Raw genomic sequence first — 130,785 nt, 5'->3', positions numbered from 1 at the left:
TCCTCATTAAGAGTCCATTCCTGCCAACTTGATTCTAGGAGTTGTTCTGTGATAAGAGCTCCAGGGGACTATTAACAGCCTGGAATCAATATCAAGCTTTTCCAACTTGGGCAAGGGACATTTCCTGAAAGTAGAATCAGAGCTTGACAGTAGATCATTAAATGTTACAGATATTCCTAAACTGTTCTGAGCCATCCCATTGAGTGGTAATGACAACAGCTATGCTTCCTAACACAGTGGTGGCATTTCAAGCCTGTCTCTCCACAGACATTCTATTTGATTATAAACTTCAAACTGCCATTTACTGGCAAGAAGCTGGCAGATGGTCCCCAGGGGGGACCCAGAAGGCAGACAGCTCTGTAATTTGGGGGAGAGGGAAGGTTGCCCTTTTTGTGTACTGGATTGCCTGTGCTCTGAGCCTGTTCCACGAATTAAGAGCAGTCGGCAACTTTGCAAGGAATCCAGAACAATGCCCAGAACAGGATATAATTAATTCTGGAGGGAAAAGAGCATTTTGCCAGGAGCCTCTGCATCCGAAGGTGATTACTAAGAACTGTTGTATTACAGAGGTTGCTTCATCCCAGGTAGGGAAAACAGGAAATACCTGGGACTATAATTAGGAGATGTATAGCTCACAAGGCAGCAGCAAATGCATGTGCCTCTGTTTAAAACTCTCTGTTTAAAATCATAGAGGGACCAGGTCTGGGTGCCTGTTGGTCTAGATGACCAGGGCCAGGCTCCTCCCTTAAGCTACAGTACTGCAATTGAAAGAGGAATGAAAAGTGCCCTCTGAAGTATTTACATTGTCTGAATTTCTGCATTCTTTATTGGCTTCTGTTTGGGATGCAGCCTTTAAACTCTGTTGAATTTTTTGGTTTTTTTAATTTCAAGATACCTTTGTCAAAACCAAGAATCCTATGGCCAGTCCTCTGGTCCCCACAGGGGTGGCTGATTGAATTCTTTGGTATTCGTTAAATGAGCCTTCCTCAGAACCCCTGGAGCTGAGTGTCCCAGGTCCCGGGTCCATATCCAACCCTATCCTCGCTCCACTTTGGCCTCCCGGTCAGTCCAGGGCCCACATGGTAAGGGGCAGAAATCACCAACAGAAGGAGTCTTGGGCTCCTTTCGGCTCCCATCTGATCAGTCGGACTCTCTTTCTAATCACTCACTTCATTGAGATAAAGTGAGGGTTAGGCTTAGGGTTCACCTCTCCTCTCCCCAGTCCTAGAGTGAAGCTTTCTGTTTCCTCTCCTTCTCATGACTCAGCCTTTCCTCCTCTTAGTCTGTCTGCCATTTCATTTCTTCTCTTTCTCTCTCTCACACACACACACACACACACACACACACACACACACACACACACACACATAGTGCTGGTTGCCTCATGCAGAACTTGGTCCCCTCCAGCCACGCCTACAGCTTCTGGCCTTCTCCATATGAGGCAGTGGCGGGGGTTGGGAGCTTTTAGGATAGAGGTGGGTGGCCCTTAGCCAGAAGAGTATATGCTTGGCCACTTCACTAATGTGAGCCTGGAGGGAGGGAACCCAGAGAGGGCCTGCCTGCTGAATCTCCGTGAGGCCCCCTGGCCCCTGGGCAATTCTCACTAGCACGTGGGGTGCTCTCAGAGCTCACTTCAGCCCAGTGTCGGGGCTGGGTGCTGGTCTAGCTGAGCCACAGCAGCTCCCCTCTGCAGGGCACTATTATCTTGCCTAACCTGGCCTCTGTGCTCTATGACCCCAACTATTGGGAAACCCCTCGACAGTTCAACTCCGGTCACTTGCTGGACAATGATGGAAACTTCGTGGTCAGTGAGGCCTTCCTGCCATTCTCTGCAGGTACTGGGTACCGGGCACAACACTGGGTCATGGGTGGTAGGTAGCCAGTGTGGTGAGATAGGGACAGCTGCTACCCTCTGACCTTTCCCTCTGCTTCCAGGGCATCAGGTGTGCCCAGGGGACCAGCTGGTTCGAACAGAGCTCTTCCTGATGTTTGCCACCCTCCTCAGGACCTTTTGGTTCCAACTGCCAGAGGGGAGGCCAGGGCTCAGACTGGAATACATCTTTGGGGACACTCTGCAGCCCCAGCCCCCAAAAATCTGTGCAGTACCCCATCTGAGCTGCCCTATCCCAGGGCCTGTAGTTAGCTGGGTGTCTGTAGATCTATCCCCCTCAGTCTTTCTTTGGTGTCTCGTGGCTCCTGCAAAGTTGAAGAAGATGAGGAACAGGAGTCCACCTAGCTCAGCTGCTCAAGATTTCCCCTAATACAAGCTCTTTGAAGAGTCATTAGAGAGTGGGCCTATTAAGGATTCTACAAAGGTAACTCAGTCTCAGTACCTCAGTTTAGTTAGGTTAGTTACTCTTTGGCATGGAAGGATTTTACAAGGCTAGTTAAAGTTTGGTAGTGAATCATTACACAAGATTAATTTGGGTAGTAAAGCCTCACAAGGTAGCAGATAAGTAGGTTCAGTGGAGAAGGCATTCAAGCAAAACTGTAAGTATAACAACTTGTCCAAATACTTTTGACTCTGGCACCTGATAAGCCAAAAACTGGACAGCTTATTTTCTGCCCTCTCCTGCCCTCTGCCGACCAGAGGAAAGAAGTGCAGGTCCCTGCAGACAGGACGGGAAAATACCTCCTCTAGTCTCTCTATCAGGCGAAGCCAGCAACCAGCGCTATACTACCTCCATCCAACAAGTTTTCCACCAAGGACTTCCTGTACTTCCTCCCAAGGATCCTCAAGTTTTGAAAAATTATTTCTCCAGACCAGTCTTGTTTATTTAAAAGAATAACTTGTATTAGGGAAATACAAATTAAAATAAAAATAAGAGCCCTGCTGGAGTGGCTCAGCAGTTGAGCATCAACCTATGATCCAGGAGATCGAGGTTCAATTCTCGGTCAGGGCACATGCCCAGGTTTCAGACTCGATCCCCAGTAGGGGAGGTGCAGGAGGCAGCTGATCAATGTTTCATTTCTCTCTCCCTCTCCCACTCTCTAAAATCAGTAAAAACATATTTAAAAATAATAATAATCTAAATTGAGGCCTTGCTCATAAAAAGAGATATTACTAGAAATAACTTTTTATGACCTAGCTATAGGGCAAGGAAAGCATCTAATTGCTGAACATCCTGTGGATGACTTTCCTCCCCTCTGAAGCCCCCAGGCGCCTTACCTCACCCTTATCTCAGACTGTCCTATATACTTTGTTTTAACTTTCTGTCTCTGAACCTCTCGTGCATGTGGGGGGTCTCTGACTCTCTCATCTGTGTGGAGTTCCTATACATACGTATGTAATTAAATTTGATTACTTTCTCTTGTTCATCTGTCTCGTGTCAATTCGATTATTAAATCAGCCAGAAGAACCTAGAAGAGTAGAGTAAAACTTCTTCCTTCCCTACAAGAGTCAACGTGTCAGAATATGAATAAAACTCAGTTTTATCATTTGTCAAGTGGGATAATAATGCTAACTCATTTGGTTGGCATTAAGATTAAATTGAATACAGTGGTACCTCGGTTTTCGAATGTAATCTGTTCTGGAAGACCGTTTGAGTTCTGAAACGTTAAAAAACCGAGGGATCAACAGCTGACAGCTGGGCCTCAGGATCCTGCCCTCAGAGGAAGCCGTGTGGCATGTTCGACTTCCGAGGTGTGTTTGAAAACCGAAGCATTTCCTTCTGGGTTTACAGTGTTTGTAAACCGAAATGTTCGTCAACGGAGAGGTTCAAAAACTGAGGTACCACCGTATGATAATGCATATAAAATACCTGGGACATACTAAGTACACAATAAATGGCAAATAATAATAATAAATACTCATATGCCTGGGTCATAGTCATCACACTCCCATGGGTCCTTCCCTCTCTTCCTGACCCCTGGCTGTTCCTGGAAGCCTCTGCTTCTCCTGCAGCCTTTAAATGGAAGCTGCTTGTTCTTCCTGTGTCGGTTCAGATTCTGGCCAGAAATAGCACCTTCACTCAAACTGAGCAGTGAGGAGAGCTTACTAACAGAACGCAGAAGCCAACCCACGTGGATTCAAGGTGGAAGCGAGTGGGTGGAGTAAATGCTCTTCTCTTCCCATGCTCCAGTCTCCTGTTGGTACCAGCAGTTGGTTGAGTCCAGCTGAAAGCCAGAGGGCAAGGGAGTCCACTGATGTGGTTCATAAAGGTCAGTCTCCAGGGGCCTGGAACAGCATGAAAGGAGGATCTGGAGGGGCAAGCAGAGAACATCCAGCACATCCCACCTCTGATTCCTTGGCTTCAGGAGGTAGCCCACAACCTCAACGTGCCCTAATGATGCTTTCAGATTGCCTGTTCACAGATCTCCTTGGGCATGCATCTCTCCTCTGTTGGCACTCTGCCCTGTATCTCCAGCACTTCTTCAGCTCACTGCCTCTTTCACTGGCATCTCAGAATTCCACCCCAAGTCCTGCGGTCATCCTAGTGACCCCAAGTTAATGTAAAAAACCCAGTCAACATCCAGGACTCTCAGTTTCTGAGCGTCCTCATTTTAGAAACTTCCAGCTTCATTCCTCTTCAGCCATCAGTCCTACGGCCTCACCTAAGTTCTTGTCAGCGCCTACAGATGCTCTCCCTCTGAAATAAAAAAGTCACAGAGTGGACAAAAAGGGGGCTCTACAGAAAGTAATCTCACAGGGCAATCTGATCATAAATTCCTAACTGCACAGGTCATGGTGGGTAGCCATGCCTCAGGCATACAGTTTCTTCAGCAAAAGTTTCATCTTTGCCTTAAGCAAACCCTGTCCATTGTTCTTGTGCATCTAAGTTAACACACCTTTGAAATGCTCTATTATTCCTCCTTTTCAGACCCCGTGGAGGCATAACCACCCTCAAGAAGCATATACACTTGTTAACTATCCTGTAATCCAATCCCCACCTTGCTTTCTCCCAACTTCACATAATATCCCTTAAATACAAATCCATAAAATAAATTATAAAACTGTCATTCTCTGGAGCATTTTTAAAAATTTTATCTTTTATTGTTGAAGGTATTACAGATGTCTCCCTTTTTTTCCCCAATGACCCCCTCCACCCCACCCCTGCCCCGACTCTGGAGCATATTTTAATCTCACTTCCCAGCAATTGTCATCACTTTGGCTCAAATAAACTCATAAAAATTCTCTACAGATTTGGATGTTTCTTATGTTGACAATAGGACCCAATCAAGAACTGTGAGTACTCTGATGTTTTACCCCACTTGAAAGCTAACAAATTAGCTTGACACAATTTTATGGATGCTGGTAGAAAACACAAGAATTTTGGGTCAGAGATGAAGGACAATTTATTGCTCACAGCAATAGCATTAGCCAGAGTGTCAGCATTTTTGCACTGGTTTCCTGAGTTCTAATTCCCAAGGGGCAACTCAAAGAGGGCTAAATGACATTTGCACACTCAGTTGGTTGCCTTATAGAAGAGGAATGATGAGTTTAGGGAATTGAAATCTTTTATAATAGGCAGTAAGTGTACCTTTGCTCTGTAGGGCAACAGTATCTTTTTCTTCCAAGGCGTTAGGGACTGAATTGTGTCCCCCTAAAATTTAAAATTCATATGTTGAAGCCCTAATCCCCAATGTGGTAGCATTTGGAAGATAATTGGGTGTAGATGAGGTCATGAGGGTGGGGCCCTCATGATGGGATAAATGTTCCTCCAAGGAGAGACACCACAGAGCTTGCTGTCTCTCTTTGCCATGTGAGGACACAGCAAGGAGTTAGCTATTTGCAATCAGGAAGAGAGCTTACACCAGGACTTGACCATGCTAGCACCTTGACCTCAAACTTGCATCCTCCAGACCTGTGAGAAATAAATTTCTGTTGTTTAAGCCATCTGGCCTTTGGCATTTTCTTATGGAAGCTCAAGTAAACTAAGACACAAGGTTATAAGCAAACATGGCCCTTTGCTCTGGAGGAAACATCTTTATCTTCCAAGGTTGTTTGCTTGCTTACCACTTACTATTAAAATGGTAGATACCCCAAGTTCAGTGTTCTTCAGTTGATATACAAATCCACTGCATGTTCAGCATCCATCTAGCCATGGCATTGCCACTGTGGGACTTAGAGAACAAGGGGAACCCATGTTAACATGCTGCTCATGCTGCTTGCTGAGCTGTGGTAACAATCTTTTGTCTCTGACTCGAGTCTCCTGGTTTCTGCCAGCATCCAAATTTATTAGCTTGCACACGGAGTAAAATCAAGTCCCAGACTTGACACCTATGTTACCAGCAAGGTATGGAGATCTGGGTTCTTGTCTTGTTGAAGAAAAGATTTCAATCAAGAGACAAAGGGTAACAAAGTATGTAAGAATCTATTGGCTGCAGCAAAAATATAGGACAGTGAAACAAGGAAGGTGCATAGAAGTAACAGGAGAGCCCAGGCTGGGCTGCTCTCGCTCACTGAGAAGTCAGAGAAAAGGGGGCCTTAGACACAGGTTCAGGCGGTTAGCCCTGGATGAGCTGCCGCTGCCCATTGCTCCCCTGGTTGCAAGTCTCATGGGGTCACTTGGAGTTTAGCAGACACGTGTCTGTGGGGGAAGGAGAGGGGAAAGGGAATGTTGTGGGCATGCTACATGGGACCTTCATTTTCAGAGGTTTTAAAGGCTGGACGTTTACAGGAGGTTTAGGGGCAGAGCTATAGAATATTCATCAGCTTTATGCAGGTGTACCAAAATGAGATTTATTCTCTTTATTTGTCTAACCTTGGGTGTGGTTGGCAAATGGCACTAATTGGATTTCTGTTATCTGTCTCCCAGAATAGGGTGATTTAAGCTATTTACCCTCTGGTTAGGGAGGAGAAGTGCAAACCACTTTCTCTTAAGTGTCCTTGGTTTAGGGAAGATAGGATTTACTGGGTGGCTGAAAACTGCTGTGTAACTATCTGTCTCAGTTTCCCTGTTCCGGTTGTTCTGGAATTTTCCTAGCTTCTTACTATCCTATAACACTCCTCATTAAGGAAAATAAGGACTACCTAGCCCTGGATGGACGACCCCCAGCTCAAACCCCACTCTCTTGTCAATTATTCACAAATAATTGTTTCTTTGTCTAAAAGATATAAAAGCTTTTTGCTCTGGTCACTTCATTTCATTCTCGTGAAGACTCCGGTGCACATTGTAAAAATTCAGTAAAGTTTGTGTGCTTTTCTTGTTAGTATGTCATTATCAGCTAATTTTCAGATCTCACTAGGGACCCTAATGGTCAAGGAAAAACTTTAACCTCCTAGAAGAGGCGATGATTGGGTTTGGCCAAGGACAGGTTGGTTAGGGAGGCTGAGAAGGGAGACAGGAAGGGGGTCTCGGGCGGTGAGAATGGTATGCGAACTCCGGAGGAGTAGGTGCCTTTAGCAACTGCGAATGATTCAGTGCGGCTGCAGCCAAGGTCAGAGGGAGCGACGAGCGGCAGGAAATGAAGCCGGCTGAGAGGCAGCGAGGGCTGAATCCTGAAGTTTGAATTTTATCTAGAATCAAGATTTTCATTTCAGGCTTAGACTTCTTAAAGATGTGAGGCACGTCCTCAAGTGCGTCGTAACATGGAACGGTGAGATGCAGAAAAAGAGCATTAATTTAAGAAAACTGGGGTTACAGCGTTGCTTCTTGCCCTCACTTCTCTTTGAACCGCTGAGCCACAGCAAACGGTTACACTAACCTCAGGAGTTTGGGGAGGGTTCATACAACAGCTTATGCAAAGTGCCTGGTGCACGGCATCACTCAGCAAACGCTCGCTCTCCCTCCTCTCCGTCCTCCGCGCCTCGTCTGCAAACGCGGTGGAGGGGGGGTCCCTTTCCCACCCCGCTCCCAGGTCCCGACTCAGCGGTCGGGCACAACAGCCGCCGGCGGCGGGTCCCCTGTCGCTGGAGTTGGCCTGGCACCGGTGGGCCGCGCGGGGGCGCTCTAGGCGGTTCCTCGGCACTCTATGGTTTTTCCTTCGCCCCGGAAGTGGTTCGGGCAGGGGTTGGTAAGGTCGGGCCATGGTGGGGCAGAGGTTGGGAAGATGGCGTGGAGAGGCTGGGCGCAGAGAGGCTGGTGCTGCGGCCAGACGTGGGCTGCGCCGCGGGGCGGCCGCAGCTGCGAGGAGCTCCCTGCGGCCCTGGCCCCGCCGCGGCTGCTCGGACGCAGGTAAAGACCGCCGGGCTTCTCGCCCCTTGGCGCCGGAGCTCCGGCCGCCCATGCTCAGGGGCAGAGGCCGTGCGCTGCTCCCGGCTCATCCGCTCTCCTCCCCGGTCACTTCTCTCCGTCCCCCTTTCTTCTCCCTCCTCGGTCCAGTCCTCGCCTCTCGCCGCGCCCTGCCCCGGGCCGGGTGCACGGTGGCCGCCCGGCCCAGCGCGCACTGTCCCCTTTCGCCTCCGGAGGACGTGACGGGAAGCGGAGCTGCTCTCGGAGGGCCGATTGCGCGCCGCGCTCACGGTCCCGCGGGGAAGGCATTCGACCCATTTCTTTTTTTTTTTTTTTTTTTTGAGGTTGTGACCTTTTTAATCGTTAAGCATTCTCTCTTTTTTCTCTTTTAAAAAGAAGTATAGGTGACATACAATATTAAAGTGAAGCAGTTACATAGTTGGCACAGTGGTAGAGCTGAGATTTTCTTTCCTTTCAGTCCTTTTCAAGCCTGTGTTCTACAGTTTGCCTTCTTTAGCGTTTAGAGAACTAAGGAAAGATGGAATCAGAGAAGGGTCTCATTTTGCCTCTTGCATACCCGTAGGGGAGGCTTTTCTGTTGAAAAAGTGAGACAGTGGAATATTTGGAATCCAGATGATTTGGAAAGAAAATTACTCCAGTCTTCCCGAGTTGAAGCCGTATGAATGGAGAGTGTGGTTTATCTGTATTTGCTGCTTTTGCGTTAGAATAATTCAGTTCTAAATTGATAATAGAGAAATTCACCCAACTGCCCAACACCTGATTTGTATTTGACTCTGAAATTTGTTCTTGTTCTTTAACGCATAGTTTCAACCTTCCCAGTTTCTGTCTTGGTTAGATTGATGCCTTGGGATTCATCTGATAGATGGTAGCAAAGAATATGTAGTGTTTATCAACGCTGGGGACTAGCTAGTGGTAAATAACCGAGGCCTCAGTGTGGTGGAGTCATCGCCTCATTTTAAGGATTACCTGGAATGTTCGCAGAATAGATCATTTCCCAGGCCCCACCCCAGTCCTGTAACTCAGAAGGAGGCCGCGGGTGAAAAGAGTGGAAAAACCTGTCCTGTGCTTCTAGTAAGTACTCCAAGTGAATCTGATCAGGGATTGGTGAAAAACGTGCACTTACTGTACCTTCATGATACACCAACGTGGAACGTGAGGCACTCGTCTTAAATGCCCGGAGGTGGAGGATGAGGGGGTCTGGTGGAAGGGGTGACAAGTTTTGGTGGACCTCATTCCACTGTTCACTCCAAATCCCAGTTGAAATTTTAGGTTTGAGGGGGAAGATAAATGAATATGGCTATTAGGAAGCAGCAGGCGTATTAAATATTGAAGCTATGCATGAGGAAGGAAAAGCAAAAGAAAATGATTAACGAGTCTCCAGTAAAAGTTGGAGGCCATTTGAAAAAAGCAAACGAAGAAACATGATGTCGAAGATTAGCACCTGATTTTTTTAGTTTGCCATTTCTAATGCGAAGTTTGGAAATTACATTTATTTGGTTGCATAGAAAAATATGCATTATAGGAGAATGTAGGTAAAGCTGAAATAGAGTATATGCCTACTTGCCTCTGGAAATAAGCATTCAAAGTTAATTGGGAGGACAGATTACCACATATAATGTATTAGGTCTGCTTGGACATCCTGTGCTTCTGAAATTAGTATGCAAAGAATGAAGTCAGGGATAGGGTTCCTCATGGTTCTGATGTAATAGGCCTGAGGCGTGGCTGAGAACTTGCATTTTTTACAAATGCTGCAGGTGGTAATGCAAAAGTTGTGCAAACTACATGCACAACTGGTGTGGCTCAGCAGTCGAGCATCAGCCTATGATCCACCAGATTCAATTTCCGGTCTGGGCACATGCCCGGGTTTTGGCAGGAGGCAACCGATCAGTGTCACTCATCAATGATGTTTCTTTCTGTCTCTCATTCCTCTCTCTGAAATCAATAAAAATATATGTTTGTGTGTTTTTTTTAATTGTGCCAACTACAGCGGGCTCAAAGCAGCCTACCAGCCAAGAATGGTTTTTACAAAACAGTATGCATCAGAGATTTAAGTTGTTCTTCACAAAGACTAAGATATTTACTGTCTGGCCCTTTACAGAAAAAGGAGACACAGTGTCACTTAGCTTCTTCAGAAACTTTACCATTATCAAACTTGCGTCAGCACTTCTGAAAAATGGCTTAGGCATGAAAGAAGTCTGCATAATTTGTCAGTTATGCAAAGAGAAGAAAATAGTTGATTGTAGTAGTTACAGGGAGCTTAAATTTTTTAGATTGGGATGTGAGTCTTAAGATATATTTAAGTAAAATACTTGACAAATTAGTAAATCAGGTATACCCAGTTTAACTCACCATGTATTAACTCAAGATGGGTAATTTTGGCACACAAGAGTTTATGCAGAATTCCCCTCTCCCCTAAAAACATCCATTTTCTTTTAAGTGGAATGAATCTGTTGTGTGTATGCTTGGTCACATCTTGTCTCCATTTTTACATTAGACCATTTCTACTCAATTTATTCACACAAATCTTTAGTAATAGACATTAGTGCTGACTTGTACAGATATCTAAGTTACATTGTCTTCATCCTCACACTATAAAAACAAATCATTGCCCAACTGGCATCGTTCAGTGGTTAGAGCATCAGCCTGCGCACCAAAAGGTTGAGGGTTCGATTCCCAGTCAAGGGCATGTACTTGGGCTGCAGGTTCAATCCCTGGCCCTGGTCGGGGTGCGTGCAGGAGGCAGCCAATCAATGTATCTCTCTCAGTTCGAGTCTGGGATCCTTCATTCTGTGGGCTAATACTCTAACCACTGAGTGTAACTGGCTAGGGCAGAGCTCCAACTTTTTAAAAATTTCTTTTTCTCTCCCATTTCCCTATATTTTTGCTTTCTCTTTTTTAGAAAATTTAAACTATAGTTGACATGCAATGTATTATTTTCGGTTATACAACATTGATTAGATGTTTATATACCTTTCAAAGTGATCACCACAATAAGTCAACCATCTGTACTTATTATAGTATTATTGAATATGTTCCTTATGTTCATTATATCCCTGTGACTAATTTTATGACTGGCAGTTTGTACATCTTAATTTTCTTCACCTTATTTGCCTATATCCCTATTCCCCTACAGTTCAGCTTTTTACAGGACTGCAAACTGTGTGGAGGATGGATACAAATTATTTTGTTGACTGATACACAGGAACAACCCAAACAAGTTCCCTCTACAGTTCAATGATTTGACTTGAAATCTTACCTGGGAGTAGGAGTTTTGGCTACTTTGGTGCTATTGAGTGTGAATAAACCGAGGTGGTGATGCAGGCCAAGTCAGGAAGTTCATAGAGGTTTTGATGTTTGCAAGCTGTTTCTAATCTGTTATTTTCCCCTATAGGTTTAACTTTTTTGTTCAGCAAAAATGTGGATTCCGAAAAGCACCCAGGAAGGTTGAACCTCGAAAATCAGACACAGGAACAAGTGGTGAAGCATACAAGAGAAGTGCTTTGATTCCTCCTGTAGAAGAAACAGTCTTTTACCCTTCTCCCTATCCTTTAAGGACTCTTGTAAAGCCTTTTTTTTTTACTGTTGGGGTAAGAGCTCACATCACTAGGAGTTACGTACCTTGCTGCAGGTGCAGTGTTAAAGTACTGTTTGTCCTATTTGGGCTCCCTTAAAGACAAGTGGGGGGGTTGTCAAAGGGATCTGGGTATCTTGGGGTCATAAATCATTACAGGAGAACATGAATTTAATAATTGCTGTTAGAATCTGGATCACTTATGTAAACCCTGGAGAAGAAACTTATGGGCCTCTTATTTGGTATAACATTTCAAGTGATACTAAGTTAATAGTTTGAATTTTCTTTGAAAATTTCTATCTGTAAATAGGCCGGAGGGTTACCATGAAGTTAAAAAATGGGAAACAAATGTTATTTTCACCTAATAGGTTTCACTATGCCAGATGTTCCTTCTGTTGGTTTGTAAAAGCCCATGAAAATGAAGTATTGTTCTTGGAACTGTGTATAGATTTATTTCTCTTAAATTTATTTTGCCATATATTTTATGTAGTTTACAGGCTGTGCATTTGGATCAGCTGCTATTTGGCAATATGAATCACTGAAATCCAAGGTCCAGAGTTATTTTGATGGTATAAAAGCTGATTGGTTGGATAGCATAAGACCACAAAAGGAAGGAGACTTCAGAAAGGAGGTAAAGATAAACATGGCTTTCTTTGACCTATTGATCACAGTTCTTGAAGTCTGGTTATTTATGAAGTGTTTGTTTGTTTGTAATCTTCACCCAAGGAGTGAGGATATTTTTTCCATTGATTTTAGAGTAGAGGGGAGGGGGCAGGGGGAGAGAGAGAAAAAACATCAATGTGACAGGCACATCTATTGGTTGCCTCCCACATGTGCCCCTACTGGGGGCCGGGATTGGATCTGCAACCCAGTTACATGCTCTTGACAGAGAATCGAACCCAAGACCCTCCTGTGCATAGGCCAATGCTCTAACCACTGAACCACGCTGGCCAGGGCTATGAAGTGTTTTTAGTTAATGACAACATTAAATCAGTAGATGTGAAATCAGTGCACTTAATATTCTTCTTTAGAGTCGATTATTTATTAATATTTTGTATATCTGGCAGTGTTGTGCTAGACAGTGTTCCAAGCAGTTTGTCATCTACTCAATTTGTCCAAGAATCACCAGGGATAATTATTAATGTTTCAGGTCCTCTTCCAGGCCTACTGAAGTTTAAGGGCCGTTTTACTTGCATCACCTTCCTGGGTTGTTTGGAGTCTATGTTCCATATTAGAATTACGGAGAGTTTTTCAAAATATGTATGCCTTAGGGGTAGAGATACTATGTAGACTTTAAAAGCTTCTCCGTCATACGCCGTCATGCACCTCTAGTAGATACCCACGGTTGAGTGTGTCTAACTGCTCGAGATGAGGGTGCAGGAGGGCACAGAGCAGAACTTCTGAAACTCCCGCTACTTCATGTGTAAGTTGGTGGCTCACTTTCCTCTTAATTGATTTTTTAAAAATACTGCCTTTTAGATAAGACATATATTTTATTTATTTTACTTGAGAATACTTGAGTCCCGAGTCCAGAAGCTTTTATGTGGTTTTTAAGCACCTTTTTCTTTTAAAATTTATTTTAAATTTATTTTTATTTTTTTTAAACTATCAGTTCTTTCTATAGTTTAGTACTTTATTTATTTTTTAATCCTCACCTGAGGATATTTTTTCCATTGGTTTTTAGATAGAGTAGAAGGGGGAGAGGGAGAGAAACACATTGATATGAGAGAGACACATCGATTAGTTGCTTCCTGCACGCACCCTGACCGGGTCCAGGGATCGAGCCTGCAACCTAGATACATGCCCTTGACTGGACCCTTCAGCCTGCAGGCCAACACTCTAACCACTGAGCAAAACCGGCTCGGGCTTTTAAAAATATTTTTATTGATTTTTAGAGAAGAAGGGAGAGGGAGAAAAAAAAAATCCATGCAAGAGTGAAACATCAATTGGTTGCCTTCTGCACACCCCCTACGGGGGATCAAGCCCATAACCTGGCCATGTGCCCTGACCAGAAATTGAACCGGCAACCCTTTGGTGCACAGGAATAATGCCCCACCAACTGGCCAGGGCACACTTTTTTTTTTTTTTTTTTTAAATGACACACTGCTCCTCCAATTTGGAGAGAGGGTCGATGTCCTCTTCAATTTTCTCCTTCCTAGGAACTTAGTCCTGGCCAGCAAAGAGTCTGAGAGGGCAGCCTTGGGTTTTCTTTTCCAAATGAAAAGTTCCTCTAAATAGGGAGAAGGATTCATTTCATCTTATTTCCCCATAGACACATAGAAGAAGCATGAGCCCTACCTGTTTTAGAGAGGCTTTATGTCAGCAGAACAATGGATAGAATATATATAGGTAAAAACTGCAATAAGTAGCAGTGATTTTTATTTAGTACATGTTTGAGAATAATAAAAACTAACCTATTCCATAATCCCAGATCCCTTAGAAAGTTTCAGGTTTCCAGCAGGTCTGCACTATAGTTTTGATACCCAAATGGTTCTTTAGAAGGGTGGAAAATGACAGAAACAATATACATAATCTTCATCCAAAGATGGATTTATTATAGTTAAGTGGTAGGTTATAAAATATAAAACCCATGCCCATTAGAGAATTTTGGAACAGTACATATATGTAACATGGGAAATGAAGTCCAGGAAGTCCTGCCACTACACTTGTAGTGAGTGAGGTCTGAGAGCTCGTACACAATTTAATTACAACTACAAAAGTGTAATCATTATTGTATATGGATCCATATACATACTGATCTGTAACTTTTTTTTTTAACCTTGGATTTCTTTATTCGTATATACAGCCTGGTTCGGTTTCATAGTTAGAATATTTTTTTAATTTAAAAACTTGAATCATGGAAAACTTCAAACAGATAAAAAAAAAAGAAGTAAAGAGAATAGTATAATAAACTATTATTCAGCTTCAGTGATGATTGACACATGGCCAACTTTGTTTTTCATCTAGTCCCCTTTCTTTCCCTTTCCTCCCCAGCACTGATTACTGTAAAGCAAATCCTAGGTATATTTCATGCATAAAATTTCAGCATGTGTCCCTGAGAGATTAGGATTCTCTCTCTGTCTCTTTCTAAACTCAGTAGTGTGATTATACCTAAAAAAGGGTAATTTTAGTAGAAAATATTCTTAGAATTTTAAAACTAGATTGGACCTTGGTGAATAATCACGTACTTGATACCTGTCTATCTGATAGTGTGGTAAGTGCTTTATTTTGTTGCTATTTCTCACAACAGTACTACTGCACATCTGTTACTGTCTCCATTTTATAATCAGGAAACTGAAGTTTAGAAGTAATGTAGATCACAGAGCTAGTCAGTGGCTCTGCATGGAGAATGTACTGTTACAAAGCACCTGTGCTTTCCACTACCACATGTGTATTATGTCTGTTCACCAGTGATTTTTATATATACAAAGCATTTTCTTTCTGGCTTTTCACTTTTCTACCTTGAAAGTATTTACCATATGATAATATGCATTTTTTCCTTCTGTTTTAGATTAACAAGTGGTGGAATAACCTAAGTGATGGCCAGCGGACTGTGACAGGTTTGTGTTAGCTTACACGTTTTAGCCATTCAAGGAAAGAGAAATCAAACCAAAAGGTACAGTATGTCACAGTCAATGGCTTTTGTACCATGCTCACCAGTGATTTAGAAAGACATAGGAAGTCTCTGTACCTTTAGGCTAATGTCACAGTGTAAAACATAGCGTGGCATAAAGGTATACATGATGCTCTGGGTCAGTTATTTTCTAATTTTGATCTATCTTTGTTGTAGAATCCTAATTTGTGAAATAGGTTATATATAATTATTACTTCCACCATTAAAAAAACTAAAGGGGACATTGATTAAGTACTTTCTCTATGCAGAATGCTTTATACACTTTCTCTCCCTACCTCACAAGGTTGCTTACAGGTTAGTTATTTCCCTTTTTACAGATAAGGAAACGGGCTTTCAGAGAAGGAACTTTTCGACACTGCTAGTAAGTAGTAGAACCAAGTTTCAAAATTGGGTCTGTCTGATTCTAAAGCTGATTTTCTCTTTCCTATACCATGCTGTTTATAAAATTCTCTTTAAATGTAAGCATGCCATGCATATCATCATGATAATGTTGTTCTTTGTAAATTTTTATAGAAAGACACATCTGACTCTTCAGGGTAACACTTGTTATTTGAGACTTGTTACATGAACTTAGTTATTTGAGAAATTTGGGGAAATGATTTTGAAAGTTCTTTTTTCTTTTTTTAAATTTTTATTTATTGATTTTTAGAGAGAGGGGAAGGAAGGGCGGGGCTGGGGGAGAAACATGGATTTGTTGTTTCCCTTATTTCTGCATTCATTGGTTGATTCCTGTGTGTACCCTGACCGGGGATCTAACCCACAACCTTGGCACATTGGGTCGATGCTCTAACCTACTGAGCTACTCAGCAAGGGCCAGATTTGGAAGTTCTTGAACAATTGTGCAGATAGGAAAAAAAAAAACCTTCCTAGGGAAATAGCAAAATATTGCTTTTTCTCAAATATGGTTAGACTTAATGGTACTCTTAATTTTCTGTACCTAAGTGGAGAAAAGGTGCTTAACTTTCTTCATTCAGGCTGTTTTCTCTGTCTGGAAGGTTCACTTTTTCTGTTTCCTCATTGGGACCTAATCTGTCCTTCAACTGTATGGTTCAGACATTGCTTCCTACAGGAAGTGCATCTTTTTTCAGAACTCATTACACCTTTTTAATAATTTATAACAGAACCTGCCTTATATAATTTACACATAACATGCTCAAGGACAGAGTGATGAGGGTTTTCATTTGGTTATAGCACCTAGCACATAACTGTCACACAGTAAAGGCACTCAGTTAAAATCTGTTGAGTAAATGAAAGGAGACCTTTTTCTGGTGTCTGAAGGTTAGAGTGACCAAGGTCAAAAGAAACCCTCTTGGCTACCCCATGTCTCTAGTAGAAAGAGCTCTAGATTAGGAATTCTGGCTTGGCCACTGAATTTGGCTCTCTGAAAACTTGTACCTCTTAAAGCTACAGTTTTCTCATCTATAATTGGCCTTCAAAATGGTGTACATGAGGAAGAAAATGCATGCTACTTTTCTCAGTTCTTTTTAATTTGTTAGTGCGTTTTATAATGAATAACAGTGGTTCGTATACATGATTTGGGTCTGTTTGTTTGGTAGTTTACTGATGGAATGCCTAATCATAGACCCAGAGCCATGTTCTGTTATCATTTACCAGAAAGGTTTCTTATATTTGGGTTGAAAACTTGGAATGTTAATTCTTTGGCTACTGTTGACCTTGATATATTTGGTTATTTTTCCATTTTTCAAGTCTTTTTCTCCAGTTGGCGTCTCTTCAGCCAGAAACTTTCTCTACTTCTCTACAGTGCTGTGGTGCTTGTGATTTGCAGACGTGTGTGCTCTATGTCACTGGTTTCAGGAAGTAGCCCATGAAACTGGCAGAGCAGGCAGAGTAGTGGTTGCCAGTTTTCACCCTGGGAGACAGGTTCAGGGGCCCTGTCTTGCTCTCTGCATTGGATCACAATTGGAGCAAATTGCAAAGCTCTGAGCAATTATCCTTCTGATCCTGGAAACCTAGGCAAATCTATTCTCGGGTCTTCTTTATCCTGAGATATCCCAGTCACTATGTACAACAACCTAGACCTAAGCAAGTTCTCTGGGTAGTCACCCCAAAGAAACTAAAAAACCCCAGGTACCACACTAATCACTACTTACTTCCTCTAGGATAAATCCCCTGAGGCCTTTTCTTCCATCTGAGGAGGCTCTGCCCTTCCTCTGTTCACCTGCCCTGCCCAGAGTTCCAGTCTCCTCATTACAAGGTGTACACAGTGCTCATACTTGCCTTCCTTGTGACTCCTTTTTCTCACCCTTTCATAAGTACCGTCCCTCGCACCTTCTTTGAAAGAGTCCTCGTTAGTTACCAAAGATGATATAACAGCTGTCACAGTCCACACTAGTAAGAACCTGATAAAATTGATGGAATCAATTCAGTTAGATGCAATAAAACATCATTTAATTTACTTTAGAGAAAGGAAAAATGCTTCCAGTTCATCTATGATATACCACCAATTGTAAGATGCATCCTCATGTCAGATATTAAATGGAAAAAATGTCTTAGAATCTATGAAAGTGGAAGCTTCTTTTCTTAACTCTCAAATAGGAGAACAAACACTGGAGAGACTAGAATGCTAGGGGATAGCTGAAAGCCTTACAGAGTGAGCAAATATGGAAGCCAGCAGTAACTCCAAGATGTAGCAGCTGGCAGGGTCTGTACAATGAATGTCTTCTAAAATAAATTCTCTTACCAGAATGTTGGAATCAGTCCTAATTATCATTGCAGATGTTGAAAGGGCTAGTTGCCTATTGCCTAAAGAGACTGAAGAAATGAAGAAATGTTTAAATTCCTTTAATTCAAATAGATGAGTGCCTACTATGTGCAAGGAGTTGTGGTACATAAAAATATAAAAGTTTGTAGTTTTCAAGAATAATAATTTTATGACTGAATAGTTAATTCTATCATTAAATAAATCTACTCAGTTGAATGGTAGTAGTTCTTGCAGAAAAAGGAAAGTCACCTAACTTCCACATGTAAACATATTTTCCAAAGCAATTGCAAAATTCTTCCAGATTATTCCAGAATTCTTAGCTAATGAGTATTTTTCTCAAACATGTGGATCTTTATCTACATAGGTAATACATCAATATTTCATAAGCTGTCCCTAAGTTTAAGGAGCCGACCATTCCCTGTAGAAAAAGAATTGGTGTTATATAGATTTTTTCTTCCCTTGCCAAAGGACCTAGTCTGTACGTATTTCTATCTTTGGCTTGGCCATTTTCAAACAATAACTGTAGATTTAATTATTGATTTAGAAGAGTAAGTAGATTGTTATGAAGAAGTAGACTATGGGTCTGAGGAAGGGGAGTTAGCTCCTAGAACATTTGCAGTTTTTCAGGAATTCTCTGACTTCACCAACCCATGACAATTTCGATACTTAACGCTGATTTCACTTCCCTTAGTTTACTTTTTCTCCCCAAGTGTATAATACTCTTATATAATTGTGGTAGAAAATCTTATCCAGGTGGACTTTTAATCAGACTTTCTTTGCTCTTATTTTTAACTTTCCTAAATTATATTTTGTAGGTATCATAGCTGCAAATGTTTTTGTATTCTGTTTATGGAGAGTACCTTCTCTACAGAGGGTAATGATCAGATATTTCACATCTAATCCAGCCTCAAGTAAGTCTAATTTGTGTAATTTTATTTTGAGGTAGAGGTAATATGAAAGAAATATGCTTTACATTAATTGAAATGCTATAAAAAGGATGAGTTCTTGTTAACAATTATAAACAGAATCAGAGGGCAGACTATAAGCTCTTTGAGAACAGGGACCTCCGCTTTCTTACTGCTATGTCCAGGGTACCTACAGTGTGCCTTGCACATGCTAGATATCTAAATATTATTTAGTGACATAAAATTCATGGTCACTCCATGTTTACTCTTTGAGAAGACTGATATTTACTAATTCTTCTAACCAACTTTCACCATAGGAGCAGGTTGCTTTCATTGAACTGAGAATTTTTATTGGTTACTTAATAAGTAGAAAATAGGTTTAAGGTAGATTTTTACCACTTTGAAAAATGCTTTCTTAAACCAATTTGACCTTTTTAAAATATATATTTTAATTTTTAGAGAGAGAGGAAGGGAGAGGGAGAAAGGGAAACATCGTTGTGAGAGCAATACATCCATCTGCTGCCTCCTGCATGCCCCCCCAGTGGGGATCGAGCCTGCACCCCAGGCATGTCCCCTGGAAGGGAATTGGACCAGCAGCCTTTTGGTGCACTGGACAATGCTCAACCAACTGACCCACACCACCCAGGGCAATTTAGTTAACCCTTTAACCAGTTTTTGTTTCCCATGTCTGATTTCACAATAATAATGAAAAAAATCAAAAATAGACAATTTTTACTGGCTGTGTGTTCCATGATTACCAGACTATGTTTTTCTTTCTCTTATAGAGGTCCTTTGTTCTCCAATGCTGCTGTCAACATTCAGTCATTTCTCCTTGTTTCACATGGCAGCAAATATGTATGTTTTGTGGAGCTTTTCCTCCAGCATCGTGAACATTCTGGGTCAAGAGCAGTTCATGGCAGTGTACTTATCTGCAGGTAATAAGCTATATTCTTGGGCCTTTCAGAGTATAAACATTGTCACCTATTTAGAGAAGGGACAAAGGAAATGATTATATCCATATTCTACATACAGTAAGTGCTCAGATTATATGCACAGATTACCATAGATTGGTGGGGCTGTCATCTTCCTTCTCTTTTGCAGATTTCCTCTTAATGTGAATTATTTACTGTTTAGTTTTAAATTAGTTAGGAAACAGTAGTTAAGGTTTAGTGTTGACCTTAGCATGTTATTTTTATGTCACTAGGTCTTAGTTTCCTGAGCCTCAGGCTATTTTACAGATAAGTAGTTCCCAGACTTCCCAGCTGTTTCAGTTACTTGAATCTTTGTTAAGTAACCTTAGGCTCATTTCCCACAGTGTGTTCAGTTTCCAGAAAGCTTTTTTGAGAGCTGTTCAGTAAGACTGTCAAGAATGAGTTCATTATTGGAAGTATGTATGTTAGCATGGACCCACTCCATTTGTGGTCCTGGCAATAGCATCATTTCCTTATTTCAGCCAGGAAGTGGTAGCACAAGATTCCAGGTTCCTAGATGCTGCTAAATTGGCAATCAGTTAAATTTTATTTATCCCTCTCTTTAAAAAATGTTCTTAATTAAAGCCATAAAGTATAAAAATTCATTTTAAAAATCACTTCATTTAAAACAATATATCTGGCAGTTATTTTGTGAATAACATTGAGCTTGGAAATGGAAGACCTAGGTTCAGATACTTTTTCTGCTACCAGCTGTGTGATGTTGCAGAAAAGACTGTATACTTCTCTGATATGTACTCTCATGATAAAGGGTTGTAGAAAGGATTAAATAGAAGCATCTGTCACAAGGCCCAGCGTGGGTACTTAATCAGTGTTAATTAAATACTCATGTTCATCTAGTCCCTCAAAACTAGAAGCTGAGCAATTTTCTGGCTAAGATAACTGTGTAGTTCTTTCCCCAAGCACTAGTTGTGTTATTAGGTACAAAGAGTCTGTTATAGGTGCCATTAATTCCTGCTCTGTAGGAAGTTGTTTTTATAAATGAACCACACTCAGCTCAGATGATATGGGAGCCAAAGGGATCTGTAAAGGATTATCTAATCTAAATTTGCAGCAGAATCACTGGCGAGCTGGGTAAAACATGGACTCCCTGGTCTCACTTCAGGGATTCTGATTTAGTGTTTGGAGTGCAGCCCAGAGGATTCCCAGGCAGTTGGTGATTTTGGAAACTGGCCTCTTTTCTTCATGGTATAAATTTGGAAAATGGTAACTAAGAGGTAAAGTAAACTACATCACTCAGCAGATTGTGCAGTGGGTCTGGCTTTTCTTTCCCAGTAAAATATCTGGAGTGATAGACAGGATAAGTGTTCATGCCTGCACCTCATAGTGACCGAGCTAGAAACCTGGTCTCTTTGGGTGGAGATCAGAAATGGAAACCATTTTAATACCTCACTAAAATGACTGAAATGTGACTTATTTCTCAGGTGTTATTTCCAACTTTGTCAGTTATGTGTGTAAAGTTGCCACAGGAAGATACGGACCATCACTTGGAGCAGTAAGTATTTTTAATTTAAAAGATTTTAATTTAGTTTTTAACTTCACTTTGAAATAATTTTAGAATTACAAGAAAGTGGCAAAATTAATACAAAGACTTCCTATGGCCTGGCAAAGCGTGGCTCAGCGGTTGAGCATTGACCTAGGATCCAGGAGATGGTGGTTTGATTTCCAGTCAGGGCATGTGCCTGGGTTGCGGGCTCCTCGATCCCCAGTAGGGGGCGTGCAGGAGGCAACTGATCAATGACTCTCTCATCATTGATGTTTCTATCTCTCCCTCCCTCTCTCTGAAATCAATAAAAACATATTAAAAGAAATAAAAAGATGAATAAAGAAGATGTATGTGTATATATATATACACACGCAATAGAATATTAACTGTTAGAAAGAATGAAATCTTGCCATTTGTGGCAATATGGATGGACCTAGAGAGTATTTTGTTAAGTGAACTAAGTTGGACAGAGAAAGAAATACCATATTTCATTTATACGCAGAATTTAAAAAACAAGAAAAATGCAAAAGAAACAAATTTATAGATACAGAGAACAAACTAATGGTTGCCGGAGGGGAGGGGAGGGGAGGGATGGGTGAAAGGGGGAAGGGGATTAAAAAGTACAAACTTACTGCCTTCATCATAATCCTTTGTTAAAAGATGAGGGAGAGCCTGGCTGGAGTGGCTCAGTTGGTGTAAAAGAGGAGCATTAACATTCTGTTGTTTCTGTAAATTACTTCTCCATAGATGGTTATATTCTACATTTAAAGTGCTCATTACAGATACTTGAATAAAGAAAATTCTCTGCATTTCTGTATAAAGCCAGTTAGTGTTTACTATAACTCATGCACTTACTGCACATTATTTTAAAGATAGGAAGTAGTTTCATTGTCCTGGAATTTTCTCAAAGTGACCTTTATCTACACAAATTTAAACATTTGTGTGTCTGAACACATCACAACTTGCTTTTTTGACAAATGTTTGAGCCCATTCCCATGCAGAAATTCTTTATTTTCACCTTTTTTTAATCAGAGGCTTTTAAGAATATGATGAAAATGTATCCTTTCTCCTCAGAAAAGTCAATTTTAAAAAAGTTATGTATTAAAAACTTTTTACTATGAAGTAGGATGCAAATTTTATGTGATTTTTAAAAAGATAAAACATTATTCTTAAAAGAAATTCCACACATGTGGGTGTCTTTGGGCAGCTCATGCTCACTGTCTAGTTGGGACAGCTTTGTTGAAGTTTGAGAAGTTCTTCTCTAGACGGTGTTTACCCCCGAAAGTTCAGGAAGCGCTCACGTGCTGGTGTTTACACATCTCACTGTGGTTAAATTCTTCCCAGGTGGCTACTATGTGATGGACTTGGAACCCCTTTGCCCAATATTTTGTACACTAGTTTTTTTTTTTAATCCTCAGCCGAGGATATGTTTTATTGATTTTTCTGAGAGAGAGGAAGGGAGAGAGAAAAACTTCAATTGGTTGCCGCCGCCTCCTGACCAGAGATCAAACCCACAACTGTGTGGTGTGTAGTATGATGCTCCAACCGAGCAGCCTGGCCAGCGCAGTAACTGAAAGCTTTTAAGCTTTGTGTTCAACTAGAAATTTGTGGCTTACTAACTTTCTGGAAAAGTATTGCAACTTTTTTTTTTTATACATCTTTATTGATTTCAGAGAGAGGAAAGGAGAGGGAGAGACAGATAGAAACGTCAATGATGAGAGTCATTGATCGAGCCCGCAACCCCGGCATGTGCCCTGACCGGGAATCGAACCCCGATCGCCTGGATCCCAGGTCGACGCTCAACCGCTGAGCCACGTCCAGCTGGGCGCAACTTTAGATATTGTAGCAATACTTCACTAAGCAGTTGCATGTTGAGAGTTTCCCATTTTCACCAGTGTGTTCCTTTGCAGTCAGGCGCAATCATGACAGTCCTTGCCGCTGTCTGCACTAAGATCCCAGACGGGAGGCTTGCCATTATCTTCCTTCCAATGTTCACGTTCACGGCAGGGAATGTGAGTATTTTTATGAAGTGAAGTGGGGGATGGTGATATTTTTATATTGACTGAATTCTTGCCCTTAAATTAGAAATGTCAGTGCTGGAGGAATCAAAGTTGTATCAGTTATGTTCTTTTTTGCTGGCTTGCAGGCCCTAAAAGCCATTATTGCCATGGATACAGCAGGAATGGTCCTGGGATGGAGATTTTTTGATCATGCAGCACATCTTGGGGGAGCTCTCTTTGGAATGTAAGTTTGAGTATAATTGATTGCTACATTGCTTTTTCAGATCATTTTCCTCTCCTACCCCTAAAGAAGGCAGAGTAGGGTGGGGGCAGGTGGGGTTGAAAGGGTGATGAATCCTCAACACGGTTTGCTTTGGCCTTGCCCAGTTTCACCATATCAGGTGGGACAGGAGAATATCAGCCCTGCCCTCACTACCTCAGTCATTGATAGAGACTAACTGTGCCTTTACCCTACCCTTAACCTCAGGTCACCCCAACTCCTGACCTGTTCTGATTCCTGGCCCCTTTTTGAGACTGTTCCCCAGCCCCCAATCTGGGCTATCACCCCCTTCCCCCACTCTGAGGCCTCCTCTCCCCTGCCCAAACCCCATCCTTACCGCCATCTCACAGGTGCTGGGCAGACACACTGAGTGCACAGAGCTAGAGCTGTTGCTCTGCTGCAGTGAGTTTGTGTGTGGCTGCACGCTGCGTGACAGGCCAAGGTTCACAGACAGACCAGTGCTGACCACTTCCTGAGCATCTATTTTGTGGCAGGCACTGAGCTAGCTACCTTACTACCTCTTTATCTTATGATCAGAAGTCAGATAGCTCTTAAGTAGCCGAGCTGAGATTTCAACCCAGATCCAAAGCCCTTCCCGCCCTGTCATACAATTGAGAACAATTCCATTGTGGTCACAAGATCTTCCACTTGTGCATCAGACAATGGACTTTTGCCTAAAACAGTAGTGCTATTAAGCGTCTTTGTCACAGAACTTCCTCAGGACTCCTGGAGCCCATCTGACCATGAGAGTCCCTTTAGCAGAGTTATCTATCTGATGTGCTAGATCCCCAATGGCCTATCTTTTCTTGTATAAATGTTGCTTTTTGCCCTTACTTGGCTCTTACTTTGTTTCATGACAGTGGGAAAACGGAATTTTTTTTATTTAAAAATATTTTTTTGAAAAATTCTAAGTAGAGCAGTTTTGCCCAGTAGGCAGTGGAATTAAATGCCATTATGCCATTTTTAATTTTCAGTGATGATTAAAGAATAACATATGTGAGTTCTAGCTTTCACAGCAGCACATTATAAATAGTAGAAACTGACCTGCTATTACAGCATGAGAAACAAAGACTTATGAAAAAGGGTTCTGAACTCTAAATTTATCTGGATCCTTCCATGTGTACTTAAAGGATCTTTTCCCCAGCAGGTTTTTATTCTTCTGAACTAGAATTAGATGACCTTTTTCCATTCTGAAAATAATTGGATCAAATGCATTTTAAAGTCCAGGATCTGAAAGGCAGAGGAATCATTTTTCTTTGCTGTTCCTAATATCAGCTTCTTTTATTTACTCTATTTCAGCCATATCCAGAACATGTTTAATCTAGATTTAGAAATCTTTAATAATAGTAAAGATTCCATTGGTATCCTGCATGTTTCCTTGACTTTATGTCTGTCATCAAATTTTATGGTGTTCACCTTGCACTGCTGCAGTAATAATAGCTGACGTATATTGAAGGTAACTTGTTGAAGGTCACAAAGTCATTGCAGAGCTAAAGTTTCAGACTGAGCACCAGACTATGAGGCTACAAAAAAAAAGACACCTCAGAAATTGGTTGTTTTGAAGTGTTTTCCTAATTTAAATTTAGCCAAATAACCAATTACATTTGAACTTACATGTCTAATCAGAATGGTGTACCAGTAAGGTTAAAGTATTTGACTCTGCCTGAAATAAGTAGGTTAAAAGGATTTGGGAAGAACACTTTATTTATCGAGAGTTTCTGACAAGTGATTAATTTCTTGCAAGAGTTTTACAATTGCATTTGAATCTTAGAGTGATACTTTTTCTTTTGTTCTAAGTTCACCACAGGACTTGATTCTAAGACTAAGCCCAAAAGAATTCTGTTACATGCCTATTAATTTGCATTTTTTTAAAAAAATTTCAATTAATTTTTTTAAAGGGAGAGGGAGAGAGAGAAACATTAATGTGAGAGCGAATCTATTGGCTGCCTCCTGCATGCCCCCTAGTGGAGGTGGAGCCCACAACCTTGGCATAGCAACCTCTCAGTACATGTGACAACACCCAACCAACTGAGCCACTGTCCAGGACTGCATGTTTTTTTAAATGCCTTTTTTTTCTTTCTGTAAGTTTACTGATTTTGTTACTTTCTCAAAATTTTCATGGTGACTATGTAGTTTTATGATCAGATTTTAACTACTTTTAGTGAATATTAAGATTTAGGTACAATTCAAGCACCTTAAAATAAAAAAAAATACTCAGAACATTTACAAATGTTAAAACCTTAAACTGCTGTTCTGATACCAGTGTAAAGGAAATAGAGCATTTTTTCAGTAGGTGTCTGAGAGATGCAAAGATCAACAAAATCTGGTGTGTGCCTCGGGAAAAGAAACCTGAGGAAAACAGGGCAAAAATAAAGCTTTCAGTACTAAAAGCTTTCATCAACAGCCATTTCAAATCAATCCCACTTCCTTCAGGAAGCCCTCCCAGCCTCCCCCAGCCCAGGAGGGGAGGTAGATAGATGCCTCTGAGTTATACTTGGAGCTTGTGCTGCCCTCAGGCAGAGCACCTGGTCTTCCAGTACCTGCACTTATCAGCTACTCAAAATCAGGCCCTTCTCATTTGTCACTCTGTGTTCCTCAGCTTATAGTAGATGCTCCCTAGGTGCTGCAGTATAGCACAGTGGTTGGAACACAGGTTTTAGAGTCAGATTTGGGTTCTAGTCTCAGTTCTGGTGATTCCTAGTTGTGCAACCTGAGCAAGTTAAGTTACTAAACCTCTCAGTTCTTGAGCTTCCTCAGCTCAGGCTGCTTTTAGGCAGTGTTTAATGGGAGAATGGGGATTGTAACTGTACTTTAAAGGGTGGGCAGAATTAGGATCAGCAGATGACCCTTTGTGTAGCCAGGTAAAAAACTATGAGAAGCATTTAAATTGTCATCACTAGTAAACTCTATTTTTGAATTTTCTCACCAGGCTTAGAATTGGTCTGACCTGTTGGTGAGTCCTTGATTGGCCACTTAGTCGGTATTAGCACCTTGGGCAGGTTACCTTCTCTCAGATGTGGTTTCCTCATGTCTATAACAGGAGAAGTGATGCTTAACTGGCAGAGCTGTGGTGAATCCACAGTAGTGTGTGTGAAGTACTTACACTTTCAGATCAGGCACATGTGGTCCCACCCTACTTTGACCTTTTACACACTGCATATATTAAAGGTAAATCATAGATGAATATCAAATAAGTTAATCAGCTATTTTAATAAGCTAGATAGTAAATGACAGTGGCATTAATTTTTTAAATGTCAACTTGATATCATCATGGCACTTAACATGTGTATGTCATACTGTTTGAATATTGGGCCTGCTTTGTTTTTCTTTTCCCCAGATGGTATATTACTTATGGTCATGAACTCATTTGGAAGAACAGGGAGCCTCTAGTGAAAATTTGGCATGAAATGAGGACTAGTGGGCCCAAAAAAGGAGGCGGCTCTAAGTAAAACTGGGGTTGGACAATACTGGTGCATCTGGTCCATGCTGCCTGCAAACCTCAGGAACGCACCGGCCCTGAAGTGACCACATCTTTGCTCCTGCCTGGAAGACACCCAGCATCTAGCTTTCCCAGAATTTTAAACCGTGTCCTCAGTACATGTCTTATTAGAAAGTGAACTATGACAAAGTTGTGAAATAAAGGTTTATATCTCTAGTTTGTAAACAGAGCATGTGTGTCGCTTTTGAAGAGCAGTAATGCTGTCCTGGAAGCTTGTAATATTTGACATAGTTTGAGCCACAAACCCAGCAGGGTGCACAGGGAAAGACCTGATGGGAAGTTGGAGGAGAATCTAGAATGGCTCCCAGGTTTTTGCACTTTGGCCTTCTCGCACCTGTGCTAAGCATTTACTCTTACCTACCTGTCCCTTTCCTGGGTTGAGTAATAGTTAAAGATTAAGACTATCTTCTCTCTGACACAGTCTGAAACAACAGCTACAATATTTTCTAAATTTTCCCAAGAAAGTTAATATTTCCTGGTAGTGAGTGACATACACAAAAAGCTCTTTTTAGGTGTTTGCTTTCTAGGTTAAAATTGTAGCTTAATTAAGACTTAAAGGAAGTATCTTGGATAAATTCAGACTTGAGTCTGAGCCAAATTGCATCTTACATTTGAAAATGTACGTTCTTTGAATTTAAGCATCTCTTACTGAAAAAATAGACAGAGGTCATTATAGTAGCTTCACTTTCGTGGAACAAACTTGCCCTCATGATTGAGAACTATTTCTAGGAAATGTAGTTTGAGTACTTCAGTTTTTCTTGAATGGATTTACAGGAGAGTTTTTAGTGTATTAGTGTCTCGAAAGGTTACCAGATCTTACACCGTGCACTAAAGAGGAGGGTGGACCCTGGCTTGCAAGGTGCTGGGCACAGAGCATTGGGCGGTATGAAAGCAGTGGAAGCCACGCCACTTCACAGTGTGGAAAGTCGAGGGGCAGCCTGTCCTAGTCATAGGAACTGTCCAGGATGCGGCTTTCTTCACATCTTTATCCCATCATGCCAGACTTCTCCACTGTGAGGCACCGGTTATTACCAGGCAGAGGGTTCTATTCTCAACCAAGATCACTTCTGGGAGAGAGAATTTTTTAACCCAGCCCTCGTTTTGCCAGTAAGGAATCAGGGCAGTTATGTGTGGGAACTGCCAGAGGTCACACTGTGCATTGACATTTCGGAATACGCGATGCAAACAACGCTGTGATGTTCAAATGAGACAAGATGTGTTTTTCAGAGCTGGGATGGGCGACTGAGATCACATGCACATTTCACAAAGTGAAATCTGTGTCTTGCCAGGGTTAGACCAGGAAAACAGTTTCTTCTCCCTGCTTTGTGATGGTTAGGGAGGAGCATTTAGGAGAACAAGTCCCTAAAACACTTCTCTGTCCATTACATCCCTCGATGCTGGAGCCGTGGAGCAGTCAAGTGGCCGTCTTCCCCGTGGACCTTGGAGGTCAGCACCCAGCTCTGGAAGCACAAGCCTTACTGTTCACAGCTTTGGCAATTGTCCCTACTCTACTGTTTGCCCACCAGGATATTTTCTCATTTTGGCTTCTCTGCTGACACGATCACCCCAGGGATATGCTCTGCCTGGCTTGGTGCCTTTCAGGCTGTGCTACCTCCTCTGGCTTCTTAAGTGTGCCATCCCATTAGCTGCTGTTCCTTCTCCACTTCCTGTGGTTTCAGTTATTGTCATGAGGCTGTCTTCTGAGCTCTGAACTCACTGAATATCTCTAACTCAATACATGTGTCTGCTGCGTGCCAGGTATGGTTCTAGGTGCTGGGACCCACTGTGCAGGCACCTCAAATATAACTGCTGGCTCAAGGAGTAATACTGCCAATTGGAAGCCAGAAACTTGGAAGCCATTCTAGATTTCCCTCTCACCTTTCATTTCTAGAATCCTGCCCCTTTTCACTCCCAGGGCCCATGCCTTAGTTCAGTCCCTTGTCTCTAACCTGGACTGTTGAGACTCTTCTCCAGTTGGTCTCTAAAATGTCCTTCCATATGGCCACAGAGTGCTAACAACACTTTAGTCATTCCCTGTTGTCTATGAAAACCTTAAACTCAGTGGGGCTACCAAGGCCCTCTGTGTTCTGGCCCCTGCCCCCTCTGGCTGAAGCCTTATATAACCCTTGGGACCCCGCATTCCTGCGGAACTCAATTACCCTCCCTCCAAGCAGTATGAGTCCAGTCCCCCAGTCCCCCAACCCCTTTTCACTGTTCTGGCTTTAGTTCTATGACACTGTTTTCCTGTCTGACACCCACTGCACTGTTAACCTCCCAAAGGCACAATAAGAGCTTCCCCTCCCCCACCCCACCCCGCAGGACTGAACATTTTGGTCACCCAATCTAGATAGCTAACTCAGGGCCCTGGAATGGAGGTCACACAAAGGCAGCTTGCCCCCTCCCCCCCAAGGCTTCACAGTATGCTCCTCTCCTGGATCCTCCTGGGCCATGGCCTGGCCAGGGCAGCCACTGTGTCACTTTGCTGTGACTTCAAGCTGACAGGCAGTTTGGAAGAGGAACCCATATTGTGACTGCTAGGCTGTACTGCAGTCCTCTCTGAGGTGTGACACTTTGGATACGATCCAAGTATATGCTTGAAATGCAGCTCTGGACAATGAGTGCCTTTCATTAGTGTTGATAGTGTAATTGGTCTGCAGTGCCCTCGGAGTCTGGGGCAAATACTCAGGAAACCTTCCAGTGTGGCCAGGGGGTTGTTTCTGACACTTGCATGCAGTAGACTGACCTTTAGCCTGGAGGATTACCCACATTTAGCTTTGTAATAAAAATGTAGACCCAGGAGGGAAGGGAATTTATAATAATTATAATGATAATTTATAATAATTATTACAGGGTTAGCTTCTTACTGTACACGTTGTGGATGTCTGTCCCTGTTACCAGGTGTTCTACTATGTTTGTAGCATAGTGGCCAAAGATTTGTGGCAATTTAATAAACGAAATAAAGCCTTTGACCATGCTTTAAAATTAGGGGTTTTAGAACCAGGGAAAGGTCAGTTGAGGGCTAATGCTAACTCTCAATAAAAACTGGATTCGATTGCTTGTCACAAATTTCGTATTGTAAAGGCAAATAGTTGGGTGACTCACAGGCTGATTCATACCGCTGCCTCAGGGAAGCGCAGCCCCCAGATTCCCTGTGACCCCGTCCTCGCTGCACCTCCCCCGCGTGCCTGCGAGTCCTCGCGGCGCCGCCTGGCACAAGAGACCAACACCCGCGCCGAGGCGGGCCGCGCCGAGTGCCGGCTGCGGGCGATCCCCAAAGCCAGGCCCGATTTGTAAAATAACATTTAGGAAACTTCGGATTATATTCTGAAACATTCAAAACTTGGACACTAGTCAATGCCTCCGGGCGGTTTCCTACCCCGCCGTCCCCATCCCCGTCTCTCCGCCCCTCAGGTCTCCCTCCGCACCAGCTGTGCACACCTGGGTCCCAGCCCCACCCCCTGGGCTGTCCCCAAGTGCTCCCGGCTCCCGTGTGGCCACCCCAGGCCAAGGGGCGGCGCTGCGGCGGCGCAGGGAGGACCGCGGGGCGGGGACGCCGGCGGGGGCGCGCGGCCCGAGCGCCGGGAGCCGGGAGCCGGGAGCCGGGGGCCGGGGGCCGAGCGGCGGGCGGGGCGGCATGGCGTGGCCCTGCATCAGCCGCCTCTGCTGCCTGGCGAGGCGCTGGAACCAGCTGGACCGCTCCGACGTGGCGGTGCCGCTCACCCTGCACGGCTACTCCGAGCTCGAGAGCGAGGAGCCGGGTGCGGGCGGCGCCGCCCCGCGCACGGGCGCGTCCCCCGCCGGCGCCCGGCACCCGGGCCGGGACGTGCCGCTCACTCAGTACCAGCGGGACTTCTGCGCGTGGCCCGCGCCCGCGAGGGCCAGAGATGCGGCGCAGGGGCGCAGGCCGGGGGCGGGCGGCCGCAGGGGCACGTCCCCTGCAAACCCTGGCCGGGGGATCTACGTGCTCCCCATCGGCGACGCGGACTCGGCGGCGGCGACCACGTCGTACAGGTACGCGGCTGGGGCAGGGAGCGCACCGCGGCCGGAGCTCGTGAGCGCAGGAAACCGAGGCCGGGAGCCGGGGACCGGGGTGGCTGCGGGAGAGGGGGCGCCTGGAACCCCCTCCCGCACGGCTTCTAGAGCGGCTGGCGGCCTCGAAGGTCATCCCCTTTGGTCCCTTCGCTGCGCCCTGACCAGCCTCAGAGAGAATGAGCGCGTACCTCCGCCGAGGGGGAGCTCACTACCTCGCCTCCAGCCCGCAGCCTCCTCGCGCCGCACCGTGAAAAAGCCCTGCCTTGGGCTGAGTTAAAATCAGCTTCCTTTTAACTTCCACAAGGTGGGCCCAGCCATAGGAGGGGTGCACGCAGGCGGTCGCCTGAGCTCCTCTGGCCAGTGCCCTCTGCGGGGGCTGGTGAGGCCCAAGCAGAGCTCCGACCCCCTGGCCGAGGGTCGCTGACTTGGCTGTCACTGAGGACAGGTCCGTGGGCCCTCCCCACGCACACCCCTTCCAAGCCCTGCCTTTGTACGCCCGAGGGCTTTCTCCCTCCTTTCATTGCAAAACTTATACATAATCACTAGAAAAACTACAGCTTACAGAACCAGCCCACCCGATCTGGTGGTGCCGACCCCTAACGTGCACTCGAGTGCCTGCTCATGTACAGTTATTACACGATTAGCTTCGTACTGTACATGTTGTGGGTGCCCGTCCGGGTACCAGATGTTTTTCCACAACATGGTTTTTAGTAGATGTGAAGTTTTTTATCCTAGGGATATGCACCTCTATGCAAATACTATTAATCTACTCTCATGCCATTGAATATTTAGGGTGTTTCTAATCTGGGGCTGTTACTTCGCTTCCAGGAATTTTCCCTAGGTGGGGTGGAGCTAAGCAATATAAGGTCTGTTGCAACATTGTACAGCAGAAGGTGGGCGCAGCCCCTGTCCTGCTGAGGGGACTGGTTAATTATAGCTCCGCCCTAGGATGGGTTACTGGGAAGCCTAGAATGTACTGGTAACAGAAGCTCTTCAGTAGGTCCATGTCAAACCAGCAAGATGCAAAACAGCATGCCTGCTACTATGTGTGTTTTCAAAAGGGGTATTGATATACACATATCTGCTTAAATAAGCATAGGATATCTCTGAATGGATGGTAACCTTTGGGGGGGAGGTGGAGGGGCGAGGATGATGGATACTGTTTTGGGAGGGAAGGAGACACTGACTTTGCACTCTACTCTGTCTCTTGAACACATTGCTTAAAAAAAACCCACATGTACAGGTGTTACCTTTTAAAAGTAAACAACTTTCCCAGCCGGCATGGCTCAGAGGTTGAGCATCGACCTGTGATCCAGGAGATCTCAGTTCAATTCCCAGTTAGAGCACAAGCTCCAGTTTTGGACTCGATCCGCAGTGGGGGGCGTGCAGGAGGCAGCTGACCAATGACTCTCTCATCATTGGTGTTTCTCTCTCTCTCTCCCTCTCCTTTCCTCTCTCTGAAATCAATAAAGATATATTAAAAAATAAATTTTTAGGAAAAAAATAACTTTTGTGATAAGTAAATCTTTGTTCCTATCATAATTTCTTTAGTATAAATTCTTACCTGTGGAATTAAAGGGACAAAAGGTATGAACTTTCTGCTTTATTTCATTTTTGAATCAGCTGTATTGAGGTATAATTTCCATACAGTAAAATTCATCCACCATAAGTATATGGCTTGATGACTTTTGTAGAAGCCTTTATCAAGACATGTAGAATGTCCCATCTCCCCAGATGCTCCTTCATGGGCCTGCAGTTTTAAGAGCTTGATGGGGAGTGGTTGCTGCAGGGTGGCTCTGTGTTCGCAGACACACACTCTCAGCTCATGGGAATGTCGTGGGCAGGGAAGGAGGTGGTCGGTTCTGACTGCTGCACCCTCAGGCCCTCAGCCAGCTGGAGGGACCTAAAGGGTGAGGTCTGGAAGGCTAGAGGTCCTGGGTATGCAGCGCCTTCATGTGGCTCATGCGCTCAGTGTCAGAAGCAGGACCAGGTGTGGTGCTTGCAGGGAGCAGTTTCAGCTCAGGGAAGGAAGCGCTTTTTTTAAAAAAAATATGTTTTTATTGATTTTTAGAGGAAGGGAGAGGAAGAGAACATTCATGTGAGGGAGACACTTCGATCGCCTGCTCCCCTGCACGCCCTCTAGTGGGGATCTGGCCCACAACCAGGGCATGTGCCCTGACCAGGAATGAACTGGTGATCTTTTGGTGCATGGGACAATGACACTTAACCAACTGAGCCACGCTGGCCAGGGCAGGAAGCACTTTCTAATCAGAACTGACTGACTGGAGCAGCTGCCTCGTGTGGTGCTGAGCTCCTCCTTACTGGGATGTTCAGAGGCTGGGCTTTTAGAAGCAGTCCCTCGTCCATGGGGAGCAGAACGTGGGTTTGAACATTCTACAGGGTCCTCCCAGCTCCAGTGACAGTGAAGACCCTAGTTATCACTCTGCTTAGCACATACTGGCACCAGGCTCAGGACTTCCTACGGATTATCTCCCCAAGACCTCACAATAACCCTCTGGAATCAGTTGTTCTTGCCATCCCCATTCTACAGATGAGCTTGAGCAGTGGCACAAGGTCCGCAGAGCAGGCAGTGGAACCCAAGTGTGTCTCGCCTCAGAGACCAAATGTGTACCCCCCAACACACAGGCTATCCCATAAGATGCTGCCTCCTCTGAGTCACTTGGTTTCTTGAACAGTGTCCTGCAGTAGTGGCCCCACTTCCTGGTGTATAAACCTGGTGGGTCACTTGACCTCTCTGCCCCTTTTCTCATCTATGGAGCAGAAATAGCAAGAGCTTGGCTGCCTGGTCCCTGAGCCCCCACAGAGACACAGGACCACTGCCGAACCTGGCCAGCAGGCCTCTGGGACCCTCCACTCCCAGCTCTAGAGCCTGGCATAAGCAGTCCTTCCTGCCTGCCTTGCAAGATGCACCTGACCTAAGTGAACTGTTCCCCAAATATGGCAGAGTATCGTAGCCGCTTCAGCCCCTGGTCTCCATGTGAGAACTGACCTGCCTCACTTGCTTGGCAGGTGGGCTCTGCCCCCAGCCAGCCTGGCCCCCTCCTCCTGAGCAGCTCCTCCCGAGAATTCCCTCCAGCACCTGTGGCCCAGGTTCTAGCTCCACCCACTTCTGGAAGAGCTCCTTCCTCAGTCACCTCCCTCTTTCCTTCCTGGGCCAGTCAGCTGAAGGGCCAACTGTTAAAGTGCGACGAGACTTGACCCCTTTTTTTCCAGGGAGGGAGTGCTCAACATAAACATAATACTGTGCATATGGAGCAGTAGCCCCACTTTTCAGCAGAGGCGCCTCTGAGATGTTAAGGGATTTGTTTGAAGCCATGTTGGGCTGAGAACCAGGCCCCCAAATCCTCGGTCCAGGGCTCTCTGAGTTGCCCTGGGCAGCCCCCTGCCCCTCACCTTCCTCTCTTGAGCAGTCACCAGGTCCTGTGGATCCCATCTTTGGTCCCTTCTGTATTCTGATACAGCCCCCCTCACCTGGGCTGCAGCACCAGCCCCGCCCCGAGAGCAGCCCCGGGCACTGCTCTAACCCCTGGCTCTGGTTGCCTTCTGCTCTGGGACCCCTGCAGCCGCCCTGGGGCAGCAGTTTGGGATGCCAAGCCCGAGGTCCAGCTCAGTTTGGGGACAGAAGGGCACGCCCAGGGGAGGACTTGCTTCCCCAAGAGAAACAGAGCAGCAGATGGCTCAGGCAGCCGGTCTTGGGAACCCTGCAGCTTCAGAAGCAAAATGATCTGGAAGGGCCCTGGCCCAGCTCGCCTCCTGGCACCCGAGTGCTGACCACGGACAGACACAACTGCTCCCTGCACACTCGGCCTGCCCAGTGGGCCCAGCTGTGCCGCTGCCAAGGAGAAAAGGCAGCTTTGTTGACCTCAGGGCCTGAAACCCGGCAAGGACTGTGCGTGGGATGACACAGGAGCGGATCCAGCTCACATGTGGGTGCTGCTCCATTTTTCCCAGAACACAGCCTCGGCCAGGTGCTCCTGTGGGCATGGCTGGTCTCTCCTGCCTTCCTGAGCTCACCGTCTGGTAGTGGAGTTGATGTCATTAAAATGGGTCCTTTTTTGTTCAGAGGAATTAAGTCTTCATCAAAAGAGTGTTACTCCCAGGTCACGGAGCAGGCAGTGGCAGCCTGTCACTTCCCTCCAGGGCGCTGGCTTTCGCTGTTGCGCACCACCCCCGCCTCCCTGCAACATGTTTGAGTGCAGAGCCTTGCAAGAAAGCCAGACCTTCTTGTAGCTTCCTGTGATGGTCACTATGACTTACTCTTTTGCAGGAGTTAATAAGACAAATTAAAATCTAGATGTAAGATTGAACTTTATTTTCCGTCTAACTTGCAACCAGCACCTCCTCTGGACATAGGCTCATCGGTGACCCGTGCTGGAAGTGAGCAACCTTCACTGGTTCTGGGGCTCTAGGGACCCTCTAAAGTGGCCGAGACAATATAGGGAGCACTGGAGGAAAGGGCTGGGACTTGCTTTGTCTCCAAGGCCTAGCACACACCAGGTGCTTGCAGTTTGGGACAAATAAGATCAAGTGCTGACAGCTCGCAGTTGCTCATTTGCAACATAGGCATTAAGTTTCTGCAGCTACTTCCTTTGGGGGTCAGGTGAGCGGACTTCGTGGTGGAGCCCTCAGAAGTGAAGGGAAGGTCAGCTAGACTCGCCTCCTCCAGGAAGCGGCTGTGCCTGAGCAGTGCACTTGCTCTGCTAGTTCTGCTCTTGTGAGGGAGGAAGGAGCACTGGAGCTGAAGCAGGACTTCAGCAGTGGGCATGGCCAGGAATACTCCAAGGAGCACGGGGCAAGGGCAGTGGCCCGGGCAGGGGCAGGGGCAGCAATGGCTGACCCTGTGCAAGGTTGAGACCATGTTCTCTGTTCCAGACAGGAATTTCAGGCCTGGACTGGAGTCAAGCCGTCAAGATCCACAAAGGTGAAACCCACCACAGTGATCACAACGCACAGCTCCGGATGGGACGGAGGCCCTGGGGCCAGCTTCCAGGTCAGCCCGAGCTGGTGCTGCAGGGTGAAGGGCTGGGCCCCTGGCTGAAGGGGGTGTGGGAACAGGCCTCCCCCCCCCCCCCCCAGATTAGGGACTAGGAGTCAGATTTAATGTCTGAGCACACAGTCATACCTCAGCAAACAGAAACCCAAGGTCCTTTGTCACAGGCCATGTGGGTGCCCCCTCCCCGGCCAGTCCCGGCTTCTCTGGGGAGCAGGGTGTCTCTTTCCCTCATAAGTCCCAGACTTACCCTTGACCCCTGAGCAGTAGTGACAAGCCATTTGTGTAAGAGAAGAGAAGATGGAAGGGAGGTGGGGACTATTCAGCCTCCTGATTCCACCCAAAAGAGGCTTCAGGGAGCAGAATGGAAGGTCCATGTGCCATATCTGACCTACTAAGGCAGTGACCCTGCCACTGTGGAGGTCAGGAGAAGGGAACTGTTCCTACAGCTGGGGGCGGGGAAAGTGAGGAAGAGGCCCACTGATCAGTGGCCATGTCTCGTGTTTCAGGTCCCTGAAGTGAGGAAGAAGTTTGCTCCTAACCCCTCAGCCATCTTCCAGGCTTCAGCTCCCCGGATCCTCAACGTGTGACTCCCACGGAGGGGAGAGTGCCACTGGGGGGGGGGGGGTGTCAGAACTGCTGCACCAGTTAACGGGTGAGATCTCGGACCTGCGGTCCCTGCTGTCAGAGGGGGCAGGCTCCTCCTTTCTCACCCTGGAGCACCCTCCTCCCAAGCTGCCACCTGGCTGCAGGCCTGGCACAGAGCAGAGGAGCAGACGGACACGGCACCACCCAGCCCAACTCGGGACTCAACCGCCCTTTTCTTCCTTGGGAAGTGTGCGGAAGGCTTCCGATCTTTGTTTAATTGCCTCTCTTGGCCACCTTCAGTTTTTAAATCTGAAGAACTCCAGGGTCAATTCTGTGGTGAACTGAACTGGCCCAGGCACGCTGAGCATATGTACAGCAGGTCCTCGAAAGAGCCAGTCCCGCCACTGTTCGCCCAGCTGCATGGTAATTTATTGCCTACGGTAACCGGAGGTAGCATCCTTGGATGTTCCCACACGTTCAAGCTGTAGAAATCTTAGGTTATCACCTGCATGTGATTCATAACTACCAGGAAGACGTTGCCAAAAGAAACTGATATTCTACCAATTACAGGGTTTCAATTTCCAAGACGGTTTTTTTATGGCCAAGATGACCCTTATGTTTTAACAAAGCATTTCTTGGGATGAGTGCTTGAAGTACTGAATGAATGAATGCCATTTACCTTGTGGAAGGTTTCCGAGCCCCCCATTTTATTACTAATTCCAGATTTGTCCTGTAACAAAATGGTAACTGGAAGAGAACTACCATCCACACTGGCTAAGAATCGGGAGGTTTTAAAAAAAAATTTTATTTGATTCATTTTAGAGAGAGGGAAGAAGAGAGAGACACTGATTTGCTCTCCCACCCCATTCATGCACGCACTGGCTGGTTCTTTTATGTGCCCTGACTGAGGATTGAACCCACAACCTTGGTGTGTTGGGATGATGCTATAGCCAACTGAGCTACCTGGCCACGGTTGGGAGCTTTTTTTTTAGAAGACTGCAGCATCGGCCTCATTCCCTAAAAGACCTTACGACATCATCTATGCCAACCTTTATTCTCAAGCCTGCCCTGCCACAGTGACAGGGAGCTCACTGCCTTTTGCGGCAGTTCATTTTGTCTTTGGAAAGCTCTCTCTTTCCTCCACAAATGCCAGCCAGAGCAGCCGTGGGGAACAAGCCTGGTCTGTCTTTGCACAGCAGCCCTTCAAACCCTTGAAGGAGTTTATGTCCTGTCTTAAAGATTGGAGGCACAGCTTGGTCAATTTTGGTCAGGAGACGCAAGGATTTCCCTTTGGATCTTTATCGCTTTCCAGCCCATGAGTGGCTCTAGTCTGGAGCACTTACTTACACCGCAAGAGGTCTTAGAGCCTCCTCGGAGTGGAGGTGGGGCTGTTTCAGCTCAGGCTGCAAAGGGGGCAACCGCTCAGAGGTGCTGGCTCTGGCAGGCACAGCCCTTCCCCCCATTCCAGCAAATAAAATGCTCTGAGAATAATTTTAAACGGAAAACAAAAAGCATATGCTGACACAAAGGGTTCTATTATTTCAGACTTCATGGTTTGCACGTTTGATGTTTCTAAAAGAGAAGAGACTGCCTGCTAGGCATTTTGTGGGAAATGAACAGACTAACGGAACAGTCTCAGATTTTACTAAAATGCAAAAATGTACTGTTTCAATTTCTTGTTTATGCCTGTAAATTAATTATAAATGAGCACCTTCTCCTACACCTTCCTCCCTCCTCCCCTTGGTAATAAGGACTTGAATGTCTCCTGGCTGTAGCTGGTGTCGCTGGAGGCTTATCAGGCCTGAGAACCCTTGCTTTGGGCTGCAGTCCACCCTGGTGTTACATGTAGTCTTTCACAAGCCCCACCAGCCTCCTGTCACGTTTAGCCCCTCCCCACGTGTCCCCCACTGCTAGGTGCCGGGGTAGAATGACTCTTTGAAGCTAGTCTTAGACTCAGATCTTGACTTGATTCTAGTTGTGAGCAGATTAAGCTTCCATTTCCTTATCTGCAAAATGAGGCTAATACCCCTACCTCGATGAGAAGTCTGGGTTTATGTGCAGGGTGCTTATTAGGCCAGTAAACGGCCAACAAAGCACAGCTTTGTAATAATTCTTTCCTGCCCAAGCTCCCCCCACCCCTTTCCCAGGAGCTGGCTCTCTTCTCATGTGCTACTCTGATGCCAACACAGCCCCTCCCACTAGACCCTGCCCGGCACACCCCACAGCTGACAGTGCCCTTCCCCCCCAGAGCCCGCCCCTTCCTGGCATACTTACATGCCTTTTGCACTAGAACAGATGGCTTTTCAAACACCCCAACCTGACAACCTTCCTAACTAGATTTCATTAATTATTAGATCCAGGCTATGAAGAAGAAACTTCCTCTCACTCTAGGTCTTAGGAAAGCTTAACACTGTTACTGGAGCCGCCTTAAGTAACTGAGACAACAGCCTCAACCATGTGGTCCCAATCCATATGTGTCACGTATGTATAATATACATTGACAGAGACAGAAAGAGATGCATTGGAATATTAATGGTGGTTATCCTTAGGATGCGGATTTATGGGTAATTTTAAACTTTTTACACATTATATTTACTAAAGTTTCTATTTATAATAAGCATTTTTGTATTAATTCTGTAAAGAAAGTTTTTAAAAATAAAAAACAGTTCAATCTGTTAGCTAATTTCAGCCAAAAGAAAGTTCAATATTCATGGTTCCATAAGCAAGGTTAGCCCTGCCAGCAGCACCCCATGCCGTGAGGCTGCCCCAGAAGCCCCCGTCAGAGGGAGGCCTCCACGGTCCTTTCAGCTGCAGTCATTCAGAGCAAGGTCTCACCTCTGTGCTGTGGTGCTTCAATCTCAAAAAAACCATCACAAATACTAATACTTCCATGCCTGTAATAATGCCAGGATTTTACACCAAACTCCAAAAAACAGCTGTTGAGAAAGCCCTGGCCCTGCAGCCCACCCCAGGCAGGTGGGGGAATGTCCCCTTCGTGCAGGGCAGCCTGCTGGCCCACCATGCAGTTCCTTCAGTCAGGAAGAGGGAATCCCCAGGTAAGGTGCTGCCTGTGACACGGATCTGTCTGTCCTGTGGCTCCAGTCAAAACCGTGGCTGAGATTCAGGGAGGGAGCCTAGCAGTGCCCCTTTCTCCTTCCTCCAGACCGTTCAACTCCCTGAAGGTTGATATTAAGTGAAGTCTGGTCCCAAGAAAGCTACCTACCTGGACTCTATCACAAAGCCGCCTCCCTGCAAAGGAAGGGCTTTCAAAGCCTTTCATTCTCGGTAAGGGTGGATATAAAAAGTGGTCATTCTGAAATGTCTCTGTATTTTTGGTAATTTTTTTTGCCACCATGATAGCAGACTGTCGGAGTAACTTCTTTAAGACCTCAGTATAGACCAATTCTGTCTGCCAGACAAACCAGTGAGAGTCAAACGTGAACTGTTGCCTCTTTGCCTTGGCTTTGAGGCGGCTCTGAGCTCAATTCAGCAGTTTTCCTTTGCCCCAAGCTGTCAGAAATCAGGATGTTCAGGGTCAACATGTGAATTCCAAAATTTTTCAGACTTTAACTGTTATCCTTTAACTTGCATAGCCTCATGTTCTTTTTGGAAAGAAAAGGAAGTATTTAAAACAAATACCTGTATCTTTGCCCCATCCTGGCTCTTTCTGACCTAATGTAAGAACCAAAGTGTAGTGATTCAAACAGAAAAACCCATCACAAATACTAAAAGATTTATTGTATTTTTGTTACACAATTATATTACACATTATGATACAAATACATTTGAAACATTAACACATACGGGGACTGTTAAATCATTTAATATTTCTTTTGCAAAACAATAATTTCTTTAGGCCTTCACCCCTGTAGTCCATCTGTTCTCACTGGGATGAAATCTTCTGTGGCGCTGTCCCAGTCCACTGCTGAATGGATCTACACACTTGTCCATACCTTTGCTTGGAGTTGGTCATGTACAGACTGGTTGAGCCTTTACTTCTAAACTATTTTACCACCACGCAAGGGAGCACCCCTGCCTTACCGAACAGACTTCCTTCTGCATTTGCAATCCTCAGATGCTGAATAAAAGGGTAGGTTTCTCATTGTGTCAACTACCTGCCTTCTTTTCCTGACAAACATCTCCAGGACTCATGAAAATACAAATTATGATGCTTGGATAAGTTCCTTTGACTCTGACTCACAGGTTTCAAACTGTCTTTGAGCAGCTTCCTAACAGAATATATTCATTCCTTTACTTCCCGAGACTGTTAGGAAGCCTGGGCTCGAGTACCTTGAATGGAACTGGACGTCATCCAGGTATATAGCAGCTACCTTCCTCCTCCTCTTCACGTCTCCCCCCCATCTCTTTATGGACACAATCTTTCCTCACTGATCTGAGCAGATATCCATCTTTTGGCTTCCTCTACCTTTAAGGCACTCACAAGTGCTTCTTTGAAACACTTTCCTTCTTGTGAAAAACTTGACCGAGAAGAGAACATGAAATCCACTGACAGGACAGAGTGCTGGCGGGGCTGTTGCAGGAGCTGCTCCTGCTGGCTGTGCAGCCTGGGCCCAGCCGCAGAGGCCCCTGCAGACCATGCGAACAGTGGGCACCAGCTTGCTGCCTGGACACACACAAAGCTGTACGAGAGCCCGGGATTTATGGGAGTTGTCTATTACAAACATGTTAAGAGCTTCTTGGTTATAGTCAAACCTTTCCAGACCAATGCTGGGATGTGTCTACCCCTTGACCTTGACTTGTCCATCCCTCATTTCTGAGACTGGTTGCAATAAAGCTCCACAGAATAAGAATTCTGCTCAGTCTGCAACCTTCCGCGTTCTGTAGCTGATGCATGTAGGCTGCCTAGGCCTTCTCCAGATGTTACCAGGGTAACTGTTGGGGAGGCACGTAACCCCAGTCCACAGGATGGGTGAAATCTCTAGCCTGCCAGACTCATGTTCTGCCTCCTTGGAGGAAGACTCAGGCCCAAGGTGCCCCCTTGAAGATGCCCAGAGGAGAGAAGGACCCGATACACACAGCCTGGCCCAGCTCTAGAACCCTCTCAATGAGCTTTGCAGAGGGTGAACAGATGCAAGCTGACAGAGCAGGCATCCACAGCTCCACTCAGAACCAGGAAACTCGTGTCCTAAAGGGATCTGATCTGGGACTGAGCACTCTGGTGTTACACTGAATTGGGTGGAGGCAATGGTTCAGTAACCATGATATTCTGAGGCACAGACAACCTCCTTTCCCAAACAGAAGAGTCATCACAGTTCAAAGCTTCAGATACAGCTCAGATCCTGCTTTTCCAGGTGCATCTTCATTCCATTCACTGATCTTCATTCAGTATCCCCATGTGTTTGTTTGTGAGGAAGTCCAGAAAGGGAATGTTGCAAATGGCCTGGTGAATATTAGTCACTGTAATTTCTTTGGGAATCCTGGTCCAAAAAACAAAGGCTGTTAGGTGCAATTCTCTCCAGTGTCTAATAATTTATCTAAAGGACCATCTTCTGCACAGGCCCTGAGAGGGGATGATGACGAGTGACAGGGCATGGTTTAGGGCCACCTGGGGAGTAGGGAGTGGCGAGGGGAATTCTCGCTCTCCCTTCCTATTAATTCCTTTTAACTTTGGTGAAGATCTGGCCTACCCTCTTTAGTCAGCCCTATTTAGGGATCAAATCTGACTTCCCAGTCACAGGTATGAGATGGATTTCAAGAAGATGGTTGAATGATTAAGAAAAAAGATGCTGAGGACTGAGAGAAAAGGAAGTCAAGTACAGTGCAGAACAACGGTATTTTGTGACTCAGCAGACTGAAAGCTGAGCCAAAGCACCACAGACTTCTGGGCCACAGTTCCCAGCTCTTGGAAAGATGGGAGGTGGAGTTATGTTGAGCCAAGTGTGATGTCAAATGTTCTCATCAAAAGCACTAAGTCCCTCCCTATCTCCATGGTCAGGACCATGGGGTGAGCAGGGGCCACAGCAGGTGCTCAGCCCGCTCCTGGACTTCAATCTGGACAATGGGCGGCATTACTGGAACTCCTTTGTGTCCCCGCCTTTTTCTTTTTCTTTTTTTAAAATATATCTTTATTGATTTCAGAGAGAGGAAAGGAGAGGGAGAGAGAGAGATAGAAACATCAATGATGAGAGAGTCATTGATCGAGCCCACAACCCAGGCATGTGCCCTGACCGGGAATTGAACCCCGATCGCCTGGATCCTAGGTCGATGCTCAACTGCTGAGCCACACCCGGCCAGGCTCCCCGCCTTTTTCTTAAAGACCTCTTCCACATTGCCTGACGAAGCATGTTCCTGTGAAGTCTGACACCCTATTCCTCTAATTTAGGCCTCTTTATGTCCATAGGCACTCTGTTACAATTTTATAACTTTATGGCAGCCTTTAATAAAATGTTTGTTTCCTTTGAAAGGAATGCCAGGATGTGGAACAAGGGCCTGTCTACCATTCTTTCAGGGCCCAGGAAAAGAGCAAACTTCAGTGTCCCAATCAATTATAATTAGAGCGGCAGCAAAGACAGTGGTGAGCCTGAGGCCTCTACAGCCAGTGATACATGATTCTGATTCTAGGTTCTATCATGTATGTGCTGGGAAAGCCAGGTAAGATCATTTTACAAAGCCAGGTTTCCCAATTTCTAAAAAGGGACTATGGGTTTTGCAGTGAAAAGCAAATTAGATAATATATGTGATGCCTGGCTCCAACGTCTAACACGTAATGGACATGGCTATTGTCTATAATTGCAAAGAGCTGGTATTTGTTCAATGCTGGAGCATAACAGAGCCCTACTGAATGGTATCTATGGAGCAGAGTAACTAGGCAGGTATAGACTCTGGGGAAAGCTGAGCTTTCAGCACCAAGAGGTTCTCTCAAATAACCAAGTAGACCCTTGAGTCTGTCTGCCTCTGAGACTGTTCCAAACACAGACACCCCCATCTCCTACTGGACTGACTTAAGTATAAAACATCTTGATAAGCAACTAAACCATCAGGAAATATCTGCAGGCCTGATACCACCGACTAAAGAGGTAACGGTACCTGTTGTGGGATGCTGCCTGGTATCCAACCGCCAAAGCCTGTCTCAGGATGTCACTCACCAGCTGCTCCGTAGCCTACAACAGAACATGCCGTTACTCTCACAAATGGCCATCTGCTCGAAGGAAAGAAGGGACAGATCTGATCCCACCCCATGCCCTACACCTTGAAACAACTGTATCTAAGGATCAAAAGTCTCCAAGGAAAAATTAAAGGTTTGAATAATAGGCCATGAATAGTAGGCCACAATGACAGCAGCCACTACACTGAGAACCTGAATGGGGTAATTTTCATTAATCAGAAGTTGTTTTCAAGGGAAATAAGGGAGGGTTACTTGTGAGGCATCCCTGTGTGGGAGGGACATACCAGGAAAGGAACTGCTGGACTCGGATCAGGCTGGGTAAGAAAACTGGTTTGTCATCCCCAGCTCAGGGATGGGACAGTGGTGGCTACTTCTCTGCTGCTATTGTGACTGACAGGTACGGAAAACCGAAGGGTCTGCTTTTGTCATCTGAAGCAATGAGAGCACCGACTGTCATCTCAACTACTTAAAAAGCACTTGAAATAACACTAAAAATATCGTTAGTGACATTAACAAAAAAGTTCTTATTGGAGATGCTTTAACAACCATACTTAAGTTCACTTAGAAGTCAGAAGAAAAAAAAGAGAAAACTTTAAGCCTGAATAAGATGAGAAATCTTAAAACTTATCTCTGTTCTGTTCCTGTCCTTGTCCCTTACTCTAAACAGCCTGGCATCCACCCAGCCTGCCCCACCTCGCTGGTCCTCTGCTGCCAGCAGGCACCCACCTTTAAAAGCATGTCCTCCACCACCGACGCGTACACATTCTTGTGAAGCGCCACGGGCTGCAGGGTGATCCCAATCTGGAAGAGCAGAAGGAAGAATTTGCTTCTATTTCTACATGAAAATAGTCTCTCCAAACAAATCTCACTTCTCTGATACGCAAGGAGATGTCCAGTTGAAACAAAATACCCATCTCTCAGTGTTTCTGAGTGATGGTTAAAAACGCTATTATAATCCTGCATTTACCCCCACACCCCCTTCATGGGAGAACATGATCAGGGTTTGCCATGAACTCTGATAGGGGACAACACACTGGAACGCCTGGATTCAGACTGAGAGGCCCTATCTGCAAAAGGTGATGAAGATGTACTTGGAAATTACATCTTGCCGCATTTTTCATCTCCTCCTGAAGTGAAAACACCGCCTTTCACTTCGGGTCATGAGTAACTGGGTAGCGGATGCTGAATAGCTGCGGAGTTCCATCGAAGGGAGCGACTATAAGGTGCATCTGCACCATAGACAGGACACTTGGAAGCTATGAAAATGGGAGGGAAAGCTCACTCTCTGAAGTATATCTTGGAAATATTACGATATGCCTCATGAGAGAAAGGTGTGGTGTTTCCACTGAGGCGAATGAGAAAAAAGGAGATGAAAGAAACCCTAGCTGCCTTTGCTTCAATTCCATGTTCAACAAGCAATCTTTTCACATGTAATTAATTTATTGCCCAAGGGCCCTGGTATGGGAAGCAGACCCCGAGTTTATCAGGCAGAAGCAAATCCCACATTTACTTCCCCAGAAAAGTCCATGGCAGTTTATAAGGCTGAATGTATGAGCATCTCCCACCTGGTTTGTGATCTAGCAACACCACAGGCCACAGCCCTACCTTCTGTGTGATGTCACCAATAAATTCTGCCCCTGGTGTTGGTGGCAGGAAGAATTTCACTTCTTCCTGTTTCTCCTCCTGCTCTTTTTTGACGTTTATCTGCAACGGCTCCGAGAGGCTGAGCACATCCACCTCCTCCTCGTGCTCCGGCTCTCTCTTCTGGAACTGCTGGAGGTCCTCCAGCTTCCGGCACAGGCTGTCAGCCGAGGAGAATGACGCCGGGCACTCTAAATGAGAGGCAATGTCTGTGACAGCTGTGGTGACGAGAGAAAAGGACTTTCCATCTCGGCAATACCAATGGTCTGAGACCCAGAGAAGATTGGGCAAATATCAAGGGAACTGACCTCCTTTCTGGTTCTAAAACTCTATGGCTCTGTAATTATGAGAGCCAGTAACTCATGACGTGACAAGCAGAGACAGGTATCCTGTTAAGATGTATGGGATATAACCACCACCTGAGACAACACAGACAGTACAGAATTCTGACTTATGCCACCCCAAACTAGGCCACCTCCCCACCCCTCGAATAGTAATGACTCATTTTTTTCATATTTTAAATGTAGAAGAATTAGGAAGGCACAGTGAAGAAAATGAAAATCACATATTCTCACTGCTTGGAGATAAGCACTGCTAACATTTTAGGTACCCCTTGCATCTCGTCTTAAGTTGTTTTATACAAAACCTAGCAAAGAGCCTTAGAACTTTAAGCCAGCAGGGGCTCTAGGCATCTTCTAGGGCGTCCCATTCACTTTATACATAAGTGAATGAGGTCCCGACCTGCCGCAGGATGGGCTGAGGGCACCTAGCAGGAGGGTGGCAGAGCATCCTGCTCCTGGCTTCTTCTGTTTTACTGACTGGCGTTCACAAATTAATCAGTCATATTAGCAGAGATCCGAGTGAACGCACAGCATCAGGCCATACATTTACTACCAGTGAGGCACGGAAGTAGTCAGCATGGTCTCTGCTCCCCAGAGAGCTTAGCTGCATAAATACGACACACCCTGCAGGTTCTGTATTAAGTGCTGCTGGAAATCAGAGAAAGGAGAGGTCATCCCGCATTAGGGCTCTTGGGAAAGCTTCATAGAGGAAGTGGGACTTGTCTATGTCTTAAAGGACCCCCACCCTCCCTGTGCTCCAGATTCCCTCACACTGGGAGGGGGAGCTTGTTTTTATACAGAAATGGGGTTTGGAGGAGAAAACAACCCTTTTTATTCTTTAAGGTGAAACTCAAAATATTCTCCCCATATATCTTTTTTGCCCTGCTCCCCCAGCCAACAACACAGTTGCTTATGTCTTTATCATAAAACAATTCCTTTTGTCTACAACATTATTAGTTGTTTACACCTGGGTAGGGCACTTAGTAGTCAGGTCTGGAGATGAAGTAACAGATAAGACAGTGTCCCTCGATTCAAGGAGGTTGGATAGACTTGTTTGTGAGGAGCTGTAAGGTCACAAAGGAAGGAGAAGTCACTTCTACCTGGAAAGGAGGTATATTAACAAAGTCTTCCAGGAAGAAATGGTGCCAAGGAGGAGACTCTTGGACAGACAGTGGGTGCCTATTGTATGACCTGGGCCAGAACATTCCTGGCTGGGGCATAGCACTTGGGACACTTGGGCACACATAGTTTTGTAGGAGCTGTATGAGGGGGGCACACGGGGGCGAGGAGGGACACATGGTCAGAGATAAGCGAAGGCTCCTGGTCTCCATGGTAACTCACAGAGTCCTAGGTCAACTGCTGGGGTCTGAGAGGAGACCGTGTGCCATGGAAACACCCCTCTGGTTGCCGAGGATACTCAGTGATCTCCCCTAAAGGCTTACCCGGCTCGCTGTCGATCTGGGTCAGCACGTCCTCAATAGAATCCCCATCGCTCCTCAGGCTCTCGGGGTCAGGTGGGGTGTAACCATGGCAGCGACACCAGTGAGCAATGTGCTTGGTTTTAAGGGGCGTCAGGTGGTGAAATCTTGGGTTCTTCTCCAGTATTTCTTGTAAGACTTTTCGCATTGTCATTGCTCTTTGCCACTTAAAAAAATGTTTTTGAATCATAACCAAATTCTTCAACTTAGCAGCATGTTCAAACAAATCACCTGTAAATCACCCTGCTAACTTGTTAGAATTATTTTTTCCTAAGGAAAACAAATCTGTGTTACTCCTTAATTTAAAAAAAGGGAAAATAACTTTTCTCTAATGCTTATAAAATAAAACAGATCTCCTAGGTTTTGCCTATAAAAGTTTTGGTCTCAACCTATGCTCTCGCACCTCCTCTCCCTCCCCAACCTTCCCCAGACCCTTCACCCTGGCTTTCTCACAGCTCCAGAGCATGCCTTCATACACGCTATTCCCTCACGACCCTCCTGTCTGACATAGTAGCTGCTGCACTGTAGGTACTCAATAAACACCTCATTTAATTTTAATATCGTGAAGTTCATTTAAAAAATTATAAATGTTTACCAATGCAAGAAAAGGAAGACCTTTCAAAGGCTTGCTATGAGTCTTGAAGAACAAGGTATTTAACTGAGGGAAAAACTGTATCAAATACTTAAGAAAAGACGCTTCCCATTTTGTCACTGTTCCTCATGACAAGGCCGCGGCAGCCAGAATGCATGTGTTTTGGTTCTTCCCCCCACAGGCTCTCGGGGGCCTGCACAGCACACAGGCAGACGTGGATTACCTCAGCGGCCCTCCTCTTTCCTATGTTCCAGCCATAGTACTGCTCCACAGACTTCGCAGAAAAACAGCTGGCATCTTCACCTAGAAGGCACAGACCCAGCAAACTGAGTAATGATTTAATTTAAGTCTTATCTGCTGGAGGCACGTCCAAAATTTCTCTAGACTTCTTTACTGAAGCAGGTTCCTTACAGGCCAAGTTCAGACGCTTCTCCTTTAAGAGAAGGCATCTTATTTGTGTGCGCTCAAAACAGCACCCTCTTTGGGGAATCGGCTTCTTTGGCAGAGAAAGGGAATCTACTGGCTGAAGCTACTAAAGTAAGTGGAAATGGCACTTCTGCAGGAGCCAGGAGACCCGAGACCTAGCTCTGGCCTTGCCATGAACGATGTGGCCTTGGGGAACTCGACATCACCTCTCTGGGCTTCAGTTTTCTTATCTGTCAAATAAGACTGTTGGGGAGGAGGGTTTCTGGTCTACCTTCCAGCTCTAACACTCTGTATTTGTACCCACATTTTCTTTAAAAAGAGATTTTTGAATGTTTTTTCCTGCTGGGCTATGAAAATGTCACTGCAAGTTTACTCTAAACTATCTCAAAATGACCCCTCAAATTTCAACCAGGAAAAAAGATTTCTTTGTTACTACACTTGGAATAAAATACACAGGGTAGTCTGCACTTGGCTTACCATGTTCATATGCACATGAATGTAACATTACATGACCATGTGCTTCATCCCTTCCGTCTAAATGTTCAGCGTGATCTTGCCCAAGAACATACACCTAAGGATCACAGCTGTCTGCTCCCTGAGTAAGGGCTGCTGATTCTGTCAGAACAACTGTGCTGAGAAGCCAGTTACTCAGTCTGGCTGACAATGGCAGTGACAGCGTAGACTTCGATGCTGGAGGTCATGATAATCATGCCTTTCTGCAGTGAGTGACAGTAAGTGGTGGAGGGAAGATGAATGGCTTTGGAGTCAAACAAAACTGGGTTTGTATTCTGTCTCACTACCCAGAGCTAGTGATTTCGTGCAAGTTACTTCACTTTATCTCTCCCTGATCTTCTCATCTGGGAAGAGATGACAACACCTATCCCACGAGAGACTGATTAAATAAAGCAGTAAATGCAATGAGCCTGCAGAGTCTAGCACACTGTAGACAAGTGCTAATTTCTTTCCTTATTAATAAACACTAAAAACCAATTTGGTTTTAGTTATATACACAACAGATTAATGATTTACATACAAGAAATGTGAAAAATTCCTCCTGCAGATCAAACACTAAAGATAGTACAAAACCACTGGTTGACCAAGACAATGAATTCTAAAACCCTGCAAGTGAGCTATAGTTATAGCTATAGCGAAAACCTCCTAAGATAACCACCACCATCAGTATTAATACAACACAAGTGATTTAAGTTCACTCAATATCCTAAGCAGTTCACAGCTTTAAAAACACATCCATATATTTAGTGCGAGAGCCTTACTTTCTGCAGTGATCAATGGGATCTTCTTAACTACTGCTGTTAAGAGCTGCTGGAGAGTCTCCAAATGGTCTATCCTGAGATGATGGAAAAAAGAAAAGAAAATTAAGGCTGTAAACATACATAACAATCTCAAGGCAGGTCTTTGCTTCTATAGATGGCCTTCTTTATAAAAGATCATTCTATGCTTCTACAGAAAACATGAGACTAAACAAACAGATGAGATCCCAGGAATGGCAAATTATGCAAATATCACACATTTTATTTTACTCATATTATGAATAGCCACACAATCTTTTTGCTGATTGCCACTGGAGCAGAAAATTCTATCACACAAATGCCTATGTGAGCATTATTCCAGTTCACGCTGCCAACTACCATGTCATAGTGGCTAATTTTCTACTGTCCCAGCAGTCTGAGATACATCAAAACATGTGGTCAAAGGAGGGTTCCCAATTTGGAAACTGGAATATCTTATGAAGTATTCTTAGAAGCAATGAGTGTGTATGGCCCATTGAAAGGCAGCTATTTAGGCAGGTATGTGGGTACTTGATACACAAAATGTGTATACCCGAGTAATTACATCATGCACAAAGTATATATACATGCTGGTGAGCTCGCTGGAGGGAGATCTGAAATTTCCCAAGGGTCCTGAGGCGACAGATCAAGTGCTGCCTCAGATCCATCAATGTGCAGAATAGAGAGTTGGGAGCTGTGCATCGAGTGGTAACACTGTTCACTGCACACGGACAGGTCTCCACCAGGCAAAGGGCTTAACCCTCCACACACAATTCCACACATGCTCAACTGTCCTGGGCATAATTTTTTAAAAGTTTGAGAAAAACATCCAAAGCACAACCCTTAGAAAGGACTGAAATAATTACTTAATAACATAGTTTCCCAGCTCGGAACTTTCTTCTGTTTTCACTGCTGTCTGACCCTCCTGAGAGAGGCAGCTTGGCCCAGGCGTTTCTGGTTCAGTCTTCACTACAAGGGACAAGCAACAAAGAGTGAGCTGTTAAGAATCAGTGAGGGGAGGACACGTGCATGCAGAAACAAAAGCCCTTCCGTGGAAGCCCAGTGAGCAAACTGTCACACCAGGGGACTGAGATGGCGCCTATCATCATAGGGTCAGCAGACAAGGAAAGAACTGTTAGCTCAGGTCTCATGGGTCTTTGTATCACTGTCTCCTTAATCTGGCATGCCCTTGACCTCTCCACAGCTAAAACTGCTCCACTCTTTTGTTTTTATTTTTTAAAAATTTATCTTTATTGTTGAAAGTATTACAGGTATCCTATCCCCCCGCCCCCCATTGACCCCTTCCACCTCCCACCCCCTCCCCAGGCGGTCACCCCATTATTGTCTGTGTCCATGGGTTATGAATATATGCATATAACTTCTTTGGTTAATCTCTTCCCACCCTCCACCCCCTTCCCTCTTCTGAGATATGACCATCTATTGCATGCATCAATGTCTCTGGGTCTATTTAGTTTGTCAGATTCTTTTGTTCATTAGTTTCTTCTTAAAGAAGGCCCTTCAACATTTCCTGTAGTGCTGGTCTGGTGATGATGAACTCCTTTAGCTTTTCCTTGTCTGGGAAGCTCTTTATCTGACCTTCAGTTCTAAATGCAGCTTTGCTGGGTAGAGCAATCTTGATTGTAGGTTCTTGCTTTTCATCACTTTGAATATTTCTTGCCACTCCCTTCGGGCCTGCAAGGTTTCTGTTGAGAAATCAGCTGACAGTCGTATGGGTGCTCCCTTGTAGGTAACTAACTGCTTTTCTCTTGCTGCTTTTACAATTCTCTCTTGTCTTTAACCTTTGGCATTTTAATTATGATATGTCTTGCTGTGGGCCTCTTTGGGTTCCTCTTGTTTGGGACTCTCTGTGCTGTCTGGACTTGTCTCTTTCACCAGGTAGAAGAAATTTTCTGTCATTATTTTTTCAAATAGGTTTTCAATTTCTTGTTCTCTTTCTTCCCCTTCTGGCACCCCCATAATACGAATGTTGGGCCTCTTGAAGTTGTCCCAGAGACTCCTTATACTATCTTCATATTTCTGGATTCTTTTTTCTTTTTGCTCTTCTGGTTGGGTGTTTTTTGTTTCATGTTCCAAATTGCTGATTTGATTCTCAGCATCTTCTACTCTACTGTTGATTCCCTATAAATTCTTCTTTATTTCAGTTTGTGTAGCCTTCATTTCTGATTGGTACTTTATTATGTCATTGATGATCTCACTAGTTTCCTTAATAGTCTTACTAAGATCCCATGTGGGCTGCGTGTACTCTCCTGTTGTAGTTGAGCCTTGGTTGCTGTTGGCGTCACTGGGAGGAACTGACCCCCAGGCCAATTGGCTGTGAGGACCAGCTGCAACTACAGCCAAAGAGCTGCTGTGCTGGAGATGCCCCTATGGAGCAGAATTTACTTCAGTGGAGCTTTGGTGTTCACCGAGTGAGCCCCTTCAGTGTGTCACTCGTGGATGTGGTAGAATTGTAATCCGGCGTGGTCGAGTCTGACCACCAGGTGCACTGTCTCTGGGGCCTCCATGAGCTACACAGCAAACCATAGATGGCTGCTACTTGTGCTGGGCTTGGAGGTGTCCAGGAGAGGCCAAGCTATGAACCAACGCAGGCTGCCGCTAATGCCAGGCCTGAGGCCACTTATCAAGACGTATGTGGCACGCTGAGGCCAGCTGCTGCTTGTTTGAGAGGTTTTAGGAAAGTCCTAAGCATGAGGCTAGGGAAGCCGCTTGCATAGAAAACCCACTGGAATAGGCTTGTATGAGCCTGCAGGTAGGGAGGGGTGGGGTCTCTGGGAATCAAGATTCAAATATGGCGCCTGCCTGCTGGCTGTGTGCAAGGAAGGCTCACCAAAGGAGCAATGGCCTCTGCCAGCTCTTCTGTCTGGGAGAAAGCTGCCCCTCTAGCTCTGGCCCTGATTCCAGGCAAGTTAGTTCCTCCCCGGATGTCCTAGGTCCTTTCAAGCTGCTGCCCAGCACTGGGGCACAGAGGGAGCGCGTCTGAGTTAAGTCCATGTACCAGCCCTTTAAGAGGAGCTGCCTGGGACTCCCATAGCCTCTGAGTCACTCAGCCACAATTCCTGCTGGTTTTTACAGCCTTAAGTTGTGGGGACTTCTCTTCCTGGTAAGGGACCCTGGGCTGGGGGGCCTGTTGTGGGGATGGGGACCCCTTGGTCCTCCAGGGAACCTCCACTGCCGAAATATCCCTCCCAGTTTTAAACTGCGGACCCATCTCTGTGATTCAGCCCTGATTCCCCCGCATCTCTGCCACTACAGGTCTTCATGCTTCTTCAGTTCCCTGGTTGTAGGGCTTCTGTTCGGCTAGATTTCAGGAGGATTTGAATGATGGTTGTTCTGTATTTTAGTTGTAATTCTGATGTGGTTGTGGGAGGCGGCGGGTACGGCACCATCTTGTCTCTCAAAGCTTCACTCTTTTAAAGTTCAGGTTATAACCCGTGTCCCATACAAAGTCCTATCCCCCTCTGCATCCCACCAACCCTGATCAGACATCCTAGACTGAACATTCTAGCATTTGCTTTCCAGATCACTCATCCTGCATTTATCAATCATTGCTTAGTGTCTACCTCAACTCTCTTCAACATGATTATATGTTCCTGGGGCAGAAATGATGCTATAGCTCTATGTTCCCCTCAATGTGAAGTCTATAGATAAACAATACACATTTTTGAGGTGGCTCACTGACAGATGCTGAAATTCAAGGGACTCATTATTGTCTTACATAAAACCTGAGAGCAAATATACTGTGAGAAACTACATACCTTTTGTAACAGTTGCTGGAGCAGAGCTGGGGACAACTGGAGTTGGGGCAGTAACAGGAAGAATGGCAGGTGATTTGTTGGCAGAAAATGACTGAACCACTAGCAGGCAAAAAGGAAGGGAAGGATGTAAGAAATACAGAAATTATTTTAATGAGGATGATCTAACTCCCAGGTGGTAGCCCCATTTCAGACTAACAGCAGAAAAACAATCACAGAACAAAAGAAATGGTCCTTTCCAACAATGATTACGACAAGGTGGCTGTTTACTATTAGCACCAGGGTAACTGAGTCATTATCCATCAACTGTGGACATGAGGGTTTCTCATTAAACTAAGTAAATAAAAATCCAATTAACCTGGATTCTCATAAGTGCTTAAAATGTTCCCCCTCTTTCAACTTTAGAAATGGGCAGCTACTAGAAGCCAATGGGTCATGTGGGTTTCACTGTCAGTTCTAGAGTTGGTGCCCTAGAGGTCAAGGTGCTGGGGAGAACTCTGACAGCCAAAGGGCAGGCCGTACAAGGGGGGAGCAGTCACCAACTGATGGATATGGAATTCCCCTCAAGACAGATCTGAAGACAACTGCAGCCTGAGAGGCCCACGGTGAAGGACATACCTTTATTTACAGGCATCAGTATAGTCTGCACACCTCCAGACGTATTTACACTGAGTGGTTTCAGCTGGCTGGGGATTGTCAGGACAGCCTGCTGGGGATTGGATTGACTGGAGTGAATCTTTAGCAATCCTAAAATAAGGTGGAAGATAGGGCCAAGCTGAAGGTCAGATACTTCCTTAAAGTTCCTGCCCTCGTCAGCATTTATATTTTCACAAGAGGAAGTTCTCAGGACATTCACCCTTAAACAAAGCTGGGAGCATGAGGCAATGGATGTGGCAGATTTCACAATGAAACAATGGTGTGATGCTTATGATTTATTTTTACTTTGCAATCACAAATACAGAAATTTTTGGAAAAGCAGAATAGAAAAGAGAAAAAGTCACCCAAAGTTCTACTGTACAGATAACCAATACTGGACATTTTGAGAGCTCTTTTCCATGTTCATTTCCTATGACAACTTATTTTGTATATAGCTGTAATATGTACAAACTTGGATATAAAATTCTATATTTTGACGTGCGTGGTTAATTGCCATTTTCCTACTTTAAAACCTTCTCTAACTCCTGACTGCCTAGAGAATGTTCCCAAAATTAGTTTCAAGGCATTCAGAGTCCATTTTCATCTGGTCCCACCCAACCTGCATCTCTTTCATAATGCCCCATGTACTAATACTTCAGTCATTCTACTCGCGATCCCTTCTAATTCCCTATCTCCGTGCAGCCTGTTTTTCACACAACATATTCTCAACCTGGCATTTTAGGAAGGGTCATCCCCCCAACTTTCCTTTAAAGGCCATTCCATATTCCCGTTTCCATTACAGAACTGTCTTAGACTCTTGAGTTCAGAGGGCCAGTAAAAAATGACGAAGGGCATCACTGTGAGAGGACACGTAAGAAACAACACAAATGCCTGTTATAACGCAACTACTTAAAAACAGACACTGGAAAGCAGTTTCTTTAAGGAAATGAATCATCTTAAGTACTTTCTAGAACAAAGCCTTAAATAAACAAGAACGTCTTTCTTTGCAATAGATGAGTGTAAACCAGTCATTTTAAGTACCTACTGAGACATGTCCCTGGAGAGTAAAACAATGAACTGATAGTTTCATATATATATATATCTTTACTGACTTCAGAGAGGAAAGGAGAGGGAGGAAGATATAGAAACATCAGTGATGAGAGAGTCCTTGATCGGCTGCCTTCTGCATGCCCCTGACTGGGGATCAAATCAAGCCCGCAACCTGGGCATGTGCCCTGACCGGGAATTGAACCGTGATCTCCTGGATCCTAGGTTGATGCTCAACCGCTGAGCCACACCAGCCGAGCTGGACACTGACTTTTCAATCTGGAAGTTTGTGCCCTTCAATAAATTGCTTCATTGGGATAAATTGCTTCATTTCTCGCATCATTTCCTTCCCACTATTTTCTGTTTTCTTTCTGGAACTCCTTTTAGTCTGATGTTGCCGGGGCTCTCTGATACATCATCAAATTTTCTTTCTTAGTGTCTACTTTTTGGTCCATTTTGGGCCTGCTTCCACTTTGGGGCCCATAGTTTAGTCTAAAGCAGTGGTGGGGAACCTTTTTTCTGCCAAGGGCAATTTGGAAATTTATTACATCATTCTCGGGCCATATAAAATTATCAACTTAAAAACTTGCTATGAAAAAAGCTCTTAGATTTATTGAATTTCAAGTCCTGCCTGCGGTTGCCTTGGCAAGGCCAGATCAAATATTTCGAGGGATGTTCCTCACCCCTGGTCTAAAGGCTACAGCCAGTGATCCTGTTAAAAAGGCAGATCATATTACTCTTTAGCTTAAACCCCCCGCCCCCGTGGCTTCACTTTGAGTAATAGTCAAAGTTCTTAGAATACCTACAAAGGCCCTAAGTGATTTGACCTCAATCAGTCTGACTTAATCTCTAGTGCTCTTTCCCTTGCTCACTGTGCTCTAGTCACAATGGTAACCGACCTTGTTCAAACTAGTTTATAATGCACACAGAATTTTAATTAAAAAGTTACTGGTCAGTGGGAAATACTTTGATTCTTTTATAAAAATATTATTCAGAAAGTTTTATCATAGCATCATATGAAACTAGAATGTAAAAGCAGGGAGACTTCGTTTAGTGCATGTTAAAAACTTAATCAGAAAAGGGAAGGGCATCCATTTCTTATGGTATCTACTCCAGTCCTGACACAGTGCCTCCAAACATTGTTAGTAGGGAAAAGCACTCCCTATACTAGATAGAACTTGATCAATTTTATTTTATTGATTTTAAATATGTCTTTATTGATTTCAGAGAGAGAGAGAAAAACATTAATGATGAGAGAGAGTCTTCCTCTTGCACACTGTCTACTGGGGATAGAGCCAGAAACCTGGGCATGTGCCCTGTCCATGAATCAAACTGCGATCTCCTGGATCACAGATCCACGCTCAACCACTGAGCCATGCCAGTCAGGCAGAACTTGATCAATTTTAACTGGGAGGTAGAAGTCATGGCAAAATAGACCAGCCTTAATTATTCTGGTCTCTAACTACCTCAAAGCAAATAAGACATAGGGGCTTGGTTTAGAGTCATATTTGGAATGTAGTGATGACAGTAACAATAGTAACAACATCCTCAATCTTTATCCAAAGGTACTAAGGTCTGTGTGTGTATTTATGCATGTTTGTGTGGAGGTCTATATATCTCAGTGATATTCAGTTGTGTTTTTTTTCTGTTTATCAGTGCCGGTTGGTATATTGTTATCAATCTATAATGAGACATTAATCTGTTACATTATTATAGAAATTAGTGTTCAGAAATTTTTGTAACATTTTGACATTGCTGTGGCATTTTTATAGTATTTTATAAAAGTGTCTGTCTGGCCTGCCAAGTGAGGCTCAGCAATTGAACACCAACCTATGATCCAGAAGATTGTGATTCGATTCCTGGTTGGGGCACATGCATGCCTGGGTGGCAGGCTCGATCCCCAGGGGGGGCCATGCAGGAGGCAGCTGAAAGATGACTCATCATAGATGTTTCTCTCTCTCTCTCTTTCCCTTCTTCTCTGTGAAATCAATAAAGACATATTTAAAAAAGAAAAAAGAAAAAGTGTCTATTGGATTGTAGAAAAATAAAGCTATCTCTAAAGTTTGAGAAGCAATGCTGCAAATTATATCAGCCCCTAGTATCCAGGACAGCACGACGTAATCAAATACATTAATATATCTTTGGCAAAATACGAATATTCATATTAAGTAGTATAAATAGCCTATCAGTGGAGGTCAGATTTCACCCTAAAATTAGTTATGGGGAAAAACCCCAAACCTTTGGTGTTCACAGGTTTTTGGATTTTAGAATTGCAGATAAGGAAATGTGGACTAACGGTGACACTGGAAATAACAGCAACAATTATTTATATATTGGCTACTACATGTCAGACATGCATTAATATATTAACTTACTTAATCCTCTCAACTTTATGGAGTAGGTATTATCAGGAAACTAAAGCAAGTTATTTTAATTAAGGGTCCCGGATTTGTGCTCTATATGTTACCCAACAAAGTAAAAGACACACTTTCCTGGGGCCCTTTAGTGTCAGAAACATCATTCCTCTTGTCAGACCTCAAGCATGTCACCCTAATACTACCCAATATAATAATGTTAAAAATCATGACTTGGCATGGCTGGGCGTGGCTCAGCGGTTGAGCATCCACCTAGGATCCGGGAGATCGTGGTTTGATTCCTGGGGTCAGGGCATATGCCCGGGTTGCGGGCTCAATCCCTAGTCAGGGGTGTGCAGGAGGCAGCCAATCAATGACAACTCTTTCATCGTTGATGTTTCTATATTTCTCTCTCCCTCTCTCTGAAATCAATAAAGATATGTTTAAAAAAAAAATCATGACTTGGAGCCACCAAAGATAACTTATATTTTATGTTTTGTTTGTAAAAGCAAAGAGATGTCTGGTATTTTACAATGAGTTCCATTTAAAACTGATTTTAAAAAAAACAACTGGTACTTTAAGAGAGTAAACCTTCGGCTCTCCACAAAATTACATTATGAAGGCAGCTAAAATATCCAATAGAGCTCTATATGACTAAAGTTTTATTATATCATTTAAAAATGATTATTCAAGAAAAAATATGGGTCAGTTGGTTGGAGCGTTGTCCCATGTACTGAAAGGTTGCTGGTTCGCTTCCCAGTCAGGCCAGTCGGGATGCTTTCAGGAGGCAAATGATCGCTGTTTCTTTCTCACATCAGTGTTTCTCTCCCTCCCTTCTTCTCTCTCAAAAATCAATTAAAAAAAATACCCTCGGGTGAGGATTAAAAAAAGAAAAAAGAAAACTTATTATTCAATCTATAAAACTATCGTGACTTAAAAATTTATATGCAGATTTTAAATAATAATTTATCTAAAAAGCAGCTACCTAGAAAATGTTGATTTTTAATAACTCATTATAAAAATATTGTTTAAGACCTTCCAAAAATACTATAGCCCAAAGAAGGGAAAGAGAAATAATATCTTTATGCTACAACTGACCTGACACTGTAGCTTTTCCGGAGATGGGGTTTGGTGTGGACACCAGGGACGTGGCACTGATGACAGAGGGAGCAGCAGCCTTGCAGGTTCCCATCGTGGCCTGGTTCACACACACTTGTTGCTGCCCAGACGTTTTCATTATAGAACCTATAGTAGATGATGAACTGGGCGCTGTTCCTTCTGACTGCTCATCCACAGGGCCAGAAATAAGAGAAATTTAAAAAAAAGCAGTAACTTACCTAGAAGTGACTGTCATGTAGCATACTCAATTATCTATTAGCTATTATTACCTTCCTATTAAATGTCATGCCATTTAGAAAGACTGCTTCCCTAGTTTGGTGGGTCCTACACTTTTAGATTTCATGGGCAAGGAAAATTTTTAAATGAGGAGGTATCACAAGGTTACCGTATTAAAAAAATACTTCATTCCTTTTTATAGCTGAATAATATTCAACTTTATGAATATGCCGCATTGTTTATCCAAATCAACAATGAAAAGACAATAAATAACCCAACTAAGTAATGGTCAAAGGATCTGAATAGACATTTCTCCAAAAAAGATACACAAATCTCCAAAAATAAAACAAAACAAAAAAACACATGAAAAGATATTCAATATCATTACCTATATGGAAATACAAATTAAAAACACAATGAATTACCAGTTCACACCCAGTAGAATGGCTATAATTTTAAAAAATGGATAGAAACAAGTGTCAGCTAGGATGTGGAAAAACTGGAATCCTTATACATTGCTGGTGGGACTCTAAAACAGAGCAGCCACTTGGAAAACAGTTTGGCAGTTCCCTAAAAACTTAAACACAGTTACTAGATGATGTAGCAATTCCTTTCCTAGGCATACAGCCAAGAGAAACGAAAACATTATACAAAAACGTGTACAAAATGTTCATGGCAGCATTATTCATTGTAGTCAAAAGGTGGAAACAACCCAAATGTCCGTTGACTGCTGGGTACAGAGCATTTTTCTCCAGAATGATAAAAAAAATGTTCTGGAATTAGATGGCAATGGTTGCACAACCTTGAGAACGTAATATAAACCACTAAATTGTACACTTAAAAATGGTGAATTTTAGGGTACGTAAATTACATTCCCATTCTTAAAAAGAGCAATAGAGTCCACTGGTATGCCTGCTGAATATCTTGTTCTTACTACTTTTATGTTTCATTATCATTTTCTCCTGTCATGCTAATTCTCACCTGTTGTGCAGGACCATTTGCTGAGAGGGCCACAGCTGGTGAAGTGGCAGTTGTGATAACCCCTCCTGCTACTCTCAGCATTGTGGTTCCAGGCTTTGAGAGTTGTGAGGTGGCTGGCACAGACTTCAAAGTACCATCAGATATTTTCATTAGAGAGGCCTGTCCCCCAGGGGCTGCCTGCAAAAACGAAATGGGTTGAAGAAATAAGGCTGCCCTGGTTAATAGGCACAACTTACTCCTTACATATGCCCCCAGAATTAAAACACATACAAGAAACTCTTGCTGATCAAAACTATATAAAGTGTTTGTGCACTTTTCCAATAAATTCTCAAGTTTATGACCTTTTACCTACAAATGATCCTTTACCCCTAATGCAGAACAAGTAAATGAATGCAACTGCAAGCTACTATTTGGCAGCAGTGTCTTCAAAGATACCAGGCCATTTGTTATCAGAATAACTGAGTCCAAAGCGCTCTTATAATCTTTGAACATGAAAACTGAACAGACAGGGCCAGATTTTAATGGGTAAATTAATGGTGCTCTAGGCTAGTAAAGGATTAGCACTTAGTACTGGAGAATCATTCAACAAATTATACCTTTAATAGTTTAAAACAAGGCTCAGCAAACTGTTGTGTAAATGGCATGAGTAAGCATGTCAGGCCATATGATCTCTGTTCCTACTCCTCAACTCTACTGTTATAGCATTAAATGGGCATGGCATATGCCAATAAAACGTTATTTATAAAAATAGAAAGCTTTGGGTTTAGTTTGCTGACCCCTGATCTAAACAACTGCTTTGTGCCCCAAATTAATGCATCCCACAAATCATACCATTTATCAGTCTTTGAGGGCATACTATGTGCCAGGAACGGCAGAAAGCACTTTTAACATATCTTATGTCATTCAATCTTTTCATAAACTTTATAGGGTAGATTTTAGTCCCATTTTAAAGATGAAGAGATTAAGCTCAATGACTACCAGGGTCACACAACTAGTAACCGAAGGAGACATGATTAGAATCCAGGAGTAGCAGCCACGGCATCATTTGCATTGGAATCTTAAGCAAATTAAAACCACAATAAGATATCACTTCATACAAAAATGACTAAAATGAAAACAAATGATGATTTTTAGTGTTGGTGAGGATGTGGAACAACTAGAACTCTCCCATGTTACTTATGGAAGAGTCAAATGGTATAACCACTTTGCAAAACCATTTGTCAGTTTCTTACAAAATTTCTTACACTTACCCTATGACCTAGCAATTCTACTATACAAAATGATCTATATAAGAATGTTCATAATAGTACCATTCATAAGTCAAAAATTGGAAATAATCCAAACATCCATCAACAGGAAAAGAGAGTCATGCAACAAAATACTACTCAAGAATAAAAAAATAAACAGCTGATACACATACGGATAAGTCTCAAAAACATTATAAACACTAGAAGCTAGATATAATAGTATCATTATACTACATAATTTTATTGACATGAAATTCAAGAACAGACAAAAGCTAACCTATTGTGATAGAAAAACAGTGATAGAAAAAAACTGGAAAGGCAAAGTTCTATATTTTGATTGGGATAGTGGCTAAATGAGTATATACATTTGTTAAAATTCACTGAGGAGTTCACTTATGATCTGTACATTACTGTATGTAAATTATGTCTTAATAAAATGCAATAGCAATTGTCCCAGCTGTGGCAGAACAAAGAGAAAGTCACTGCACTGGCTGCACCATAAACAGGTCAGAATAAATCAGCTAAGATTTTAAAGAACTGCCAAAAAATTTGGGGGCTTCATATCTCTTTGAAATAGGTAAGAGCAGCTGACCAAAGGGAAATTAGTACTCAAGGAAACTAAATGGTAGTAATTTGAAAAGATAAATAAAACTGATAAACCTCTACCTAGACTGATCAAGAAAAAAAAAGAGAAGATACTTAATTATCAAAATCAAGACTAAAAAGGGGGACATCACCAAAGATTCTACAGACACTAAAAGGGTAATAAGGAAGAATTATGAACAAATTTATGCCAATAAATTTCACTACATAGATGAAATGGACAAATTCCTTTAAAGATATAAACTACCAAACCTCCCTCAAGAAGAAATAAACTGAGTAGTCCTGTATCTATTAAACACATTGAAATTATAGTTAAAAACATCCCTTATTAGGAAAACTCCAGCCATTATGGTTTCACTGTTGTACCAAAACTGCAAAGAAAACTATTGGCCCATATCCCTTACAAAATTCTAATTAAAAAAGGATAATATATCACAACCAAATGGGGTTTATCCCAGGAATGCAGGGTTGGTTTAACATTTGAAAAATTAATATAATTCACCATATTAACAAACCAAAAAAGAAAAATATGATCATTTCAGTAGAAAAAGCATTTGCCAAAACTGCAATATCTATTCCATGCTTTGAGAACTACTGATTTCTATAGTCCCAGAAAATGCATTGTTTGTAGATAAATGGCATCATACTATCTATATTTGTGTTTGTTTCACTTGGTAAGTTTTTGAGATCTAGCTGTAGATTTAGATGATTATGATATTCCTTACACAGTTAAAATTCCCTGTCGTTATTCTTTGGCTCATAGAAAAAAAAAAAAATGCTCTAGAAACATGCACCAAACTCTCTGCAGCATTTACTTACTGTATGGATAGTGTGGCTGAAACCACCTTACACTATTCAGAATCTCCTGCATGAAGTCCCTCCAGAGAAAGTTTAGAATGCAGTGTCACGAAAATTTTTGTTTCTTCTAGAAAATATGATGTGATTAGTTTTTCTCTCTCTCACAAATAGTGTGAACTTTATAACTGATCATGCTTCTCGTTTTGCTTTGGCAAATTTTATTAACTATATAGGATATTACTGTTTGCGTATCTAAATAACTCTCTAGTTTTATCTTCTCATTCCACTTAGGTTTTCTCAAATCTCAAGATTTTATTCTTATTTTTCCATACTATTTTATTGTTCATTTTCTTATGTAACCTTAATATCTTTGTAGAAAGAATAAGTTGTAAATATGTAAATAAATGCCACAATCACCGTGTGTGTGTGTGTGTGTCATTTACCTGGGTAAACAAAGTGGTTTTTTGTCCAGAGATGACTTTTAATGTTTGTTGTCCTTGTGCAGAAGATGTGCTGACGCCCAGTGTTCCTTGGACCACTGACCCAGTAGTCAGCTGTTTTCCAGATGTCTGGGGTGATGGCTGGCCAACTAAAAATGTACCCTAAGTTAGAAAAAATAAAGATGTAATCAGTAATTTGTTAAATTCAAATATCTTCCTCTGATCATTTAAATCACAAGGTCCCATGTTACAAGCTACAAGGCTCCCTTATTCTGCAACTCGGTCAAAGTAACTGAAAAGAATGGTGCTCAGCGCCGCTACCAAGTTATCTCCATTTCTCAAACGTTGCACAGTAGTTATGGAGCAGGTGTCGGAAACTCGAGTTTTGTAATCTAATCCTCAAAGCTGGATTCAATCATTCAAACTGATTATTACCCATCACTCTCAATAAAAATGTCTGGAACCAAAATTCCATTACCTTCCTTAGAGGAGAGCCAAGGCTTTGTGACAAAGGGAAAGAAGGTGGAAACCTGGTCCCAATCTTGAATCCAACCTAACTCCAAATACCACAGTCCACAAGCATCTCTTTGGTCACTCCCTTCTGAGAGAACATTCTGAACCGCACATCAATACTGTTTATTACCTCATGGATTTGGGAGGCATGAGCAGAGTGAAAATCTTTCTTTGAGTCAGAAAGATCTGGGTTTAAATCTAAAGCCAGCACTGGCTTAGCAGAGAGGCCTTGGATAAGTTAGTTCAGTCTTTCTGAATCCCTACTTCCTCTTCTCTCAAAACAAAACAAACCCCAAATAATATAGATTTACAACATGGCTAAAATGTCATTATTTGACTCCTGATCCCAGAGCTGTAATGGTAAACCCACTATAATTAAAGGCAGTTTTTAAATAACTGAATGATTTAAAATGACCAGACCTGAGGAGTTTGCTTGAGGATGTAAGATGTGTAAGTCAGGTGCTGGGATATCCCTCCAGGCCCAGCGGGGCTCTGCGTTCCTGCTGCAGCCCCGCCTCCTGCGCTGCCACCACCTCCTCCCGCAGCACCGGCGCTCCCGGCAGCTGAGCCGGACTGTAGGTCTGCAAGTATGATGAATGACAGCAACGTCACGAAGGGTATCAAGCTTAACAGAAAAACAGGTGAGCCCACATTTCCGTTACAGCACCATTCCTCCCCTTTCCTATTGCCCTTCTCCTTTCTCCGACAAGAGCGAGCACTTCCTAGAGTTGAAGAGTGACATCTATTTACTTTCAACTGAATGACAGCCGACTAGTTCAGCTCTGAGTACAATGAAGAACTCACCTTTGACAACTGTTTTGACTTGGTTGTGGAAGATCATGAGAAAATCTGATACTGACATTTTTAAACCACATATTGGTTTTAATCAACACTTCAATGTGCTCAAAGACATGCTTCCAAACTTTTTGGCATTTGGTTCAATTTCAGTGAAACTGCTGGAATTTAGTGTAATTTTACAGTGCTCTCTCTCTCCTGTTTCCCCACCCACCTGGAAAAAATTAAGACATTCTTCATATTTATGACGACTCTAAGGTCCCGTTCTTTTTTCCTTTTCAAATTCCACTTTAAAGCCCTTGGACCCTTTTTACTTCCCTTTTTGGAACATACTATACATTAACTAAAATCTAAGTAGCTCTCTGATGAATTCCAGAATAGTTATATTGTCCTTGTCTTACATACGTAACTTTCTATATACCACTGATTAGGTACAAGGGAAAAAATATCAGGGTGAGAAAATGGAAATTACCATTAGTGTCAATAAACAAAATGGTGATTCGCTTACACACTGCATTTTGGCAAGAATGGCTAATTTCTGATGAACTTGATTGCTGTACCAATTGTACCTCTGATTCAGAGGGAAATAATTCCTTTGACCTTTTACTTTACAATACTACTCAAATTGTTTTTTTCTGTTTGTCAAAGCAAAAGTTTATACAAGTGTAGATAAACCTCTTAACTTCCTTGGGGCTTTAGGACATTCATTTAGGCTGAGCCTGTATGTCTCTTTCCATCTTCAAACCTAGTAAACTTAAGAAGCCTATCTAAACAATGGCAAGCAGAGACCCTTGATTCCAGTCCTATTTCTATCTCCTTTAAAATAAAAATAAGGCCCGGCTCAGTGGTTGAGCATTGACCAAGGATCCAGGAGATTGAGGTTCGATTCCTGGTCAGGGCACATGTCCGAGTTGTGGGCTCGATCCCCAGTTGGGGGCGTGCAGGATGCAGCCAATCAATGACTTTCTCATCATTGATGTTTCTATCTCTCTTTCCATCTCTCTGAAATCAATAAAGTTATATTAAAAATAAATAAATAAAAATTACCATAAATAAAATAAAATAAAATTAGGTTCCAGCTACTGGAAGTAGACAAAACTTCTCCCCAGGTATCACATTTTCATTTACCACTGAAAGGAAGTTCTTTCTTCATTTACAGTTCACACAGACAGCTTTCTCCCAACAAAACCATTCCTATTCAATGTAATCTGTCCCTGATCCCAAACTCTGAGTAGGTAAACCCAAAATAAGAGTGCTACCTCCTAAGGCCATGATTATTTAAAGCCAATTCTAGTTAAATTATGCATGTTTTAAGTGCATTTGGGCAAATACTACCATTACACCACCAGAGCCATGGAAATGCTTCCTGAAACAGGTAAAAACTGCTCCTCTGGTAGGTGAGATGAACATACCCAGTCAACCAAGAACCAAATAATAAAATGAGGGACTCACTAGCATTGTTGGTGGCTCGTAGGATGGCTCCTTGAGGGATCAGCAGCAGTTTTCCTTTCCCTGAAGGGTTCTTGCTGTTTGTTGTAAGGTAGAGTTTAGTGCCAGGTGGCAAATTTGCCAAGTTGGCCAAATTAGTGGCTGGTAGCTGTAGTGTTGCCATTACTAAATGGTTAAAAAGAAAAGAAGAAAAACAGTAAGATAAAATGGAACTTAGGACACTGCCATCTCTAAAATTAAAGCACAGAGTAATAAAATACTTATTAAAAAGTGCTAACAAACAGTAACTCCACAGTTTATTTTTCAGATGTACAATGCTTTAGAGGCAGATAAATATTTTGCCTTCATAGAAACAATTCATCAAACCTAAAACATACTGAGGTGTTTAAACATTTGTTTGGTAGAGAATGCATTAGTTAAATATTTCAAAATGACCATACCAAGTTTTAAGTCTAAAATACAACCCAAAGTGGAGATGAGGAAAAATGAGAATTATTCTTCAAATCTGAAAGTAGTATCATAAGAAGTACCCTCTATTTTTATTATTACTGCTCACACACACACATCCCTTACTAGGTTCTCCTAGACAAAACCAAATACCAAATAAAATCACTAGCAAAGAATATTTTGGTAGGCACTGCTTGCTGAAAGGGTCCCCAATTAGTATTAGTTACCTGAACCCTGAGATCCACTCTTCTGAGGGCCAGCAGCAGTGACCTGAGCCTTGGTTAAGGTTTGCACTGGCTGAGCGACAATGGTTCCTCCACCTCCACTCACAATTGCTTTGGCAACTCCTTGGGTCACAACTTGCTTTGGACCAACTGCCTTGGTGACGGAAGAGCTGGCCTTGGCTACCAGGATTTGGCCACCGCTAATTGCCACAGCCTGTTTCACTGTTGAAGGTAAAGTAGACCCAACTGGCACCCCAACAACCTGTTCAAAACAGAGGAAAGTCCAGCAGTGCTTCTTCTCATAGAAACAGAACAGTCCCTGTGTTCTAGCAAAGAACAAAGCAGTCCTAGACATAGTACATGGAGTCAACTCAATGCAAAAATGCAACCTATGACAGGTGTGAACAGCAGCAATATTTCTTACAGTTTGGATATTATTACAATAAAAGGTGATGATGGTTTTTCTCTGAACTCCATCTACTATCTATTATTTATTTTAATTATAAAAAGTAATATGTGTTTTTATAGAAAATACAGAAATGTCTGAAAAAATCCTACTCGTTCAGAAAAAAAACCTCTTAAAATTTTTAGTGAATTTACTTCCAATTCTTTTCAATATTCATTTTAAAACAGATTAGGATCACACATACAGTTTTGTTATTTTTAAATCTACATCATATCACAAGCATTTCCCAGTTATTACTTTTCGAAAACATTTTCAGATAACCAAATAATAATATATTAGAATACATATACCATAATATATGTAAAGACCTTACAACTGTATGGATGTTTAGGTAATTTTAAACTTGACGTTATGAAAAATGTGCAATCAACATTCGCATATATGAACTATAAACTACACTACAAAAATTTAAATATAAACTCTTCTGTAATCCCTTCTATATTATCTCCACCTGAAACGACTATTTCTTCATCTCTAGAACTCCTAACAACTCATGTCACCTCTTCCAACTGATTTTTTTCCTTCCAACTAACTTTTAAGAAGTTATCTTTTTCTATATACTTCTAATCTTTCCTTTCCTAAAGGTAGACTTTTAGTTAAAAATGAAAAAGTGTAAACAAAAAAAATATTTAATTGAATTTTTTAAAAAAAACCCACTACCCAAATTATGAAAGTTAGAAATATCTGGTTCTGAAAATACTGCAAAGTGAAGTCTTCCACAGTAAGAAAATACTACAGAGCTCTTTTAACACAAACAGTAGGATGTTCCATTAGAAGAAACGATTTAATTAATGGCAAAGTGGGGTGGTATCTCCCACTGCCCAGTTCTTTATTTCAGAAAAAGAGCTTCTCACCAAAAACTAGATTAAAAGATTTTTATAAGAATGGCAAAAGATCTGCCTTCAAAAGGCAAAAAAGATAAAGTAGAAAGTACATTTACCCATTAGATTAGAGGGGAAAAATTTAGAAGTCTGAAAACACCAAGAATTGGCTAGAGGATGTGAGAAAACAGGAGCTTTTTTCCAGTGCTTGTAGAAAAGTCAATTTATACAGCCACTCCAGAGAGGTACTGGCATATCTAATAAAACTAAAAATTCACATAAACCATGTTGTAGCAATTTTACTTTTAGGAATATAATTGACCCCTAAACACTGGGGTTTTGAGTTCCGACACCCCCAGGGTCGTAAAACCCAAGTATAACTTCTGTCTCCTCCAAAACTTAATTACACCAGTTGTCCCTCGTATCCACGGGGGATTGGTTCCAGGAACCCCTGCAGGTACCAAAATCCACAGATGCTCAAGTCCCCTATGCAAAATGGTGTAGCTCAGTCAGCCCTTTGCATCTGTGGACTCCCAACCACAGATCAAAAACAGTACAGGTATTTGTTTAAAAATATCTGCGAATAAATGGACCTGTGCAGTTGAAACCCATGCTGTTCAAGGGTCAACTGTATCTTTTATGTAAATCTTCAAACACATGAACATTATATGTTATTTACGGCTGTGTGTTTACATAATAGAAGTATGGACTAAAAAGCTACAAATCCAAATTCATGATAGTGTTGCTTTTGTAAACAACAAAGTGGACTTCAACTTTATCGGTCATGTTTTATTTGGAGAAGGAATAATTTAAATGAAATATGAACATGTTAATTTAGGGTGGAGGATATGTGAATATTGATTATATTATTCTGTGTATTTTACTGAAATTTAGAATCTTTCTAAATTAAAAAGTAATAGTATTGCTTAAGACGTGGAACAAAATGATAAATCATATACAACTGATAAATGGGATTTTAAAGTTAAATAATTACTAAGTCATACATGGTTTCTTTTCAAAGAATATGAATATAGAGAAATACCCTTGCCATGTGTTTGGATAATATGACTGATGTAAAGAAAATGGTCCCCTAATCAAATGGTATGAACCACAGTGTACTATAAAGGAAAGAGTACAGGTTTTCTAGGTAGTCAGACCTGGTTTCCTAGTTTTGTTTCATCAGCTAGTAGCTGGGTAAGTTATTTTAACCTCTTTGAACTTTAGCTTTAGACACCTCATCTATAATATTTATCTCATAAGATTAAGAGGCATAAACGAGAATAAGTTTATAAAATGCCAAGCCAACATGGCGTACACAGTAAATGACAGCTGCTGCTAACCAGGCACTCATTATTAACTAAAGAATGGTAATCTATGAAATTCCATGAAGACTCAATGGATAGAGAGAAGAGAGCCAAAGGATAAGCATTTGTCAGTGTCTTCAGCGTTTGTCCAGAGCACAGGACTTTGATCTTAAACTCCAGATTGTTAGTCAAAGGGAAATTAAAGTACATAACATCTGGTCTCTGTTTTAAAATATTCTAGGAAGAGAAGTAAGATTAATAAAATGCTGATAATTGTTGAAACTGAGTAATGGGCAATGGGATTCATAATAGTCTCTCCACTTTTATGCACATTTAGAAAGGAGGGAAGGAAAGAAGGAAGGAAGAAACAAAAGAATCAAAGAACCAATTTTTTAAAAAGCAAGTTAACCTAGAATGGAGAAGAGAAATTTTCCCAGCTATCCTGACTTGGTTAAAACAATTCCTTACGGTTATCCAAATCTCTTTATTCTGACGGTATAAGCCTCACTCTGCAGGCAACAGAGTGTTGTTGTGGCTTCAGAGCTGGGAAGGTCATTCCCCCTAGACGTGTGGAGATGTAAAAACTCTTCTTACTAATCAAGAAGTTTTCTGTGCATTCTTAAAAAAAAAAAAAAAAAAGTTTCTTGCCATGCTGGTGTTGCTCAGTGGTTTGAGTGTAGACTCATGGACCAAGAGGTTGACAGTTTGATTCCCGGTCAGGGCACATGCCCGGGTTGCAGGCTTAATGGCCCGGAGGGGGCATGCAGGAGGCAGCCGATCGATGATGTTTCTCCCATTGATGTTTCAATCTCTCTATCCCTCTCCCTTCCTCCCTCTCTAAAAATCAATAAAAAACATACCTAAAAAAATTTTTTTTTAAGTTTCTTAATAGAAAAACAGTTCTGGGATTTAGGAGAAACTGCCAGTTAAACCCCAATATTCATTCTTTGCTTCTCTCTCATAGTGACAGAGCCCCCAATTTTCAGCTAGGGTTACTGAAAATAGAATACTGACTATGTACCCCAGCCGCTGCACAAGTAGGTGGGCCATCTGATTTCTGGCTAAAGGCACATGAACAGAACTGATGAGTGCAACTTTTGGGTTACGTTTCTCCCCTCCCCCTTACTCTTCTCTCTTCCCGCTGGCCAGAAATGTGAACGTGGTAGCATGAGATAAAGTAGCTATCTTAGCCCACAAGCTGAAAATCAAATTTTGTGAATGACAGAGCAACTAATTATAAGTCTAGATTCTTGAAAATTGTGGAATCAACACACCAGAACTGCCTACTGGTCTTTTATGTATGAGAGAAATAAATGTATTTAAGCCTGATTTCTTGATATTTTGGTTACAGCAGTTGAACTTTTTTTTCCCTAAGATAAGTCTTCACATTTCTTAAATATATCAAATTTTCTAACCTATTGCATAAGCTAAATTACACATAATCTATTTTCATGTTCCTAAAGAAAGCAAAGTTCTTAAAAGGAAATAATACATACATATTGGACCTATTTTAATTTCTTTCCCCAAATTCCATGCATCTGACTTGCTTTCCCCTCCTTGTGCCAACCCCTATCCTCACAATTGCTTCAAAATTTCCAGGATATGATGTAATCTCTCCCAGAGCCAAATAAAAACGTGGTATCCAAAATTGGCCACAGGAGGGCAGTTTTTATTAGCAAAGCTTATCCACTATGATCACAGCACTTACAAGATAAACAGCTCCTCCTGTCTTCTAAAAAAACCAAGAATGAGGAAGCTGGTTTTCTACTGGGGGAATCTACACACAGCTGTCTGTGGACACCACAAGGAATGCTCTCAAGCAAGACACTATAACCCCAAATTAGTTTTGATTTTTTTAACAATATAACATTTTGGCCTAGAACCTTCTCTGTATTCCTAATTTCCTTCTAGTTTTACATAGCAGACACCCCTTATTTTGTATTGTTATAAATATATCACTTTGATTTAATGTTCTATTTCTGCCTTTCCTGTGCCCTTTACAGACCTTTGGCAAGTCAGCAAGATTCTGTGATTTTTTTCATCCAGACACTGAAAAATACAGCAATTACAATTTAGTACTCAATGATAATAACTATTACCATGGTACTCATGCACGTTTACAGAGGGCTCATCCCTGGTTACGTACATTAGCTACTATCATTTACTGAGCATCTGCTCTGTGCCAGGTTCTTTATATACAATGGTCTCTAATTATCCTACAACTCTGAAAGACAGAGGATATTTTTCCAGATAAACCTGCCCAGGTCACATCAGTAATTAGTGGCCGAGGTGTGAGATTTGTAACAAGCTCTAGTCCAAAGCTCATGTTCTTTTTACTATACTCACTGCTTACTTCCCACATGAACCCACTAATTCCTGTTCCTTCTCATAGCAAAAGCAGTACCTCTCTCTACTTTAATGAAAAAGATACGCTGTGTTTTTATTGTGCCGAAGCTGTATGGAAGGTAAAACAACATCATTTTGTTCACCCTTCTGCTCTCCAGTTTCTAGGAATGTACTTCAGCAGTAACCAGGGACTCTCTGTACTTGCAGATAGCTCCTTATCTCAAGTTCAAAGCATGAACTAAATTTCCTGGACAAAGAGTGATGTCTTTTCTCATGCTCTACTGCTTCTTTCCAGTTCTTTCACTTTCTCCTGTGGCTTTTCTTTTTAGGTGCCTTTAAACTTTATTCAGGGCATTCTAGCACAAACCCCTCCACTTCCTCTTAGTTTTCACTGCCATTAGGTAGGTGGCAATGTGACAAGAAAGCCAATACAGTTGTTCGGCATTACTGGATGAGTGTATTAGCAAAATACAAAGTGGCACAGAGTGGAAACTAACTTCTCCTGAGCTTCTGAGCATAAACAGCAATGCTATATTAATTCAAAACCTAAATCAATAATATCGTGTATCTCCAGGTAAAGCAAAGTAGATTTTGAAGAATATATAGGAAGTGTCTGTGTAGGAAGTCCGCATGACAATAATGTGCTCACTAAAGGACATTAGCAAAATGCTTGCCCCTGACCAAAACAATAGAGGGAGATTAGGACGCAGTTGACGCACCTGTCTTAGTGATTCTGGTTACGGAAGCCACAAAGTCAAATGTGATCATGTAGCTCAGTGGTTCCTAAATTTGCCTAATCATATGAGTTAGCAGGGGAGCATTTGAAAAATACTGATTCCCAGGGCCCCCAAAGAAGATTCTGATTCAATAAGTTTGAGATAGGGGCCTAGGTATCTACGTTTTTAATCACCAGATGATTCCTATGACCAGGTAAGTTTGGGAAGTAGTTAGTGGACTCTTACAGATTTTAGAACCCCCTATATAACACTATAAATTTTTATCTCATTCCATCTGTAGCTATCTAAACTATCTGAAATGTCTAAAACTTTTTTAAAAAACACATGTCTTTATTGATTTCAGAGAGAGGAAAAGAGGGGGAGAGAGAGAAAGAAACATCAATGATGAGAGAGTCATTGATCGGCTGCTTCCTGCATGCCCCCAACTGGGGATTGAGCCCGCAACCCGGGCATGTGCCCTGATTGGGAATCGAACCGAGATCTCCTGGATCCCAGGTCGATGTTCAAAAGCTGAGCCATGCTGGCTGGGCAAACCTTTTTCTATTTTAAAGTATTCCTCTCAAAACAATTCACTCTCCCTAGGTAGGCTGGCTCTAAAGTTGAAAAGCAAACACTTCACATAATGTTCTTAAGAGAATATATCTGCCCAAAAAGTAAGATAATTTAACTCAGGATGTTCTAAAAGCATGTTTAGATTACAGATAATTTTAATTAGTTCTGGAATGAGGAGTTTTGGGTTCAAATTATGTTGCTTATTAGCTGTAGGAAAACATGGATCGATGTGCAATTTTACAGTTCTCCCAACACATTAATTCTCCATACCTCCAAATTATAAAGAAAAGAAACTGTTCAAAGAGCCAAGAATCAAAGAGATCACACAGCCTGGACATCAGAGGCAAAAACTATAGCACTCTCCTATCAGAAATAAACAAGTAAAACAGTAGACCTTGGTCCCACTTTAGATCAAATCAGGAGCAAAGCTGTGTCCATGAAGTCAGTCACCTTCACTGCCAGAGGTAACACTGTGACCTTTGCCTCTTTGACTGTTCAGGGACCCTCTACAACACATGCTCCTGCTCCTGTCAATGGTTAATTACTGTACGATGGATTTCACATTGACTGACTTGCTTTTCCAAGGGGGCTTTTCATCTACAGGTTTTTCTGGGATCAGCAACCCTGTCACCCTATATCTTTTCAGCACTTGTCAATTATTTAAGCAAATAATGGTCATTTCCTTGTTGACCTCCCCATCCCCACCCAACACAAACCTTGGAGGGCTGAATCTTGGGTGACTGGGCAGTCCCTTCTCCAGCAGTTATGACCTGTTTTTGAGGGGACACAGCTATCATGTGACCCCCTTTCACAGTCACATACTGAGGGAGTGGTGACTGGCTGGCAGCTCCTGTTGTGGGCACGTGAGAGGCTTCACCAGGTTCCTGTTTGATGATTACCTTGCAACAAACATGATAATGATACTGAATACACATCCCAAGGAAAAAAGCTACTAATATCTGAATCTATTCTGTTTGCAAGAAGGAATTCATAAATAGATGAAGCTTGGTCTGTAGAGAATGACTCCACCAGGATAAAAACACTGCATGAAGATAGCCCATAGCAGCTACTAAAAGGACCAAAAGTAGGATCTGGACTTGATCCTGTTTATCTGCAACTCAACCTAGTCCTTTTAGACTCTGGCAAACTGGCAGCAGAGAGAAACGGACTGTGCTCTCTGAAGTTCCCATCTCACTGGGCTCCCAGGGCTGCCCTGTGGACGCCATGGAATAAACAGAAGCATGTCTCCAAAGCAGGATCTGGTCTTAGAACTGAGCTCAATGAAAAAATTACATGTTGTGGGATAGTGTCACTCGACTCCAACATGCCACAAAAAAGACTAGGCAACATGACCATATTGACTTGTAGGATAATCCCCTAAAAAATACTCACTTTTGTGAAAGCTCCAAGTCCTCCAGTTATAGGTTTGGGGCTCTGAACCTTAGGGTGACTCCCAATTGGGCAAAGAGGTGGCATAGACGCAAACAAAGACTCCTCCTGCTGTGAATGTAAAACACACAGTGTAAGATTAAGGTAAAATGCATGATTTCAGATACTCTACAGTCACTTACATTTAATACAGACCTGTGACATTCTCTAGCACCATAAACCAAAAACCAAACCAAAACAAAAAGCCCGAAACTCTTTGGGGTCTTCCAAGCCTCCACACCTGCATTTTAATATTATTTTAGAAACCAAATGCAAAGAAAGGCTATTAACTTGGCAGAAACCTACTCATCTGTGCCCCACGTATGCTGGAAGACGCCTATCATACTACCTCTGATATTTGGTTGACTCCCTGGTTTCCATTTCTAGTATCCCGCCAAATGGTAAACTATTAAACGAGAGGCACTATGTCTTTTCTATCCCTAGAGCCTGGGCACTAAGTAAGTAAGTGAATGAATCAGGCAGTTACAGTGTTTCAGCACATACACCCTTCTAATCGTACTCATGACTTGTTTTGTTATCTGTACTCAGAATAAACATCCAGTACATGGGAAAATTTTTCAATAAGCACTTAGAAAACAAAACAATAAAAAGAACTTGAACAAATAGCAAACGCAAAGACAGCAAAAGTCAACATTCAAAATACTATCATTTGTCTCCAATTCTCAAATACAAAATGCAAATCTTGGAGGCAAGTTGTCATAAAAAAATGTTAGGGGCAAGAAACAAAGTTAAGAAAATTGCCCGTGTAATGAAAAGATCATCAACAAGTATTGAGAAAAAGACTGGCAAAGAATTAAGACTTTGAAGGGAATTATTACAATTCAGGCATTTGTGTAATACAGTGCTCACAGATTACACTGAATTTAGAGAAAACCTTGCCTTAGACCAGGAAACTATTTTGTATCATCACCATTAAATGCCTAAAAATAAGAAACACTTCGTTATGCTAGCACTAGTCATGTAAGGGATGATCTCAGAATTCTTGGGAATTCTCACACAGGAGTTTAAACCTCAAAAGCTCTAGCCTGAAGGGCAACCATGACAATGATAAATAAGTTGAATAACTAACTAAACAGCAGGAACTGCCTTTGTTAAACAGTGAGCAGACAGCTAGCACCTTGAGCTGAACAAGTCAGAGGATACTGGGAATTCCAAATCTCAAAGGGCTTACTACCTGAAAATTTTTAGATAAAAATTGTGGAAAAGAGGAATTATTTTCTTTCTTTCTTTCTTTTAAAATATGTCTTTATTGATTTCAGAGAGAGGATGGGAGAGGGAGAAAGAGAGCTGGAACATCAATGATGAGAGAGTCATTGATTGGCTGCCTCCTGCACACCCCCTACTGGAGATCAAGCCAGCAACCCAGGCATGTGCCCTAACCAGGAATCAAACCATGATCTCCTAGATCACAGGTCGATGCTCAACCGCTGAGCCACACCGGCCAGACAAAAGGAATTATTTTCAAGTAACCAAATGACATGTGGAAAAGGAAATAAGGAAATATATTTACTCTTTATTGGTGCAAATATAGGAAAAAAGGAATGTATTGTCAAATGAATATTTTCATAAGGAAAAATTTATAACAAAGCTGTCCCCCTCACCCAAAAAAGAGGTCGTCTCATCATAGTAAGTTTTCAAATAGACACTGGATAACCAATTGACAGAAGTGTTGAGAAACATTTTCTACACTAGGAAAAGATCAAGGGAAGGTATAGAAGTCTGGAATAAGATGATCATCAAGATACTTATTAGCCTGAAGGTTGTACTTTATGAAGTTTGCAATATCAACTTACTGTTGAATTCAAACATACTGTCTTTAAAACTAGCAAAGTGCAATAATGCAATAGAGTGTTACCTTGACAGTAGATGTTACAAAACTACTTCCATGAATTTTAGGAATAGGGGAACCTGTTCCTTGGGAGGCCTGAGATGCAGTGGAGAGCTTGTTTGTAGGACTTCCTGTAAGCAAGGCAGATGTAAAAATAAAGTATAAACAAAAGAAAATTTGCAAAATGGAATTTTAAAGCATTTTCCACCACCCTCCCTTTCCCCACTATTTATTTTTCATTTTTAGGGTTGAAAACTTAGAATCCTGAAATTGTTACAGAAGAAACACTTAAGGACTTGTCCTACAAAGTTTACCACTTTACTAACCTGAAAAGGGACAAGAACCTAGTAAGGATGTGTGGAATAAATAAAGTAAATAGACATAATATATACTCTGCTACTTATATAAAAAGATGCTGTAACATAATAGAATTGGTTATTTAACAATGTGCCAAAATGTATACATTCAAGTGAATGCTGGTCCCTTCAAAGTAGTTTCACTACAAGGTTATACCTATTTGAAAATACTGCCAACATCAAACATTTTATACTCCATCTGTACAACTGCCTTTAGGGTCTGATAAAAATAAGTCACATTGTCTACATTCAAAAATAAGTCAAGACCTTGCCCAGCTGGGCATGGCTCAGTGGCTGAGCATCGACCCAGGATCCAGGATATCCCAGTTCAATTCCCGGTCAGGGCACATGCCCGGGTTTGTGGGCTCCATCCCCAGTTGGGGGCCTGCAGGAGGCAAGCGGTCAATGATTCTCCCATCATTGATGTTTCTATCTCTCTCTCCCTTTCCCTTCCTCTCTCTGAAATCAATAAAGATATATTTTTAAAAAAAATAATAAGTCAAGACCAAAAACGGTATTTGATCTCCTGTCCATGTACCAAACTTGGTCTGCAAAGATGTTTGGCTGGTTGCTAAAACTAAATATCCTCAAAGCATACCTTATTTGGCATCCCAAAGTATATTCAAAAGGCCCTTAGGTAATTTCTGAAAGTAGCTTTTAAAGGAGTTCCATAATTACAATCACTGTTAAAGGAACCAACTTTTCCCCAAAAACCTACTTGGAACAGCCCAACGCACATCTGCATGTGTTAAAATCAAGTATTTGGAAAAAAAAGTTTCATTACCTTATAGTCATCTCTCTTATTTCATTTCTCTTTTTATTATTTCTCTTAATTAGAAGTGAAAACTACAGGAAAGTTCACACTTATGAACATGTGTTTAAATAGTTTAATTGAAGGGAATAAATAACGCCAGTGAAAGTACTTAAAAAAAAAACAAACCACACCTGAAAAGCAGTCTGTAGTTACATGAGATTATGACAAACATGGAAAATCCAAAGCCTCTGTATTCTTCCTATTAGCGTTTTCTTTTTATAATGGTAGGGTACACTTTTCTCTCCACACACAAAATTTATCTTATTCACAGGAAAGTAAAGATGACTTTTTTATTTGACTGGGGTGATATATATATGGCTCACAAAGTTATTCTGGTACTAAAGCTTAATTTGGAAAAGTTAATAACCACATTGCTTGCAGGCCCAAAAAGAATGTCTTTCAAATGAAATAAAATCAACTCTCTCTCTCTCTTTTTTTTCTTTTGGAAAATTAATTATGACTCATTTTTAATCTTCAGAAACTAGAAATAAAACTTAAGTAAATTCCTAAAAATATTAACTTTTACAAACAGTACATCTTCCCTCAGAGAAATAGCACTGGTGTTACTCTCATATATCCCCTCCTCTTGTTTATGGATAGAGAGTTCATTCTCTCATTATATGGCTACTAAGTCATGCTAGGATTTCATCTTTAGAAAAGATCAAATCTTTGGATCGTATAAATATTGATCAAACACACACCTGTAGTGGGAGTGGTGGCTCCAATAACCTGCCCTGGCTTGTCCATGATAACATAAGGGTTACTAATAACAGAGCTGGCAGTGCCTTGCTTCACATGGACTGGAGTGGAAGTTGGGGTTCGAGGCAATGGTGATGGACTTGGCGTTGATATGGGGGAACCTTTATTAATTAAAAAGAGAAACAAATAAACTAAACAAAATAGATATATCCAACCTATCTAAGAAGATGCTGGGAGATAATGAAAGAAGGGCAGGGCTGCCAGGACAAAGGTGCCAAATTGGGAAAAGAGAATGAGACTGTATGTTTCAGGTACTGAGCAGCAGCAGCAGCAGCAACAGTGTAGCTGAGGCCAGGGACTAGTGTGCTTCGCTGACTACAGCCTTATCCTGGACCAGCAGCATGAGCGTCATCATCATCAGGGAGCTTGTTAGAAACGGATCCTGCCGTCCTACCCCAAACCTACCGAATATAAATCTATATTTTAACAAGTTCCCCTGTAGGAACATTAAAGATTAAAAAGCAGTTATTTACATAACAGTGTGAAACTACTGAATCCCTAGATTATAAATCTCTTAACAATTTAGGCAGGTTGGTATGATTCGAAAATTAGGGAGGAAATTAGTAAGTTTACAGTTGGACTTAGGAATCTGGAGTCTTGATTTGCAATTAATTTCCAATAGAAAAATATGAAATTCACCCACCCGAAACAAAAGTCTCTGTCAATACTGTCACAGTCACAATCCAGAAATTCATGTTCCCACAGAATATGCTCAAGGTTACCAATGTACCATTAAACATCCTCTATTGTTTTCTATTGATTAAATTTGACATCCATGAATCTCTCTAAACTTCAAACCAATTTATACACTCAGCCTCTTCTACCTCTGAAGCAGCAAGTTTCCAAGTGCTTCTAACAGGTGGGTAAAATTATACATTCTTTACTTCTCTTCAAACACTTGGATCATATTTCTGCTTAGTTTTCTATTTTTAACACCAAAGACTCCCTTTCCCCCCCTTCATTTAAGTACTTATAGAAGCCTCACAGTGCCTAAATATTTCTATTGACTCTGTTTGTCTTTTCTGAGGTGGTACGACCAAAACCATAAAGTGTATTCCTACTAATAGTTTACCTCACATAAATGTGAAATTGTCATGAGGCAATGGACAATTCAACTTTACTGAGAATAGTAGAAATGAATACTTTTTCTCATGTGGTTAGAGTATAAAAGATATTTCAACTCCAAAGGCCTGTACATTTTTTCTATTACTAGTTGCTCCGGTTTCCATATATAATCCCAAAACATAATTCCTACTTTAAATTCAACCATAATCCTAGCAAACATTTTACCTGTGCTGATTCTAGGAGATAAAAATTTACCTTTTTGAACTGCCTCATTCAAAAACTGTTTCCATGCAGCCCTAGCCAGCATTGCCCAGTGGTTAGAGTGTTGGCCTGTGCACCTAGCGGCTACAGGTTCGATTTCCCAGTCAAGGGCACATACCTGGGTGCAGGTTCCCCTAGTCGGGGCATGTGTGGGAGGCAACCAATTGATGTGGCTCTCTCACACTGATGTTTCTCTCTCCCCCCCTCCCCCCTTCCCACTTTAGAATCAATGGAAAAAATATCCTTGCGTGAGGATTAACCAAAAAGAAAAACACAACCAAAAAACCTGTTTCCATATAGATGACTTTTGTTTTTGCTTCATAACACCTTTGCTTTGCTAATCAAAAGTGATTAGCTCACTTGTTAAATACACAAAAACCCTGCTTAGAAGAACTACAAAACATTTTTTTTATAAAAGCCACAGTATTTTGGTTTGTCATTCCAAAAATTTTTACGCACATCAACTTTACACACATCATCTGTATACCTGAAACAATCTTGCAGCTCATCGTGATAGGCTGGAAGGACTTCCCAGGTGACTCAGGATTAGGAACCTGATTCTGTGGTACGATCTTGCAGCTTGATGCTATTGGCTGAAAAGCTGAATTGCCATGAGAACAAAACATAACTTTCTGGGCTGTTGTCATTTTGGTGGGTGTCCGTTCCAATGCAGATGGCAAAGAATAAAATGTAGTGTGTCTCTCAGTTTCAGTACTGGCTGGGAATCCTGCTTGAAATGACACAGGCAAATTGATAAGTCATTAATCCCTTTGAAATAATAAAATCTTACCACTGTGGGAAAAGAATGAAACAATAAAAATCCCTTTTCATTTCAACAACCACTTAAGACATTTACTAGTAAAATAAATACAATCCACAGTATTTATTATCCCTTTATACATTTTTCGGTGGCGTGTTAAAAAACAAATTTCAACTGAGTAAATTTTACAGATTTTATTTATTCATGAATCAAGCAGCATCCAATCTAGCAGTCAGAAAGGAACTCCCAGGAGCTGTATAAAATGAAGGACTTTTAGAGGCAGAAAAGAACAGGAACAAGGAAGTTATATGAGCGAAAAGCAGACTGGCTGCCTTAAAATCACCTTTCTTCGGGCGGGACGGCAGGGGTCTATCAGGCAGATTACCTATCTAGTGCTGATCAGGGGATTCCTGATTGACTGGTTTAAGATTCCATTTCTGGGAGAGGCTGAAACTATAAGTAAGTTTCAGTTTGGTGACATGAAGCTTGGCATAAGTGACCCCATTTGGGACCTGTTGTATTGTTTTTCAACAAATGTAAATATGCCTCAAATCATATTTTGTTAAAGTGTTTCTTTAAAAAAATTAGAAAACCTATTAACTATAAATAGTATACAAGTTCATTATGTTCTCCTATTTTTTATATACAAATTGAAAACTGTTTAAATTAGAGAAGAGGAAAACTCAAAAGATGCATTCACGCCCTGGCCAGTGTAGCCAGGCTGGTTCCCTGCACCAAAAGGTCACAGATTTGATGCCCGGGTTGCAGGGTCAGTCCCCAGTTAGGGTGTGTACAGAAGGCAACTGATCAATGTTTTTCTCTCTCTTCCTCTCTAAAATCAATAAAAACATTTTTTTTAAAAGCATTCACTTAACCTAATGATGTCCTGTCTTATCAAATGCCCATAAAGAAGATATAACCGAAATTTAAAGAGGAATGAAGTTGAGATTTTATAAAAGAACTAAAATATTAACATCACATTAAAATGTAGTCTAAGAGATTAAACTAATACCATTTAGAGTCAATTTTATTTCTTGAAGTCATATAAGTGAACACTTAAATACTTAAATATTTATTTATAATGAATCTTACATTTTAAATAAGATTAGATATTTAATATTTAAGTTTCTTGTTCACACAATCAGGAACCAGACCAGAATTAGAAGAAACTACTATAATATCATCAGGGAATAAAAATTTAATGCTTTTTAACTCCTGAAAAAAAATTTAATTTTCTTCCACCTAAAGACCTGACAAAATTCAATGTATTTCTGTATTTACTATATATAATCATAAAATGGTTTAAAATACATGGTATCTTTAATTAAGATCTAGTACATGAAAGAATTATAACTCATTAAATTAGTTGCAATTCACTATATTTAATAAAAGGGACTGAGTGCAATGATAGGTTGGAAAGAGACATTAAGATCTATGCTCCAGGCCGGCCAGTGCAGCACAGTGGTTGGGCATCGACCCATGCACCAGGAGGTCACTGGTTGGATTCCCAGCCAGGGCACATGCCTAGATTGTGGACTCAGTCCCCAGTAGGGGGCGTGCAGGAGACAGCCAATTGATGTTTCTCTCTCATCAATGCTTCTCTCTCTCCCTCTCCCTTTCTCTCTCTCTAAAATCAATAAAAACATACATATATATATATATATATTTAAAATCTATGCTCCATGAGACCTCATGGACATGAACAAGCGTGGTGGTTGCTGGGGGTGAGATGGGGGTGGTGGAAGAGGGCATAGAGGGGATAAATGGTGATGGAAAATTTTTAATTTAATTAAAAAAAAAAGAAAAAAAGATCTATGTTCCATGACAGTGATGATGCCGAACACAATCACATCACAGGGTTGTTCTTGGATAGTTATTTATAGTTTCTCCATGTTGAGACCAATAAGTAGTAGTTTTTCCATTAGTGAAAAAGGTTCATACAATTTAAGAATGCGGCTGTAGCCCGGCCAGGTGTGGCTCAGAGGTTGAGCACTGACCTAGGATTCAGGCGATAATGGTTCGATTCCCGATCAGGGCACGTGCCTGGGTTGAGGGCTTGATCCCCAGTGGGGGACATGCAGGAGACAGCTGATCGATCAGTGACTTTCTCATCATTGATGTGTTTATTTCCCTCCCTCTCTCCCGATCTCCCTTCCTCTCTCTGAAATCAATAAAGATATATTTTAAAAAAAAAAAATTAAAAAAAAATTTGGCTGTATTTATCTGCTTAACTTTAATTATAAGAGTTCCCTAAGATGTACTGAAAAGCCTTTTATTAAGGTAGAAACAGGTCCTTTCTCTTATCTTTGTCATACTTTTAATGCCTATCTTCTCTCTAATATAGCTGTTAAAATATCCACATTCTCCTCCAGTAAGACAAATCTAAAAACCTAAACTAGAGCAGAAATTCAGTTTTGATATGCCCCAACCTCATGGACTTTGATAAGCTTTACTTTTCTTTGAAGTCTCAAGAGACAAAAGCATTTAACAGAGAAAATGGTTTTACAAAGTTTGTGCTGTAAAATCCAACATTAATACCGCATAATTAGAACTAATGTTTTGTTAGGGAATCATCCCGTTACAGGAAATGTTAATGAGTTCATTTACCTCATGAGGAGGCAGGGTGACCTTATTTATCATTAGTGTATCTCACAGTGGAAGAGATTTTGTTTCTCCCTGCTTAGCTATAACTAAGACTTGTGTTCAAGTCTCCTCCCCTAATGCATATACAGGTTTGTTAACTGATTTTTCCAATTCACTATTATTAATTTGATGTTCTGTTCTATTTTATCATGTGCGAAGAATAGTATCTATTCCTTAATAAACAATCTGTTACACTTAATTAAGACTTGTGGCATGGTCTAGTTTGCAACACTGATTTATTCAAGTATGTCCTGAAGAGAAGGAATATAGCTTTTTGTTGAATCTACAAAAATAGCAATACAGCCATAAAAAATAAGGGTAATTTCTATTTAAAAAATTGAATGCTTTTTAGTGAGTTTTGTATTCCTACAAAATGTTAGTAGAACTTAATGAAAGATATTTTCTGAGAAGAGAAAGCATTTGGGCATTTTTGTAACAGGACAATATAGTAGAGGCAACATGCCTACTTATGGAAATTTTCCATACACTCTCGAAGGCAGCAGTTCAAAATCATGTTAAGCAAATGAGAGAAAGGAATGCCCCAGAATGACTCCCCCATACAAGGAAAAATATATTACCCTTTTCCACAGAAGAATCAGGTACTGGCTCATGTGACTGCTTTACTGGTGAGGAAGCTTTCACTGGGGCTGGAATGGTCAAAGGCAAAGATGGTGGGGCATCAGAGATGTCTGACTCGGAGGACTGAGGGTAAATGGGGTCTTCTCCAAGTGAATGCCGGTGGAGCTCAACATCCACTACCTACAAAATTGGACAATAACTGGGCTCATGAATTCATCACAAGTGTGCCAGAAAGTCCCAAACCTTCTAAGAACATGGTACTCTAAGAGATGTGACAAATGATTTCTAAGCATATTTCAAAGGCAATTTCAATCTCAACAACTAAGGATTATCCCAGAATATAATCTATTCTGGCTTAATAGATAATTAGTAAAACCAATCATAAAAACTACGGTCTTTCCACTTGTTTCAATGTCTTAGGACACACTTCCCCAAAATCTTTGCAATGTCTGCCTTTCTCACCATTAGGTCTCAATAAAATGTCATCTTCTCAGGCCTTCCCTACCCAGCCCAGCTAAAGCAACTCTCTTGTCCCCCAGCTACTCTCTCCTCTTTATAGCACTTATTTGTAAATGAAACCTTATTTGCTTTTATGCTTACTGTATACCTTCTGCCCATTCTTAACAGAACTAAGAATATTTGAGAGTAGTAGCTATCTTGTGCAGAAATCTGTATCCCCATTGCCTGGACCAGTGCCTAGCATAGACTATGTGCTCAATAAATATCTACTGATGTAACACAAAGTATAACTAGCTAATTATAGCGGCTACTGCTGATATATAATGAATTCCAAAAAGGGGGGTGGAAAGAAGAGAAAAAAGGAAGTTGGAGGTCTCATACCACTTCCAGGTTTTAAAACTTACAAAGCTATAAAAATAGTGTGGTACTGGCATAAAGAAAGACATATAGACCATTAAAATTGAATGCACCTTCACATATACTGTCAATTATTTTTGACAGGATGCCAAGACCATTCAATGTGAAAAGGACAATCTTTAACAAAATGGAACTGAGAAAACTAGATATCCACATGCATTAAGAATGAAGGTGGAGAGGGGTGGGATGGGGTGGGATGGGTCACTGGGGAGAAAAAGGGACATCTGTAATATTTTGAACAACAACAACAAAAAGAATGAAGGTGGATCTTTACCTTACACCACATACAAAAATTAATTCAAAGTGGATCAAAAACCTAAAACAACAAAATTCTTAGAAGAAAATACAGGGGCAAAGCTTTATGACATTGGATTCGGAATTATTTATTGAATATGACACAAAAAACATGCAACAAAAGAAAAAACAGATACACTGAATTATGTCAAAACTAAAAACTTTTGTGCATCAAAGAACACAGTCAACAGAGTGAAAAGATAACCCATATAATGGGAGAAAATATTCGTAAGCCATATATCTGATAAGAGACTAATATCAAGAATAGTGAGGGAACACCTAAAACTCAGTAACGAAAAAGCAAACAACTCAATTCAAAAATGGGTAAAGGATTTGAAGACATTTCTCCAAAGAAGATACACAAATGGCCAATAAATGTATGAAAAGGTGCTCCACATCAATTACCATTAGGGAAATACAAACCAAACCCACAATGAAATACCACCATACACACCCATTATGATGGTTACTATAAAAAAGATGTAAAACGACAAGTGCTGGAGAATTGGAACCCTTATGTACTGTTGGTGGTAATACAAAAGTGCTGCTGCCATGGAAAACAGTGTGGCAGTTGCTCAAAAAATTAAAAACAGAATTACGGTATCATCCAGCAATCTCACTTCTGGGTATCTATCCAAAAGAATTAAAAGCAAGGACTCAAACAAACAGATCCACATTCTTAATATTCACAATAGCCAGAAGAAGTAAACAACTCAACTGCTCACTGACAGATAAATGGATAAACAAAATGTAGTCTATACACACAATGGAACACTATTCAGCCTTTTTTGGAAGGAAATTCTGACACATCTATAACATGGATGAACCTTGAAAACATGCTAAGTAAAATGTACCAGTTACAAAAAAACAAACACTGTATGATTCCACTTATACAGTATCTAGAGTAGTCAAATTCATAGAGACAGAAAGTAGAAGGGTGGTGCCAGGGGCTGGGGGAAGCGAAGAATGGAGAATTATTGTAAATGATTTCAGTTTCAGTTTTCCATGAGGATGACAGCAATGACTGCACAAAAATGCGAATATATTTAATAACACTTAGCTGTACACTTAAAAATAGTAAATTTTATCACAATTAAAAAATAAACAAATAAGGGGATTTAAATGTTTTTTAAAATTTAGCACTCATTTTTTTCCTAACTAAAAATGAAGATCAATTTTCAGTATATATTTGTTCCCAAATAATACTATAGGGGGAAAAACCTACCGTCTCTGCTCCAAGAGTCTGCAAGCCAGTGTAAGTTCTATCCAGCTATTTAAAAGACAAAAGGAAGAGTTAAGTTTCACTGTGTTTACTTATAAATACAATCTTATCTAAAACCTCTTTCACCACAAGTCTTCATACTATAGGATCTACTTTTTCATAACTATCAATTCATCACTTCAACAAAAACCCTCTTAATATTCTGGGGGAAAATTGAGTAAAATTAATATAAATAACCTCAGACATATAGGTAGTTATTATACTTTTAATTTAAACTATACACTTCTAACAACCCATTCTAAGGACAATCTAAAAATGGAGGAAGTTTTACACAAAAAGATGTTTACTACAGCATTATCTATGACCACAAATAAGAAAAGCAATATAAATGTCCAGCAATGGAGGGATGCTTAACAAGTAAACCATGGACCAGCAATTTGTGAAATATTATGTAGCCACTTAGATGATGTTTACAAAGACTATGTAAAAATATTTTAGGCTACATCATTTTCATATTCTCCAGTAAATAGAAATAATAGCCTCTCTGAAACCTGCATTGGCCTATGGTTCATTTTTGGGACCACATTTTAAGGGAGACGTTGGTAAAACAGAACTGTTAACACGTGGCAAGAGGAACTGGAAAGCATAGCATAAAAGAAACGTTACAAGAACAGGTTTTGCCTGGAGAAGAAATGACTCAGGAGAGTTATGAATGCTATCATTAAACATTTTTAGGATTATTTTTTAAAAATATTTATTGATTTGAGAGAGGAGGGAGGGGAGGGAGAGGAGAGGGAGGAAGAGAGAGTGAAAGAGAGAGAGAGAAACATCAGTCCATTATCCCACTCATCTATGCATTCACCTGTTGACTCCTGCATGTGCCCTGACCGGGCATCAGGGCAACTCTCCAACCGAGCCACCCGGTCAGGGCACATTTTTAGGGTTCTTACAAAACAAAACAAAATCCTGTTCTATAGTACTCTAGAAATCAAACTAGGACAAATAAGATCAAGGTTTTTAAAAAGGCAACTTTAGGTAAATTTATGAAAGAATCTTCCAAACATTTATTTACTAAATGAATGAACGTGTTGTTCTGGGAATTACTGTGCTGCATGGTAACTGTTGAGAAGAGGTCAGATAGCAACTACCTGTCAGGGATGCAGAACATGGGAATTTCATACATTCTGGGCACTTTAAATTTTACACAACTGTTAACACTTAGACTATTTAGTATTTAATGTAACGATTACAGTATTAACTATAAATTGTTGTGTACTAGAGAATTCTGAATACAGAGAGATCAGTATGGACTTAGCTACCCAAGGAAAGTTATTGGAACTTGAAGAATGGAAAGAATTCAAACAGGCATTCCAGGAGGGGAAGAGTAGGAAAGAAATCACGAGAGAAGGCCCAAGGCATTTCCATTTCCGGATAAGAGACTGACCTGGCTGGAGTAGGATGCTCATGCAGAGGATTAATGTGAGATAATTTAGGGGAAGTGTGTTGAGTCAACATGTGAAGAGCCCTGGATAGTAGGCAGGGGAGTATGAACTTAAACAACAGGAATTCAATCAAGGTTTCTCAGAGAAGAATACTGTAAAAGTTCTAGTTTAGGAAGACTCATCTGATGGTGGCGTGCAGAATGAATGGAGGGGAAAGAAGACAGATTAGAATTAAAGAATCTAGTCAGGAGACAGTAAAAGGGTAGAATATAAGAAAGACTATGAAGAATAATGGTCTGCAACGAAATGAATATTCAGAATGAAAGAGGAAGCATCAGAGATGGCTGAGGGTTAACAGAAATAACAGGGAAAGTGATATCCAGTCCAAACAAAAATCACATTGTCACAATATAGGTTAGTTTAAGGTCTTAAGGCCAACTGATACATGATAAACAGTAAAATTAAATTTTCCAAAAACATGACAAGAAATGCTTTCAATACATCATTTTAAAATACTGTGTCTCAATCCCCCACCAGGAATTCTAAGTGATACAGACAATACAGTATGTGTGAAAACTATGCAAACAACTTCCTTTATTTTAGGAATAAGGCTGGGCCCAGTGCAAGATAGGATGGTAGGTGTGGTGCTTAAAATAAAAGGAATGCAAAACTAATTTAGACCTTCTTCCAAGTAAGCGGGGCCATGTTTTGCCCCTCTGGACAAAGTGGCTATAAGTTATTTGGTTTAAGTCTTCTCTGAGGTCATAAAGTAATCTAGTCTCACAGTAACTTCTAGAAAATAATTTGTTGGGGGGTTTTTTTGTTTCTTAAAAAATATATATTTATTGATTTCAGAGAGAGGAAAAGAGAGGGAGAGAGAGATAGAAACATCAATGATGAGAGAATCATTGATCCGCTGCCTCCTGCACACCCCCGACTGGGGATGGAGCCCGCAACCCGGGCATGTGCCCTGACCGGGAATCGAACCCTGATCGCCTGGATCCTAGGTCTACACTCAACTGCTGAGCCACACCCGGCCGGGCTAGAAAATAATTTGTACATGAAGTTAAGCAGTGCTGTCTCACAATGGGTGTGTAACAAGCAATGAAGGGCAAATTTCAGCATGCCTAAAGGCTGAAAGGTGTATTTGTAGAACAAAGGGAACAGAAACAGAATTCTGCAGATGTAGTCAGATTCATTTAGTTCAATTCTGGGAATCATTGATGGAAACAATGTGGTAAGCCACAAGTAAGGGTGTTTTGGGAGAAGTTCAACATTAGGAAATGTATATAAAACTACTATAGAGAGGGCCTAGAGGAACGTTTAAAAAATGGTCTGTCTTCCAACTATAAAAGGTAATTGGGTATATATATATATATATATTTTTTTAAATATATCTTTGTTGATTTTAGAGAGGGGAAGGGAGAGGGAGAGAGAGAGAAAGAAACATCAATAATGAGAGAGTCATTGATTGGCTGCCTCCTGCACGCCCCCTGCTGGAGATCAAGCCCACAACCCAGGCATGTGCACTGACTGGGAATCGAACCCCGATCGCCTGGATCCTAGGTTGACGCTCAACCGCTGAGCCATGCCCGGAAAGGCTGGAAAAATACTTTAAAAAAAAACACACAGAAAAAAGGGTAGGGGAAATAGCCTACAACATCTTACTTCAATTATGTACTCCAACATTTTGGTATATTTCTTTTGTTTTATTTAAACTGTGGTTGACCTCATACTGTGCATATACTTTTATACCCTGTACTTTTTGCTTACTATATAATGGTAATTTTTCCTCAGGCACAGAAAACACTTTGTGAAATATAATTTATAACAGCTGCATAATGAACCATGTGGATATATCAGAGAAGGATTTTTGACAATACAAATCAAAGTATTACAACTGAGCAGGTGGCTCAGTTGGAGCATCATCCCGTACACAAAAATTGAGGGTTTGATTCCCAGACAGGGCACACATCTAGTTTGTGGGTTCAATGGGGCACATTTGGGAGGCAACCAATCAATGTCTCTCTCTCACATTGATGTTTTTCTCTCTCTCTCTCCCCCCCTCTCTAAAATCAATAAACATATCCTCAAATGAGGGTAAAAAATAATAATAAATAAAGTATTACAACCTTCTATAGGACTTTACATTTTCTAAAACCTGTTCACTTCAATCGTTACCCTTAGGAGAGGAACATATTCTCTTTCCTTATGAGATAAACAGATAAGGCTTATTACAGTAACTCCTCAAAGTCGTTGATAGTTTCTACGACTTTTTAAGAAAACACAGTATAAGGAAACCAAATGATACAAACAAGAGTGAAATTCTTATGACATCTCATCATTATAATGACATTGAACAAAATGTTATTTGAGGACTTTCTGTATTTGCCTCATTTTATAGAAAAGTACAATTTTTAGAAACAGATCAGTCCTAGGTAACACAGTAACAGTGTGTTCTGGTCAGAAATTCAAGTGTTCTGATTATCTGATTTAAAGAACACACATTCAACTGTAAAGCGGCCCCTTTCCCAACCTTCAGAGGACAAAGGAGTATTGTAGTAGTAAGGACAACACACTCAAAAAATTGTATCCTGCTTCCACTATCATTTGCCTGGCCACTTCTCTCGGAAGGCCTAATCTACTATTCTTAGTAACAGGTAAAAGAGATATTTCATTTCCGGGGAGCAATGTTTTGTTATAATACCTTCAGATTATGTATGATATCTATCCGCTTGTTCTGGCTGTCCTTAAAGTGAACTTGAACTCTGACAGGAAACTCACCCCAGCCCCTTCTGGTCAGGTGAAAAGGAGGCTCTCTATGGAAAAGCAGACATTAACACATTAATTCATGTGTACTCATTCCAGAGGAAAAGTTTTCTCATAATGGATGTTAGAAATTCATATCCTTCTGGTAGTCATTTACATTTCCTCATTTGAAGCTAAATCAGTCTGCTACATTATGCTAAATTATGAAAAAAAAATTTAACTCAAACCTATATTAAATTTTCAATTACTGGATACTTAGAGGTAAGACACTTATACCACATAATCCAATGTCATTATTTTCACAAAGATCTAAAGTGATGTGATGGATGTCACCATATGAATCAGAATCTTGATTGCTACTTGACAGACATACGGTGAAGTACATATTCCTCACCCCAGACGCTCATAGTTATTCCTCCACTCTGGCAAAAACAAAATAAATCATGAATACTCTATTTGAAAGTGGCAATTTATTTGAAGGTACCTGGTAAGAGGACTTAAAAGATCATATGTTCACAATATGATCTTCCCCAAATAGTTACTATGATTTAAGAGGATAGAGAGGAACTTGTGTGAATGCTAATTGGACTGAAGAATTTTCAGTCAAAACCTAATTTGTAAAGGCAAGAAAAGGGAAAATTGATGGAAGAAAAAAAAAAGACTGGCAAACTGTTAATAATTGGTGTTGGGTACATGAGGGTTCAATATACTCTGTTAGCTTAAAAAAACAAAAAGGAAAGAAATTCAAGGGAGTGTTTTCAAGTTAAATCACTTTTCTTCCACGTCAATAAATCTGCACTTCTTAGGTTAAATAACTCACACTCAAGTATGCTCACCTAACTTCTACAAGGTCATTTGGTTTATAGCTGGGATGAAGGAAGAACCAAACTTTCTTGACAAAGTGATTAATGCTGGGTTCTCTACGAGACCCTCGGACATACACCATCCACTTGTGGGTTGATTGGTCATTTTCTTCTCTCTTATCAGGAGGTATATACCTAGAGGAGAAGAAAAAGAAACTGAATTATTTTTTTCCTTTCAAAGTCTAACAAAACAATTAACACCTACTTAAAACAAGATTAAAAATAAATTACAAAAAGAAAACTGGAAAATTCACAAGTATGTGGAGATTAAACAATATGCTACTGAACCACCACTGGGACAGAGGAAATCTAAAGAGAAATAAAAATATCTTGAGACACCTGAAAATGGAAATACAACACACCAAAACTTAAGGGATGCAGCAAAAGCAGTTCTAAGAAGGACGTTTATACTGATAAAAGCCTACATTAAGAAAAACGAAAGATCTCAAACAACCTAACTTTACACCCTAAGGAGCTAGAAAAAGTAAAACAAACTAAGCCCAAAGTTAGTAAAAGGAAGGAAATAACAAAGATCAGAGGAGACAAAAATGACAATAAAAAAAGAATGAAAAAATGCTCAACATCACCGGAGAGATGCAAATTAAAACCACAATGAGATATCACCTCACACTTGTAAGAATGGCTACCATCAACGAATCAACAAACAAGTACTGGCGAGGGTGTGGAGAAAAGAGAACTGTTAGTGCACTGTTAGTGGGAATGCAGACTGGTTCAGCCACTATGAAAAACAGTATGAAGTTTCCTCAAAAAATTGAAAATGAAACTGCCTTTTGACCCAGTGATCCCACTCCTGGGAATATATCCCAAGAGCCCTGAAACACTAATTTGAAAGAATATATGTATGCCTATGTTCATAGCAGCGTTATTAACAACAGCCAAGATCTTGAAACAGCTCAAGTGCGCATCAGTAAATGGGTAGATAAAAAAGCTGTGATACATGTACACAATGAAATACTATGCAGCCATAAAAAAGGAAATCTTACCTTTTGTGACAGCATGGATGGACCTGGGAATTACGCTAAGAAAATAAGCCAGTCAGAGAAAGACAAATACCACATGACCTCACTTACATGTGGAATCTAATGAACAAAATAAACTGACGAACAAAATAGAAGTAGAGGCATAGATACATGGAACAGACTGACAGCTGTCAGAAGGGAGGGGGAAGGGGAACACTGGATGAAAGAAGGTGAAGGGATTAGCCAAAGAACATATATGCATAAGTCATAGACACAGACAACAGTGTGGTGATGGCCAGAGGGAAGGAGGGGGGCTAGGTGGAAGTGGGCAAAGGGGCGGGGGAGGGGAAGATGAGGACTTTTATAATAATGTCAATGATAAAAATAAAGTAAAAAAGAAAGAAAAAATTAGGAGCTGTTTTTTGGAAAAGATAAACAAAATAGAAAAACCTTTAGCTACACTTACCAAGAAAAAAAGAGGACTCAAATAAATAAAATTACAAGTGAAACAGGAGATGTTGCAACTGATACCACATGAACGCAACGAATCATAAGAGATTATGAACAATTATATGCCAAAAAATTGGACAACCTAGAAGAAATGGATAAATTCCTAGAAACATACATCCTAGCAAGACTGAATCATGAAGAAATAGAAAATCGAAACAGAACAATTACTAACTAGTAAGGAGAATAAATCAGTAATCAAAAACGTCCCAACAAAGAAAATTCTAGGACCAGATGACTTAAAGGGGAAATTCTACCAAACACTTAAGGAAGAATTGATGCCAATACTTCTCAAACTCCTCCAAAAAACAGATTAGGAGAGAACGCTTAGAAACTCATTTTACAAAGCAACCAAAGCAAAACAAGCAAACTACAAGAAAAGAAAATTATAGGCCAATATCCCTAACAAACATAGATCCAAAAATCCTCAACAAAATATTAGCAAACAAGATGCAACAGTACATTAAGAGGATCATACACTATGATCAAATGGGATTTACTCCAGGCGTGCAAGGAAGGTTGACAGCCGTGGATCAATCGATGTGACACACCACACTCCTGAGATGAAGGATAAATCCCACGGTCATCTTAATAGGTGCCGCAAAGGCACATGATAAAACTCAACATCTATTCATGATAAAAACTCTCAGTGAACTGGCTGTAGAGAGAGCATCCCTCAATATAATGAAGGCCATATACAACAAGTCCACAGCTAATATATTCAATAGTGAAAACTAAAAGCTTTTCTCTAACATGAAGAACATGATACGGATGCCCACTTTCACCACTTTATTCAACATAGTACTGGAAGTCCTAGGAGAGCAATTAGGCAAGGAAAAGAAATAAAGGCAGATGAGAAAGGAAGAAGTAAAACTGTCTCCATTTGCATAAAACATGGTATTACATATAGAAAACCCTAAAGGCTCCCCCTCAAACTGTTAGAATTCATAAACAAATTCAGTAAAGTTACAGCACATAAAATCAACATAAAAAAATCAATTGTTTCTATACACTAACAATAATCTGTCAGAATGAGAAACTGAGATAATTATATTCACAACAGCATCAAAAACAAAATACTTAGCAATAAATTTTAACCAAGGAGGTGAAAGACCTGTACACTGAAAACTGTAACACTGATGAAAGAAACCAAAGAAGATACAAATAAATGGAAGGATATTCTGTGTTCATGAACTGGAAGAATTAATATTGTTAAAATGTCCATGCTACTTAAAGAGATCTACATATTCAATGCAATCCCTATCAAAATTCCAAGGGTATTTTTCACAGAAATAGAAAAAGCAATCCCCAAATCGCTATAGAAAGAAGAACAAAGCTGGAAACATCCCACCAACTGATTTCAAACTATATTACAAAGCTATAGTAATCAAAACAGTATGGTACTGGCATAAAAGACGCATAATCAATGGAACAGAATAGAGCCCAGAAATAAACCCATGCATATATGGTCAATTAATTTATGAAAAAGGAGCTAAGATATATAATGGGGAAAGGATAGTCTCAAAAAATGGTCTTGGAAAACTGGACAGCCATATGCAAAAGAATGAAACCCTATCTACACCATATACAAAAATCAAGTAAAAACAGATTAATGTCTTAAATTTATTACCTAAAACAAAAAACTCCTAAAAGAAAACATAGGGAGGAAGTGCCTTGACATTGGTCAGGGAAATGACTTTTTGGAATTAACACCAAAAGCCAAGGAAATAAAAGCAATAATGATTTTTAATTTGGGGGACTTCATCAAAGTAGAAAGCTTCTGCACAGGAAAGGAAATCAACAAAATACAAAAGCAACTTACAAACTAGGAAAAAATATTTGCAAATCATATATTTAATAAGGGGTAAATATTCAAGATAAGTAAAGGTCTCACAAAATCAGATTTAAACATAGGGGAACTGAATAGACATATTTCCAAAGAATTTACAAATGGTCAACAGGTGGTCAACATGAAAAGGTGGTCAACATCACCAAATGCAAATCAAAACCACAATGTGTTATCACCTCACACCTGTTAGAATGGCTACCATAAAAAAATACAAGAAATCACCTGAAACTAATACAAAATAATATTTAATGTAAACAGTAATTGAAAAATAAAATTTTTTAAAAATACAAGAAATAACAAGTGTTGATGAGAACACAGAGAAAGGGGAACCCTTGTACACTATTGGTGGGAATATAAATTGGTATAGCCATTATGGAAAACAGTATGGAGGTTCCTCAAAAAATTAAAAATAGAGAACTACCCCATTTTTGTGTGTACACACACACACACACACAAACACACACACACAGAGACAATAAAAACAGGATATTGAAGAGATCTCTACAGTCCCATGTTCACTGCAGCATTATTTACAATAGCCAAGACAAGGAAACTTAAGTGTCCATCCACAGACGAATAAATAAAAGATGTATATTATACACACACACACACACACACACACACACACACATACATACAACATATAATGGAATATTACTCAGTCAGGAAAGGAAGTCCTGTGTTTGTGACAACATGGATGGACCTTGAGAGCATTATGCTAAATGAAATAAGCCAGAAAGAGAAAAACAAATAGTGCATGGTATCACTTACACGTGGAATCTAAAAAAGAGTCAAACTCATAGAGTAGAAAAAAGGTTGCCAGGGCTGAGGGTTAGGGGTTGGGGAAAATACAGAAAGGCTGGTAAGAGGGTACTAACTTTCAGTTGTAACATAAGAGCTAATGTATAACATGGTGAACATAGTTGATAACATTGTATTATATAATTGAAATTCGCTAAGAGACAAGAACTCAAATGTTCACACACACACACACACAAAAATGATCGATATGTGAGGTGATGATAGGGTGTGAATTAACTTGATAAGAGGAACACTTTCAAAATGTATACATATATCAAATGATCACAATGTACACTTTAAATATCTTATACTTCTGTCAATTACATCTTAATAAAGCTGAAAATTTAATTATAAAAATTTAAATTGCAGCAAAATTTAAGAGCTATATCACCTAACCAAAGTCTTTGCAGTTAATCTTTTTCTTTCTTTTTTTGCTCTAAAATTTGTTTTGCTTTCTGATTATCAGTATGCAATTTTTTAAAAAATCAACCTTGCTTTTCCTACCAAGTGGGTACATGGTGTAGAAGTAAACGGATATGTTTTATTCTTGGGTTAGGGAACCTCTAGATTTTGGGTTGATTTCATACAGGTTTCAGGGTGCTAGAATTTTGACTCTCCTGGTTCTTATTCATTGCCACCAAGAATGTTGCAACTGGTTTGGCCTTTTAAAGCCAAAACAAGCCATTCCCTTAAGCTCTGCCCATGGTAAAACTAGTATCTTTAGCCTTCCATTTTGCAGTTCTGTTTTTATTTCATGAGGCCCCTTTATTACATGCTATTGGAAAATATGGTCATGGCCTTCTATACGGTCATCTGTGATACAGTTATCCTTAGTAATGCAGTGGGCCGCGTTGTCTAACCCTGTTCTTCAGGAGTCTTCTTGTCCAGTCTTGACTCTTTGCTCTTCCAAATACAAAAACTAGCCTGTGAATTTCATAAACCCTGTCGGGATTTTAATCAGAATATCTACATATCAATTTGAAGAGAAGTTGTATCTTTATAATATTGAGCCTTCCTATCCATGAACATGATATTATATTCTAGTTAGTTTTTTCATGTCTTTTAATAAAGTTTTTATAATTCTTCATGAAAGGCCAGCATGTTTTATTTATCGTATTTTTATTACTATAGCAATTATATCTTTTAAAATCATGTTTCTAATTTTGTGGCTGTCATACAGAAGCATTTCACTTCTGTGTTTGATATTATATTCAACAACCTTGCTAAGTTCTCTCATTAACACTAAAACTTTATCAAAAATTGTTTTAGATTTTTCTATATAGACAGCATCATCTGTTAATGACATTTTGTTTCTTATTTTCTAATCCATATACTTTTAATTTTTTAAATCTGACTATATTAGTTAGTATCTTCAAGAGCAATGTTGAATAGGTGTAGTGACACCAGGCATCTCTTGTCTTGTTTGTAATCCCAAAGGGAAGACTTTTAAGTTTACCACCGAGTATAATATATGCTGCAGGTGTTTTTTTTTTAATATACCTTTATTGATTTGAGAAAGGAAAAGAGAGGGAGAGAGAGTTGAAATATCAATGATGAGAGAGAGAGTGGTCATTGATCGGCTGCCTCCTACATGCACCCTACTGGGATCGAGCCCACAACTCGGGCATGTGCCCTGACCGGGAATTGAACCGCAATCTCCTGGATCCTAGGTTGATGTTCAACCACTGAGCCACGCTGCCTGGCTCCCCAAAAGATTTTGTATACAACTAGAATTATCTGTTCACTCAACCTGTAAAGCAATCTAAGCCAAATGGTTTGGTTTGGTTTTGTCAGAGGAATGTTTTAAAAATCAATAATTAAATTTACTTAGTAGTTGTAAGACTATTCGAAGTTTTCCTTTATCAAGTCACTTTAAGTTGTATTTTTCTAGGAATTCTCCATTTCATCTAAATTTTCAAATGCACTGGCATAAATACGTACATAATTTCTTATCTCTTTAATAGTGCAGCATCTACGTGTAGTTACATCTTTTTTCATTTCTAATATTTATTTGTGTCTTTTTCCTTACTTAATTTCTCCAGGTTTACGTATGCTGTTTATTTTTCCCCCTAATTTCTTTGTTTCCCTCACTGCATTATTTTGTCTAAGATGCTTAATTCATTAATTTTAAGCTTTTCTTCTACTATAGTCACTTAAGACTACAAACTTCCCTTTAACTATCCCTTTAGTGTTATCTCCAACTTTTGATTATTTAGTTCTGATTATTTTAATGTGATTTTTCATTGACTTATGAGTTGTTGGAAGTGTTTTGAATTTCCAGATATACAGAGATTTTCTAGTTATGCTATTGTCGTTGATTTTTTCTTACTATATCTTTATTGATTTCAGAGAGAAGAAGGGAGAGAGTTGAATCATCAATGATGAGAGAGTTGTCATTGATGGGCTGCCTCCTGCATGCCGACTGGGGAACGAGCCTGGAACCCAGGCATGTGCCCTGACTGAGAATTGAACGGCGATCTCCTGGATCCTAGGTCAACGCTCAACCACTGAGCCATGCCCGGCCAGGCTTGTCATTGATATTTAACTTTACTGCGCTAGTGTCAGAAAAAATATTCTGTATGATACAAGTCCTCTGTTGAAGCTTGCTTTATGGCTTACTACATAGACCATTTTCATAAATGTTCCTTGTAAGCTTAAAAAAAATATTTCTCTTTTTATTGTTTTATGTAATGTTCTATATTTTTATACTTTAGATCAAGCTTTGTTAAGTGATATTCCAATTTTTTATATTCATATAGGTAGTTTGCTTGATCTATCAATTACTGAGCGATGTATATTATGTCTCAGTATGGTAGTGCACTTCACAATTTCTGCTTGTGGTTCTATCAATTTTAAGACTATGTTATCATTTTAAGACTGTTATCAAGTGCATAGAAACTTAGAATTTTTTTATCTTCTTGGTGAACAGAATCTTTTATCATTATATAATAACTGTCTTTACCTCTAGGAATGTTTTTGGTCTTAAAGTCTATTTTGCCTGATATTAATAGCTACACTGGTTTTCTTTTGGTTATTATATGCTGGCTACAATTTGTTTATCTGCTTACTTTCTTTTCTTCTTTTTGTTTTTTCAGACTTTTTATAAGAGTCTATTTGAGCCCGGCTAGGCGTGACTCAGCAGTTGAGCGTCGACCCAGGATCCAGGTGATCGGGGTTCGATTCCTGGTCAGGGCACATGCCCCGGTTACAGGTTCAATCCCCAGTCGGGGGCGTGCAGGAGGCAGCTGATCAACGACTCTCTCATCACTGATGTTGCTATCTCTCTATCCCTCTCCTTTCCTCTCTCTGAAATCAATAAAGATATATTTTTTTTAAAAAAAAAAGTTTATTTGAGCCAAACGGAAGGCATATGCTGAGAATAAGATCCTATTTCCTTACTCTCAATCTTTCTGCATTTTGATGTTATTGATAAATAACAGAGACCTAAATTTTAAGTTATTTTATAACCTAAAAATATAACAATTACTATATTTAAACTAGTTAAATTCATATGCATTTTTATGACTGTTGATATATTTAGATTTGTTGTTACTAAATTATTTTATACTATTTGTCCTGATTTTTTCTCTTCTTCATATCCCTCCTCCTGTCCCTGCTTGCCTTTTTCTAGAATCAGGTTTTTTCCTTTTTTTCATTCAATTTCCACCCCTCCCCTTATGACTTTTAAAGTTTAAATCTCTGTATCTATTATTTTAGCTATTATCTTAGATATTCCAGCAAGCACTCTTAACAAAGGCTAAAGTAGATCCTTTACCCGTTTCCAGAACAAAAGATTTACAATTTTTGTGCCAATCATTCCCTTCTACTTAAAATTTATGATTAGCAGTATTTTAGTTCTAGCTTGCCTTTAAAAAACCTCAAAACCTATAAATTAGACATAATTGTTTGAAAATGTCAATGACTATTTCTCCCCAATCTTCTTGTGGCCTGGTGGGTCTATCTAGATTTCTAGTTTGGCGCTTTTCTGGGCTGATCTGCCCTGTACTATAGTTAAGACCCCAACTCTAATGCTTCACATGAACTATTTAGCCTCCTTAGCTGAATACATGCTAACTCTAAAATAATCTATAAAACCCGAAATCTAATTGCCTTAATCATATTTTATGCTTCTATTTAAATACTATTACATAGACCATTAAAAATCTTTGTTTTTAGTATCCTGAGATTGTTTTTTTTTTTTAAATATATCTTTATTGATTTCAGAGAGAGGAAAGGAGAGGGATAGAGAGATAGAAACATCAATGATGAGAGAGTCATTGATCGGCTGCAGCCCGCAACCCGGGCATGTATCCTGACCGGAATTTGAACCCTGATCGCCTGGATACTAGGTCGACGCTCAACCGCTGAGCCACGCCCGGCCGGGCTATCCTGAGATTTTTAATGTATACTTGTTTGTTATTAATGGTCCATTAACTGGGGCTTGGAAGATTTCTGCCCCCAGATAATTTTTATAATTCCAAATCCTTTAATAACTGAACGTGATTACAATTTCCATAAATATATTAATTTATTCATCATGCAAATATTTACTGAATACTGTAAGGTACAAACAAGTAAGACATAGTTCCTATCCAAAAGAGATTCCAGTCTGATTTGGGGAAAATGTACAAAAATAGGAAATGATTACATGAAAAAAAAGACAAGAGAAAAATGAAGAAAATATACTGAATGAGGTTGGAAAAGGGCAAATAAGATTTTGTGAAGAAATAACATTCTTCACTATTTAAAGATTTATGTCTTTATCCATTCCTACATGGCAAAAATGTTAACACTCCTACAATACAGCATGAGATTATAATGTCAAAGAGACAGCCCTTTAACTTGGAGGAATTCTGTTTTCAAGACCTGCTTTGCAACCTCCTGCTACATGTTAAAAACATCTCCATTTGGGAAACCAAAAATAAAGATTTTTAGTAACTACCTAAGGCCCCTAAGATTAAAACTAGGTGAGGCCCGGCCAGCATGGCTCAACTGTTGAGCATTGATCTAGGATCCAGGAGATCGAGGTTCAATTCCCAGTCAGGGCACATGCCCTGGCTGCGGGCTCGATCCCCAGGCAGGGGCTGCAGGAGGCTAGCCGATCAATGACTCTCTCATCATTGATGTTTCTGTCTCTCTCTCTCCCTCTCCTTTCCTCTCTCTGAAATCAATAAAGATATATTTAAAAAAAAAACAACACACACAAAAAAACACACAACTAGGTGAGAAGTCAAAAGTTCCTCCAAACTTATCCACACTTCCATGCTTGATAAAATACACCATTTCTGTAAAATCTCACGACTTACAAAATTTTTACCAAGCACAAGTTTACCCTATGTGAAAGATTAGCAGACACACTAAGGCAGTGTCTCAAGTCTCTGGATCTTACTTTACTTTTGAAACAACTAAGAGCTTGGAAAAAAGAATTCCTGAGCCCTCTATCTTCTGTAACACCACAATAAGAGTATGCCAGAGTTCTAGTAACATAAACAGATGACTGAAAATGAGACAATTCAACTCGATACTCACTTGGACACATTGCCCACTACTATTGTTTTCTTTACAAAAAGTCGTGAAGTCTCATCTCCTGTGAGATCAGCATTCCGCTGCTCTGTTTTATGGGAGCCAGTAATACTAGAAGTGTCCTGAAAGAAATTGTAATTTTCATTTTCAATTTGGACAATTTTCAATAGGCAGAAACTGTAAAATCATACAAGGTATGAATGAAATAACTCAAAATTACTTTAATTACAAAGTTCTCTGGCTTTATGGTACCTCAGAGCATTAAAGAACAATTTTACTCTGATTTTTGCATTAGTTGAGACAAAAAGTTTGCATACTATAATTCCACATCTGTGTGTTTAATAGGCATACACATTTGCTTTGTATATGCAAACTGGATGTGGAAGGATACATAAGAAACTATTACAATGGTTACCTCTGGAAAATGGGAATGGGGAAAGAGCTCAATGGGATTTACTTTCTTTTCAACCTTCTATATTACCAAAACATTTCAATGAGAAGTAATTTAAACACAATGGTTCAAGTTTGACTATGGAGACAGACTGTCAGGGTTTAAAATCCCGGTTCTTCCATTTAGCAGATGTGTAAGTTTGGGTAATTATTTCACTTCTCTCTCAATTTCCTAACCTATAAAATAAGGATAATAGTTTTTACCTCACATGATTATTTTGTACAGTTCTTAGAAAAGTGCCTGAAACACAGTAAGTACTAAATATTCGTAAGGACGTAAACATGAATACGTGTATTACATAAAAGATAATAAATTTCTAAATCCAATTACTAATACAACCTAAATTCTTTTTAATTATAAAAACATATACAGTTATTTTCCCAGAAATAATACTGAAGAAGACAAGTAAATCCAAACATTAAAGATTTCTGATTTTTGAGTGGTGGCATTATGAATGATTTTTCTATTCTTTTTTATTTTTCTGTAATTTAAATTTTTCAGCAATGAACACATGAATTTATAATCAGAACATTTTTTAAATTTCATTTTTATAAAAAATAAATTAAATCCTTGATGTTTCAGTATGTGGAAAGCAACCTTGAAATGTCCTCTATCACAGAACACCTAGCTGGAAAAGCTACTGGTCTCAATTCTTTTTTTTTTTTTTAATCCTCACCCGACGATATTTTTTCCATTGCTTTTCAGAGACACTGGAAGGGAAAGGGAGAGAAAGAGAGAGAGAAAGAAACACTGATGTGACAGAGTCATACAGATTGGTTGCCTCCCACACGTGCCTTAACCAGGGCTGGGGACAGAGCCTGCAACTGAGGTACATGCCCTTGGCTGGAATCGAACCCAGGACCCTTTAGTCTGAGGGCCAGTGCTCTAACTGAGCCAAACCAGCTAGAGAGATTGGTCTAATTTCTAAAGCCAAATATTGCCCTGGCTGATGTGGCTCAGATGGTTGGGCATAGTATTCTGTGCACCAAAAGGCTGCCAGTTTGATTCCCAGTCGGGGCACATGCCCGGGTTGCAGGCTCGATCCCCAATAGGAGGCGTGCAGGAGGCAGCTGATCAATGTTTCACTGTCACATCAATGTTTTTTCTCTCTCTCTCCCTTCCTCTCTCTTTAAAAAACACAAAAACCAATTATTAAAATAAATAAATAAAGCTAAATATTATACCAAGAAGTTCAGAGCAGCTTGAGATGGCAACTCCATGAACTGGCAGGATCAAAGAGCAATAAATGGTTTTCACTTCTACTTATTATTTGTCAAATTTTCTCATCAAAGCATTTAGTTTCAGAGGAAAATGCTTAAGAATCACTGTTCTTGAGAATAAACAAGACATAGTAGAAAGATGTTTGGCAAGAATACAGCTTTGCCAGATTCTCAAGGTTTCTTTCATATGTACGTGAATGGCACTAGGCATTGTGCCATACACAGGAGCACTGAATTTTAAAATCAGAAAGACTTAGGTTTAGCTCTCAGTTCTGATACTTATGGACAAATATAACTTTAATCTCATTGAGACTCAGTTTCCCCATCTCTAAAAGGGATATAATTAACTTATTTCCCCAGGTTCCTATGAAGGTTAAATGAAATAACATGTACATACTTTAATAAATACTAGTTCCCTTCTTTGGCTCCCTCCCAGCCATCCAACTATACCCTTCCAGTATTTCGACTTGGTCTCTGTTCCATGTTGTTTGAGAGTCTTTCCTCTATATCCATATTGCTGTTATTGTCTTTGTCAGATAAGAAGTCATTATGTTGAGATAAAGAATCACTTTCAGAATGATTGGCTGATGGTGTTTCTGATCTCTGATTGGCAGGAGATGATGACCTAGATGGTGATTCCAAAAATTTCTTGATGGCAGGATGATTAAAAACCATAGTATCACATGTCTTTGATCCCTGCAAAATCAAAAGCAATCAAAACAAACTTTAATTAAATTCACCAGAAGTAAGCAAAATTACCTATTTTAAGATCATGCTTAAAATCTTTCAAAATCTCTCCACACCCATAAAATGAAGTCCAAACTCCTTATTAACGTGGTCTGAACCAACAAAACAAGAAAGTGATAAATAACTATGCAACGGTCCTAACACTAATGGCTAAAGATACAAGTCCTCTGAAGGTAAATGAAAAATAAAGGTAAATACATAGTAACATATGGAAAACAAAATTTGACTTTAAAAAAATATGTTTCAGCCCTGGCTGGTAGCTCAGTTAGTTAGAGCATTGTCCCAATAAGCCAAGGTTTCCGGCTCAATCCACAGTCAGGACACATACAAGAAGCAACCAATAAAAGCATAAATAAGTGCAATAACAAATTGATGTTTCTCCCTCTCTTTCAAATGAATAAAAAAAAAAGTTTCACATTGCTTTACAAAAACACAACAGCTCTGAATAAAACATTTCTGTAAGAAATGCAAAAATAAAAAACATATGCATATGTTAAATGGTTCCCACATAGGAGGAAAATGTAGTATAGAATGCTTTAAAATGATTAATACTGACACAAAGTTTGCCCTCAGTTCAATACTGAAGCCTAGGGTATTTTTCTGTATCTTGTTACTCTCATACAAAACACAGTGTGTTCTGTTATATGTGATACACTGTAGCTACGCTCCTAGGAAGCCCATCTTATAAAAATTGTGCTATTAAAATATTTGTTTTAGAAAAAGGAGCCAGAGACTATAGTGTTTCAGAGTCAAAGCAACAAAGTTATTAAATTTCAAGAATAAAAGTATCTTTCAGAGCTACGAATGTATTCTGTTACAACAAACTAAAAACAATAGCAGATCATAATAGACAAAAATATACCTAAATATCATTGAATACATCCTAGTCAGAATATAATAAGATTTTTTAAAGTGCATTTCTAGACCACAAAATAGCACAACTGAAAACTGCTAACAGTAAAAGAAAGAAAAGGAACAAAATGTTAAATGAATAACCAGCTCTTCAGAATAGCTACAGTCCTACATCATGCAACCACTAGATCACGATGTCCATCTTGTTGAATCCAATGCAAGCCATATAACAAATGACAGCAGAATCTGCTCTGGGATAAATAGTGTCTTCCGAAAATTCATGTCCACCCTAAACCTGTGAATGTGCCTTGGAAATAGGATCTTTGCAGATACACTCAAGTGAAGATGAAGTCATTTGGATTAGGGTAGGCCCTAATCCAAATGACTAATGCTTTTTAAGAGGGAAACTTGAACATAAAGAGAAGATACACAGAAGGAAAATATCCATGTGAATACAGAGGCAGCAATTATAGTGATGCAGCTACAAACCAAGAACACCAAGGATTGCCAGCAACCAGCAGAAGCTAGGAGGGGGCTTCGAAGGATTCTTCCCTAGAGCCTTCAGAGACTATGTCCCAGCCAACACCTTGATTTTGGACTGCTGGGCTCCAAAATCATGATAATAAATTACTATTGTTTAAAGCCAACAAAGCTTGTGGTAATTTGTTACGGTAGCTGCAGAAAAATAGTTCAGACTCTAATGGTTTATGGAAACTTCTGCAATAGAAGAAACAACTATCTACCATCTAAAATTAAACTCAAACAATACTCCAGGTTTCTCTAATACAACATCAGGAGTATCACCAATACCAGGCACCCTAAAGCTCCACAGGATGACATAAATGCCTAAATATAAAAGGTACCTCTTTCCGTAACAACCATATGGAACAATGCAAAGCAGTATTCTATCATACCTCCCCCCATTCTCACAGAGCCAGTACCGTTCAAAAGATTTACCTTTCTAATGGGAAAACTTTAAAAAAATTTTTAAAAAGAAAGAACAACAAAGTACGCCGAAATTATCAAAATGTCGAACAGTCTGTTCTGTTTCCGTTCAATCCTATCCCCATTCTTTATAACTGGAGCGATCTAGTGGTAACCACAGTAACCAAATGATTACACTACTATCACTAACAGTAGGGCAACCTGATTACTACGTTTCCTGAGGTAAAACAACATGAGGTATATAGCATCACCTATGAAGTATTATTGCCAAAAAGATTTAAGCTTAATCTAATCAAATCTTTAGACTTTTGAGTTTACAGAAAAATAGAGGGAATGAAGGAATAACCCAAGGGAAAAAATAAATTCAAAATGTGGGACATTCTACAAAATAAATGCTCTGTTCTCTTCAAATAAGTCAATATCCTGGGGTAAAAGTAGGTGGGGGAATGGTCTATATAAAATGAAACTAGAGAAACAAAATAGCCAAATATAGCTATGAACCTTGATGGGATCCTTGTTTAAAAAAACAAAACAAAGAAACAAAAAACAAAAAAACCCAAAAACCAGCTTTAAAAGATATTTTGGGGGACAACTGGGAAAATCTGAATAGGGACTGGTTAACAGACATTAGCGAATCATTCTTAGGTACTGTGACTACATAGAAGAATGGCCTTTAGGAAGCATGTAATTAAATATTTAGGGGTGGCCCGGCCAGGCGTGGCTCAGCTGTTGAGTGTTGACCTAAGATCCAGGAGATGGAGGTTCAATTCCCAGTCAGGGCACATGCCTGGGTTTTGGGCTCAATCCCAGCAGGGGGTGTGCAGGAGGCAGCCGATCAATGACAACTCTCTCATCATTAATGTTTCTATCTCTCTCCCTCTCTCTTTTTGAAGTCAATAAAGATATATTAAAAAAAAAAAAAAAAATTTTTTTAAATAAACAAACAAACATTTAGGGGTGAAGCATCACGATGCCTGGAACGTATTTTCAAATGTTTTAGAGAAAAATAAAATAGACAAAGCAAATATGGCAAAATGTTACAATTGTTCATTCTAAGTGATGCATTACCAAGTGATTATTTAACTTTTTCTGCATGTCTGAAATTTTTCATAAAAAGTAAAAGGGAGAAAAATCAGGGCTGCTTGAACAGGGAAAATCTACTGAAACAAAAAAAATTACCATTCATTAGCAGTAAAAGGTCAAAAGGAAAATGAATCAATCTAAAACTTGCTCCAAAGCCAACCATAATCAAATGAAGAGGAATTAGGCAAGTTATTCTTGTATCTGCAAAGCCTAACAACACTGCTGAATATTAGTGGGAGAGGGCTTAAGGAAAAAGAAACAACGTTACTTAGGATTATCAACAATGTAGAGAGGTATAATTAAAGGATTATGGTTGAACACAATAAGTTTATGTACATTCCCAGGAAAGTAGGCTAGGCTTCTTCAATTCTAAAAGTCAACATAAGAAATGTTGCAAAGGCAGGAATTCCGTATCAACACTAATTTCCCCTTCATACAACACACATGGGTGGCCAGAAATGACTGCATATGAGGAACAGTTACCTCAGAAACTTTTAGAAGTCCTGCAGAAGCATAGTAGTTTGCGACAATGCAGGCACGAAGCTTATCCATCATCCTTCTTGCCTCAATCAGTCGCTAAAAACAAATGTCAACTCATTACTTTAAAAAATGGAAATGACAGGACAGATATACAAATAATTCATAAAATAAGAAATGCAAATGACCAAAAAAGCTCAACCTCTCTAACAATCAAAGACAAATAAAAATGACCATTTTCCACCTATCAGGTTGGCAAAAGATCTAAAAGAATGACAAAACCCAATGTTTTTACAAGAGTACAGACAATTAATATGTGTATTCATGTGTACACATGCACTGTCATTAAAATGTCCACAAAGATTTGAACACAAGAGGGAAGAAGAATTATATTTTGGGAAGAAATTTCAGGTAATTTTTTTCCCTTATCTTTTCCTGTAATTTCATTAAAAAAAGAAAAGAAAAACAACATGTCCTTTTTCCAAAAATGAGAAAGCTCTTTAAAAAAAAACAAAAACAGCAAAGGGGAAAAACAAACCACAATTCTGTCTCAATAGATTTTTTTCCAAGTCATGATGTATACATTTTTTTCCAATAGCTTTGGTGTGTGTGTGTGTGTGTGTCTCCCAGGCGTCTTTATTTAAGATCAAAGTGATAGGTGATGTGGGGATGAAAATCAAAAGCATCACTGAACTTCACCTTCCCTCCAACCAGTTCCCCAAGCTCCTGCCCCCACCCCGTTTGTGCTCTCAATTCTGTAGTGAAGGAAGAACTTAATCCCAGAGCCCTAGGACAAAAAAACTTTGTTTTTTTAAAAATTTATCATCATTATACCTGGTCAATGACTTCAATTTCATGTTCCTTATTCTTCATTTCAAGTGCAAATTGCTCCTTGATAATAGTTTCAATCTTCTGCACAGCAGCATCTCGAGCTACACAAAGAACATAAAATAACCCATGGTCTGCTTAATTGGTGGTTGTCTTGACTTAAGTAAGCAAGCAAAATAGAAACCCAGGAAACAGTAACTCAGAAGTGGAGAAACCTAGTAGCCATCACCTTAACCAATAATGAAATTTAACATCGCTAATACTGGGGCAAACTGACCTCGCATGTTTTCTGGTATGATGTACTGAGAAGACTACATCACTCTGGTATTCCTGCCAAAGAAGCTGGATCTAATCACAGAGACATCAGACAAACCTAAACTGAAGGACTTTCTACAAAATAACTGGCCTATATAATTCAAACATTACTATGCAAATATTAAAATCAAAGAAAGTTGAGGAGATTAAAAGAGACTGAAGAGATATGACAACTAAATGCATTGTGTGATCCCGGACTGGATCCTGGAGACAGAGAGATAGTTATAAATGCAATACTGGGATAACTTGTAAAACTTGAAACATGGACCACAGATTAGATAATGTGATAAAGGTTTAAATTTCCTGCTTTTGATAATTCTACTGTGGTTACATAAGAAAATGTCCTTTTTTTATATACCTTTATTGATTTCAGAGAGAGGAATGGAGAGAGAGAGGGAAACATCAATGATGAGAGAGTCGTTGACCAGCTGCCTCCTGCACACCCCTCACTGGGGATCGAACCCACAACCCAGGCATGTGCCCTGACTGGGAATCGAACCGCTATCTCCTGGATCCTAGGTCGACACTCAAGTGCTGAGCCATGCCAGGCCGGGCGAGAATGTCCTTAGAAAATACACAGAAGTGTTTACATGTGTCCAATTTATTTCCCAATGATTTAGAAAGGATGATGTCCATGTCCATCTGTGCTCCTGTGTATGCAAGCACTTGCACTTGGAGGTGAGGGAGAGTGATAAACCAAAGGAGGCAAAATGTAAACAGCTAATCAATCTTGACAAAAAACATATGGGTACTTCTTGAAATTTTCCTGTTGATATTACATCAAAATAGAATTAGCAAAAAAATTAAAAGAAACCCATGAAGAGTCTGAGAGAAATATTTGATGACTTAGGAGAAAGGAAGTAAAGAATTAGCCCGGCCAGGTGTGGCTCAGTGGTTGAGCATCGACCTAGGATCCAGGAGATTGCGGTTCGATTACCAGTCAGGGCACATGCTCAGACTGTGGGCTCAATACCCAGTAGGGGACGTGCAGGAGGCAGCCGATCAATGACTATCATTGATGTTTCTATCTCTTTCTCTCCTTCCTTCCTCTCTGAAATCAATAAAGATCTATTTTTTAAAAAAAAGAAAGTAAAGAATTAGCTAGAGCAATAACATGAGAGCTGTTTATAAGAACACAGGAAATTTCCTTCTGTAGAGAAGGATCTAGCAAGTAATTCAGCAGTTTCTGATCACAACTACCCAAAGGAATGAGTAAAGAAAGAATTCAAAAGGAAAGAAAATGCCTCTGAAGGTGACAGGATTTAGAGGATGACTACTCGAAGTAATATGCAACTCAGCGTTAAAAATATCGGAATATAAAATGTAGCTTAATACAAGAGAATTTGAAAAAAAGAAGAGCCAAATTACTACTTGAACAACCTGAGATTTTTGCAAAATAATCTGTATGTGTAAGATGGGGAAAAAAAATCAACACCCATGCTCTGGAGTATATGAAAAACTGCAGAGAAAATGTGGACCCTTTGATCACCCAGGTCACTTTTTCCCTATAAAATATGCCATTAGATTGGCAATTTAAAACCAGTAATGGTATAAACACTCTTGTATATATGTCTACATATCTACAGAGGCAAATGACTGATTTTTCTCATATTTGAGGTAAAGAATATTTTCTAGTATTACTGTATATAACCTTCTTTATACAAACCTTATATACAGAAATCAACAGATACACTTATGAGACAATGATCACTGAAGGTCATTTTATCATAAGCTTCTCAAAAAGAAACTACTCTAAATTGTCTCTTTCATGGAATAAGTAAAAACCAAAACAAACAACACAAAACAATACAGGCAAAGGAAGCATCCTACCAAATCTACTTCGAGAAAAAATTCTGAAAAATAAAAATATGATTGGGAATTAGGCAGGAGTTGGATACCAAGAGGAAGAATAGCAAATCTTACTCAATAACAAAAATTGTCCCTGCTTAGGATGTTTGGGAACTTAAGTTAGATTTAAACTGACTTACGATATTTACCAAAACATTCAGTTTTCCCTATTCTTGTTTTTATTTTATTTTTTTATACCTTTATTGATTTCAGAGAGAGGAAGGGAGGGGGAGAGAGTGAGTTGAAACATCAATGATGACAGAGTCATCATTGATCAGCTGCCTCCTGCACACCCGATTGCGGATTGAGCCCGCAACCCGGGCATCTGCCCTGACGGGGAAGCCAACCGCGATCTCCTGGATCCTAGGTCGATGTTCAACCGCTGAGCCATGCCCAGCCAGGCTCTTGTTTTTATTTTAAAGAAGTTATGCCACCCGGCCGGACTGGCTCAGTTGGCTGAGTGCTATCCCATGAACCGAAAGGTCACTGGTTTGATTCCTGGTCAGGGCACATGACTGGGTTGTGGGCTCAGTCCCCAGTAGGGGGCATGCAGGAGGCAGCCGATAATTGTTTCTCTCACACTGATATTTCTCTCCCTCCCTCTTCCACTCTCTCTAAAATCAATAAAAACATATATTTTTTAAAGAGTTATGCCATGTGATACATTTGAGTTTCATGATACTTTCACATTTGGCTCTTTTCTGAAAGGAAACATTTCCTTATAAATAAAATTGCAACTGAATGGGGGGGGTGATTTTTAGTGAAATCTTTTCATTATTTGAAATTAGATTTGATAATTTTCAGTCCACAAAGATTTCGGGGGGGCGAGGGGGGGGCGGGTACAGTATGACTTCATTGCACTTACAGAGACAGGAATTTTCCTTACTACTTAAAGTCTAGGGGTCCTCATCTTTGTGGAGCAGCAACACCTTTTCTATGACTTTGATGCCTTCATAACTAAGTTATAAGCATTAACTTATATAGATTTAAATGAATAAAGTTCAGTAATTTGTTTTAAAAACTCAAATTTAGCTCCTTTTTTTGAAATAGCTTAAAACATCAATTAAGACACTTAATTGATGATCTGCTCTTCAACCAATTACATGATTTTAAGCAAGCAATTTAACGCTCTTGAGCCTTAACTACTAGCCCCTATGTGCAGCAGTAAACTAGATCAGTATCCCCCAAATTTCCACCATTCATATACCACCTTCAAGATATCTACCACATCTGAGAATCATGTGAAACATCTAATTAAAACAATAACATTTTAAAATAATTTTAGCCTTGTCCTTAGCAACAGTAATCGTGAAACTACAAGCCTCATGAGACCATCATCCTTTCTGTAGACATTAAAATAATAATTATTAATATAAAAAAAACTGACCCCATGTACCACCTATAATCATCTCACATGATACCACACTGTAGTAGATATATCATAAGACTTAATGATTATACCTAACATACAATGATAACTAAAGTTCAGGGCCTGTCTCATTACTGATGCTTTGACTGTCTACCTGACTATTCCTCTTTTATGCCACATATGGTGTATTACTATTAAACAGAACACTTAGTTAATCCCTCTCACAAACCTCTTCGAATAATACACAACAGTGGAAATGCAGTTCATTTTAACACCTATAAATCTCATAGGGAGGCATATGCCAACAAAGAAATACATAATTTCCGAAGGTAGGTGAATTTCTACCTGAATTCTCAATTGCTTTATGCCGCTTATTTGGAAGGGCCACAGATACATCCTCGTAATCAGGGTCAGTTTCTTTGATTGTTCGCTTGATTCCAGACATGATGACATCTGTTCTTCACTGTGAAACAATAATTAATAACACAGCTTGATACTAGTTCTTATAAATATACGTGTACACACATTCAAAGGGAATAGATACTGACACTTAAAAGTCTGTAAATACATACACATCTTTTTTAAAGCCAAAAGCACAGCTAACTTCAAAAGTTTACTAAAAAAATAAAATTAAAAAATCATCATCCTTATCATCATCTGTTACAAAGCATGGGGTTCCTTTCAAGAGAAAATCCTTTTACAAGGCAGCACATTGTTCAGGCTTTTCAAAAGGGCCAGGCTTTCACAGAAAGGCCATGATAAGGAAAAGGAAAGGAAAGAAACCAGACTTTAATGAAAACATGGGAAGCCCACAAAGAATCTTGGAATTCACAATGCACCAAGTATATTACAAAATATGAGCAATACAGTTAAAGTCTTGATAAATAATTTATTATACAAATAATCTCGGGTTCTTACATAGTATCTGCTACAGAACAGACACTCAATAAATACTGTTACTAATTATTTATTATTACTCATAATAAAACTGTATAGACATATTAAAATCCAATAAATCTTCTAGATCTGCACTGTCCTGATACATTAGCCACAACCTATATGTGGTTATTTAAAGTTAACTACAATTAAAACTTAAAATTCAGTTTTGTTCTGCATTTCAATATTTCACATTTCAGAACCAGACACATTTCAAGTACTCAATAGTCATCAGTGGCTACTAGCTACTATATTGGACAGCATAGACATGGAACATTTATATAATTACAAGAAGTTCTACTGGACGCTGCTTCTCTTCCAAACTGTTTCATTGAGCACTTACTAACATTTCATAAGTCAATGTAGGCTATTGCTGCCCAGACCAGCACTGTCCAAAAGAAATATAATATGAGCCACAAACAAATTTAATATCTTCTAGCAGCCACATTTATTTATTTTAAAGACAGAGACACTGATTTGTTGTTCTACTTATTTATGCATTCCTTGGTTGATTCTTGTATGCGCCCTGACTGGGGGTCCAACCCACAACCTTGATGAATCAGGACGATGCTCTAACCAACTGAGCTACTTGGCCAGGGCCTAGCAGCCACATTTAAAAGAGGAAAAAGAAATGGGTGAAATTAATTTTAATAATATATTTTATTCAACCAATAGACCCAAAATATTATCATTCCAGCAATGTAATCAATATAAACAAATTAGCAATGAAATATTTTACATTCTTATCTTTGTATTAAGTCTTTAAAATCCAGTGTGTATTTTAGACTTAGAGCACATCTCAATTTGGACTAGCCGCATTTCAAAGGCTCAATAACCATCCGTGGCTAGTGACTCCCTTATTGGGCAACAAGCATCCATGCAGGGTAGTTACATGAGTTGCCCCTTAGAGCATTAATCTATGACATAGAAAGACAAAAAGAGTTCTCTGATTTCCAAACCTCTGCTCTATCACTAACAGAGATTATGTACCTAACCAAAGGCAAAATAACAATGTATATTTATTGAGGTAATACAAAATTTTTAAATAAAATTAATGAAAATGAAATGTTAACTCAAAAATATATATATATTTTTCAAAGTTGAAACAGAAATAACATTTTAAAAGCCTCTTGGCTCTTGACTGGGTGGCTCAGCTGGTTGGAGAGTCATCCCGTACACCAAAAAGGTTGAGGGTTCCATTCCTGGGCAGGGCACATACCTAGGTTTTTAGTTCAATCCCGTCAGGACACATATAGGAGGCAACTGATCGATGTTTCTCTCTTTCAAATCAATAAACATATTCTCATGTGAGGATTAAAAAAATTCTATTCTAAAAAAAAAGGTATCTCGGTTCACACTCCAGTTCTTTCACCCATTCCAGAGCCAGACTCACTTGATGCAGGTGGGAGAAAGGCTCATGTAATGGTATATGTATATGTAAATCCTGGATTTAAGAGAACATTTTTCCTATCACTGTTATCTTGTGTAATACCCCTAAGCTTTAAAATGCTCTAAAAAACTTCAGCATTAATAAACATACTTAATCAAGCCATTTAATGTTTATTCACCATCATTACCTAACCTGCTGTAATTCAGAATATAAATGTCTTTATTTTTGTAGAGACCCTGAATCCAACTATTATCTTCTGTTTTTAAAGCTTATAACAAATCAGGGTAAAGTCTTGTTCTTTTCTTTTAGCCTTTCTCCATCTGGTCTGCAACTAGTTTTAGACAACCCGAAAAAAATTGGGGGGCAGTTATTAGAATCATTCTTAAAAAAAAAAAAAAAAATCAACTAAGCCTCATTCCTTTTTCCTTAATGCAGATAAGAAAAAACAACATTTTTATTCTCAGATAAACCTAAACTCAGAGGTAGAAACAACACAGATCTCCAAATCTGTTTCTGACCCACACCATTTCATCAGTGACCACCTGTCTTCCAGTTAGCCAAGAGTCTTCTGGGATTACCTGTGAGGATGAGTGAGTCCGGCATCATCTTCACTCATCCACCCCATGGACTCATAACCTGAATATTCTCTTCCCACCTCCCCCCCCCTCAAGTAATCTCAAGATTACCGTAGCTCTTCCCCAGAAAGGTTGGGGATCCTTGAAGAAAATAGTATTTTATTTTACTCCCACTTAAGGAATGAAGCAAAAACTCTCTTTTAACTTTTGCTCCAAAACTGGGGGGATAGAATAGGAAAAAGGGAAGAATCTGGTGGTGGAGGGGGCTGCGTGGGTAAGGAAGAACCCAGCAATGAGTTACCTTGTTCTGCGCCAAGCTAACTCCTATTTCATGCTTTTCCTGTCATCTTTGGCCATAGATTTGAGCTCCCAAATAAACATGTTTAGGGAGACTTAGGTCTGTACTGAGCATGTTTAAATAATTCAGGTCTGCTTCAGTCTAGCAAGAATACTAAATAAAGTATACACAAGCCGCATTCAAGTATATGCTAGCTAAGGCGAGGCACATCTGCCAGAGCATGCTAGCATCCTGATGTAATAAATAACTGAATGGAATATGTAACAAATGACCCATGGTAATATTAAGTTTTGGATTCTTCTTGACTGGCTTCAAGATTTATGAAAGGGAAATGTAAACAGTTATTATTGTCAGATTCAACTCTGAAACAAAATGTCCTACTGATCCTCTTTAGGTTTTGATTCAGATGAAATAAAAAATACTGAGATGATATGTGAACATTTAAAAAAATTCTGTTACTGTTTATTATAATTTGTCTGTGAGAAAGGATTTTCTCAATACCATGGGACCAAATCCAAATACAGAAATATATGTAATGCTGATTCCTGTAACTTAACATTTTTATCTCATTGGAACAGCCTCATTACAAACAGTAAATGTTGTCTACTTAACCTTAAAAAATGCACATTTTCCCCATGTATAATATAAGAAAGCAAAACAACCCTGTATAACACCCATTCAAACAACATAAACTAATCTGAGTTTTTGAAAAAGGTTGAAGACCAAAAACAAAACCTTTTATTAGTCTATATTTTGAAATAAAACCCGAGAAAAATATTTTCTAAAGAACTATATAATTAAAAAAACAAAATTATGTAATACATAGTCACTAGAAACTCTTAGTAAAAGGTTTTCGTTTTCATGTCAGAGAAAACCTAGAAGCCCTATAGAACCTAGTCCTAGAACCCGTCTTACAGATGTGGCCAATTCTTGGGGGAAGGCGGTCCTTGAAAAATGTGCTATGTACTATGTGAGGTATCTTCTCTCTTTTTTTTAAGTTTATCTTTATTGTTGAGATATTACAGATGTCGCCTTTTTATCGCCATTGATCCCCTCCACCCCACATCCACCCCACCCCCAGGCTTTCCCCATACCAATGTCTGTGTCCATGGGTTATGCTTATAAACATATAAGTTCTTTGATTAATCTCTCCCCACCCACACCCCCATCCCCACCTTCCCTCTAAGATCCCTCAGTTTGTTCCATGCTTCTATGTCTCTGGATCCATTTTGTTCATCTGTTTATTTTGTTTATTATATTCCACATATAAGTGAGGTCATGTGGTATTTGTCTTTCTCTGATTGGCTTATTTCACTTAGCATAATACTTTCTAGTTCCCCCCATGCTGTGCCAAAGGCTAAAAGATCTCTCCTCTTTACAACTGCATAGTATTCCATGGTGTGAATGTGCTACAGCTTTTTTATCCACTCATCTACTGATGGGCACTTGGGCTGTTTCCAGATCTTAGCTATTGTAAATTGCACTGCTATGAACAAAGGGGTGCATAAGTTCTTTGTGATTGGTGTTTCGGGTGAGGTTATCTTCTCAATATAAAACTCTCTGATCCTCATGGCATTTGAATCTCATTAGAATCACTGAATTTTGTGCTCTCATTCCAGACAATTTTTCCCATCTGATTTAAAAGAGAGAATGGGGAGGAGCAGCACAATTGTTTTCCATCTGCTTCCATACAGACAAATGTTTCTAAGATGTTAATGATTTTAGAATTCTTTGGCCCTGTTTCTGTAGTCTTCATTTCCAACAAAATATTTTCCCCTTTGTTAACATGACAACCAGTGTTCCTTTATCAAATATTTGAATCAGAGAATCTACAATCCATTCTCCTCTATTAGCCAAAGACATTTCAAAAATATCTACAAAAAACAAAACAGGACAATGGGTAAACAAACCGTGGTGTACCCAATGAACTCCCCATCCAAGCAACAACAGGAATGAATCTCAAAATCATTATGGTAAGTAAAAGAAGCCAGACACAAAAGAGTGCATAAAATGATTCCACTTATATAAAGTTCTAAAACAGACACATTTGTCTACGGTGAATGAAAATAGTAGCGGGGTGCTGGTGATGGGGACTGACTGAGAGGAGGAATAAGGATCTTTCTGGGGTGATAGAAATATTTTATATCTTAATAAGAGTGTGTTACATGGGTTATATGCAATTGTGAAAACTCATCTAACTATACACTTAAAATCTGTGTATTTCACTATACCTCAATTTAGAAAAGAACTACAAAAATATTTATCTGATCATGTCATCTCCTGCCTGGAATCTTCAATGGCCTCCCATACACTTAGAATAAAATCACTCTTCAACATGACATACAAAATCTTAATATGAACTGGGCCCTGCCTCCCTCTCCATTCTTGATCATTAACATCCAGACACATTGGTTTTCTTTCTGCTCCTCAAATACACCTCAATCTTTCCTTTTTTGGACTTAAGTTTCCTTCTCTCTGGAATGCTCTTCCCCTAGGTTAGCTTTATCAGATCCCAACTCAAATGTCCACCTTATCAGAGGAAACCTTCCTTGATTATACCATCCAATGTAGCTCTCCCCATCTTCCCCCTACAAAGTTCCCGTAAGCTCTCAATAAACTATTGACTGAATAAATGAATGGATAACTAAAATACCTGCCAAAATATAAATACCCACAAGGAATATAACTACTAGCTTACACTAGCATCATGCTTTCCACATTACTGTACTTATAAATTTATTTGTTCATATTGCTATACCTCCAAAAGCATTATGGCTAAATGTTTAAAATAAAGAAATCTGTAGTTGTACAGACACATGCAAACAAAAAGATAGCAGGCATGGCAAGATTAATAACAGACAATAATTTAAGGGAAAAAAAACACTTAATAAAGACTGCTACTATAAAAAGACACAATCACAAAGATATGTCATAACCTACTCACCAAACATACTGTCAAAATAAACAAAATACAAAACGAACCAGAAATATAAGAATTTAACAAAATCACAATCATAATAGAATATGAACACAAATCTCTCAGAAATTTAAAAGATCAAACAGATAAAAAATACAGATTTGATTAACAAGCCAGATTTAACAGATGCACACAACTCTGAACCCAGCAGAGAATAATCCATTTGAAGTATCTATAAAACTTCATTAAAATTAAATCACATAATAGGATATAAAGAAAGTCTCAATAATTACAAAATGTGAAAATGTTTTAGTCATATGCTCTGGTCCTAATAAAATTATTAACAAAAACTCACTAGGATATGGAAAATACAATATTCTAAGTAACTCATGGCTCAAAAAAGAAATTAAAATAAGACTATTGCCCAGCCAGGCATGGCTCAGCAGTTGAGCATCAACCTAGGATCCAGGAGATCGCGGTTCGATTCCTGGTCAGGGCACATGCCCAGGTTGCGGGCTTGATCCCCAGTTGGGGATGTGCAGGAGGCAGCTAATCAATGACTCTCTCATCACTGGTGTTTCTCTCTCTCTCGCCCCCTCTCCCTTTCTTTCTCTGAAATCAATAAAGATATATATGTAAAAAAAAAACAACTAACAAACATTAAATCTTACACTTTACAAGAGTGAATTCTATGGCATGTGAACTAGATTTCAACAAAGCTGTTGTAAAAAATTACAATGATAAACCCAAAAAACATTAACCTTAAACAGAAATCTATTTATAGATTATCCTACCCCAGGTATGTGTGTGCATACTATGTGTGCACTGGTAGGGCTATCAGCTAGGGAATCAACATTCATTAGGAAGACCAGTTGGGGGGTGGGCCAAGGGTCACAGGTTCGATACCATGTCAAGAGCACATACCTGGGTTGCAGGTTCAATCCCTGGCCCCGGTCGGGGTACATTCAGAAGGCAACCAATCGATGTGTCTCTCACATCATGTTTTTCTCTCCCTCCCCCTCCCTCCTTCCCTTCCACTCTCTCTAAAAATCAATGGAAAGACTATCCTCAGGTAAGGATTAACAACAAAAAATTTAATTTTTTCATGAGGTATTTCAGATATTCAAAAAAATATAAAATGATCAGTGAGGAGTATAAAGGAAGTTCTAAAGTATTAGTAATTTCTTATTTTGTAAGCTGGGCAGTAGCAAGGTAGGCATTTGTTGCTTTACCACTATTTTTTAAAACATACTTCCTTATTTATGTGCTCTTTAGTACATATGATGTATATCACCATTTTAAAAAACAAAACTTCAAAAATTTAAAAATAAATGATGTACATTCATACTATGGAATAAATCAGTTCTGCTCTAATGTGACATACACATTTCTAGAAAGTATCACGCTGTGTAAAAATTGTATCATGAAAATCGCAAGCTTTATGGGAAAAATGGGGTTTAGAAGTACAATACTCAACAATTTTACCAGTGACATAAAAAGGAGTATCTAATTATAATGGTAGCAGTTTTACACATGCTAGATGGTTAAGGAATACATAAATGCTATAAACACTTTACCTTGAAAAAGACCTCAGGTTTGCTGTGATAGTTAGTGGGCACTGAAAGTCTGCAGCTTGTGAGTTACTGTCCAGTGGTAGAAGGGTAATATGAAATCAAGAGAAAGCTGTAACACCAGATGTGGATGGGTGTGGCTCATAGCACAGCAGTAAACAGGTCGCTGGAAGGTGTTTGAGGTGTGTGCCTGTGTGAGGCTTGTGTATTCCTTCCATGGCTCAGTTCGGCAGGGTAGTTTCCTTCGTTCACCGAGCATTTCTTGCAGACAAAATCACACATAAGAAATGTGAACTTCACATTATATTTAAACAATTCCCTATTATATCAACTGCACTGAACAAACTTGTGTTTTCTTATAGCAAAACCGACTGCACTACTGTAAGATTGTAATGCAACCATTTAAAAATGTGCTGCTATAAAAATACTTGTAAAATAAATTGCAAAGTGAAAAAAATCAAGGTACAGAGCAGTGTATATATTTTGATTCCTTCGGCTGTAAACTGGAAGAGAAAAGGTATATGTTTGTGTAAGTTTTTCTAGAAGATCAAAAGCAGTTAACAAGAATTGCCTCTGGATAGTGGTTTTGCTTTTCATTTTATTCCTGACTACGATGTTTGAATTTTCTAATCATGTACATGAGTTATTTGGGGGAAGGAAAACACCAAAAGGAACAATCTGAGAGATGGATTATAGGTATTCTTTATGACTCTTTCTGTTTTCTTCTTACTTCTCTATATGTTAAAAAGAACATAATTGGAGTGTGGAATAACTGGAATTCTCACTGATGGGAATGTAAAAAGAGACAATCACTTTGGAAAACAGTTTGGCAATTTCTTAAACAGTTAAATATACCCTACAATATGACTCAGCCATTCCACCCCTACGTATTTACCGAAGTGAATAAAAGCGTATGTCCACACAAAAACTTGTACACAAATGTTCAGAGCAACTTTATTCGTGATAGTCAGAAACTGGAAACAACCTAAATGTTCATCAGCAAATGAATGGATACGCAAATTGTGATATATCCACACAACAGACTATTATTCATCAATAAAAAGGATTGAATTGATATATGCAAGGTGAATTCATCTAAAAATGACGTTGAGTGAAAGAAGTCAGCTTAAGAAAATAGTATATACTACAATGATTTCATTTATATAAAATGCAAACTAGTCTTCTACAGTGCCAGGAAGTTGGTCAGTGGTTGCCAGGGGAAGAGACAATGACAGGGAGGCACAAGACAGGGATTACCAAGGGGCATAAGAAAAATTTCGGGGATGATGCATGTTTACTATTTTGATTGTAGGGATGGTTTCACAGGTGTACAAGTATGTCAAAATTTAGCAAATTTTACACTTTATATATGTATAGTTTGTGATATGCCAATTGTACCTCAATAAAGCTCTTTAAATACACACGACACTATTAAATATAATATAGTCTGCCAAAAATGTATAAAGAATACATAATGGGAACCCTCACACTTTGTTGGTAGAAATGTAAAATGGTGCAGCCACTGTGGAAAACTTTTGGCAGTTCCTCAAAAAATTAAACACAGAATTACTGTATAACCCAGCAATTCCACTCCTGGGTATATATCCAAAAACTTGCATGTGAATGTTTATAACAGTATTATTCATACTAGTAAAAAAGTGAAAACAATCCAAATGTCTACCAATTGATGAGTGGGTAAACAAAAAGTGGTAACTTCATACAATGGAATATTATTAAGCAATAAAAAAGAATGAAGTACTGATACATGGGTGAACTTTGAGTATATCATGCTAAGTTAAAGAAGCCAGATACAAAAGGTCACATGTTATATAACTCTATTTATAGAAAATGTTCACAAAGAGGTAAAAATATACAGACACAAAAAGTGGTTGCCAGGAAGTGAGGAGAGGGGGAAACTAGAACTGACTGCTAACAGATATGGAATTTCTTTCTAGGGTGATGGAAAAGTTAAGGAATTAGATAGCCATGGTTACACAACCTTGTGAATATACTTTATACACTTTAAAATGGTGAATTTTGCCAGGCTAGACGTGGCTCAGCAGTTGGGCATCGACCTAGGATCCAGGAGATAGTGGTTCGATTCCCGGTCAGGGCACATACCCGGGTTTGTGGGCTCCATCCCCAGTCTGGCGCCTGCAGGGGGCAGCCAGTCATGACTCTCTCATCATTGATGTTTCTATCTCCCTCCCTCCCTCTCTGTGAAATCAATAAAGATATATTTTTAAAAAACACATCTTTAAAAAAAATGGTGAATTTTACATTATATGAATTATCTCTCAATAAAAGTATACAATCTCAAATAAAATTTTTACAAAACAAAATAGACATAAATCACCAATGTATCTAAAACCCTGGCTCACTCCTCAGATAAGCAGGGTAAACAATCCTTACCTAGAACAAGTTCTACCTCTCCTTGTCTGCAGTCATCAAAGTTCACATGCCTGAACATCTCCCAACTACCTTCTAGTGGGTAATATTTCACCTCTGCCTTCTCTCCACTTACTAAAATGCTATTCCATCCTTCAGGAATCAAATTAAGTTCTGACTCATCCATGAAGTGCACTCCAGCCTTTGAAAACTTTTTTTTTCTAACACCCACAGAACAGATGATAAACAATCTGCTTCATTAAGTCTTGTTTTCTGTGAGGGAGAAGTGTACCCGACCCTCACTCTTCATTCGGTAGCAGTGTAGAAAACAGAATGAAAGGGCACCAGGATTAAAGGCAAGGAGGTGGAGGGCAATTTAAGGAGGTGACAATGAAGATTCAAATAAAAATCTATGGTGAAATGAGAAGAGAGGAGGATCAGGTATTTCTGAGGCTCTCTCCTAAGGAAATACTCTCAAGGCAGGGGGATGTACACCATATGTGAGCTGCACTTACAGATCTACAACTTAAATGTTAGTTGTATTATTCCTATATATTTTATAATAAAAAACTGGAAATAGTCCATAGCAAATTATAGTGCATCCACTAAATGAATATGAAAGCATTTTATTATGATCCCTTATGTAGAAAACCCTAAAAATTATACACACAAAAAACTGTTAGAATAAATGAATTCAGCAAAGTAGGAGGATACAAAGTCAACACACAAAAATTCAGTTGCATTTCGCCCTGGTTAGAGCGTTGTCCTGACATGCCAAGGTTGCGGGTTCAATCCCTGGTCAGGGCACATACAAGAAGCGGAACAACAAAGTAGTGTTTCTGTCTCTCCGTTTCTGTCTCTCTGCTCACACAATCAATTAAGCCCTGGCCAGTGTGGATTAATTGGATGAGTGTGTCATCCAGTGCACCAGAAGGTTGGTAATTTGGTTCAATATCCAGTCAGGGCACATACCCAAGTTGCGGGTTTGATAGCCGGTTGGGTGCATATGGGAGGCAACGGATCACTTTTCTCTCTCTCCCTCTCTCTAAAATCAATAAAAGCATATAAAAAATAAATTAATTAAGAAATCAAATATGGCCCAGCCGGGTGTGGCTCAGCGATTGAGCATCGACCTAGGATCCGGGCAATTGGGGTTCGATTCCTGGTCGGGGCACATGCCTGGGTTGTGGGCTCGATCAATGGCTCTCTCATCATTGATGTTTCTCTCTCTCTCTCTCTCTCTCCCTCTCCTTTCCTCTCTCTGAAATCAATAAAGATTTTTTTTTAAAAGAAATCAAATATATATTTTAAAAAAGAATGAAATCAGACAGACTCTTATCTAATACATAAAGAAAATTAATTTAAAATAGGTATAAGATCTTAATGTAAGATCTAAAACAACAAAACACTCAGAAGAAAACATAAGACAAAAAAGTGTCATGACATTGGATTTGGCAATGCTTTTCTTGGATATGGCAACAATGGCACAGGTAACAAAAGAAAAACTGACAAACTGAACTTCATGAAAATTTTAAAATTTTGTGCATCAAAAGATATTATCAACTGCCCGGCCGGCTTGGCTCAGCGGCTGAGCATCGACCTATGATCCAGGAGATCTAGGTTCGATTCTCGGTCAGGGCACATGCCCAGGTTGTGGGCTTGACCTCGAGCAGGAGGTGTGCAGGAGACAACCAATCAATAACTCTCTCATCATTGATGTTTCTATCTCTCTCTCTCCCTTCCTCTCTCTGAAATCAATAAAGACATATTTTTTTAATGTTTTAAAAAAATAGTATCAACAGAGTAAAACGGTAACACACAGAATGAGAGAAAATACTTGCAATTCATATATCTAATAAGAGATTAATATCTAGAATATAGAGAGAACTCCTAGGACTCAACAACATACAACCGGATTAAAAAATGGATGAAGGATTTGAATAGATTTCTCCAAAAAAGATATGTAAATGACCAATAAGCATATGAAAAGTTGCTCAACATAAACTAACATTAGTAAAGTTCAAATCAAAAGCACAATGAGCCCTGGCTTGTGTGGCTTAGTGGTTATAGCATCAGCCCGTGCACCAGAGGGTCCTGGGTTCAATTCCTGGATGTACCTGGGTTGCAGGTCGGATCCCTGCCCCGGCTGGGGCGCAAGCGAGAGGCAGCCAATCCATGTATCTCTCACATCAATGTTTCTTTCTCTCCCTCGTCCCTTCCACTCTCTCTAAAAACAAAAAATCAATGGGGGAAAAAAAATCCTCAGATGAGGATTAAAAAGAACAAACAAAAAAACCCCCACAGTGATATATCATCTCATACCCATTAGGATGGCTACTATCAAACAGGAAACAAGTCCTGGTGAAGAGGTGGAGAAATTCAAACTCTTGTGCGGTTGGTTGGAATGTAAAATGGTGCCGCTGCTATAGAAAACAGTGTAGCAATTCATCAAAAAATTAAAAATAAAACTACCATATAATCCAGCAATCCCACTTATGGGTCTATATTCAAAAGAACTGAAAGCAGGAACTTGAACAGATATTTACAGATATCTGTACACTCACATTCTTAGCAGCATTATTCTCAGCAGCCAAAACATGAAGCAGCCCAAGTGTTCACTGATACTTGGATGAACAAAATATAGACATACACTGGATTATTCAGCCTTAAAAAAGGAAATTATGACATGCTATAACATGGGTGAACCTAGAGGATATCATACTACGTGAAATAAGCCAGTCACAAAAAGACAAATATTGTATGATTCCACTATGTCAGCTACATATTTTTACTATCTAAAGAACTCAACAATAAATTAGAAAATGTAAAAGAAGCAGCACAACAGAGGACAGGAACAGAAATTCACAAATGATCAATAAATGTGAAAAAAATCTTCAACTATATTAGTAATCAAAGAATGGAAATAAACAAGACATAAGTTTTTCATCTATTAAATTTTGTTTTGGGGTAGATGGACATAAGGTGTCTTGAAGGGGCACTTTTTTCTAATTCACACCCACTGTCTTCACTTCCTCACATCCCATTCAATCATTCCAATCTACCTTTCACTTCTAGAACTCTGGATAGTACTACCAGTGACCAAAACCAATAACCTCCACGATGCCAAATCCAATTGAGCATCTTACCAAACATCTTAGAAATGCTGATAAAAGAACCAATTCTCCATCTTCCAGAAACTTATCTCTTTTGGTTCCCATGATACCAGTCTCCTTCTTTTTCTCTTACCTCATTGTCTGTTTCTTCCTGTACTGTGCTCAGTCGTCTTCCTCTACCAGACCTTGAAGTACTAAAGTGTCCAAGCATGGATTTTCACTTCTTCTCTATACTCTTTCTCCCTATGTGATCTAGTCCCAAAACTTTGATATCATCTATATAACTGAGTACTCCCAAATTTTTATCTCCAGCTCTACGCTCTCTCTTATGTGAGTTCCAAACCTGTACATCCAACTGCCTCCTCAACACACTGACTTTATAACTAGTATGCATCTCAAATTTAATACATCCAAAACAAAACTTATTATTTTCCCCACCTCAAATTTCTCTTCCATTTTTCTCTTTCTCAGTTAATGGCACCATCTATTTATAGTTGCTCAAAACAAATATTGAAAAAGCAAAGACTTCTCCCTTTCCCTAATCAATCCATTTCCAAGTCTTGTTCATTCTTCCTTCAAAATACTTTTTTAATCTCTCCACCCTTCTCTATCTCCACTGTCATGGACCTAGTTCAAGGTACTGCAAACAGCATCCTAACTGGTCTCTACATAGCAGTCAGATTATGATCCTTACCAACTTAAAACCTTCAAAGGCTTCCCATAAAAACGGAATTCCTAATCAGAGCATCATCTGCTCCTATTTTTGAAAAAATACACACAGCCTAAAACATACACTCGATGATCATCTCTGTAGACAGGGAAACTATGGGTGTTTTTTCTCGTTTTGCTTGTATTTTTAAAATTTTCTGTGATGAGTACTTGGTACTTGCTTATTAAGAAACAGGAAATGATATTGCTGAGTACTACTCATTACAACGCATTTTACATGCTAACCAGAAAAGAGAATGGAAAATTGTAAGTAATCTTTAAGTGTTATAAGCTTAGATGAAAAATACTAGCAAACGTATATCAAACTCTAAGGATTACTGGTGATACTTTCTTCCTCTACTTTCTATTTTTTAACATAATTACATTCATAACAGGAAAAAAATGTTATGCTCTAAACTTCATTGTCCTCTGCAATCTGGCCACAACCCACCAAATCAGCCTTTCTTCCAAGTACTCACTTTCCCAAGCTCGCACTCCAAGCGCGCACGGTCTCACGCCTCCGCCGCCGCAACTCCTCGGGCCCCATCCCCGGGACACCCGCCAACCTTTCAGACCTGCTCATCCCTCCCGGAGGGGACCGGTAGGACGGCGACAGGTTGGAGGGACATTCCGGGATTCTTGTTGGTAAATCCACAACTTCCTAGTGCTGGGGCCAAATCTCGCCTCCGATCCCCTCACAGGCCACCAAGCTTAACATCCTGAGAGCTCCGACTACTGAGGCTCAAGGGACCCCCGTCCCCTCAGCGAGCGCTGTGCCCCTTAGAAAAGGACCCCCCCAAACCCAAATTCCGGTTCCCGCTTCGGAGGCTCCCCGGACACCCACAGACACCCAGGATCCAGCCTCCACCTCCAGATCCAACCCTCTCAGCACTCGCTGCCTCCCTCCCCTCTGCACCCGGGGCCGCGCGACCGCGGGGTGGGGGAGGGGCGCGCACGTGCCCGCGCCGCCCCCGCCCAGACAAGGCCCCGGAGAGCAGAGCGCGCTCCCCGCAGGTCCCGTCCCGCTCCCGCCAACACTCACCCTCTCCCTGGTCTCGGCTGAAACGCAGGCCAAGCTGGACGCCGCGAGACAGCACGGGGAAGGCGAGGGAGCAGGCGAAACCCCCCCCAACCCCCGCGCCACGAAGCCCCAGCGACCCCGGAGCCCGCGGAAGCACAAGGCTCGGTGCAGCCCGCCGGGTTCGCTCGGCCCCGCACGTCACCAGCAGGGGCGGGGCGGGGCGCGCGCCGCGGCGGCGGCGGCGGCGGCGGCGCGCGGCCGGGGGCGGAGCTCGCTGGAATGTGGGCGGGGCCGGCGGACCCAGGCCCGCGCCGCCGCTGTTCCTGGAAGTGTGGCAAGGTTCTGGCAGTCACCATAACTTGTCGTTTTCTTCCCCAGAAGGAAATGGAGGGTTCCAGCTCCAAGTCTGACAGGATATCCCCCCTGCCAGCATTCACGGAGTTTATACAGTACAGTAGTAACAACAGTGGCTATGATTTTTGTGTGTCATTCTACACCAAGCTCTGTGCTAGGTGCTGGGAATACAAATAACTGTAGTTATTACCAGACTCCTTTACTGATGCAGAAACTGAAGCTTGGAAAGATTGGGACTTATCTAGGTCACACAACTAGCGAGTACCAATCCATCAAGCCCAGTCCTCCTAAATGTCAATTGAGCCCACCCTACCCTCCTCTTCCCTGCAGCACCCTGCCGCAGACCCCTGCATCTCTCTGCTCAAGGCTGCTCGAGGCTCCCAACTGGTCTCCAGGGATGTGTTTCTGTCCCCCTTTGATCTGTTCTCATTATGTAAAGATTTATCACTGGAGATGGGTGGTAGGTTTTGAGAGGGTTCACTTTGTAATTGATTTATACTTTACTTATGTTATCAACTTTTTGGATGTATTTAATGTTTAATAAAAATGTTTTAAAGGATTTACTTTTTTATCTCCAATAGCAAGCCCAGTGCATTGCATATAGTATGAACTCAAAAAGTATTTGTTGAATGAGTGAAGAAGAGGGCCAGGAACTGACTCCAAAGTAAGGGAACTGACTCCACATGATAAGGGAATCTGGGGGTTTTGGTCTATTAGGGGTAAACCATATTAACAATATTTGTTCAGAAAATTTTTATTGCGTTTCTATTCTGTGTTTTGGCACTGTGTGCCAAGCCCTATGTTAGGCACTGGGAATCAGAAATGAGCAAAACGGTTCCTGTCCTTGTGAATTTACAGTCAATCTTATGTGAAAGGCCAGGAAAGGCCTCCCTGAGCTTTAAGCTAAAACCCACAGAGATAATAGGAATTGAAGAGATAAAAATAAATGTTATGGAGAAATAGGTAGGGTAAGAGGTCAGCATGAGTGTGTCAGTGTTCCCCTACTTTTGGGGTCTAACCCTGATAGAGGGCCGGGGCCAGGGTGGGGTGGGATGGGGTTGGAAGCCCATTTCCCCTGGTCCAGCTCAGGAGGCTGCCGAGTTCTGGCAGAAGTCTTACACTGAGCTGAGTAGGAGCAGAGAGCAGCATTGGGGAGGGAGAGGAGTATGAGAGAATGTTGCTGGGTGTCCATAACTTGCACATGGCATGCTAGGAACTCTTTTCTGTATGCTCCCTGCTAGGCAAGCAGAAAGCATGGTTGAGAGCCATGGATAGGCCAATGGGCACTGTACCATGGGCCAGGTGATCCTAAACCAAAGGCAAGGGCGGAATGATTTGTCAGGAAATGGCTGGAGAATGTGGCTAAGACTCCGAAGATGGGCAAAGCTGAAGACCCCGGCAAGAGCAGAAGTGCTCTCACATCAGCTGGTGAGCAGAACAGAGATGGAGGAATTGAGGTGGGAAGATGACACATCCGACACTCAAGGTGCTGAAATAACAAATCATGAGCTTGCCAGCCAACAAGCTCAGCAGTTGGTGCCAGCAGGACCATGGTGACCAGGAGTGACTAGGAAGCAGAGGCCAGTGAGGACCCAGGATACAGCTCCCGGCTCCTGCCACTTCCATGAAACTTCCCTTTGATCCTACAGACCATCTTGGGAAGTCAAGAGGGGGAGGGAAAGTTCTGACAGGGTTGCAACTTTGAATTGACTGAATATCCCAGCTGAGATTGTTTAAGACCAGATCATTTTAATCCAAAAGTTTAAGTTTAACCCAGCCCCCAGTAGGAATTAGAGCCCATGAGAAAGCTTGCATTATTTAAAGAGAAATAACATAGCTACAGATCTTTACACATGCGCATGCAATGTGTCCATTTCAGTAACAGAGATAAGCTCTCTGAAGGAAATGGGCAGGGTGCTGAGGAGGCACAGCACAGGGGGGGCAAATTTAATGCGGAAGTAGAAAAACCTTCCCTGAAAAAATATTAAATGAAACCTGAAGCAGTAGAAGCTGTTGGGTCATGATAAAGCCTAAGACAAGGTGAGAGAAGTCCAGGGTAACTTAAGCAAGAGCAGAGTGGCTGCGGATGGCCCTGAGAGTTAGTCAGAGGCAAGATCACAAAGGAGGTGGTGGTAAGATTTTGATCTTTATTGTAAGAACAACAGGAAGTCATCAAAGGTTTTAAGTGAGGAGTGAATGTATTCAATTTCCCTTCAAAAAAGATCACGCCCTGGTCAGGTGCTCAGTTAGTTGTAGCAAACTTCTGATATGCCATGGTTTCCGGTTCTATCCCTGGTCAGGGCACATACAGGAGTTAACCAATGAATGCATAAATAAGTGGAACAACAAATCGATGTTTCTCTCCCTTCCTCTCTCTAACTCTCAAATCAATAAATTAAAAAAAAAAAAAAAAAGCATCCAGACAGTTGGAAAGCAATTTGAGTTGTCCAGGTGAAATATGAGGGTGGCTTCCACTGGACAGTGGAGGTGGAGGAAAGTAAGTGAATAGATTCAACAACTGGGGAGAAAATACAGAGAGGCTTGGTAGTGAACTAGGAGGAGACTGGGAAGGAAAGTGAAACCCCTGCAAAGTCAAATGGTACAGGAGAAAAAGCTGCTGTATCTATCCTTCAAACAAACAAAGACCTGTGCTGGGGCACACAGCAAGGCAAGTGGCTGGATGTTGGATTTCAGGCCCCTCCCTGGCCAGGCCTCCTCAGGCATTATTCAGCAGTACAATCACTGGAGGTGGAGGGGGCTGGGAGTGGAGTAGGGTGTGGGATAGGGTTAAGGTATGGGTTGGGTGGGGGGTGAGGGAGGAGGGAGGTTGGGGGGAAGTTCCAGGAGTGTTGACAGTGACCTAGGGAAAGGAGCTGGTAGTTTAGGGGAGCCTCACACTGGCAGTTGTTGGCAAATAGCTTCTTGCAGCAGAGAAACAAGGAAAGCCTGAGAAGGGTGATGAACCCAAAGCTCAGCCTGAGTGGGAAGGGGAAGTTGGCTCAGATGGAAAACTGGTGCCAAACTGACTGGAGAGTCCCAGTCCCCAGGTATCCTGGCCTCCTCCCTGGGAAGACCAACCACCCTTCCTATGATTAACAGGAACCAATCAACAGGAATCAGACTCCTGGAGCCCTTAAGGTAATGAGGTTCCCCTACCAGGATGCAGATACTAATTAGACTTGTAAAATGAGAACTTCACTTATTTACTGCCTCAAGCAAACTTAAATTAGTTAGTGCCTGGGAATTACACTCAGGTAGTTAAAAATAAATGATTGTCCCCAACCAGGTCCAAACAAGAAACCAAACATTTGGTAGGCCTTTTTGGATTTTGGTAAAACCATATCCCACTCGGTAGATCTAGTGGACCCTGCCCTAACCCCAGAGAAGCCACATATTGTGCTTCTCCTCCTTCTGGATTGTAGTCACCTGGGAATACAGACTTTGGGAATGAGGGAGATGATGCAAGACATGTTTTCATTCATGAAGAAAAAAAAAAAAAAAGGATATTTTCCCTGTAAGGAAGCTGTCTATAGCTGGAACTGGTTGACTTCTCTATGTTTGTTTTGTTAACATAAGAAATGTCGAAACCTGTAGAGAAGTTTCATTTTTGTTTTTATTTTTATTCATTGATTTGAGAGACACAGTGATTTGTTCCACTTATTTATGCATTCATTGGTTGATTTTTGTATGTGCCCTGACCAGGGATCAAACCCACAGCCTTAGTTTATGGGGACGATACTCTAACCAACTGAGCAACACAGGTTAGGGCATCTGCAGAGAATTTTTAATGAATTTACTTGAGCCAAACTGATGATATATGCTGGAGAGCAAGATCTCAAATGCTCCGCAGAATAGCGGTTTTGCAGTTTCTTTTATGCACTTGAAATGAAAAAGGGTATATAAGGAAGGTGGGAGAAAGGAAAGTGGGGATTGGATTACAGGATCGTGAACAAGACTGTGTCCATCCTCTCTTGAGAGTTAATACCCACTTTGAGGGGTATTATACTTCCGATATTTATAAGGGGTGTTAACCTAATGCACACCTGGCTTAAAACCTTTCACTAAAGAAGTTATATGCCTGGGCCATGACTACCCACCATGACCTGCCCAGTTAGGAATTTATGATCAGATCACCCTGTGAGGTTACTTTCCATGGAATGGCCATTTTTTTCTGTTCACAGTTTCATATAAAAATGAAGCCTCTAGACGTGGAGAAATTAGACCCCTCATACATTGCTGATGGGAATGTAAAAGGGTGTAGCTGCTTTGGCGAACAGCTTGGCAGTTCCACAGAGTTACCATAGGACCCAGCAGTTAACTCCTAGGCAAATACCCGAGAGAAGCAATAGCATATGTCCGCACAAAATCTGTACAGGAATGTTCATAGCAAAAATGTGAATTAATAAAGTTGTTAAAAAAGAGGCCTCTCGGCATAGGCTAAAAATGTCTGAAAATTATTTGTAAAGGTAAGGTAAAATATAAAATTTCAGCTATAATATGGGTTGTTCCTGATAGAATTTAGACAATGCAAAAAGGGGAACATACAAAAATACTTCTACTTAAACTTCCAGGGCAAATTTTTTTAAATTGAAGAACTCTGATTTTAATTTGGTTACATTTCCTTATATATGTAATCATCTTTTAGGTGTCCAGTTAATACAATGCTGAGATATTTTCATTTAATTGTTTTTAAATTGAACTTCCACCCTACGGTTCTCTGTTACAAAAGATAAGTAATGACACTAGTAATAGCTTGTTTATTTGTTGATAGAATTTTTTATATCCTTTATTCCTTGATGGTATTTACTTGTATTATCCTCTGTTAGCTTTTATCATGATTTTTTCCTGGCTTCCTAGTTAATGGCCCATCTGTTCTGGAACTGCCCCCAAATGCCCTTAGTCAAAAGGTACAGTCCTGCCTGTAAATAGCCTTCTTTCCCAAATAAAATAGAAGACCTCTGGTGGCCTAAACTGAGCCAAAACAAATAATGTTGCATGTATCAGGTTTCAAAAATGAGTGACTGCCCAGAGTGCTCTCCTGCTGACCCTGATGTTAGAAATTGTATTCCACCTTCGCAATGGGGCACCCAATGGCAGATTGTGGGACGTTGCCCTGTAATCAATTC

At 40.6% G+C, this 130,785-nt stretch overlaps 3 protein-coding genes across 12 annotated transcripts; 2 read left to right on the top strand and 1 right to left on the bottom strand.

The window, feature by feature from the left end:
• The first annotated feature begins 7,946 nt into the window (after positions 1 to 7,946).
• On the top strand, positions 7,947 to 27,386 carry PARL (presenilin associated rhomboid like). Of its 3 annotated transcripts, none has more exons than XM_081138764.1 (11): positions 7,964 to 8,117; positions 11,527 to 11,722; positions 12,197 to 12,337; positions 15,218 to 15,322; positions 15,658 to 15,701; positions 18,878 to 18,973; positions 19,753 to 19,902; positions 21,381 to 21,451; positions 23,353 to 23,454; positions 23,589 to 23,686; positions 27,060 to 27,386. In XM_081138764.1, the coding sequence occupies exons 6-11, from the start codon at positions 18,940 to 18,942 to the stop codon at positions 27,169 to 27,171; spliced, it is 567 nt and encodes a 188-aa protein (XP_080994890.1). In that variant the 5' UTR covers positions 7,964 to 8,117; positions 11,527 to 11,722; positions 12,197 to 12,337; positions 15,218 to 15,322; positions 15,658 to 15,701; positions 18,878 to 18,939; the 3' UTR covers positions 27,172 to 27,386. The 3 variants fall into 3 exon arrangements, with proteins under 3 accessions (XP_080994888.1, XP_080994890.1, XP_080994889.1); XM_081138763.1 differs by having other exon boundaries at positions 7,978 to 8,117; positions 15,218 to 15,266; XM_081138762.1 differs by lacking the exon at positions 15,658 to 15,701 and having other exon boundaries at positions 7,947 to 8,117; positions 15,218 to 15,266.
• Positions 27,387 to 30,788: 3,402 nt separating this feature from the next.
• MAP6D1 (MAP6 domain containing 1) lies at positions 30,789 to 37,673 on the top strand. Its single transcript, XM_081138765.1, has 3 exons — positions 30,789 to 31,232; positions 36,147 to 36,264; positions 36,774 to 37,673. The coding sequence occupies exons 1-3, from the start codon at positions 30,856 to 30,858 to the stop codon at positions 36,852 to 36,854; spliced, it is 576 nt and encodes a 191-aa protein (XP_080994891.1). The 5' UTR covers positions 30,789 to 30,855; the 3' UTR covers positions 36,855 to 37,673.
• A 2,897-nt stretch (positions 37,674 to 40,570) lies between these two features.
• YEATS2 (YEATS domain containing 2) lies at positions 40,571 to 125,508 on the bottom strand. Of its 8 annotated transcripts, none has more exons than XM_081138754.1 (31): positions 125,327 to 125,508; positions 110,734 to 110,851; positions 106,863 to 106,960; positions 106,035 to 106,127; positions 102,375 to 102,620; positions 100,260 to 100,375; positions 90,567 to 90,728; positions 89,669 to 89,780; positions 85,523 to 85,567; positions 83,127 to 83,307; positions 79,633 to 79,872; positions 77,762 to 77,920; positions 75,918 to 76,021; positions 74,006 to 74,113; positions 73,330 to 73,512; positions 66,391 to 66,649; positions 65,720 to 65,881; positions 63,893 to 64,053; positions 62,963 to 63,121; positions 59,872 to 60,048; positions 58,654 to 58,837; positions 54,137 to 54,265; positions 53,522 to 53,620; positions 50,612 to 50,714; positions 49,731 to 49,804; positions 48,254 to 48,333; positions 47,403 to 47,604; positions 45,584 to 45,837; positions 44,705 to 44,779; positions 43,900 to 43,973; positions 40,571 to 42,290 (listed from the first exon to the last, which is right to left on the bottom strand). In XM_081138754.1, the coding sequence occupies exons 2-31, from the start codon at positions 110,831 to 110,833 to the stop codon at positions 42,182 to 42,184; spliced, it is 4,248 nt and encodes a 1,415-aa protein (XP_080994880.1). In that variant the 5' UTR covers positions 110,834 to 110,851; positions 125,327 to 125,508; the 3' UTR covers positions 40,571 to 42,181. The 8 variants fall into 8 exon arrangements, with proteins under 8 accessions (XP_080994880.1, XP_080994883.1, XP_080994882.1 ...); XM_081138757.1 differs by having other exon boundaries at positions 45,584 to 45,810; XM_081138756.1 differs by lacking the exon at positions 125,327 to 125,508 and adding an exon at positions 125,087 to 125,163.
• Between the last annotated feature and the right edge of the window lie 5,277 nt (positions 125,509 to 130,785).

The sequence above is a fragment of the Miniopterus schreibersii genome, assembly GCF_964146895.1.
Source record: "Miniopterus schreibersii genome assembly, chromosome: 5".
Lineage (NCBI taxonomy): Eukaryota > Metazoa > Chordata > Mammalia > Chiroptera > Miniopteridae > Miniopterus > Miniopterus schreibersii.
This window is presented reverse-complemented; position numbering and strand designations above follow the sequence as displayed.

Coding starts and splice junctions, on each gene's coding strand:
- MAP6D1 (XM_081138765.1), top strand. CDS start 30,856: ATGGCGTGGCCCTGCATCAGCCGCCTCTGCTGCCTGGCGAGGCGCTGG. Junction 31,233..36,146: donor GCGGCGACCACGTCGTACAG/GTACGCGGCTGG, acceptor TCTCTGTTCCAG/ACAGGAATTTCAGGCCTGGA. Junction 36,265..36,773: donor GCCCTGGGGCCAGCTTCCAG/GTCAGCCCGAGC, acceptor CTCGTGTTTCAG/GTCCCTGAAGTGAGGAAGAA.
- PARL (XM_081138762.1), top strand. CDS start 7,993: ATGGCGTGGAGAGGCTGGGCGCAGAGAGGCTGGTGCTGCGGCCAGACG. Junction 12,338..15,217: donor AAGGAGACTTCAGAAAGGAG/GTAAAGATAAAC, acceptor CTTCTGTTTTAG/ATTAACAAGTGGTGGAATAA. Junction 21,452..23,352: donor ACGGACCATCACTTGGAGCA/GTAAGTATTTTT, acceptor GTTCCTTTGCAG/TCAGGCGCAATCATGACAGT.
- YEATS2 (XM_081138754.1), bottom strand. CDS start 110,833: ATGTCTGGAATCAAGCGAACAATCAAAGAAACTGACCCTGATTACGAG. Junction 106,128..106,862: donor AAATTGAAGTCATTGACCAG/GTATAATGATGA, acceptor ATTTGTTTTTAG/CGACTGATTGAGGCAAGAAG. Junction 85,568..89,668: donor ATATCATACATAATCTGAAG/GTATTATAACAA, acceptor TCTTTTAAATAG/CTGGATAGAACTTACACTGG.